The sequence below is a fragment of the Haliotis cracherodii genome, unplaced genomic scaffold, assembly GCF_022045235.1.
Source record: "Haliotis cracherodii isolate W230 unplaced genomic scaffold, xgHalCrac1.p SCAF_24, whole genome shotgun sequence".
NCBI classification, from domain to species: Eukaryota; Metazoa; Mollusca; class Gastropoda; order Lepetellida; family Haliotidae; genus Haliotis; species Haliotis cracherodii.
In genome coordinates this window covers 7,658,976-7,778,085 of record NW_027266280.1, presented here as the reverse complement: position 1 = coordinate 7,778,085, position 119,110 = coordinate 7,658,976, and the positions used below count along the sequence as shown (strand labels likewise).

Below are 119,110 nucleotides of genomic sequence, written 5' to 3'. Positions count from 1 at the left end.
GCCCGTCGCTATATACGTGCAATAATCTTGGACGCGACGTTAAACCCAATTTCACCTCACCTCACCTGATATTTGATAGTTACTATTGTGTATATCGGTGTTTATTTGGTTTGAGATATACTGTTTCTGCCAAGGCAGGGCATCTGCTGACAAGGTTTTGACCAGTCTCAACATTCATTGCACTTACACTTAATATTTACATTTTCATAACCAATAACATTTTGGTGACACCAGTAACTGGTCCTAGGCAGCAAAGACCAGCCGACTTCATCCATGCAAATGAGTATATGTGCTATTCTGTTGCACACATTCATATGAACACGATGCAGCTGTTTCACAGAAAGCTTCTCCTCAAAGAACCATCTTCCCGAAGCAAGAGAGTTAACTGACTATAAAAGTTCGGTTTCCCGAGGCAAGAGAGTTACCTGACTATGAAAGTCCAGTGTCCACCCTTGCCGAACTGGGCTGGAATTCCTGGGCTCGTTCGTAGAGCCACCATTGGCTATTACGAGCCCAGGTACTCCAGCCTAGTTCGGCAAGGGTGAAAACTGGACTTTTAAAGTCAGTTAACGCTCTTGCCTCGGGAAGATGCGTTAGTCCAGACCAAATATAACTCCATTACACCAGCCTAGTTCGGCAAGGGTGGAAACTGGACTTTTATAGTCAGTCAACAGTCCTGCTTCGGGAAGATGTAAAGAACCGTCTTTGAGCAGTTAAAAGGATTTCACCTGGTTGACACCCACCGGAGTACCGCCCACCAATACAGCATCCTTGTGGACCTCGTTTTCATCGTGAGTCTTGACATGCTTCACCAGAGTGAGTGAGTGAGTGAGTTTGGTTTTACGCCGCTTTTAGCAATATTCTAGCAATATCACGGTGGAGGACACCAGAAATGGGCTTCACACATTGTACCTATGTCGGGAATCGAACTCGGGTCTTCGGCGTGACGAGCGAACGCTTTAACCACTCGGCTACCCTACCGCCCCTGCTTCACCAGAGGAGCATCCGACAAATTATTGACCTTATTATGATTGATTATTATTGCAACTTTAAATGGTATGTCAGGATCCACCATTTGATCATTATTACAATTCCCAGACCCTACGACACCCATCCACCCCACCCCACATCAAATGGTCGACCCAGATACTCAGTGAAGACAGGATTGAGCTATGGATTTCAGCTTGCTTTATTTAATCAGTCCGACGTTTTGGTACCTGCGCCCTTCGTCAAGTACAGAAGCAGAACATAGGCAGGGAGCGTGTTTAGATCAAGTCGCTCGGGTACTGACAACAACAACAAATAGGATAACAATAATAGGATAATATGTGACAAGCATATCCAATCATGAGTGTGATATAATAGAAGGTGTGTAGTGAGTGGATGGATAGTGTGTGATTGATGAAGAAACTTTGACATGACAGGTACATTTTGACATGAGTTAACACTGGCATGACAAGTAAGAATCGACATGACAAATAAACACTGACATGACAAAAAACATCGATATGACAAGTAACACTGACATGACAAAAACATCGATATGACAAGTAAACATTGACATGACAAGTAACATTGCCTTGACAAAAACATCGCTATGACAAGTAAACATTGACATGACAAGTAACATTGACATGACAAGTAAACATCCATATGACAAGTAACATCGACATGACAAGTAAACATCCATATGACAAGTAACATCGACATGACAAGTAAACATCCATATGACAAGTAACATCGACATGACAAGTAACATCGATATTACAAGTAACATCGATATGACAAGTAACATCGATATTACAAGTAACATCGATATTACAAGTAACATCGATATGACAAGTAACATCGACATGACAAGTAAACATCCATATGACAAGTAACATCGATATGACAAGTAACATCGATATTACAAGTAACATCGATATGACAATTAAGTATCGACATGACAAGTAACATTGTCATGACAAAAACAGTGACATGACAAGTAACATTGACATGACAAAAACATCGACATGACAAGTAAGTATCGACAAGACAAGTAACATTGACATGACAAAAACATCGATATGACATGTAAACATTGACATGACAAGTAACATTGACATGACAAGTAACATCGACATGATAAGTAACATTGTCATGACGAAAACATCAATATTACAAGTAAAAATCGACATGACAAGCACACACCAATGTTTCAAATAAACATCGGCATAAGTAAACATCAATATTACAAGTAAACAGCGACCAGACAAGTAAACATTGACATGAGTGCACATTGGCATGACATCACGAGTACATATATATGAGAAGGAATAGACAATACCAAATAGGACATGCAATTAACGATAGCTGGCATTTAGAAATGAGCTGAAAAGTTAAAAGCTTATGGACAAAGGTCACGTCAGCGTATTGTGACAGATATGGATCCTCCTCAATAACGATTGTCTCCCTTGATCTTATAACTGATGAACTTCGACCTTTTGCAATGTGACCTAGTTGTTTTGTAGAATAAACGACAAACAACTACGTGTAAGAACTAGGAAGTGTTTTTACTCGTAAAAACATATGTCTCCCCCCACTCCCCTAACCCCCATTCATTCGTTTACTTCACGTTAAACCCCATCTCTTCATTCCCACCCTCCATTACTAAATAGTGCGTGAGTGAGTGAGTTTGGTTTTACGCCGCTTTTAGCAATATTCCAGCAATATCACGGCGGGGGACACCAGAAATGGGTTTCACACATTGTACCCATGTCGGGAATCGAAACCGGGGCTTCGGCGTGACGAGCGAACGCTTTAACCACTAGGCTACCCGACCGCCCCCATTACTAAATAACAGAGACAAAAATAGAACTCCTAGAAATTTCAAACAATAATGGGCACCACTTCAGGACTTGGTTAATATGTTACAACTTCATGAAATAATATTGAACAGGTTTTGAGTTATGGTCCGGAAACCAAGCTTACCCCCATTCAGAGTCTATGTTCAAGTTATCTCCATGGAAACGAGAAAAATAAAAATGTCAAAAATCTCTAAATAGCAAAAGGCACCACTTCAGTGCTGGGTTAATGTGTATACAAAGTTCGCAAAAAAAATTAAACGGTTTCTGAGTTATGGTCAGGAAACAAAGCTTACCCCCATTCAGAGTTTATGTTCAACTTATCTCCATGGAAACGAGAAAAAATAAAAATGTCAAAAATCTTTTAATAGCAAAAGGCACCACTTCAGTGCTGGGTTAATGTGTATACAAAGTTTCGCGAAAAAATATTAAACGGTTTCCGAGTTATGGTCCGGAAACCAAGCTTACCCCCATTCAGAGTTTATGTTCAACTTATCTCCATGGAAACGAGAAAAAATAAAAATGTAAAAAATCTCTAAATAGCAAAAGGCACCACTTCAGTGCTGGGTTAATGTGTATACAAAGTTTCGCGAAAAAATATTAAACGGTTTCCGAGTTATGGTCCGGAAACCAAGCTTACCCCCATTCAGAGTTTATGTTCAACTTATCTCCATGGAAACGAGAAAAAATAAAAATGTCAAAAATCTCTAAATAGCAAAAGGCACCACTTCAGTGCTGGGTTAATGTGTATACAAAGTTTCGCGAAAAAATATTAAACGGTTTCCGAGTTATGGTCCGGAAACCAAGCTTACCCCCATTCAGAGTTTATGTTCAACTTATCTCCATGGAAACGAGAAAAAATAAAAATGTAAAAAATCTCTAAATAGCAAAAGGCACCACTTCAGTGCTGGGTTAATGTGTATACAAAGTTTCGCGAAAAAATATTAAACGGTTTCTGAGTTATGGTCCGGAAACCAAGCTTACCCCCATTCAGAGCCTATGTTCAACTTATCTCCATGGAAACGAGAAAAAATAAAAATGTCAAAAATCTCTAAATAGCAAAAGGCACCACTTCAGTGCTGGGTTAATGTGTATACAAAGTTTCGCGAAAAAATATTAAACGGTTTCCGAGTTATGGTCCGGAAACCAAGCTTACCCCCATTCAGAGCCTATGTTCAACTTATCTCCATGGAAACGAGAAAAAATAAAAATGTCAAAAATCTCTAAATAGCAAAAGGCACCACTTCAGTGCTGGGTTAATGTGTATACAAAGTTTCGCGAAAACATATTAAACGGTTTCTGAGTTATGGTCCGGAAACGGTGGGAACGCCGACGCCGACGCCGACGCCAACGCCGACGCCGACGCCGACGGGAACCGTGCCAAAAACAATATGTCTCCCTCCATTCTGGGGGAGACATAATGACTCAAAGCATACATCAATGTTCTATATATAATTCAAATTATTTTATGAGAATCTAGAAATAATCGCTTATTGTCGAAATATTTTTTGTGTCAGCTTCACGCCTGTTTCAGATCGTCCATTGTTGCATCCCGATGACCAGGCAGAACATGACAGCCAGTGAGCTGATCGTTTCGGTGCAGCCTGAAACAGAATCACTAGTTATATGTGTGATCCGTGGGTAGACAAGTGGGTAACGTGTTAGCCCCCCATACCGAAGGCCGGAGTTCAATTCTTGCTGTCCCTCGCGATATGTCTAGAATAAAACGACCTTCACTCACGCAATCAGAGGTGACAACAGTTTGTTTGTTTAACGCCACACTCAGCAATATTCCAGCCTATGACGGCGGTCTGTAAATAAAAGTGTAAATACATAATAACTTTCGTTTGCTGACAGACCAAACTGAAACCGGTTGCAAAATCTGGTTGCGCATGAATATTGATATATGCCCAAATATGGGCATTGTTGACATTTCTATGCATACACATTAACATGTTCTTGCTGTTGTGTGTGCAAACGACACCGACGCTCAAGATCCTTTATAACGAATTTCTTCAACGTATGGCAATTCAAGCGCATTGCTGATAGTACGCAGGACACCTATAAGAAAATTTAAAGTCACATTAGCGCTGATCTTTGAATATCGGACCAACGGTGGGTCGCTCGCACTGCCTGGGTCTCGTCTGTGCACTCAAAATGGTTCGGTTTTCTTGATCTATCAGCTGAATTTATATCCTGTCTGTACCATTTTGGAAGAGGGAAATCAGAATGTTCGACAAAGACATTCATGTTAACTGTACCACCCTATACTGGAGACGTGAACTCAAGTCTGCTTGCATGTCAGTGACAGCTTCGAACGAAGGGCAAGGTCACCACCGGAATAAGAAAAGACAACCGTGATCTATTCAGAGTTTCACGCCAAAGATAGGGAATGTTATTGTTCACATGTGGGATGTTTTGAATCACATGATCAGAAGTGAGGCACACTTTTATGAAGTTTTCGAATGATTCGTATCGGAAATGTTCACTTAAGTGATCTGGTCGTGCAGTCGTGTATGTTCATTCATGAACAAACACCTCCGGAAGCAATGTCACAGAATACGCTTCGAATGGCGACACTGGTGGCACAACCGGAGCATCGAACGTAAGTCTAGATATCTGTCCACATAGTTTAAACTGACTTCATTATTCAAAGCGCGGCGCTGATGTGACTTTTCAAATTTTCTTATTGGTTTCCTTCGTACTAATAACATGGCGTTTGAATTACCATAAGTTGAAGAATCTCTTCCAAAAAGATCTTGAGCGTCGGTGCTGTTATGTTTGCAAACACAACTGCAGGCGCATGTTGTTAATGCGTATGCATAGAAATGTCAACAATGCCCCTATTTTGTCATATATCAATATTCATGCGCAACCAGATTTTGCAACCAGTTTCAGTTTGGTCTGTCAACGAACGAAAGTTGTTATGTATTTACACTTAAATATATATTTAACGTTGGTAATAAGTAAAATACCACACTCATTCCACTTTCTATGGTATCTAACGAAAATGAGTGTAGTATTCTCTATGTATCTTACCACCTGTATCTTCACCACGTGGGTAATAAACGATAATATGCACCAACCAAGTCAGCAAGCATGACCATCCGATCCCGTTAGTCGGTTCTTACGACAAGCAATATAATTGTGTTCTTGTATTAATTATAATAAAGTGCCATTAATGAGGGTGCCAACCCCCTCCTCCCTTGAATCACAAATACCAACTCATTACTCACTCTGAGGCTCATGGCTCACCTCTGAATTCAGAATTACTGTCATGAATCCTTTTGGACAAATAAAATAAAATACACACGTTTACTCAATTTGTGTATTCGATGGTACCTGAAGTGTTTGTCCACTCCCGTTTGTTGTCGGACACCTGGCACACCTTGCGGGGGTTCCCCGGCTGTCCAGCTCCGTGCGGTATGCACGTGCCTCTGAAGACGCAGTACCGGCCCTGTAGGTCAATGTATATTTTCAGTTTTCTATGGATTTATCCCACGACAGAAGACGGAGTCATTGTACAATTTAACGATTAAGAAAACGAACCGGATTGAGAGTCCGCAGCTTTAATGTTCAAGAGGAATATTGTGAGGTGAGGTGAGGTGAGGTGAGGTGAGGTGAGGTGAGGTGAGGTGAAATTGGGTTTAACGACGCGTCCAAGATAATTGCACTTATATAGCGACGTACATGTACGTGTGTGTGTTTGTGTGGCTGCTTGAACTAGTCCGGACTGATGCCGATTTATAGTGCTAGCCCACTGAGATACCATGCCGCAGTTTAACATGAATACCCCACTCAGACACAGTATACTGACTCCGAGCCTTGCAGTCCTTGTTTTATCCCCTTAATGCCGAGCCAGACAGGGTAACAACAAGTACCATCTTTTAACGTCTTTTGGTATGACGCGGCCGGGGAGCGAGCCCCGAACCTTCCGCTCTCCGTGCGGACGCTCTACCACTAGACCACGGAGGCGGTCGGGAATATTGTGAATAAATACATATTTGTTTACTACAGTAAAGTACGGTTATAACGAACTCAAAGGGACTACTAATTTTAGTTCGTTATAACCGTAGTTCGTTATAGGCATATATACAGCATAACTACAGCAAATAGTCGGGACCAAAAAAGTAAGTTCGTTATATCCGTAAGTTCCTTATAAGCGTGTTCGTTATAACCGAAGTTTACTGTATATGTTCTTGTCAGACTCAGGGGTAAGTGAGTTTGGGTTAACACTGCTCTGAACATTATTTCAGTTAGAAAACCGCGTGCCAGTTTGGTATGGCGAAATCCGGAAGTGATTTAGGTCTTAACACTTTGGTACAAGTCACATGCATGAGTACGGTGCTGGCAAACCTAGAAACATAACCAGGGCGAACCGCGGTTCAAACCCACAAACACAAGTTTCTGGAGTGCCCAAGGGACGCAACTCTTCACTACAAATTTAGGGGCCTTGGTCGACTGGCCACGCGGTCCCTTTCGACAAATGTAAACACACTAAGATGTCTGGAACATAGTTTCTTACCTCAACATCCCACTTAAAGTCATCTCCCTCGACACTCGCCCTCACACACGAGCCGTCGTAGACCATGAGACCAACGCTGTTACTGTAGATGTCGGCACTGTTGCCAACTGAAATCCGGAAGGCGCGGACATATTCATCGTCATCACTTCCGGTTTCGTCGTGATAAACAATATTGCACTTGGCACGTGAAATACTTTCTACTGTGGCTGTTGACGTTGTCGTGGCAACACTGTTTTGACTAGATTGCCTCACCTTCAATGAACGAATGAGTTAATTGGGTTGGGTTCAATGGTGAAGTTCGCAAAAGAAACGTTAAAACATATTAACCTAATAAAAATGAATTAGTATATAAACAACGACGTGAATTCATAAGTTACATATAATGACGAAATTAAATAAGTTTTCATTAACACCTGAACACTAAAGGCTCTTTAATGATGACATTAACTGTCTGCAAATAACCCGACATATTTACAGGTTAATCTTGCAGGTGCCATCGGCACGGTAGCGATATATTGCAGATGTTATCGGCATTGTAACGATATATTGTAAGCGCCATTTGCATAGTAACGATATATTGCAGGTGCTTTCGGCATAGTAACGATATATAGCAGGTGCTATTCTGTAACATCGTTACAGTCTACAAAAAGACGTCCAAATGTCCCAATGCCCACCAGTGACAAAAAAGGAAACTGCACCCTCGATTATCCAGTGTGTTTAATGTCCATACGTTTAGGATAATTTCCCTTGACCTATTCGCAACTATTGCTTGAGGCTGAAAACAGCCCTCCAATCAAATTACACTCATGAGCGAGAGACATTCTGTGCGAAGTTAGTGATTAGAGAGACTGAGCTGGCGCTGCCACTTCCGGAAAGAAACTTTAGTGGCGATCGTATTCTGGGTGAACTATTGATCATACAATGGATATAAATTACCATGGATAATCGGAGATGAGGAACTTGACCCAAATCGTAAATTTCAGCTTTATTTGTGGCATCGTCACAATGGCATCACGATCCTTGACGCCTTGAGATCAGCCACAAAACCCGTAAGGAAAGCTGCATTATGTTGTACATTATGCAATTTGTTGCTAAAGAATAAACATAAGGGTTTAGAGAAAACGCAGGAAAACGCAAGGAAATTAATTACCCTCAATTCTTCAACTGAGCAGGTTGATACGCCGTCCACAAATGTTTCTCCATCCAATGATGTGACGTTACACACACCACGTGACATATCACATGTACCACCATTGTCAAGATCCATCAACCTCGGCTTAATTGTCAGGTCCACGGAACAGTCTGTGCCACTGTAGTTGGTTTCGCAATCGCAGTTACCTGAAAATGTAAACAGGACAGACATCAGTTTCGCAATAGTCTCCGAAACGCAGTGGCGGATCCAGGGGTTCTGGGGGGGGTGGCAACCCCCTCCCTCTTTACATCTGATGATACTTCGTCGCCAGAGAACCAGAAGATTGGTTCTATGTCCCCATTTGGCCAATCATTTGTTATTGCATTTTCTTTCCAAATGGATCTTTTTCAAATATTGTTGGGGGCGGTCTAAAGCATTAGAGGGCACTGGGCCGTTTTGATTTCAACATACAGCCGAAATGAGTGGTGTACCGATCGTATATTAAAGCTTTAGAGGGATATTTCCGTTGAACAATCCGTTGAACAATCCGTTGAACAATTCGATGACCTTAAAATATTTTGAAGCAGTGTTACGCATGTACCATGTTATAGTGCTTCAATTAATGTTTAAAAAGTCCCGTTTGTTCCTCGGTAACTTGATTAGCAATGTGTCGTAAAGTCACTTTAGTGAAGTAAACTACGCTTATAACGAACACGCTTATAACGAACTTACGCATATAACGAACTTACTTTTGTGGTCCCGACAATTTGCTGTGGTTATGCTGTGTATATGCTTATAACGAACTACAGTTAAAGCGAACTAAAATTATTATAGTCCCTTTGAGTTCGTTATAACCGTACTTTACTGTATTTACTTTCTTCCATATCATATTTGATTAATGAATGATGAAGCGTTATTGTCACGGAGTTAACTTAGCAAGGAATAGCTAGAAACGACAACAAACTCAACAATTTCTTATATTCACCAATAGGCCCTTATGGTTCTAATTTGTTTCGTAGTATATTTTACAGAATGTGGGGTTTCCTTTAGCAAATATTTAGTACTATAAATCGGCATCAGTCGGGACTAGTACAAGCAGCCACACACACACAAACGTGCATGCACGCGACGTTAAACCTCATTTCACCTCACCCCACCACCTCACGTCATAGTAGGTGAGGTGAAATGGGGTTTAACGTCGCGTCCAAGTTTATTGCACTTATATAGCGACGTACATGCACAACAAGTACCATCGTTTAACGTCTTTTGGTATGACGCGGCCGGGGATTGATACCCGGACCTTCCGCTCTCCGGGCGGACACTCTACCACTAGACCACGGAGGCGGTCTTACGTCATAGTAAAACATGTAGAGTTAACAGTAAAGCAATTGCATATAAACATACCTTGAATTAATAAGGGTAGGATTTATGGATGAACAACTTCTTTATTACAATTGTTCATCCATAAATTATCCTTATTAAGTACTCTAACTTCTAAATGCCTATCAAAGAAGACCTTGAATACATTTGCTGTTCACACTGCCGTCTCTCAGCCTCAAGGTTGCATATCAACATCAACACTTCCATTTAAACATACCTTGTACGCAGTTACCGTTCCCACTGCAGTCGCTCGGACACGCCTCGGCCATCACCATATCGTAGATGGACTTCATCCCGTCGTCATGCTGGGTCTTCTCCCAGAGTACCGGGTTAACCACAACCTCGTGCATACAATGGTCTGTCACAGTGTCCACGGCTGATTGGGAAAAGTCGATGGTGCCCGTCAGCTGGTTAAAAATGACTTGCACTGTCATCAATTATTTCAGAACAATGTAATTGTTTTGGTGCTTGTTGCTATTACTGTTATAAGGTACAAATGCATTCCCCAAACCATAGAAAATTCTGACCTTCAAAATAGCGGCTATTGCTGTTATGGGTTCGTCGCTGTAGTTACAGGATACACAGAATACACGAGTCATGAGATATAGAATACATAAGATCATTAATGGAATCAGTTACCGGTAAGGGGACACGGGTGGCCCTGTCGTCTAAGGCGCCGATATTCGCTGTGCAGAGTTGCGTCCCCTTGGCACGCCAGAAACCTATGATTGTGGGTTCGAATCCCGGTTCGCCCCGATTATGTTTCTAGGTTTGTCAGCACCATACCCGTGCTCATGGGTTTCACCGAAGTGGTAAACGTCTGAGACCTGCATCACTTCGGGCTTTCCTCCCACATTAAGCTGACACGCCGCGATATAACTGGAATACTGTTAAAAGCGGCGTTAAACCAAACGGACGGGTAGACCAAAACCCCAAAAACCCACCCTCAGTTCAGGTCTGCTAACAGACCAATCTAACGCTACCTGAATGTCCATCACGCAGTTGGCCAGGCTGTCGTTGGTGTACATTTCGGGCACATTGTCGCACGCCTGCATGGACCGGGACTTGTGGAACATATCTTCACAGTAAGCTCTGGCTTTGTCCTCTGTCCATCCCCCTCGCCACTGCTCTTCAACTTGCTGGAGAAAAAGGAACTTTTGAGTGTCGGTATTTATACGCCGTAGTCATCAATATCCTCCATATATGTACGGTGGCTCATAAGGGACATGGAGTCTGTTTTTCCATATTTTTAAATTTCACTTAATTTTATCGTAACCTTTTGCAAATTAACACGATTTGTCTTACAAATATGTGATAAATCATGTGTAAAGAAGATATTGAATCGCTGAAAAGTGAAACGAAAATGTCAAAAACTAAAATGAAAATACAGAAAACTATTTCCACCGCGATGATAATATTCCAATATTATCACCGCGGTGGAAATAGTTTCCTGTTGTTTTTGACATTTTCATTTTAGTTTTTGACCTTTTCGTTTTGGTTTTTGACATTTCCATTTTAGCTTTTGACATTTTCGCTTCACATTTCAGCGACTCAATAGCTACTTGAAAGTACATTTTCCATGTTTTCGGTTGTTTTTATACATGATTTATCCCCTATTTGTATGACAAATTGTGTTTATTTGCAAAAGGTTACGATAAAAGTAAGTGAAACATCAAAATATTGATAAACAGACTCTATGTCCCTTATGGGTCATCGTAATGTATGTGATCCAGTATGGGTCCGACAAACAATGATTGACATCGTTTGAGTTCTTGCGCCATCATTGTGTAAAAATAATAATATAAAATTGGATATATCTACCAAAGAATCTTCTACTCTTTTTGCTGATGCAATGACATTACTTCTTGTTTAGGGGCGGTCGGGTAGCCTAGTGGTTGTTTCCGGGTTCGATTCCTGACATGGGTACAATGTGTGAAGCCCAATTCTGGAATCACCTGCCGTGATATTGCTGGAATATTGCTAAAAGCGGCGTAAAACCATACTCACTCACTCACTTCTGGTTCATCTTAATGCAATGTCAGTTCATCTAACCTTAGAGATGTGATTGACAGTGTGCCTGTGACTACTTATGACAAACAGTCGGGCGCCATGTCGGTGGAGAACCTGTTTGGCTCAACGCCGCTTTGAACAGTAGTTTTAGTCTAGGCGTTTCAGCTTAACAGAGAAAGACGGCGAAACTTAAACAGGCGTTGTACATTTATCACGTTGGTGAAGCCAGATAGGTGTCCCGGATGTCCCGGATTACAAAAAATAGGTGACAGAAACCCTGGCCACTTGAGCTCATTTTGGGGTAATTTTGGCAGCGCACTTGGCCACGTGATGTCATTTTTACGATGAACCTGGCCCACCAAAGGCCACATGTCATTTTGACGTCGTACTTGGCCCAACGAAGGCCATCATGATGTCATTGTGACGCCGTGCTTGGCCTATGAAAGGTCACAGGCTGTCATTTTTACGCTGAACTTGGGTCACCAGAGGCCACATGTCATGCTGACGTCGTACGTGGCCCATCAAATGCCACATGTCATTTTGACGTCGTACTTTGCGTACCAAAGGCCACATGATGTCATTTTGATGTATAACTTGGCCCATCAAATGCCACATGATGTCATTTTGACGCCGTACTTGGCCCACCAAAGACCACATGATGTAATTCTGACGTCGTACTTGGCCCATCAAATGCCACATGACTTTCAGGGCCCACTTGCACAAAGCGATCTTAGCGCTAAGATGATCTTAACTCCCATACTTTAACATAGGCTTACGATAGTCTTAGCGCTAAGATCGTTTTGTGCAAGTGGGCCCTGGTGATATGAACTTACCCTGCGACCCCGTGGTGGTGAAGTATCCGGCAAGCTCAGCACAGACCTTTTCTTCCGTCTTTCTGTAATCGTGCACTTGGAGGGTTGGACATCAGTGAAGCCATGCAGTATTTTGATTTCCTCGTGAGCCTGGGCGGCTGTACAATGTATTTGGTTGCCTGCTCCTACCTTGGGGCGGCATGAGCAGAAGTTGAGTGTCTTCGGCCAGGACGTTAATTTTTCATGTGTGTCGTGATTAAACAGGTTGTTGTCAGCGCCAACCCTACAAAATTCGGATCAAATACCTTATACTAAACATAAATTGTCAGTACAAGAAAATAACCAGTCTAGATTATCCGATTATCCGAAACAGATTTGGCGTAGAGGGAAAAACAGCTGTGGAAAGTATATGAATGAATCACTGAACACCTTGGCCCACTTGCACAAAGCGTTCTTAGCGCGACAACTATTGTAAGCCTAATAAAAAGTATGGGAGTTACGATCATCTTAGCGCTATGATCGCTTTGTGCAAGTGGGCCCTGGTGATCACAAAAAGGGTAAGAATGTCCTTACTCACGACAGAATTTCTTTTTTTGAGCATTAGATTATTTTGAAAACTTATGATAACCTGACTAAGAAAAATATTCTGATTAGGATTTTTTTTAAATATTTGCAGCAGACATTTGCAGAAAGCTTCGATAAATCACCGAACGCAAATCTAAAATCATCTTTCTGTCTTGACATGGCTGATAATCTAAAGAGATTGAAGTTGTTTCGTTACACTGCCATTCGGACCATTCGGGTCCACTCGGCGTATTCCGCTACTTTCAAAATACTTCACGTAGCAATGGAGCAGTGATGCGGCACGATTTCACTGTTTCTGTCCGCATTTAGTTCGTACAATCAATGTTCAGTGAAGCTAATTTAGAATTAATAAAAAAACAAGGTATATTATCAAGAACCAGTTAGAGAAGGACTACCAGTGCAGCCCGAAGGTGTTGTGTAATGTGATAGTCACTTAAACTAGTGAAACTAGTGAAACCAGTTCCAATGGGGTTTGAGGTGGACACAAGTCTCTTTCTTGATCAGGGGCGGTCGGGTAGCCAAGCAGTTAAAGCGTTCGCTTGTCACGCCGAAGACCCGGGTTCGATTCCCGACATGGGTACAATGTGAAGCCCATTTATGGTGTCCCCCGCCGTGATATTGCTGGAATATTGATAAAAGCGGCGTAAAACCATACTCACTCACTCACTCACTTTCTTGATCATATGTCTATGATTTCAAGAACAATCATCACTCACTGTAACCGTGTGTACAATCGAACCCAGGTATAATGGCGCAAAGAGTGAACACTTTAACCACTGCGCTGCCAACTGCGCTGTATACGTGTATGCCAACTTTCGTCCTACATGCGCGATATGTCTTGTAATGGTCAGTGTAAGTAATGTCGCTGACAGTGAGTCGGCCCTTACCTCCATGAATCGGAGAATGCCCTAAAGTTTTTGGTGGTGGTTCCGTCCCTCTTGACGAAGTCGTCAACAGTGGTTGAGGAGAGTAGACCACACAGGCCGCTGCTCCTCTGAACGTCTTGCACTGATGGGTACACGTACACGTTGAGGAAGTTATCTTTAATCGCCACCGACACGCTTCCTCCAGTGGGCAGGATGACCTTATTTGGAACACAGTGTCATGTATGTTACCAGCCACAGTGTACCAGAACACCAGTGAGTACAGAAAATACAATACGTGTACGTTTCTATTTAAAAGAAATAGTAGTCAATTATTTTTTAAGTCAGCAAATTTAATTGTGCTTTTCTTATACGTCTACAAGAATAGTATGCCACACGCACGCACGCACGCACTCACGCACGCACGCACACACACACACACACACACGCAAACACACACGCACACACACCTTGGATGTACAATCTAATTAAAATCAGATCTTAGTTCTTGCTACTGCTAAGCAAAAATCAGCACACATTCTAAACGTCACCAGACCGAACACTATTCACCTATCGTGGGACTTCTGTTGCAAGAAATTAATTAGATTTGTAGTCCAAAGGAAGGATACGAGGCTTAACGAGCTGTGAAGGGGGTTTACGGTTGTTGTACACCATTCTAATGCATTCAAGCATTGGAGCCAAAGACACGAAGTGTTCAAATAAATCGCATTTTCAGTTGCATGTATTTTTCCCACAAAAGTGTCAAATTTGCAGGATGAAGTAGTTTTATGTAAAATGTTTTGGCTTCAGGAAACTGTCATGGAATTTCCACCAAAGCCCAACGAGTTATCGAAACGTCATCCATTCGAAATTATGAATTCAACGTCTGCCGCCCGGAGCCGTTCGCGCCATACCGGCTCATTCCTCTTATGGATTAGGGAGTGGGACGAGTGTTGCCAAAAATAATTGCATCGGGATCAGACGTGAGTGTCCGTAGGCTAAATATTAATTGTCAATGCAAGAGAATAACCAGTCGAGATTATCCGCCGAAACAGTTTCCATTTGGTGTATTAAAAGGGAAGAAAACTTATATGAATGGACCACTGAAAATCTGTGATGACACCAGGTGTACGCGAAAAGGGTAAGCATGTCCTGCCCTACCGGTAGCAGCCGCAATTTGCATAAAAAAGAAAGTAGGTATTGCCGCACAGCAGTACTCCTGTGACGTCATCGGTCACCATGACGTTCAAATCAAGTGACAAGACACATCTGCCATTGAGATCACGAAGCACCATGCCTATCCGTAATAATCATAAGTGTCCGTCATCTATTCGACCCTTTCCGTTCAGTTCAGCAAAGTCTTAGGCATGACTAGGTAAATTTGCACTGAGTTTAACAGTGTAGACGTAGCTCAGTCGGTTAGCTGTCGGACTAAAATCCGGAAGTTCGCGTCTGACGAAAACTGGTCGATTGTCTTTCAGACAGGTGATCTAGGGGCAGAGATCGTGAGATCACGAAAGGTTGTGGTACTGTATCCTAAAGCCGCCTCCAGACATACAGCGCACTGCGCAGACACAGTTAACACAGTTAAGCTACTCTTCATTGAAAACATATGTTTTCCAAGTTGTGAAAAATATGGAATACTGTAAGGGACATTCTCGAGATCTCGCATTCTCGTGTTTTGGGCATATTAAGCTCGTTTTCAAAGGTCGAGATCGCGAGAATGTCCCTTACAGTATTCCATAGAAAAGTGATATTTTCATTGCAGTGAACACAACACTTGATATTTCACTGCTGTGAAAATAACACTTTGACGGAACTTTTCTCATACAAGAGTGACCTCCTCTCAAATTGTCTCCCTTTATCGTAAGTTCCAACCCGTACACACACTGTTGACTTCCTTTTAACGTTAGTTCCACTTTGATAAGGCAAAACAAAGACGGATAACCATTTATTGAGTTAATATCGCTGTTTGTTATTCTCTTGAAAACGTTTTGTTTTAAACTGTAAATTTCTCACTTAATTCTCCAATCGAGACTGTTCGTTTAGCAAAGCGCCATTTATGTTACTTGACCAGCGTGTATTCTTTCGCTTCCAACAGCGGTTAGTAGTTTTGAAGTACATTTTTTGTTAAAGTTGATTTTGTATATAATCATATCTATATGTATGATACAGAATTTTCGTGCCCTAAATAATTATTGTTACTTTTGTTTTATATTTTTTAAGATTAACACGAAACTACTTTTTTAGTTGCAAATACAAGGGGTGATGAACCACCCTTTTGTGTTGGGCAGGGAGAATTTACGTTTCGAGGTTTTACATATGTTATGAAATAATAATATTTCCGGTGGACAACTACACAAAAAGTATATAATAAATAGGATATTCCATGTGTCTCGTAAAATATCATGTTTCTCCCATCTCGTGACGGGTGAAAGAGAGATATTTTCACCGTGCCAAGCCTCCTTTCTCACCGTCACTCGATGAGAGAAACATGAAATTTCACGAGACACATGAAATATCCTCTATATCTCCAAAATAATCCTCTATATTTCCAAAATGATCCATTTTTTGCAGGGACCCGTGAAGATCCGGGGTAGAATAGCTCTTCAGCAACCCATGCATGCCGTAAAAGGCGACTATGCTTGTCGTAAGAGGCGACTAACGGGATCGGGTGGTCAAGGTCGCTGACTTGGTTGGTGCATGTCATCGATCCCAATTGCGTGGATCGATGTTCATGATGTAAATGACTGGATTGTCTGGTCCAGACTCGATTATTTACATACCGCTGTCATATAGCTGGAATATTGCTGAGTGCGGCGTAAAACAACAAACCAAACCAAACCATTCTTTTCAGGAAACAAAGCCGACCTCCCAGGAGATATCGCTACAAAGAAACTGCATCACAATGCAGGCCATTGTGACGTCATCGGTTACCATGACGTTCAGTTTAAGTGACATCACACATCTCACTGAAGCTGGTTGGCTGTACATTTTACACTTAAGACACCTGCTATTACTGTTTACACTCTGAAAAGGTTGGCAAATAATGTCGGGTGATTAATATCATCTCACGCTTTTGTCTTTTGATATCCCGTTTTTACCTTATATTCGTGACCCTTTCTCTTGACCTGAAGAACATCTCCGCCGTCCTCACACAGCGTGTACTCCAGTGTCCAGATGGTTGACTGATCCTTGCACCTGTTGAACTCAAAGACCGTTCTGCCTGCTCGCACTGCAACGCCACAATTACAAAATGCGCTGCTGCCCCGTGAACAAACAGCTGTCTTTAGCTGAACCTGGAGTTTCAATGAAAATAGTATATTCTTTTAAAAATGTGAAACGGATGCAGGGGATGTAGTTTAATCGCTGATGAAACCTTTTAGAAAAGGATGAGCGGGCTTCACTTAAATTTGTAAAATAATGCTGACTGGATAAAAATAATTCATTCGCGAAACATGGGTGAGTGAGTGAGTGAGTTTGGTTTTACGCCGCTTTTATCAATATTCCAGTCATATCACGGCGGGGGACACCAGCAATGGGCTTCACACATTGTACCCATGTCGGGATTCGAACCCGGGTATTCGGCGTGACGAGCGAACGCTTTAACCACTAGGCTACCCGACCGCCCCTCGCGAAACATGGTGAAAGTAACAGTAGGGAAATAAACCATTCAAAACACACACACTCAACCCGCTGATCCATTAATGAATATTTTGTTATGCAAATATATGCTAATGAAGAGTAGCTTGCCACGATATGATTTAAAATTCCGTTGTTTACGTGGCATGATGTTGGCACTATTTTATTATTACAGTGGCTTCAATAGGCTGGTCATGAAAGATTACGAAAGTTCATTTATATCATTACATACCTCGACAGGAAGGCTTTTGTGCTTGTACAGCGTGAACACGCCTTGATATTGGTGTTCATAATTACTGAAATGTTGGATAAAAATCGTATAAAAAAACCCGGGTTGGCCAAGAACCAACAGTAACTGACGCGAATATAAACGCGTGTTTTTCCAAGTTTTCCTTCCGAGTTAATAGTATCGCAAAATAAACGCTAAGTAGAGTGTTATGACGCCATAGGTCATGTCTATTTTAAACAAATCAAAGTTTTCATTTGCAGTTGATATTTATATTTATTGAGATGTTGTTTGGTTTTCACCTTCCGTCAAATGTCTTCATGTGGGGGTCGTTGACCGCATGGCAGGATTTCTTTTCTATTATTTTTGTGTTCTTAGTAAGCTGCACCTGTGCAACAGAAAACATGTTACCAGTCAAAGTTCCGTATATGTTACCAAGCACAGTGTTATGTATGTTATCAACCACACGTTTGTACATGTTACCAACCAAAGTGGCACATATGTTACCCAAAAGAGTATCCTGTATGTTATCAACCACGGTGTCGTATATGTTACCAACTACGATGCCGTATATGTTACCAAGCACAGTGTTGTGTATGTTATCAACCACACGTTTGTACATGTTACCAACCAAAGTGGCACGTATGTTACCCAAAAGAGTATCCTGTATGTTATCAACCACGGTGTCGTATATGTTACCAACTACGATGTCGTATATGTCACCAACCACGGTGTTGTTTATGTCAATCCAAGTGTCGTTTATGTTACCAACAAAACCATGGTGTCATGTATGATACACACACCCAAAAATGATACAGAAGATACACACATCAACAGAATGTACGGCAGATACAAACAGATGTACAGGAGATACACACAGATGTACAGGAGATACACACAGATGTACAGGAGATACACACAGATGTACAGGAGATACACACAGATGTACAGGAGACACACACTGATGTACATATGATACGCACAGATGTACAGGAGATACACACAGATGTACAGGAGATACACACAGATGTACAGGAGATACACACACAGATGTACAGGAGATACACACAGATGTACAGGAGATACACACTGATGTACATGAGATACGCACAAATGTACAGGAGATACACACACAGATGTACAGGAGATACACACAGATGTACAGGAGATACACACACAGTTGTACAGGAGATATACACGCTGATGTACAGGAGATACACACAGATGTACAGGAGATACACACACAGATGTACAGGAGATACACACACAGATGTACAGGAGATACACACAGATGTACAGGAGATACACACAGATGTACAGGAGATACACACACAGATGTACAGGAGATACACACACAGATGTACAGGAGATACACACAGATGTACAGGAGATACACACACAGATGTACAGGAGATACACACACAGATGTACCGGAGATACACACACAGATGTACAGGAGATACACACACAGATGTACAGGAGATACACACAGATGTACAGGAGATACACACACTGATGTACAGGAGATACACACACAGATGTACAGGAGATACACACACAGTTGTACAGGAGATACACACACTGATGTACAGGAGATACACGCACAGATGTACAGGAGATACACACAGATGTACAGGAGATATTCACACACACACACATATGTACAGGAGATACACACACAGATGTACAGGAGATACCCACAGATGTACAGAAGATACACACACAGATGTACCGGAGATACACACACAGATGTACCGGAGATACACACACAGATGTACAGGAGATACACACACAGATGTACAGGAGATATACACAGATGTACCGGAGATATACACGGATGTACAGGAGATACACACACAGATGTACAAGAGATACACACACAGATGTACCGGAGATACACACAGATGTACAGGAGATACACACACAGATGTACAGGAGATACACACACAGATGTACAGGAGATACACACAGATGTACAGGAGATACACACAGATGTACAGGAGATACACACACAGATTTACAGGAGATACACACACAGATGTACAGGAGATACACACAGATGTACAGGAGATACACACAGATGTACAGGAGATACACACAGATGTACAGGAGATACACACACAGATGTACAGGAGATACACACACACACACAGATGTACAGGAGATACACACAGATGTACAGGAGATACACACATATGTACAGGAGATACACACAGATGTACAGGAGATACACACAGATGTACAGGAGATACACACACAGATGTTCAGGAGATACACACACAGATGTACAGGAGATACACACAGATGTACAGGAGATACACACAGATGTACAGGAGATACACACAGATGTACAGGAGATACACACAGATGTACAGGAGATACACACAGATGTACAGGAGATACACACAGATGTACAGGAGATACACACAGATGTACAGGAGATACACACAGATGTACAGGAGATACACACAGATGTACAGGAGATATACACAGATGTACAGGAGATACACACACATATGTACAGGAGATACACACAGATGTACAGGAGATACACACAGATGTACAGGAGATACACACACAGATGTACAGGAGATACACACACACACACAGATGTACAGGAGATACACACAGATGTACAGGAGATACACACATATGTACAGGAGATACACACAGATGTACAGGAGATACACACAGATGTACAGGAGATACACACACAGATGTTCAGGAGATACACACACAGATGTACAGGAGATACACACAGATGTACAGGAGATACACACAGATGTACAGGAGATACACACATATGTACATGAGATACACACAGATGTACAGGAGATACACACAGATGTACAGGAGATACACACAGATGTACAGGAGATACACACACATATGCACAGGAGATACACACAGATGTACAGGAGATACACACAGATGTACAGGAGATACACACACAGATGTACAGGAGATACACACACACAGATGTACAGGAGATACACACAGATGTACAGGAGATACACACATATGTACAGGAGATACACATAGATGATTACCCTGATGAATCCGGCGTCGTATTCATCCCAAATCAGATGGCTTCGCAACGACCTTGTTCTTAACTTTAGTTTCTGAACCTGGGTAGTTTTCCCATATGTTTGGGAGATCTGCCCGTAAACTGTAATCGATATTGGCTTGTTCCACGTCCTCGAGGATATCTTTGCTCCACAATCGGAAGTACTCACTAACTCGGCTCTGCAGGCGTCGCACGTCTTTTGAACTGGCACCACAAACATGGACACAGCAGAATGGTACATTTGCACAGCGGTGACAAACATTTTGTTTGTTTGAAATTGGTGTCAAGTTGATACTATTAAATACACTTCACATGTTATTTTAATGCACAGACACTACAGTTACTGCACTTCACATTTCATAATGATGCATATGATACTAGCTTCACTGAAGATAGATTTGTAATAGATTTGTAAAGCGTTCAATATGGCTTCCACTACGGCCATGTTATATAACCAGGTGGAACTTCATGTGAGCAAATATTTGTCCATTTGTCTCAGCTCCACAGGTCTCATAGTTTCAGAGAAGATGTCGGAAATTGACACTTTGATGTCTGATGGATCGGAGGAGAAGGCTAACAATGTCAATGCGTGTTCAACGCATATTCATTACCACGGCCCGTGACATCAACACATTAGTATCGAATGCCATCGCACGAACAAGACAGTGACGTTAAGTGAGTGAGTTAGTATGGTTTTACGCCGCTTTTTAGCAATATTCCAGCAATATCACGGCGGGGGACACCAGAAATGGGCTTCACACATTGTACCCATGTCGGGAATCGAACCCAGGTCCTCGGCGTGACGAGCGAACGCTTTAACCACTAGGCTACCCGACCGCCCCAGTGACGTTAAGACCGTGCTGTTGTGTCAAGCACGTTAGGAACATCAGTTCTAATTCAGCTCTAATCAAATCGTCTTAAACTAAATACTGTAACTCATGAAATTAGTGAATGAGTATGGTTTTACACCGCTTTTAGCAATATTCCAGCAATATCACGGTGGGGACACCAGAAATGGGCTTCACACAGTGTACCCATGTAGGGAATCGAACCCGCGTCTTCGGCGTGACGAGCAAACCCTTTTAACCACTAGGCTACCCCACCGTACCAAACATGAAATTAATAGCCAGGGTGGAATACTAGCCTAAAATGGGGTATGAAATAATGCGAATAAACCCGTCCTTGAATTAGTTAATCTAGCTTTACTGTATTCTGTTCGCTGCTACGAATCATAGACCTGCCCTGTAATATATTCTGTTGTTTTGTTGAATAATTTATTTCTTGTTACCATCAGTATATTGTAAATATGCGATGTGTTTCACCTATTTGGCTTCCTTCTATTTGGAGATCACAGTCGGTGAGTTGTCCACACCCGAAGGGAGCGGTCAGTTGTAGAGTAATGTCCGCTTTCTCGCCCTCCGACAACACCAATGTTTTAGGGGACATCTACAACACACAAAGTTTTGTATAACAAACATAGCAACATTGATGATATCATTTGTTCCGACAAATTGATGCTACGCACTAAATGTTGTCCCTCGAAGAGCAAACGTCCCAGGCTAGTCCTGCACCATGACTGCGGAATTTATATTTTTTAGGTATTTTGTTTTACTAAACGCCTTGGCAAGAGTAGATCAAACTAACCAAGTCTAGTTTGCTTGTATCAAAACAGCAGAAGAGGATTTTTTCTTTCGAAAAAAATATTTTTATTATTTTAAAGACGTGATTTCATTGACTAAGTGTTAGTCTAGTCCCAGGTACACGTAAAGAATATAGAGGGATGGGGTTTGGGGGTAGGGTGCTACCTAATTCATATTAATATTTGTTCAGTCACTGAATCAAGACATTATTTATTTATTTCCCTGAAAGGAGAACTAGAAAAGCAGTATTTGTTTTTATATTTTTTTCGGGATATTCAGCATGTCCGAAGTTTTGGCAAACCTTTCAATCATTGCTTCCCCTGCCTATTGCGGTGCCTATCAAACGGCAGATAAGGCTTACCCTGAAAACAGTCTAAATGTCGCATATGACAATGATAAGTTTTAAACAGACCCGAATAATATAAGGTGATACCGACTTATATTTAAAGGAAGACCTAAATATTATTCAGAAATGATATGTCAAGAAATGACTTGTGGAATTCAATTTTCATATTAAAGTCAATATCTGGTCCATGGGCACACGGGATATCAAATGCCGGGTTGTCTCCCCTGGTATCGTTGGCCTTTCTTCTTGATAGGTCTACCTGAGCTGTTGCAAATTCTGGGAACGCTGAGTTGGGTTGCGAACCCCTCGGCCCAGAACGCCCCAAAGGTGTTCAATCGGTGACATGTCACAACCTTTTTATGACACCATGTTGCATTAGACACCCGACTGCAACACAAGCTCTCAGATGACGCGCGTTGTCTTCCTGGATTTCTGTCTGACCTCGCACTGGGCAATGGGATGACAAATGGACGTGACATTTGGTCCACAGTTATGTTCTCTTGCACGATCGTCAGCTGCAGACTCGTCCTATTGCCGTACGTGATGCCGCCACCGTACCTATCGTGCCCTTGGACTGCTTCGGATAGTGTCACTCTTCACGCCGGCTCCAAACACATGTCTGCCATCTGTGAAGCGTAAACCTCGATTCATCACAAAACATGGGGTATCTCCAACGCCGCTGTTGACGACCTCCAGATGTTGTCTGAGGTGCCCGTGTGTCGGAAGGACGTCTTGATTTCAGATCCGCTGTTTTCAACCTGTTTCGTATCGTTTACGTTTGAAGTTTTCCCTCGTGATATCGCTTTCTCTTCTCGTGTTATCGCTTTCTCGTCTCGTGTTATCGCTTTCTCGTCTCGTGTTATCGCTTTCTCGTCTCGTGTTATCGCTTTCTCGTCTCGCGGTATCGCCTTCTCGTCTCGTGCTATCGCTTTCTCGTCTCGTGTTATCGCTTTCTCGTCTCGTGTTATCGCTTTCTCGTCTCGTGTTATCGCTTTCTCGTCTCGTGTTATCGCTTTCTCGTCTCGTGCTATCGCTTTCTCGTCTCGTGGTATCGCCTTCTCGTCTCGTGTTATCGTTTTCTCGTCTTGTGCTATCGCTTTCTCGTCTCGTGTTATCGCTTTCTCGTCTCGTGTTATCGCTTTCTCGTGTCGTGGTATCGCCTTCTCGTCTCGTGCTATCGCTTTCTCGTCTCGTGTTATCGCTTTCTCGTCTCGTGTTATCGCTTTCTCGTCTTGTGCTATCGCTTTCTCGTCTCGTGTTATCGCTTTCTCGTCTCGTGCTATCGCTTTCTCGTCAAGTGTTATCGCTTTCTCGTGTCGTGGTATCGCTTTCTCGTCTCGTGTTACCGCTTTATCGCATTCTCGCGACCATAATTGAAGGCAAGAAAGCGATGTCCCCTCTCGGCCACCATACGAGGCAGTGCACGGTCTCCAATTAGCCTCGAGGTCTGTCCTCTGGTGTAACTCTTCCTTTTGAGCTGAGCAGTTGACATAGTGATATTCGTATTAAATTATCTACTTGGATTACCTCACCTTCCCGCTCGGTTCGTCTCAGTACAACAATATCTAGGGGTTCTACTGTACTATCAGTCGTTCGACCAGCAGTTGCCTTCAATGCAGTTTCTCATCTGGCAGCTGTATTGGATTATTTTGCGTGAGATATTTTCTGATAGTAAACCAATTCAATAATTAAAACTAACCTTGTTTTTCTATATTTAGTGCTGTCTTTTTTAACATAATGACTTATGCTGAATCTGACCCATATATTTTCAAGCAAGGTGGTGTGGGTGGTGTGTTTAGCTTCCTGTACTCGGAAAAGGAACTGGCTAAGCAAGTCATTTTTATGTTTATATTAATGCTTTAAGGCTAGACTGTGCACACATGTATACTCACACGCAAAGTCGTAGCAATACAACAGCAAGTCGAGTATGCAGTATACATGCTATTTATTTTCAACAGTAAAGACAAGAAAAACAAAAGGGGCAAGATTGACAAAAAATTGACTGAAGACAGTTTAATGGATTAAAAGGCAGATGACATAAATTTTTCAAATGTTAAGGGCTTACACAGTTTCGGCTCAATACCCAAAATGTCAGTCAATACCTGGTGTGACCACCATTAACATTGATCACTGCCACACATCTCCTGTACATTGAGTGGATCAGACGATTTGTGAAGGCCCTAGGGATCCCCCTGCACACATCCAGAGCAGCTGTGCGTAGTTCATCGGCAGTTGTAGGGACTGGGTGCACATTGTGCAGACGCCTTTGAAGATCATCCCACAAGTGTTCGATGGGGTTCAGATCAGGGCTGAGGGCTGGCCACGGTAGAACACGGATGTTGTGTTGTTGCAGAAACGCCATGGTAGCTCTGGCAACATGGGGACGAGCGTTGTCCTGCTGGAAAATGTGTTGTTGATCTTGTGCAAAAAATGGAACAACGTGGGGTTTGATCACATGGTCGATGTACCGCTCAGCAGTGACGCCGTGTCCCCGACCTTGACCAACATTCAGAAAGCACATGGGTCCAAGTCTCGCATCAAGTCCAATTCCTGCCCATATCATAACGCTAGGTCCACCCCATGGATCCCTTTCCACAACGTTTCTGTCAGCGAAACGATCACCTCGACGCCGCCAAATTCTGACTCTTCCGTCTGCATGGGAGACACAAAAGCGACTTTCATCAGAGAAGATGACACGCCTCCACTCACGATGACGCCAATTGTGATGACCCTGTGCCCACTGAAGTCGTGCTTGTCGATGCCGTGGTTGGAGAACAGGACGACGTGCTGGTCGGCGAAAACTGAGGTTGTTGGAACGGAGACGTCGGATCACAGTGTCCCGGCTAATGTGTCGATTATGTGTTCCTATGCTCAGTCGAGCACTTTCACTTGCAGTTCGGAACGGATGTCGCTTGTGTTGACGGGTAATCTGCCGATCTTGTCGAGGTGTGGTGACCCTAGGACGATCGCTCCGAGGAAGGTCATCTGTGGTCTCTGTAGCATTGTATCGATGCAGGAGACGGTAAATTGTGGTAATGTTAACGTTGAAATGACGGGCAACATTTTGGACAGACTCTCCAGCTTCCAAACGTCCGATAGCCTGGTTTCTCTGAATTTGAGTTAGGCGTGGCATTGTTGACCAAGGAGTGGTAGGTCCAAGAATCGGCCACAGTTTTATACCCACTACAGTTCGTGACAGTTCGTGCATTTTCGATTTCGCGAGAAATGGGTGCATGATACCCACATATTCATTGAAATGGTGCGTTTTGGCGATTCGTTATTTATTTTGCGTTTTTACTCGGGGCTTCCAAAATGCAACCAAAAATATTGATAACACCATCAGGCTTCACTACATGCTAAAACTCGTATCAATTTATGGCTCCGTGTTTGTTACCTATTTGCTTAAAACCACTTGCGTTTCTTTTGCGTGTGAGTATACATGTAATAGCTTTAGAATGTCTAGTAGAATACATATAACGTTACTATAGAAGTCGATGGGAAAACAAGGTAGCATGCAACCTTGGCCAGCATTGGCAGGAAGCTACAAAGGAACCAGTTTCCAACTCCTGACTATCACATGACACCACATCCCCTGGCGGCAGTCATGAACCTAACGTGAATTTTGTCTTCGGCAGCCTCCGCGGTCTAGTGGTAGAGTGTCCGCCGGGAGAGCGAAAGGTCCGGGGTTCGATCCCAAGTCGCATCATACCGAAAGACGTTAAAAATGGTACTTGTTGTTACCCTGTCTGTCAGAAAGCATTAAGGGGCTAAGACAAGGACTGGTCGACCGGGAGTCAGTATACTGTGGCTGTTTGGAGTATTCATGTTAAATTGGTATCTCAGTGGGCTGGCACTGTAAAATAGGCATAAGACCAGACTAACACAAGAAGACACGCACGCACGCAGACACGCACGCACGCACGCACGCACGTCGCTATAAAAGTGCAAAAATCTTGGACGCAACGTTAAATCCCATTTCACCACCTCACCTTGTTTCTGTCTTCAAATCACAGTGAATAATGTTTACGAGTCGTCAAAACGGCCGTCGTGTTATATGAACTAGAGACCCGCGAATCTGACATTACACGATCTAATGTGAATTTAGGCAATAAAATGACTCCATTGCTGCCCGGGGTATAATGTAGAAAGCGGAACAAGCCGAGTAGACCCGAGCGGCTATTTTAATAAGGCCGCTGAAAGGTGAAGTGAAATGGGTTTTATGTCTCGTATAAAGATCATTTCACTTATATAGCGACTTGATTGCCCATGTGTGTGTGCCTCTCCGTTACGGCGGTTTTATTGTGATAGCCCACTAAGATACCATGCAGCAATTTAAGCGAGTGAGTGAGTTGGGTTTAGCGCCGCTTATAACATTATTCCAATTATATTGCGGCGTGCCAGCTTAATGTGGTAGGAAAGCCCGAAGTGATGCAGGTCTCAGACGTTTACCACTTCGATGAAACCCAAGAGCACGAGTATGGTGCTGACAAACCTAGAAACATAATCGGGGCGAACCGGGATTCGAACCCACATTCATAGGTTATGCCCAAGCGACGCAACCATGCTCAGCGAATCGCGGGGCCTGGCGACGACGAGTGGGATACCCACTCAGACAGTATAGTGACTCCGAACCGACCAGTCCTCCGTTTATCTAGTTAATGCCGAGCGTCAGGCAGGGTAACAACATGTACCATCGTTTAACGTATTTTGGTATGGCGCTGCTAGGGGATTGAACCACCGACCTTCCGTTCTCCGGTAAAACGCCCTGTCTACTACACCAGGGAGGCGGTTAGACCGCTGAAAGAAGCTCTTGACAGGTACATCGATACATGTTCAGAATAGATGACATAGAAAAATAGACGATGACAAAACAATTCTGGAACATACCTTAATACCGATGAATTTAGGATCCGACAAGTGTGGCGTGCTTGATGGCTTATCAACACCCTTACTGGCTCTGACTGAACAGCGGACCTGAAATTCGCTGAAATCACCTCGACGCCGCCAAATTCTGACTCTTCCGTCTGCATGGGAGACACAAAAGCGACTTTCATCAGAGAAGATGACACGCCTCCACTCACGATGACGCCAATTGTGATGACCCTATGCCCATTGAAGTCGTGCTTGTCGATGCCGTGGTTGGAGAACAGGACGACGTGCTGGTCGGCGAAAACTGAGGTTGTTGGAACGGAGACGTCGGATCACAGTGTCCCGGCTAATGTGTCGATTATGTGTTCCTATGCTCAGTCGAGCACTTTCACTTGCAGTTCGGAACGGATGTCGCTTGTGTTGACGGGTAATCTGCCGATCTTGTCGAGGTGTGGTGACCCTAGGACGATCGCTCCGAGGAAGGTCATCTGTGGTCTCTGTAGCATTGTATCGATGCAGGAGACGGTAAATTGTGGTAATGTTAACGTTGAAATGACGGGCAACATTTTGGACAGACTCTCCAGCTTCCAAACGTCCGATAGCCTGGTTTCTCTGAATTTGAGTTAGGCGTGGCATTGTTGACCAAGGAGTGGTAGGTCCAAGAATCGGCCACAGTTTTATACCCACTACAGTTCGTGACAGTTCGTGCATTTTTGATTTCGCGAGAAATGGGTGCATGATACCCACATATTCATTGAAATGGTGCGTTTTGGCGATTCGTTATTTATTTTGCGTTTTTACTCGGGGCTTCCAAAATGCAACCAAAAATATTGATAACACCATCAGGCTTCACTACATGCTAAAACTCGTATCAATTTATGGCTCCGTGTTTGTTACCTATTTGCTTAAAACCACTTGCGTTTCTTTTGCGTGTGAGTATACATGTAATAGCTTTAGAATGTCTAGTAGAATACATATAACGTTACTATAGAAGTCGATGGGAAAACAAGGTAGCATGCAACCTTGGCCAGCATTGGCAGGAAGCTACAAAGGAACCAGTTTCCAACTCCTGACTATCACATGACACCACATCCCCTGGCGGCAGTCATGAACCTAACGTGAATTTTGTCTTCGGCAGCCTCCGCGGTCTAGTGGTAGAGTGTCCGCCGGGAGAGCGAAAGGTCCGGGGTTCGATCCCAAGTCGCATCATACCGAAAGACGTTAAAAATGGTACTTGTTGTTACCCTGTCTGTCAGAAAGCATTAAGGGGCTAAGACAAGGACTGGTCGACCGGGAGTCAGTATACTGTGGCTGTTTGGAGTATTCATGTTAAATTGGTATCTCAGTGGGCTGGCACTGTAAAATAGGCATAAGACCAGACTAACACAAGAAGACACGCACGCACGCAGACACGCACGCACGCACGCACGCACGCACGTCGCTATAAAAGTGCAAAAATCTTGGACGCAACGTTAAATCCCATTTCACCACCTCACCTTGTTTCTGTCTTCAAATCACAGTGAATAATGTTTACGAGTCGTCAAAACGGCCGTCGTGTTATATGAACTAGAGACCCGCGAATCTGACATTACACGATCTAATGTGAATTTAGGCAATAAAATGACTCCATTGCTGCCCGGGGTATAATGTAGAAAGCGGAACAAGCCGAGTAGACCCGAACGGCTATTTTAATAAGGCCGCTGAAAGGTGAAGTGAAATGGGTTTTATGTCTCGTATAAAGATCATTTCACTTATATAGCGACTTGATTGCCCATGTGTGTGTGCCTCTCCGTTACGGCGGTTTTATTGTGATAGCCCACTAAGATACCATGCAGCAATTTAAGCGAGTGAGTGAGTTGGGTTTAGCGCCGCTTATAACATTATTCCAATTATATTGCGGCGTGCCAGCTTAATGTGGTAGGAAAGCCCGAAGTGATGCAGGTCTCAGACGTTTACCACTTCGATGAAACCCAAGAGCACGAGTATGGTGCTGACAAACCTAGAAACATAATCGGGGCGAACCGGGATTCGAACCCACATTCATAGGTTATGCCCAAGCGACGCAACCATGCTCAGCGAATCGCGGGGCCTGGCGACGACGAGTGGGATACCCACTCAGACAGTATAGTGACTCCGAACCGACCAGTCCTCCGTTTATCTAGTTAATGCCGAGCGTCAGGCAGGGTAACAACATGTACCATCGTTTAACGTATTTTGGTATGGCGCTGCTAGGGGATTGAACCACCGACCTTCCGTTCTCCGGTAAAACGCCCTGTCTACTACACCAGGGAGGCGGTTAGACCGCTGAAAGAAGCTCTTGACAGGTACATCGATACATGTTCAGAATAGATGACATAGAAAAATAGACGATGACAAAACAATTCTGGAACATACCTTAATACCGATGAATTTAGGATCCGACAAGTGTGGCGTGCTTGATGGCTTATCAACACCCTTACTGGCTCTGACTGAACAGCGGACCTGAAAGTAATCGAGTGAGTGGGTGAGTTATTGCGTGGGTGAGTTATTGAGTGGCTGAATGGGAGGAAGCAAGAAGGGATACAGGTCTTGGACGTTTACCAATTTGAACAAATCCCATCTTCCGAAGGCAAGGGAGTTAACTGACTTTAAAAGTCCAGTTTCCACCCTTGCCGAACTAGGCTGGAATTTCTGGGCTCGATCGTTGCGACACCAGTGGCTAGTACGAGTGGTGTCCCTCCTATTGACCAATCAGATTCCACCTCTCAACACTTGCATTTGGAGGCAAGGGAGTTAACTGACTATAAAAGTCTAGTTTCCACCCTTGCCGAACTAGGCTGGAATTTCCGGGCTCGATCGTAGCGCAACCAATCAGAATTCACCTCTCAAAACTTGCATTTGCTTCAAACAAAATGGCGGCGTTCAGTCAAGGCGATCTGAGTGATAATGAAAATCTGTTTCGTGATAAAACGGGAATTACTTGGCGAAGTGCATCAACTCAGGTGATAACCTTGATAAAAAAACATGAAAAGATTTGGGAAATATCTGTTGACGCCGAGTTGGTGTTACACAGGCGTTGCAAATCGTGCAATCGACCGAAATCTGCACGGCAGATTACGAACCGGATGTCGATTTGTTGCGCGATTTTGATTGGACTATGCATAGACTCGTTAGTCTAGCCAAAATATAACGCCAAAATTCCAGCTTAGTTCGGCAAGGATGGAAACTGGAATTTTATAGTCAGTTAACTCCCTCGACTCGGGAAGTTGAAGAAATCCACGATCACGGGTATAGTGCTGGGAAACCTAGAAAGGGGATCAGGGAGAATCTGGAGTCGAACCAATGATGATAGGTTACTGTCGCGTCTAAGGGACGCAACTCTTGCACAAGGCTAACCGTGCCTTTTCGGTGTAGGGGGCTGCATACGTACCAAAGACAACAATAAGATTAGTTTTGTACACGTTAACACATTCACTCACATAACAAATATATCTTTATATCACTTACGATTTATAAAACGTGCCTAATGATACATGTGTATGACAAGCGAAGGTGTTTACTTCTTTCGTGACTAAGGGGCTCTCGTGGGTACTTCTTCTAAATAAATGAATTATCATTATCCGATGGTTATGAAATTTATCATACAAAACTATATCCCACAGGGGATATCGCTTGGGTGAGACTAGTGATTGCATCACAATGCTTTGCAGACCATTGTGACGTCATTGGTCATCACTACGGGCTCTGCTACTGAAGCTGTTTTACACCAGAGACACTGCTTATTACTGTCTACAAACTGAAAAGGTTGGAAGAATGATGTTGGATGATAAATAAAATCCCAAATTTTGATTGTGTTTTCAGATATACCTCAAATCCAACTTTAGTTATTCCCGCTTTCTTCAGTTTTTCTTCTGTCAGAACCTGTTTCTTGATGACATGTCCACCTTCCCACTTGCTGGGGCCCTCATTATCGATATGTTTCCCGTCGACGACCCAGTAGGTGCTGTAGAAGATGTCGTCGGGGTGTTTGTTGAACTCGCAGCTAAACTCAAGCTCGTTTTGAAAAGGGCTCTTGTCAATAAGTCTGACGACAACAGTTGGTTTCTCGACGAAATCTGGAGCTGCATTGTGAATTGGTATTGCTTATTGCTTCAAACAACAACAACAACAACAACAACAACAACAACAACAACAACAACAACTACTACAACCACCACTACTACCACCACTACTACCACCACTACTACTACTACTACTACTACTACTACTACTACTACTACTACTACTACTACTACTACTACTACTACACTACTACTACAACTGCAAATAATGTTTCCCGTAAAAAGCGACTATGCTTGTCGTAAGAGGCGACTTACGGGGTCGGGTCGTCGCTGACTTGGTTGATGCATGTCATTGTATCACATTGCGTGGATCGATGCCCATGATGTCAATCACTGGATTGTCTGGTCCAGACTCGATTATTTACAGACCGCCGTCATAAAGATGGAATATTGCTGAGTGTGGCGTAAAACAACAAACAAAACAAACAAACAAAGAGACTACTAATGCTGCTACAAAAAGTGTTGCTACCGCTATTACGACTAATAATGACATAGCTGTTGTAGTTGTTGTTGCAACTACAGCTACAATACAACATCTACTACCGTAACTGGCTAACCGAAGGCCTAGGTTCGACTCTCCACATAAGAACATTGTGTTTAGCCCATTGCTGGTGCCCCCCCCCCCCCGTAATAGTTCTGGAAAGAGGCATAAAACCAAACTTAAAACTCACCCACTCTGCTACCAGAGGTAGTGCATTTGATGCCACTGTTCGTTTAGTCTACTGCCAATACTACTACTACTACTACTACTACTACTACTACTACTACTACTACTACTACTACTACTACTACTACTACTACTACTACTACTACTACTACTACTAACCACTGCGGTCGGGTAGCCTAGTGGTTAAAGCGTTCGCTCGTCACGCCGAAGACCCGGGTTCGATTCCCGACATGGGTACAATTTGTGAAGCCCATTTCTGGTGTCCCCCGCCGTGATATTGCTGGAATATTGCTAAAAGCGGCGTGAAACCATACTCACTCACTCACTCACTCACTCACTCACTAAGCACTGGATTCCTTGCGAGAAGAATAGTCCAATCTCTTGATGTGTACTCAACATCATTGAAGTGATCTTTTCATTTACTGACAAAGTCCTGAGCGCCATGCGCCACAAAGCGATGGTTAGTCAATCATTTTATTGTCTTAAAAAAACAGGGCCCAAGGAGGTACTTGAGTAAGTGAGTATAGTTTTACGCCGCATTTACCAATATCCCAGCAATATCACGGCGGGAGACACCAGAAATGGGCTTCACACATTGTAACCATGTGGGGAGTAGAACCCGGGTCTTCGGCGTAACGAGCGAACGCTTTAACCACTGGGCTACCCCACCGCCCCTGTAGTACTCGAGAAGAAACAATGTAAAATCCCTTTGCTGATGTTATAAAACGTCATTCAATCACATGAAAACAATTAATTTGACGGATATATATACAGACCTGTGTGGATAAAGGAGTTTTGACAAGCACGAATATATACACCAGCATGCACACACACGCACGCACGCACGCACGCACGTGCACACACACGCACGCACGCACGCACGCACATACACACAAACACGCCCGCACGCCCGCACACACAATCGCACGCGCGCACACACACGCACACACACACACATGCGCGCATACACACGCACACACACACACACAAACCCGCACGAACACACACAGAGGGAGGATGGCACGAATATATGCCATCACGCACACACACACGCACGCACGAACACACACAGAGGGAGAATGCTCACACACACATGCGCACACACACACTCGCACACGCACGCACATATATATATATATATATGCTCACCAACACGCACGCACGCACACACGCACGCGCACGCACACACGCGCACACGCAAGCAAGCACGCACACACAATCGCACGCGCGCGCACACACGCACACACATGCGCACACACACGCACACACGCACACGCACGCACACACACAGAAACACGCACGCACACACAGACACAGAGGGAGGATGGCACGATGGCACGAATATATAATATATATATATATGCACACCAGCACGCACGTACGCACACACACACACAAACACACGCACGTACGCACACACACGCACGCGCCCACACACGCACATGCACACACACGCACGCACGCACACACGCACGCGCGCACACACGCACATGCACACACACGCACGCACATACACACAAACACGCACGCACATACAATCGCACGCGCGCACACACACATGCTCACACACATACGCACGCGCGCGCGCGCACGCACACACACGCAAGCGCGCGCGCACACACGCACACACACGCACACGCACATGCACGCGCACACACGCACGCACGCGCACGGACACGCACGCACACACACACACAGAGGGAGAATGGCAGCAGCTTGCAGTTAGCAACGGATTAATGTGTAGATATTCGTGTTTTTTGCGGAATATGATGATGTTAAATTGTCATCTGCAATAGTACTTGTACTGGTTGACTTTTATTTTGTATGAGTTTCTTGGAGTATGAACCTTCAAAGAGTGAGGGTCAAACAAGTAACTATCGGTTCGTGAATAAAAACTCTTGTTCACGACCCGACACTTAAACTACATCCAAATATTTAGACTTTTAGACAGACATTATTTTGTTAAAAAAATATTGATAAATATACCAGAACTCTTAGAAGTCTGTATTTATAAGTTGTGATTCGTCGTTGCGTGTTAAGCTTTGAGTGCCCCAACAAAAATTAGCTCCGTCAATTCCAAACACGAATAGTTAACAAGCATCTGTTCATGAGTCAAACAGAATCGTTTAAACAATATAATCAAAGACTTATTTCAAGTGAACATAAAACTCACGCGCGTCCCCTTGCTTGTAAGCTGCAACGTAAATAATATGAGTTTACATGTTTGTTGTTTGTTGTTTAACGCCGCACTCGGCAATATTCCAGCTATATGACGGCGGTCTGTAAATAATCGAGTCTGGACCAGACAATCCAAGGATGGATATCATGACCATCGATCCACGCAAATGGGATCGATGACATGCATCAACTAAGACAGCGAGCCTAACCACCCGATCCCGTTAGTCGCCTCTTACGACAAGCACAGTGGCCTTTTGTGGCATGCATGGGTTGCTGAAGACCTATGCTACCCCGGATCATCACGGGTGGAGTCTACACAGAATACCAGCAATGAATATATCAGAAAGTATCATCATTTGCCGGATCACAAACACCAATATTTAAGTTGAAATTAAAATTGATAAATTTACCAATGGTTAATTTGAATGACGCCCTCCCTAGTATTTTATCTTATCATAAAACAGCAACATATATATATATGTCCATCTGAAGGGCCTCGCGGGACTAACGCCATTGTTTAACTAGAAAATAAGATAATACAGTTGTTCAAGGTCAATTTGGGCGACGCCCTCCCCGGAGTTCATCTTATCACAAAACACCAACATATACTCTTCAAAAAAAGAAACGCATAGGAGATAATGAGAATGTTGATTTTGTTAATTCTTAAAACATTCAATACAAATATAATACAATATTTTTGATTGAACGATGTTAGTCACATGTTCGTTCTGGTGTAGTGCACAAACGTAACCTTCTGGAACTTTCTAGCTTTGTACAGCATTTTTCATATGATCCAAGATCGTCCAAGAAGTGGTAGACTAAGAGTTACCTCCCCTCCCCGAGATCGCTACATCCGGGTCTTTCACCTGCGACCCGTGAATATTCCGGGATAGAATAGGTCTTCAGCAACCCATACTTGCAGAAAAAGGCGACTATGCTTGTCGTAAAAGGCGACTAACGGGATCGGGTGGTCAGGCTTGCGTGGATCGATGCTCATGATGTCAATCACTGGATTGTCTGGTCCAGACTCGATTATTTAACAGACCGCCGTCATAAAGCTGGATTATTGCTGAGTGCGGCGTTAAACAACAAACAAACGAACAAACAAACAAACAAACAAACAAACAAACAAATCATCATCGACATGCTACTGCCACCGAGACTGCAGAACATGTGCCTGGTTTCAGGAGGGTATCCGACCAAACAATCAGGAATCGTCTGCGAGAGGTAGGAATTTGACTCAGAAGACCGGTATTTGTCCCTGTAGTAAGACGTTTGCATCCACTACAACGTATGCGTTGGAGCAATACCGTACAGACATGGACTGGAGGCGAGTCTGGTTCAGAGATGAATCACGATTTCTTCTCCAACGCCGAGATAGAAAACAGCGTGTCTGCTGACGTCGGAATGAACGTTTCCACCGAACAGCGTCCGACAGGTCCGGAGATCCGATGGCAGAAGTGTGATGGTGTGGGGGAGCCATATCCTACACACGGATATCTGACTTGGTGGTCGTTCTTGGGAATCTGACAGCAAATCGCTACATCGACCAAATTTTTCAACGTCACCTTCCAATTATCAACTGACAGAGGGAGTTGTTTCAACATGACAACGCTACACCACACACAGCTCGTGTCACTGATGACATCCTTCATAATTCCAACGCTAAAGTCTTGCCATGGCCTTCCAGATTTCCGGATCTGAACTCGACAGACGTGTACATCAGCGACAACATACGCCACAGACGCTTGCACAACTGGCACAACTGGCACAACTGGCACAACGCGTTGCAAGAAGAACAGAGCAGAATTCCACAGAACAGAATCGGTAAACTTATTCGGTTTGTGTCAAGGAGGTGCAGAGCAGAAATAACAGCACGCGATGGTCACAACAAGTACTGAACGGAACGCCCCCCCCCTCCCCCCCTCCCCCCCCCCCCTCTTCCCCCTCTCCCCCACCCCTCTCTTCCCCCCGTTGACAGACGTGTCTTGTGACAGGACAATCAGTATTACCATCATGTTTACAGAACTTGTCAATGTCATGCTATGTTTCATCCTTGTGATACTCAAATTAATTAAAATATGTATTTGTTATTGAAGACACTATGATTTTTCAAGGTTAGCCTATGCGTTTCTTGTTGTGAAGAGTATATATGCCTGCCTTGAGGACGTTGCGGGACAAAAGCCATTGTTTAATGTAAAATTATGGTTATGCATTTGTCCATGGTTACTGTGGGCGACACCCTCTCCGGATTTTATCTTACCAAAACAATAGGCGCTGGAATAATCCGGAGTCCTCAGCAGGTGGTAACGCTCGGTTGTACCACACATCTTTGTGTTAATGTTGAACAGCTTGTAACACGTGTCGCCGACATCCTGCAAGCACATCACGGAGGTGTCGCCTTTCTTTTCTGAAAACAGAATTGCTTTTTGTGATGGATACCTGTTGCTTTGCACAGCCAAAAAATGGATAGGTTTCCGTTTTTCGGAAACCTTCTGATCACCTTCCCACTTTGAATTCGGCCGGGATACCTTCCGGAAACCGCCCCCAATAATTGTCAAAATTTTAGGTTGCATTTTGTTCAGTAAGTGTGAAACAGATAACAAATATTTGAAACTTACCAAGAAAATTGAAGATTACTTAAAGTACCCGGAAGGTATTCGGAAAACGGAAACCTACCCTTTTTTGCTGTGTTGCCGGCTTCATCCGTGAACCAGTCAGCATTTGGTCTCTGGTTTCATCTGGTATATGTCACGGAGTTAAAACCCTTTATATGTGTCAACCTTATCATGTCCAAACCTTACCATGTTCGAACCCAATGATGTCCTAATCCTACGATGTCCCAACCTAACGATGTCTCAATCAAACGTCGATGTCCCAAGTCTACGATGCCCAAAGCCTACGACGCCCCAACCTTCCGATGTCTCAGTCAACCCTACGATGACCCAACCTTACGATGTCTGAATCAAACGTTAATGTCCTAACCCTACAAATGTCATAAACTCTCGATGTCCAAACCTCACGGTGTCCTAACCTCATGAAGTATAAACCTTATGATATCCAAACCTTATGGTGTCCCAACATTATGATGTCTAAACCTTACGGTGTCCCAACATTATGATGTCCAAACCTCACGGTGTCCAAACCTAATGATGTCTAAAACTCAGTGGTTTAAAGACATGCCAAAGAGGGAACAGATAGCGGAAACGCATCTTCCTTCGCGGAAATAAGTATTGCATTGCACGGGCTGCACGAGCACGTGCGGAGCGAGGAGATTGGAATTGCTTGAGTTATCGTCACTTTGGTTTGGAGATGTCGTCGCGATAGGACGTACATTCGTCACTTTGGTTTGATAGTTCGGCTCGATGGGAGGCATATTCGTCAGTTTTGGTTTTATATGTCGTCGCGATAGGACGTACATTGAACAGTTTCGTTCTATAGCTCGTCAAGGTAGGACGTAGTAGAACGTGTTAGTGGGCACAGGATGTCGCAATCGGGCGCAACAATGCTAGCCAAAATAGGGCTGGACTGATATAGGTTGATAGCAATAGATTTGAGAATCATATTAAGTTAAAATTGTCACATTTACATTTCTTCAGCTTTTATTAAGAGAATCACGTTTAGTTCCCCGAATTTATTATCTGAATTATTTCATATCAAGATAGTCACGTTTAGTTCCCCGCATACAACAGTGAGGGAATTCTCATTTTTGTTAATACTTAAAATTCCACTGCGCAACAATGGTAGCAGAGCGTGGTTTTTCTGTTACATTTTCAATTGAACTAAAAGCTTTATTAGAATTGTATGTAGATATCGGATGGACAGCTTAGACCAACTATGTCTGAAACTGGAATAGATAGCCAGTGTAGAGCAGATATGTCGGAAACTGGATCCCTCTCGGAGACGGCGGAACGAGTTCGTGTGTTGAAACAACTAAAGGCAGCAGCCAAATCTAGTTGTACCAAAGCTAGGAATAAGCTTACTACTTTGATAGAAAGTCAGGATCAACCATCACGGAAAGAGGTAAGGGATGGTGTCGATCAAATGAATGATCATTTTGTGAAAGCAATGGATGTTATGATAGAGCTATCAAGGGTTTATGTTAAACTGGAAGAACATGGTAATGTTAAAAAGTTGGATCAAGAAATAGATAGTTTGGAGGAAGAAAATAACTTTGCTCTTGAATCTGTAAAGGAATATCTGCAAAGCAGATCAGGGTCTAACAGATCAGGAAATAGCTCTGTGTCCAGTAGAAGGTTAGGCAGGCTATATAGCATACCAAAGAGATCCCAGATTAAACAACAAAGTGTTGTATCTCCGCAGCAATCTGAAGTAGCCGACCGTGAACATTTGGTCTCTGAAGGACACAAACATGGTCAGAAGGATGAGCTAGCATTGCATGTTGGTAGGACAAAATGCCCAGGTAAGTCAGATAATAAGGCCATAGGGAACGACATGTGGAAACAGTTGAAACGTGTGTCGATACCTGTTTTCTCAGGTGATATAAAAACATATCAAAGTTGGAAGGCGGCTTTTATGACTTGCATTGATCAGTCCCCAGCCACACCTGAGTACAAGTTGTTGCAATTACGCCAATATCTCTCGGGCGAAGCGTTGAAATCAATTCAGTCTTTAGGCCACAGCTCAGTAGCTTATGATGTTGCATTAGAACGTCTTGAAAGAAAGTTTGGTGGGAAGAGGCGGCAGATTGCAATCCAAAATGAGGAAATTAGTAATTTCAAACCAATTCGTGAAGGCCATGTTCAGGATCTAGAGAAATTCGCGGATATTTTGGATGTTGCAGTCGCAAACATCAGAGAATCTGACAGGGTAGAGGAGTTGGGTAATGGCCTGCTTTATGCCACTTTGTTGAAAAAGATGACTGAATTTATGGTCGCTCAATATCAAAGGTGGGTGTATGAAAGGGACAGACAGGAGTCAGTAGAGACTCTCAGAGAATGGATATGTTAGAATCAGAATTTCAGATTGTTGCAAAGGAATCAGTACATGGATTGACTACACCAGGTAAGAGATCACAGGCAAAACAGAAAATGTCTAGCACATTTGTTAGTGATGTTAGTATCTGTGGTGTATGTGCTGAAGAGCATGACATTTGGAACTGCAAACTTTTCAAAGGTATGCTTGTTTCTGATAGATGGAACGAAGCCAAAAGATTGAAGCTTTGTTTTCGTTGTCTTAGGGGCAATCATCTGGGTAACAGCTGTCGTCAAAATAGGCTGTGTGGTATATCAGGTTGTTCAAAGAACCACAACAGACTATTGCATAATGAAAACTCTGGAAAGAATGAGTTCATTGATAAGACTTCGCGTACCTACCAAAACAGAGATATAGCTAAACCACAAGTTGAGTCAGTGGTAAATTTGGGTCACGATGCAGAAAAATCGAAATCTCAAAAACGTGATCAAACTGAAACGTCTCATGCAACAATGCCACTGACGTCAAACACTTTGATGGCTCTTCGCACTGTTCCAGTGGTATTGAAAAATGGGACTAGGACCATTACAGTAAACGCTTTGTTGGATGATGCGAGCACAAAGTCTTACATTAATGCCGACATTGCAGCTGAGTTGGGTTTACAGGGTGAGCCAGAGAAGATCTTTGTAAATGTTTTAAATGGTCACACAGAATCGTTTGAGACAAAACCAGTAGAATTTAAGCTGGAAAGTGTCAGTGGTGATCTTAGTATTCAGATGTCTGCAATGACAACTAATGCTGTGACTGGCAATTTGCAAGCGATTGACTGGCAAAAGCACAGAAACAAATGGACACATTTACAAAGTATACCATTCCCAAAAGTATCAAAGCCTTGCAGGGTTGAATTGCTTATCGGTGTCGATCATTTGGATTTGCACCAGTCGTTTAGAGAGGTGACTGGGCATCCTGGTGATCCAGTTGCAAGACTTACCCCACTTGGATGGACATGCATAGGTAGCTTATCTGATCAAGGTAAGTTTGAACAACGTAACTTTGTTAGTTCATTCTTCACTGACAGCAACGATGTTGAGCTGACTGAGTTACTGCACAAGTTTTGGGAAATAGATCAAGGAAACCCAACATCACAAATGAAGCCTGATGATGAAAAGGTCTTAAAGTATGCCCATGAAACACTCACTCATAAGGATGGTCGATATGAAATAGGTATTCCTTGGAATGAAAATGCTCATTCACTGACTGACAACTATCTCATGGCTGTTAAACGTCTTAACAGTACGGAAAGGAAGTTGACAAAACATCCAGAAATAGCCAAGGCTTATGATGATATTTTCTCTGAGTACTTGTCGAAAGGATACATTCGCAAAATTCAACAAGATGAATCATTTAGTGAAACAAGATGGTATCTTCCTCACTTTCCCATTTTGCGTCCGGATAGGAGTACCACAAAGATTCGTATTGTGTTCGATGCATCAGCTAAACATGATGACCTATCTTTAAATGATGCAATACATGCAGGACCAAAGTTGCAAAGTGAGTTGTTTGATGTCTTACTCCGCTTCAGAAGACATCCAGTGGCACTTATCTGTGACATAGCTGAAATGTTTCTTCAGATCAGTATATCACCAAGTGATCGACCTTATCATAGATTCTTGTGGAGGTCAATGGATATGACTAGAAGTCCTGACGTGTATGAATTCGGTAGGGTTGTATTTGGAGTTACATCCTCTCCATTCTTGGCCCAGTTCGTGGCACAGGAAAATGCACGAGTTCATATCAAAGAATTTCCACTGGCTGCAGAAACTGTCATCAAATCAACATATATGGATGATAGTATGAATTCTGTTGAAGATGAAAAAAAGGGTCTAGAACTCTATGAACAGTTGAAAAACCTATGGTCTAAGGCGGGTATGCATGCCAGAAAGTGGATGTCTAATCACCTTGAGGTATTAGATGGCATACCTGAGAGAGATAGAGTAAATGAGGTTGATCTCAACAGAGGGCATTTGCCATCAGTGAAAACTCTTGGTTTGTTATGGATAGCCGCAAATGATTGGTTTACGTTTAGGGTAAACTTCCCTATTACACATGACAAAATCTCCAAAAGAGGTTTCCTTAGATATGTTGCCAAGGTTTTTGATCCGTTGGGTTTCATTGCACCATTCATTGTCACTGCTAAAGTAATCCTACAAGAGATGTGGATGGCGGGATTCGACTGGGATGATGAAGTAGATGAGGCATTGAGAAACAGAATAGAACAATGGCTAGGAGATCTAAATGGTCTAGAGACAGTACAGGTTCCCCGGTGTCTTTGCAGTGATAAAGACATCAGTTCTCTGACTTTACATACCTATGTTGATGCCTCGCAGATTGCATATGGAGCGGTTGTGTATGCAGTAACTGCTTATCCAAATGGTAACAAATTGAGCAGAATAGTAGCTTCAAAAAGCAGAGTTGCGCCACTGAAAGCTGTCAGTATACCCAGATTAGAATTAATGGCAGCGATTCTAGGGCTACGATTGGCACTGAATATCACGGAAGCACTTGATGTTGACTTGAAACAGGTGATATTCTGGTCAGACAACATGAACGTGTTATGCTGGATTAGAAATAACAGCAGAATTTTCAAACCTTTCGTGGCCAACAGGGTAGGTGAAATCCAGGATGTCACAAGTCCTTCACAGTGGAGACATACTCCAACAGAAGCAAATCCTGCTGACTTGATTAGTCGAGGAGCAACAGTTCAACAGTTGGTAGCTAGTTCATTGTGGTGGTCAGGTCCCTCTTATTTAATAAGAGATGAAACTGAATGGCCAGAAACTAAGCTGAAATCTATCAAGGTAGATGAACAAAGGGAGGTGAACAGAAACAGAATTCTATCTGCAAGTTTTGTTTCGGTGCCCTGTGAGTCATGGCGACTAGAACCCTCCAGATTCTCCTCGTGGAGAAGACTCACACGAGTGAATGCATGGGTTTACAGGTTCCTTCACAATTGTATAGCATCAAAAGATGATAAAGTTGAAGGAGAATTATCACCAGATGAGATAAGTGACGCTGAAAACAGAATCATCATGGATGTGCAGAGGGAATCTTATCCAAAAGAATATTCATCATTAGTGTCCAGAAAGCCATTACCATCAGGGTCGAAAATCCTGAACCTTCATCCTCAGCTGGATGACAACGGGATCATGAAGATGAAGGGACGTTTGGAGTATGCTGAATACTTACCTTTAGATACAAAATTCCCAATCATTCTGCCCAAAAACAGCTGGGTGACAACGCTTATTGTCAAGCATTATCATGACGAAGGTAAGCATGTTGCTGGAACGAACCAAACATTAGCTTCACTTTCAACAAGGTACTGGATTATCTCTGCTAGAGAAGCGATTCGGTCATGGGAAAGGAAATGTACACGGTGCCTATTGAATAAGGCAAGGCCAGTTCAACCAGTTATGGCTCCTTTGCCGAAAATGAGAATGGGAGTTTCACTTCGAGCCTTTACACAAACTGGGGTAGATTATGCTGGGCCATTCATGACCGTTCAGGGTCGAGGTAAACATCGACAGAAGCGTTACCTCTGTCTGTTTACATGCTTGTCGACCAGAGCCGTTCATTTGGAAATGGCCTATGGATTGGATACGGACTCTTTTCTAAATGCCTTTTATCGGATGATTAACAGAAGAGGTCTTCCTGAGTTGGTAGTATCTGATAATGGTACCAACTTCGTTGGTTCGGTCAAGGAATTGAAGGAGCTGCTCCTACTCCTTGATGAGAATGCAGTGAGACGTTCACTTGCAAACAAAGGCATCAAATGGCGTTTCAATCCTCCTCATGCATCACATTTTGGAGGGGTGTTTGAATCCATGATAAAAGCTGCTAAGCGTGCCATTTTTTCAATCCTTAGTGCCGGTGATGTCACAGATGAAGAGTTGATGACAGCTTTCACTGGAGCAGAGGCTCTTATCAACTCTCGTCCGTTGACGTACCAATCTGCTCATCCACAAGACAGTACACCTCTCACGCCAAATCACTTCTTACATGGCCAGATTGGTGGCGTGTTCGCACCTGACACAGTTGACACAACAGACTTCAATCCACGCAAACGGTGGAGAAGAATTCAAGAATTGGTTCGTCACTTTTGGCACCGGTGGATGAGAGAATGGCTACCAAGCCTCAACACCAGAAAAAAATGGCACACTCCTCAGAGGGATTTACAATTTGGAGATGTTGTCTTAGTAATATCTCCCGACACGCCTCGTGGAAACTGGCAACTTGGCAGAATATTGAAGGTCTATCCAGGAAAAGATGGCCATGTTCGTGTCGTTGATATTAAGACAAGACAGTCAGTAGTGAAAAGACCAGCAAACAAAGTATGTCCACTAGAATGGGTTTCTTCGAGTGAAACAAATGGTCTTGATTAGCTTTCAGGATAATAGTTTTCAATCTATGATTGACAGGTGTCAATCATGGAAGGGGGTATGGTTTAAAGACATGCCAAAGAGGGAACAGATAGCGGAAACGCATCTTCCTTCGCGGAAATAAGTATTGCATTGCACGGGCTGCACGAGCACGTGCGGAGCGAGGAGATTGGAATTGCTTGAGTTATCGTCACTTTGGTTTGGAGATGTCGTCGCGATAGGACGTACATTCGTCACTTTGGTTTGATAGTTCGGCTCGATGGGAGGCATATTCGTCAGTTTTGGTTTTATATGTCGTCGCGATAGGACGTACATTGAACAGTTTCGTTCTATAGCTCGTCAAGGTAGGACGTAGTAGAACGTGTTAGTGGGCACAGGATGTCGCAATCGGGCGCAACAATGCTAGCCAAAATAGGGCTGGACTGATATAGGTTGATAGCAATAGATTTGAGAATCATATTAAGTTAAAATTGTCACATTTACATTTCTTCAGCTTTTATTAAGAGAATCACGTTTAGTTCCCCGAATTTATTATCTGAATTATTTCATATCAAGATAGTCACGTTTAGTTCCCCGCATACAACAGTGAGGGAATTCTCATTTTTGTTAATACTTAAAATTCCACTGCGCAACACTCAGTGTGTCCCAAATGATGTCCAAACCTCACGGTGTCCCAACATTATGATGTCTAGACCTTACGGTGTTCAAACCTTATGATGTCCATACCTTATGGTGTCCCAACCTTATGATATCCAGACCTTACGGTGTCCTCACCTTATGATGTCTATACCTTACGGTGTCCCAATCTTATTATTTTTATACTTTACGGTATCCCAACCTAATGATGTCCAAACCTCACGGTGTCCCAACCTTATGATGTCCAAACCTCAAGGTGTCCCAACATTATGATGTCCAAACCTCATGATGTCCATACCTTATGGTGACCCAACCTTATGATGTCCATACCTTATGGTGTCCCAACCTTATGATGTCCATACCTCATGGTGTCCCAACCTTATGATGTCCATACCTTATGGTGTCCCAACCTTATGATGTCCAAACCTTACGGTGCCCCAACCTTATAATGTCCCAACCTCATGATGTCTAAACAGTATCATTCCCACCTTTTCGCCAGATGGGGTAGAGGGTTCCGCAGTGTTGGAAGCCAGGCGCTGAATCCAGGAGAACTCGCCCACCCACGTCATACCAGCCCTCGGTTAGATCCTGGTCACTGATGCGGGACTCGCCCGTGGCTACCTGGTAGTTGCTATCTCGTTTGTCAATGTCATCCAGCGTGTTAAAATCAGTGCAGGGTTCTGAAACAATAAAATGGCGGTGTATGGTGGAGGCGATGGTGGTGCATGGTTCGGGTGGTGGTATTGTAAGGTGGCGGTGGTATATGGTGGAGGTGGTAGTGGTGTATAGTGGTGGTGGTGGTGTATGGTGGAGGTGGTGGTGTATGGTGGAGGTGGTGATGTATGGTGGAGGTGGTGATGTATGGTGGCGGTGATGGTGGTGTATGGTGGTGGTGCTGTATTGTGGACGTGTTGGTATATGGTGGAAGTGTTGGTGGCGTATGGTGGATGTGTTGGTGTATTGTGAAGGTGGTGGCGCTGGTGGTGGTGTATGGTGGAGGTGGTGGTGTATGGGTGGTGGTGGTGTATGGTGGAGGTGGTGATGTATGGTGGAGGTGGTGATGTATGGTGGAGGTGGTGGTGGTGTATTGTGGAGGTGGTGGTGGTGTATGGTGAAGGTGGTGATGTATGGTGGAGGTGGTGGTGTATGGGTGGTGGTGGTGTATGGTGGAGGTGGTGGTGTATGGTGGAGGTGGTGGTGGTGTATTGTGGAGGTGGTGGTGTATGGTGGAGGTGGTGGTGTATGGTGGAGGTGGTGGTGGTGTATTGTGGAGGTGGTGGTGTATGGTGGAGGTGGTGGTGTATGGTGGAGGTGGTGGTGGTGTATTGTGGAGGTGGTGGTGTATGGTGGAGGTGGTGGTGGTGTATGGTGGAGGTGGTGGTGTATGGTGGAGGTGGTGGTGGTGTATGGTGGTGGTGGTGGTGTATGGTGAAGGCGGTGGTGTATGGTGGAGGTGGTGGTGTATGGTGGAGGTGGTGGTGTATGGTGGAGGTGGTGGTGTATGGTGGATGTGTTGGTGGTGTATAGTGGATGTGTTGGTGTATGGTGGATGTGGTGGTGGTGTATGGTGGAGGTGGTGGTGGTGTATGGTGGAGGTGGTGGTGTATGGTGGAGGTGGTGGTGTATAGTGGTGGTGGTGTATGGTGGAGGTGGTGATGTATGGTGGAGGTGGTGGTGTATGGTGGTGGTGGTGGTGGTGTATGGTGGAGGTGGTGGTGGTGTATTGTGGAGGTGGTGGTGGTGTATGGTGGAGGTGGTGGTGTATTGTGGAGGTGGTGATGTATGGTGGAGGTGGTGATGTATGGTGGAGGTGGTGGTGTATGGTGGAGGTGGTGGTGTATGGTGGAGGTGGTGGTGTATGGTGGAGGTGGTGGTGTATGGTGGAGGTGGTGATGTATGGTGGAGGTGGTGGTGTATTGTGGAGGTGGTGGTGTATAGTGGAGGTGGTGATGTATGGTGGAGGCAGTGGTGGTGTATGGTGGATGTGTTGGTGGTGTATAGTAGATGTGTTGATGTATGGTGGAGGTGGTGGTGTATAGTGGAGGTGGTGGTGTATGGTGGGGGCAGTGGTGGTGTATAGTGGATGTGTTGATGTATGGTGGAGGTGGTGGTGTATTGTGGAGGTGGTGGTGTATAGTGGAGGTGGTGGTGTATGGTGGAGGTGGTGATGTATGGTGGAGGTGGTGGTGTATGGTGGAGGTGGTGGTGTATGGTGGAGGTGGTGGTGTATGGTGGAGGTGGTGGTGTATGGTGGAGGTGGTGGTGGTGTATGGTGGTGGTGGTGGTGTATGGTGGGGGCGGTGGTGGTGTATAGTGGATGTGTTGATGTATGGTGGAGGTGGTGGTGTATGGTGGAGGTGGTGGTGGTGTATGGTGGTGGTGGTGGTGTATGGTGGGGGCGGTGGTGGTGTATGGTGGATGTGTTGGTGGTGTATTGTGGAGGTGGTGGTGTATGGTGGGGGCAGTGGTGGTGTATAGTGGATGTGTTGATGTATGGTGGAGGTGGTGGTGTATGGTGGAGGTGGTGGTGGTGTATGGTGGTGGTGGTGGTGTATGGTGGGGGCGGTGGTGGTGTATGGTGGATGTGTTGGTGGTGTATTGTGGAGGTGGTGGTGTATGGTGGAGGTGGTGGTGTATAGTGGTGGTGGTGATGTATGGAGGACGTGGTGGTGTATGGTGGAGGTGGTGGTGTATTGTGGAGGTGGTGGTGTATGGTGGAGGTGGTGATATAATGTGGAGGTGGTGGTTTATTGTGGAGGTGGTGGTGTATGGTGGAGGTGGTGATGTATGGTGGAGGTGGTGGTGGTGTATGGTGGAGGTGGTGGTGTATGGGTGGTGGTGGTGTATTGTGGGGGTGGTGGTGTATGGTGGAGGTGGTGGTGGTGTATGGTGGAGGTGGTGGTGGTGTATGGTGGAGGTGGTGGTGTATTGTGGAGGTGGTGGTGTATGGTGGAGGTGGTGATGTATGGTGGAGGTGGTGGTGTATGGTGGAGGTGGTGGTGTATAGTGGTGGTGGTGGTGTATGGTAGAGGTGGTGATGTATGGTGGAGGTGGTGGTGTATGGTGGGGGTGGTGGTGGTGTATGGTGGAGGTGGTGGTGTATGGTGGAGGTGGTGGTGGTGTATGGTGGAGGTGGTGGTGTATGGGTGGTGGTGGTGTATGGTGGAGGTGGTGGTGTATGGTGGGGGCGGTGTATTGTGGAGGTGGTGGTGTATGGTGGAGGTGGTGGTGTATGGTGGAGGTGGTGGTGTATGGTGGAGGTGGTGGTGTATGGGTGGTGGTGGTGTATGGGTGGTGGTGGTGTATTGTGGAGGTGGTGGTGTATGGTGGAGGTGTTGGTGGTGTATGGTGGAGGTGGTGGTGTATGGTGGAGGTGGTGGTGTATGGTGGTGGTGGTGGTGGTGTATGGTGGAGGTGGTGGTGGTGTATGGTGGAGGTGGTGGTGTATGGTGGAGGTGGTGGTGTATGGTGGAGGTGTTGATGTATGGTGGAGGTGTTGATGTATGGTGGAGGTGGTGGTGTATGGTGGAGGTGGTGGTGGTGTATGGTGGTGGTGGTGGTGTATGGTGGAGGTGGTGGTGTATGGTGGAGGTGGTGGTGGTGTATGGTGGAGGTGGTGGTGTATGGTGGAGGTGGTGGTGTATGGTGGAGGTGTTGATGTATGGTGGAGGTGGTGGTGTATGGTGGAGGTGGTGGTGGTGTATGGTGGTGGTGGTGGTGTATGGTGGAGGTGGTGGTGTATGGTGGTGGTGGTGGTGATGTATGGTGGAGGTGGTGGTGTATGGTGGAGGTGGTGGTGTATAGTGGTGGTGGTGGTGTATGGTAGAGGTGGTGATGTATGGTGGAGGTGGTGGTGTATGGTGGGGGTGGTGGTGGTGTATGGTGGAGGTGGTGGTGTATGGTGGATGTGTTGGTGGTGTATTGTGGAGGTGGTGGTGTATGGTGGGGGCAGTGGTGGTGTATAGTGGATGTGTTGATGTATGGTGGAGGCGGTGGTGTATGGTGGAGGTGGTGGTGGTGGTGGTGGTGGTGTATGGTGGATGTGTTGGTGGTGTATTGTGGAGGTGGTGGTGTATGGTGGAGGTGGTGGTGTATAGTGGTGGTGGTGATGTATGGATGACGTGGTGGTGTATGGTGGAGGTGGTGGTGTATTGTGGAGGTGGTGGTGTATGGTGGAGGTGGTGATATAATGTGGAGGTGGTGGTTTATTGTGGAGGTGGTGGTGTATGGTGGAGGTGGTGATGTATGGTGGAGGTGGTGGTGGTGTATGGTGGAGGTGGTGGTGTATGGGTGGTGGTGGTGTATTGTGGAGGTGGTGGTGTATGGTGGAGGTGGTGGTGGTGTATGGTGGAGGTGGTGGTGGTGTATGGTGGAGGTGGTGGTGTATTGTGGAGGTGGTGGTGTATGGTGGAGGTGGTGATGTATGGTGGAGGTGGTGGTGTATGGTGGAGGTGGTGGTGTATAGTGGTGGTGGTGGTGTATGGTAGAGGTGGTGATGTATAGTGGAGGTGGTGGTGGAGGTGGTGGTGTATAGTGGTGGTGGTGGTGTATGGTGGTGGTGGTGGTGTATGGTGGAGGTGGTGGTGTATTGTGGAGGTGGTGGTGTATGGTGGAGGTGGTGGTGTATGGTGGAGGTGGTGGTGTATGGTGGAGGTGGTGGTGTATGGGTGGTGGTGGTGTATGGGTGGTGGTGGTGTATTGTGGAGGTGGTGGTGTATGGTGGAGGTGGTGGTGGTGTATGGTGGAGGTGGTGGTGTATGGTGGAGGTGGTGGTGTATGGTGGTGGTGGTGTATTGTGGAGGTGGTAGTGTATGGTGGAGGTGGTGGTGTATAGTGGTGGTGGTGGTGTATGGTAGAGGTGGTGGTGGTGTATGGTGGAGGTGGTGGTGGTGTATAGTGGTGGTGGTGGTGTATGGTGGAGGTGGTGGTGGTGTATGGTGGAGGTGGTGGTGTATTGTGGGGGTGGTGGTGTATGGTGGAGGTGGTGGTGGTGTATGGTGGAGGTGGTGGTGTATTGTGGGGGTGGTGGTGTATGGTTGAGGTGGTGATGTATGGTGGAGGTGGTGATGTATGGTGGAGGTGGTGGTGTATGGTGGAGGTGGTGGTGTATAATGGTGGTGGTGGTGTATGGTAGAGGTGGTGATGTATGGTGGAGGTGGTTGTGTATGGTGGGGTGGTGGTGGTGTATGGTGGAGGTGGTGGTGTATGGTGGGGGTGGTGGAGGTGTATGGTGGAGGTGGTGGTGTATGGTGGAGGTGGTGGTGTATAGTGGTGGTGGTGGTGTATGGTAGAGGTGGTGATGTATGGTGGAGGTGGTGGTGTATGGTGGGGGTGGTGGTGGTGTATGGTGGAGGTGGTGGTGTATGGTGGAGGTGGTGGTGGTGTATGGTGGTGGTGGTGGTGTATGGGTGGTGGTGGTGTATTGTGGAGGTGGTGGTGTATAGTGGGGGCGGTGTATTGTGGAGGTGGTGGTGTATGGTGGAGGTGGTGGTGTATGGTGGAGGTGGTGGTGTATGGGTGGTGGTGGTGTATGGGTGGTGGTGGTGTATTGTGGAGGTGGTGGTGTATGGTGGTGGTGGTGTATGGTGGAGGTGGTGGTGTATGGTGGAGGTGGTGGTGTATGGTGGTGGTGGTGTATGGTGGAGGTGGTAGTGTATGGTGGAGGTGGTGGTGTATAGTGGTGGTGGTGGTGTATGGTAGAGGTGGTGGTGGTGTATGGTGGAGGTGGTGGTGGTGTATAGTGGTGGTGGTGGTGTATGGTGGAGGTGGTGGTGTATGGTGGATGTGGTGGTGCTGTATGGTGGAGGTGGTGGTGTATGGGTGGTGGTGGTGTATTGTGGAGGTGGTGGTGTATGGTGGAGGTGGTGGTGGTGTATGGTGGAGGTGGTGGTGTATAGTGGTGGTGGTGGTGTATGGTAGAGGTGGTGATGTATGGTGGAGGTGGTTGTGTATGGTGGGGTGGTGGTGGTGTATGGTGGAGGTGGTGGTGTATTATGGAGGTGGTGGTGTATGGTGGAGGTGGTGGAGGTGTATGGTGGAGGTGGTGGTGTATGGTGGAGGTGGTGGTGTATAGTGGTGGTGGTGGTGTATGGTAGAGGTGGTGATGTATGGTGGAGGTGGTGGTGTATGGTGGAGGTGGTTGTGTATGGTGGGGTGGTGGTGGTGTATGGTGGAGGTGGTGGTGTATAGTGGTGGTGGTGGTGTATGGTAGAGGTGGTGATGTATGGTGGAGGTGGTTGTGTATGGTGGGGTGGTGGTGGTGTATGGTGGAGGTGGTGGTGTATTATGGAGGTGGTGGTGTATGGTGGAGGTGGTGGAGGTGTATGGTGGAGGTGGTGGTGTATGGTGGAGGTGGTGGTGTATAGTGGTGGTGGTGGTGTATGGTAGAGGTGGTGATGTATGGTGGAGGTGGTGGTGTATGGTGGTGGTGGTGGTGGTGTATGGTGGAGGTTGTGGTGTATGGTGGAGGTGGTGGTGGTGTATGGTGGAGGTTGTGGTGTATGGTGGATGTGGTGGTGCTGTATGGTGGAGGTGGTGGTGTATGGGTGGTGGTGGTGTATGGGTGGTGGTGGTGTATTGTGGAGGTGGTGGTGTATGGTGGAGGTGGTGGTGGTGTATGGTGGAGGTGGTGGTGGTGTATGGTGGAGGTGGTGGTGTATTGTGGAGGTGGTGGTGTATGGTGGAGGTGGTGATGTATGGTGGAGGTGGTGGTGTATGATGGAGGTGGTGGTGTATAGTGGTGGTGGTGGTGTATGGTAGAGGTGGTGATGTATGGTGGAGGTGGTGGTGTATGGTGGGGGTGGTGGTGGTGTATGGTGGAGGTGGTGCTGTATGGTGGAGGTGGTGGTGTATAGTGGTGGTGGTGGTGTATGGTGGAGGTGGTGGTGAACGGTGGAGGTGGTGGTGTATGGTGGAGGTGATGGTGGTGTATGGTGGAGGTGGTGGTGTATGGTGGAGGTGGTGGTGGTGTATGGTGGAGGTGATGGTGGTGTATGGTGGTGGTGGTGGTGTTGGTGTATGGTGGAGGTGGTGATGTATGGTGGATGTGGTGGTGGTGTATGGTGTAGTGGGTGGTGATGTGTGTCTGTTACTTTATATTCTTGGTCATAAACATACCCATGTGATACTGCGTTACTTCCTTCCACCTACCTGTGTTGGTATGTTTAGATTGTTTGGTGCATCTTCCCGAGTCAAGGGTGTTAACTGATTATGTAAGTCCAGTTTCCACCCTTGCCGAACTAAGCTGGAATTATGGAGTTATATTTTACCAACGAGTCTTTGCATGGTCCAATCAAAATCGTTTAACGAAATCAACATCCAGTTCGTAAACTGCCGTGCAGATTTCGGTTGATGGCACGATTTGCAAAGCACGTGGACCGCCGACTCGGCGTCAACATATATTTTGCAAATCTTCTCATGTTTTTAATCAAGGTGCTCTCGTGATCAGATGCACTTCGCAAAGTAAGACCTGTCTTATTGCAATGTAGATTTTGATTATCGATCAGATCGTCTTCACAGGGCGCAGCCATTTTGTTTTGAAGCAAATGCAATTTAATGATATGAGAGGTGGAAACTGATTGGTCAATAATAGGAGGGACATACATGTAGAAGAGCCACTGGTGGAGCCACGATCGATCCCAGAAATTCTTTGTTCGGTAAGGGTGGAAACTGGACTTTTACAGTCAGTTAACTCCTTTGACCCGGGAAGATGAGTGATGTGTGTCTGATTTTGACAGCCCGGACACAGTCGGACCGAACACAGATCAGACACTTCTGACAGAAACTATGTTGAGAATGTGGAGGGAAAAGGGGTTCACTTTGAGCACCGTGGTTTATTTAAATACCGAGATCTGAGACAATATAAATTGGTAAATAGGTAGATATATCACTATTCTATAGATGTAAACACATTTGATGATACATCTGTGAGGTTTAATTTGATTTTGACAGCCTGGGTCAAGCCGGACCCAACACTTGTGAGACTATGTTCAGGGAATGTGGACATGAAATTCACTTCAATACGATGAACATTACAACGTGATATCTACTTAACGCTAGCCGACAGATGGAAATTTGTATCACGATAGCTAGACGTATTAGAAGTATACGTTTTAAATCCTATTTCGTTTAACGATTGCTCTTTTTCATATGGGTGTGTGGTTGTGCTGTGTGTCTGGTGATGAGTGATGTGAAGTGCCTATTAGTGTGTAGCTGCGATGTGTGTCTGTCAGTGTGTAGCTGTGATGTGTGTCTGTTAGTGTATAACTGTGATGTGTGTCTGTCAGTGTGTGGGTGTGATGTGTGTCTGTCAGTGTGTGGGTGTGAAGCGTGTCTGTCAGTGTGTAGCTGTGATGTGTGTCTGTCAGTGTGTGGGTGTGATGTGTGTCTGTTAGTGTGTAGCTGTGATGTGTGTCTGTCAGTGTGTGGGTGTGATGTGTGTCTGTTAGTGTGTAGCTGTGATGTGTGTCTGTTAGTGTGTAGCTGTGATGTGTGTCTGTCAGTGTGTGGGTGTGATGTGTGTCTGTCAGTGTGTGGGTGTGATGTGTGTCTGTCAGTGTGTAGCTGTGATGTGTGTCTGTCAGTGTGTAGCTGTGATGTGTGTCTGTTAGTGTGTAGCTGTGATGCGTGTCTGTCAGTGTGTGGGTGTGATGTGTGTCTGTTAGTGTGTAGCTGTGACGTGTGTCTGTTAGTGTGGTGTGTTGTGGTGATGTGTGTCTGTTAATATGGTGTGTGGTAGTGAGGTGTGTCTGTTAGCGTTGTGTGTGGTGGTGAGGTGTGTCTGTTAGCGTTGTGTGTGTTGGTGAGGTGTGTCTGTCAGTGTGGTTAGTGGTGGTGAGGTGTGTCTGTCAGTGTGGTTAGTGGTGGTGATGTGTGTCTGTTAGTGTGGTGTATGGTGGTGATGTGTGTCTGTCAGTGTGGTGTGTGGTGGTGATGTGTGTCTGTCAGTGTGGTGTGTGGCAGTGATGTGTGTCTGTTAGTGTGGTTAGTGGTGGTGATGTGTGTCTGTCAGTGTGGTGTGTTGCGGTGATGTGTGTCTGTCAGTGTGGTGTGTGGCGGTGATGTGTGTCTGTCAATGTGGTGTGTGGCGGTGAGATGTGTCTGTTAGTGTGGTGTGTGGCGGTGATGTGTGTCTGTCAGTGTGGTGTGTGGCGGTGATGTGTGTCTGTCAATGTGGTGTGTGGCGGTGATGTGTGCCTCTTAGTGTTGTGTGTGGTGGTGAGGTGTGTCTGCTAGTGAGGTGTGTGGTGGTGATGTGTGTCTGTTAGTGTGGTGTGTGGCGGTGATGTGTGTCTGTCAGTGTGGTGTGTGGCGGTGATGTGTGTCTGTCAATGTGGTGTGTGGCGGTGAGATGTGTCTGTTAGTGTGGTGTGTGGCGGTGATGTGTGCCTCTTAGTGTGGTGTGTGGTGGTGAGGTGTGTCTGCTAGTGAGGTGTGTGGTGGTGAGGTGTGTCTGTCAGTGTGGTTTGTGGCGGTGAGGTGTGTCTGTTAGTGTGGTGTGTGGCGGTGAGGTCTGTCTGTTAGTGTTTTGGTGTGGTTGTGAGGTGTGTTTGTCAGTGTGGTGTGTGGCGCCGATGTGTGTCTGCTAGTGTGGTGTGTGGCGGTGAGGTGTTTCTATCAGTGTTGTGTGTGGTGGTGATGTGTGTCTGTTAGTTAGGTGTGTGGCGGTGAGGTGTGTCTGTCAATGTGGTGTGTGGCAGTGATGTGTGTCTGTTGGTGTCGTGTGTGGCGGTGATGTGTGTCTGTCAATGTGGTATGTGGTTGTGAGGTGTGTCTGTTAGTGTGGTGTGTGGTGGTGAGATGTGTCTGTTAGTGTGGTGTGTGGTGGTGAGGTGTGTCTGTTAGTGTTTTGGTGTGGTGGTGTGGTGTGTTGTCCTGTTTTTATGCATAACTGGTCAAGAACCTAGCCATCAAATACTGTTTCTCTTACCTTGAGTGCGTCCCAGGGTCAACAACTGGACAGTGAGCAACATCACTCCAAACACACGCTGCATTGTTTCTGTGTTGCTTGAAACTTTTCCTGGAAAACCGGATTAAAATTTAACAAGTGTTATATTTTCTTAACATTTTCTTCATAAAGAACAGATTCTCGTACTTTTTAGGGTTTAGTCCCGTCCGGGATGCGAAAGTGTTTTCCCAAATATAGCACTTGTTACATTTGACCGCTTTGTAAATGGCATTGAGTGGCAACTATCGGTCATGGAAGCCGTACCAATTAACTCTTGTCTGATGGGTGCACAAAGTACGTGATCTAGACTACCAGTCGTCGGACTTTCATTTTGTGGAAACCTCGGTGGTTGAATGGGTTAGATCGCTGACATTGGGTGCTGGCGATTAGGTGCCTCAATCTGGCAGTGTGGGTTCGAATCCTGGACGGGACTAAGCAATATATATGGCTGAAATAGATATCTAGTCTCCATACAAAATTAACCGTAATTTCCGACCATAACGCTTTAGGGACTGTACACGTGACCCTCTTTGAAAACCATGCTATGTGTTTTAGAGTGAGTGAGTGATTATGGTTTTACGCCGCTTTTAGCAATATTCCACTACGAACGCTTTAACCACTAGGCTACCCGACCGCCCCTATGTGTTTTAGACATATGGAAAGCTCTTAGAAATGAGCATTCGACAGTATCACTAAAATACACCAACCACCAAATTAATGACTTCATAGTCATTTGAAGTTATATAAATAGTAAATGTTGCGTTGATTTCTAACTGTCTAGCATTAACCCCTCATACTTCAAGACCAGTGGCGAAAACCCCTTACAGTATGGTATCTGCGGAAAGAACAGATCATTGGTCGAAATATCAATACCCGCCGGAGAAAATAGCAGACAGGGTGTTAAAAAAAGAAAGCTGGCCGAAGTGCGCGCGGAAATATTTCCCCAAATTATTTCCCCAAATTTTGACATATTTAGGGTGTTACCTCAGTGGTACTAGAAACTAGTGTTAAACTCGTGTTTTGGCTATTTCTAGGGATTTACCCGGGGAATTCCGAGACGACCTTATTTTTTAGAAATACTTGTAACCTCCGGCAGTCCCTAGGATAAAAAAGCAACAGGCTTCTCCTCTCTGCGGCATTTCATGAGCATATCAACCTGAACTCCACCATCAATTTAAACTCCCAAAACGTTTGCAGAACTCTCCGAACTGAGAATAGCAAAACGTCACACCTGACGACTTTAAGCAATCCATAAAAAGCCAATTTAGGAATGTTTTTCTGCCTGCAAGTGACCAGATTCCATTCATGACACTTCTTAAATTGAGGCACATGGGCGATACTGGTGATATATATGAATTAGGAGACTACGCTTATAAAATAGCCTATCTGCCTTCAAACTTATCAAACAGTACGTAACACTAACAAAAGAGACAGGACGCACAGGATCTTCAAATAGAAAACGTCAGTTACAGCAATACGCAATTAAACGCAATATATTGTAAGAATATCAAAAAGGTATCTGCGGGAAAAACGGGTACGGGTGGCCCAGTCGTCTAAGGCGCCGCAATTCGTTGTGCAGAGTTGCGTCCCTTGGGCACGCCAGAAACCTATGATTGTGGGTGCGAGTCCCGGTTCGCCCCGATTATGTTTCTAGGTTTGTCAGCACCATACCCGTGCTCGTGGGTTTCACCGAAGTGGTAAACGTCTGAGACCTGCATCACTTTGGACTTTCCTCCCACTTTAAACTGACTCGCCGCGATATAACTGGAATAATGTTAAAAGCGGCGTTAAACCCAACTCACTCACTCACGTAATGCCAATGAAACAGGTTTTTGTGTGTCAACAATGCGATTTTATCAACAACCTTTCTAACTGACATCTCGTACTGTTATTCATAACATTCCAGATGATTGGTATATATCATTTATCACAGTTATAGTTCATTTTTTAAAATATTAATGTTACTATTTCCATGGAAGTTTAATATTGGCCCTGGGGGCACGGGTGGCCCAGTCGTCTAAGCGCCGCGATTCGCTGTGCAGAGATGCGTCCCTTGGGCACGCCAGAAACCTATGATTGTGGGTTCGAATCCCGGATTGCCCCGATTATGTTTCTAGGTTTGTCAGCACCATACCCCTGCTCGTGGGTTTCACCGAAGTGGTAAACGTCTGAGACCCACATCACTTTGGGCTTTCCTCCCACATTAAACTGACACGCCGCGATATAACTGGAATAATGTTAAAAGCGGCGTTAAACCCAACTCACTCACTCACGTAATGCCAATGAAACAGGTTTTTGTGTGTCAACAATGCGATTTTATCAACAACCTTTCTAACTGACATCTCGTACTGTTATTCATAACATTCCAGATGATTAGTATATATCATTTATCACAGTTATAGTTCATTCTTTTAAACATTAATGTTACTATTTCCATGGAAGTTTAATATTGGCCCTGGGGGCACGGGTGGCCCAGTCGTCTAAGCGCCGCGATTAGCTGTGCAGAGATGCGTCCCTTGGGCACGCCAGAAACCTATGATTGTGGGTTCGAATCCCGGATTGCCCCGATTATGTTTCTAGGTTTGTCAGCACCATACCCGTGCTCGTGGGTTTCACCGAAGTGGTAAACGTCTGAAACCCACATCACTTTGGGCTTTCCTCCCACATTAAACTGACACGCCGCGATATAACTGGAATACTGTTAAAAGCGGCGTTAAACACAACTCACTTACTGATATTGGCCCTATTGTCTACTGCATGTATACATGTTTATGGAAAGGGCATTTTAAGCTGGACAACATTTGTCTAATCTATTTGACCTTTTCATGCCAGAAAAATATGCTAAATTACAAAATACAATTGTAAGACTAGCACTTACCAAACACCGGGGTTAAGCTTCAAGCTTGACTGTCACTTCCTGCTTGGAAATGGCGGGAATGTGCTGTGCAAGGGTTGCCGCCACTTTATACAGCTCCACACACCCGGACCCTCGTGGGATGTAGTGCGGCAGCGGGAAATGAATCATCCTTTCCTCAGTTATCAGAATTTAGTACTATGTTTCGAGAATGTTACATTCTCGAAGATAAAATCTTGCATTTGGATTTGTTTCTTTGTTGTTGCCGCACTAATCCATATTCCAGTCATATGACGGCGGTCTGTAAATAATCGAGCATGGACCAGACAATGCAGTGATTGACATCATGAGCATCGATTCACACAATTGGGACACGATGACATGCATTAACCAAGTCAGCGAGCCTGACCACCCAATCCCGTTAGTCGCCTCTTACGACAAGCATGGTTGCTGAAGATCTATTCTACCCCATATCTTCACGGGTTTCTTAAGGGAGGTGTGAGTGAGTGAGTATGGTTTTAAGCCGCTTTTAGCAATATTCTAGCAATATCACGGCGGGGGACACCAAAATTGGGCTTCACACATTGTACCCATGTCGGGAATCGAACCCGGGTCTTCGGCGTGACGAGCGAACGCTTTAACCACTAGGCTACTCGACCGCCCCTCTAAAGGGAAGAAGTCATAGAGGATAGATAATGTACCTCCGGAAACATGTGAAGTGGGGAAAGGAAATATTTTGTCGAGTGGCGTGTCTCCTTTCTTACGCCACGCGTTGAGAGAAACACCCATTACAAATGTAAAACATTCAAACGTAAATTCTCCCTATCTAAAGGCAGAGACGTTTCACCACCCTTTGTAATTACGACTTAAAAAGTAGTTCCGAGTTTGCAGAATCTTTAAAAAACATAAACAAAAGAAATATATTTGAGGTCGCTCAAATATTTTACAATACAAAATCAACAAAATATTTTGAAAAGCACGAAGCCGCTGTTGGAAGCGAAGTAATTCCCGCTGGTGAAGTAACAAAAATGGCACTTTGCGAAACGAACAGTCTCGATTGCCGAGTTAAATGAGAAATTTACAAACGGCAAGAAGCGATATTAACTCCATAAGTGACCATCTGTCATTATTTTGCCTTGTCAGTTTAGAACTAACGTAAAATGGAAGTCAACAGTTTGTGTATGAGGGCCACTTACGATAAGGAGACAATTTTCGGGGAGGTAACACTTGTATGGTGTTATGGTGCTGAGTGTAATGTCCACTGCAATGAAAATATCACGTTTCTCAACTTCAGGAAACTCTTTCACACTGGAGTACATAACAAATTGTAATATTTTAATTGAATATTTGAATGTTCACTGAGTAGGGCGTGTGGACATATTGGACAGGGGCGTGTGGGACTTCGAACTGGGCATGGGTGTGTGGGTCTTCATAGTGGACAGGGGCGTGTGGGGCTTCATACTGGACAGGGGTGTGTGGGCCTTCATACTGGACAGGGGTGTGTGGGTCTTCATAGTAGACAGGGGTGTGTGGGACTTCATACTGGACAGGGGCGTGTGGGACTTCATACTGGACAGGGGCGTGTGGGACTTCATACTGGGCAGGGGTGTGTGGGACTTCATAGTGGACAGGGGTGTGTGGGACTTCATACTGGACAGGGGCGTGTGGGACTTCATATTGGACAGGAGCGTGTAGGACTTCATACTGGGCAGGTGACTGTGGGACTTCATATTGGACAGGGGTGTGTGGGACTTCATACTGGACAGGGGCGTGTGGGGCTTCATACTGGACAGGGGTGTGTGGGCCTTCATACTGGACAGGGGTGTGTGGGTCTTCATAGTAGACAGGGGTGTGTGGGACTTCATACTGGACAGGGGCGTGTGGGACTTCATACTGGACAGGGGCGTGTGGGACTTCATACTGGACAGGGGCGTGTGGGACTTCATACTGGACAGGGGCGTGTGGGACGTCATACTGGACAGGGGCGTGTGGGGCTTCATAGTGGACAGGAGCGTGTAGGACTTCATACTGGGCAGGTGACTGTGGGACTTCATATTGGACAGGGGTGTGTGGGACTTCATACTGGACAGGGGCGTGTGGGACTTCATATTGGACAGGGGTGTGTGGGACTTCATACTGGACAGGGGCGCGTGGGACTTCATACTGGACAGGGGTGTGTGGGACTTCATACTGGACAGGGGCGCGTGGGACTTCATACTGGACAGGGGCGTGTGGGGCTTCATAGTGGACAGGGGCGTGTCGGCCTTCATACTGGACAGGGGCGTGTGGGACTTTATACTGGACAGGGGCGTGTGGGACTTCATACTGGACAGGGGTGTGTGGGCCTTCATACTTGACAGAGGCGTGTGGGACTTCGTATTGGGCAGGTGACTGTGGGACTTCATACTGGGCAGGTGACTGTGGGACTTCATACTGGACAGGGGCGCGTTGGACTTCATACTGGACAGGGGTGTGTGGGCCTTCATACTTGACAGAGGCGTGTGGGACTTCGTATTGGGCAGGTGACTGTGGGACTTCATACTGGGCAGGTGACTGTGGGACTTTATACTGGACAGGGGCGCGTGGGACTTCATACTGGACAGGGGCGTGTGGGACTTCATATTGGGCAGGTGACTGTGGGACTTCATACTGGACAGGGGCGCGTGGGACTTCATACTGGACAGGGGCGTGTGGGACTTCATACTGGACAGGGGCGTGTGGGACTTCATACTGGACAGGGGCGTGTGGGACTTCATACTGGGTAGGGGCATGTTGGACTTCATATTGGACAGAGGCGTGTGGGACTTCACACTGGTCAGGTGACCGTAGGACTTCATACTAGACAGGGGCGTGTGGGACTTCACACTGGGCAGGGGCGTGTGGAACTTCATACTAGGCAGGTGAATGTAGGACTTCACACTGTTTCTAGATATAACTGGAATAATTTTGGATGACTGTCTTGACGATGAATACTCTTACCCCAGATTAACTATTTTCTTTGATGTCAATTTGAATTTCTATTTCATTTCAACTACCATGTTACTGGTTTTGTAAGAAAGTAAGGGGGAAGTTGGGTGATTTTCAGTTCTGCAATCTCGAACCAATTCGATCAAACAAACCGCTAGGGAAACTGAGAAATCTGGTCAGTCGTAAACCTTTTCAAAATTCTCCATGATGGCATTCACAAAGACATTCATAAAGAAAGGTATAAACGTTACTTCATTTGCTGTTAGAGGGCAAATTTCAAGATTCTTGTAATGATCGCTTCAACCATGACGGCGGCAATGTTACCGGGAGTGTAACGTAGCTGTCACGCGCTGGGAAGGAGCTTGTGACACGGGTTGTGAAATTGTGAGTGTGAGTGAGTTGGGTTTTTCGCCGCTTTTAACAGTATTCCGGTTATATTGCGGGGTGTCAGCTTAATGTGGGAGGAAAGCCCAAAGTAATGCAGGTCTCAGACGTTTACCACTTCGGTGAAACCCATGAGCACGGGTATGGTGCTGACAAACCTAGAAACATAACTGGGGCGAACAGGGATTCGAACCCACAATCATAGGTTTCTGGCGTGCCCAAGCGCCGCAACTCTGCACAGCGAATCGCGGCGCCTTAGACGACTGGGCCACCCGTGCCCCCGTGTTGTGAAAGAGAAAGGTGTAACGTTATACATAGTTAAATGTGTATTTCGAAATGGAGCAATAATTCAAAACATTGTTGCTCAATTATCCAAATTGGTTGAAACTTTAGTGGTCAACGAAAGGAAGTTTTGACATTTTATAAAGAAATGACCCGTAGCTGTCCATTCAGCATCAATTTTGTTCGTAAGTATGGCTGGAAGAGGAAATCTCATTCAGAAACAAACTCTAAACAATAATTTGTCAGATATTAAAGAATTTAATGATGTTATCGTGTTTCATTCATCCTTTATTCTTTACATGATTTAGGGGCGGTCGGGTAGCCTAGTGGTTAAAGCGTTCGCTCGTCACGTCATAGTCCCAGGTTTGATTCCCGACATGGGTACAATGTGTGAAGCCCATTTCTGGTGTATTGCTGGAATATTGCTAAAAGCGGCGGATCCTTTACAGGATCTCGCGTCATGGAAAATAGGTACAGCCGAACTCCTCAAACCTTCTAGACTATTTAGTGTATACACCCTGAAAAAAAAACATCCTACTAGTTAATGTCATTCTTCAACACACTCTCATGATGTGCATCCCTGTTTGTGCACAACAACATCCTGACATCAGGAACCTGACCTGGTTGTAGGAGTGTGAAAGTATCCTACCATATCCGCGATCACGAAAACTCGTGTCCTGTTTTGACTCAGCGCTAACGCTCACGCAATAATAATTCATTTCCCTCTATAGATGGCATTAGTGAAAAAATCAGAATTCGCACTGGGTGATTGTGGGACTTCACACTGGGCAGAAGACTGTGGGACTTCGCACTGGGCAGGGGCGTGTGGGACTTCATACTGGGCAGAAGACTGTGGGACTTCACACTGGGCAGGTGACTGTGGGACTTCACACTTGGCAGGGGCGTGTGGGATATCCCCGGGCGAGTGACTGAAGGACTTCACACTGGGCTGGGGCATGTGGGACTTCAAACTGGGCAGGTGACTGTAAGACTTCACACTGGGCAGGTGACTGTAGGACTTCACACTGGGCAGGTGGCGTGTGGGACTTCACACTGGGCAGGTGATTCTGGGACTTCACACTTGGCAGGGGCGTGTGGGATATCCCCGGGCGAGTGACTGAAGGACTTCACACTGGGCTGGGGCATGTGGGACTTCAAACTGGGCAGGTGACTGTAAGACTTCACACTGGGCAGGTGACTGTAGGACTTCACACTGGGCAGGTGGCGTGTGGGACTTCACACTGGGCAGGTGATTCTGGGACTTCACACTGGGCAGGTGACTGCGGGACTTCACACAGGGAAGGGGCGTGTGGGACGTCACTGGGAGAGTGACTGAAGGACTTCACACTGGGCAGGTGACTGTGGGACTTCACACTGGGCAGGGGCGTGTGGGACTTCACACTGGGCAGATGACTGTAGGACTTCACACTGGGCAGGTGATTGTGGGACTTCACACTGGGCAGGTGATTCTGGGATTTCACACTGGGCAGGTGACTGTGGGACTTCACACAGGGAAGGGGCGTGTGGGACTTCACACTGGGTAGGTGACTGTGGGACTTCACACTGGGCAGGGGCGTGTGGGACTTCACTGGGCGAGTGACTGAAGGACTTCACACTGGGCAGGGGCGTGTGGGACTTCACACTGGGCAGGTGACTGTGGGACTTCACACTGGGCAGGTGATTGTGGGACTTCACACTGGGCAGGGGCGTGTGGGACTTCACACAGGGAAGGGGCGTGTGGGACTTCACACTGGGCAGGTGACTGTGGGACTTCATACTGGGCAGGTGACTGTGGGACTTCACACAGGGAAGGGGCGTGTGGGACTTCACACTGGGCAGGGGCGTGTGGGACTTCACACTGGGCAGGTGATTGTGGGACTTCACACTGGGCAGGGGCGTGTTGGACTTCACACTGGGTAGGTGACTCAAGGACTTCATACTGGGCAGGTGATTGTGGTACTTCACACTGGGCAGGTGACTGTAGGACTTCACACTGGGCAGGTGACTGTGGGACTTCACACAGGGAAGGGGCGTGTGGGACTTCACACTGGGTAGGTGACTCAAGGACTTCACACTGGGCAGGGGCGTGTGGTACTTCACACTGGGCAGATGACTGTAGGACTTCACACTGGGCAGGGACGTGTGGGACTTCCCACTGGGCAGGTGACTGTGGGACTTCACACTGGGCAGGGGCGTGTGGGACTTCACACTGGGCAGATGACTGTAGGACTTCACACTGGGCAGGTGACTGTGGGACTTCACACTGGGCAGGGGCGTGTGGGACTTCACACTGGGCCAGTGACTGTGGGACTTCACACAGGGAAGGGGCGTGTGGGACTTCACACTGGGCAGGTGACTGTGGGACTTCACACTGGGCAGGTGACTGTGGGACTTCACACTGGGCTGGTGACTGTGGGACTTCACACTAGGCAGGTGACTGTGGGACTTCACACTGGGCTGGTGACTGTGACACTTCACACTGGGCAGGTGACTGTGGGACTCCACACTGGGTAGGTGACTGTTGGACGTTGGCAGGGGTGAGTGAGACTTCACACTGAACAGGAGCATGTGGGACATCAACACTCGGCAGGGATGTGTTGGACTTAACACTGAACAGGGACGTACTAGGATACAACACAGTGACTGGCCTTTTTTAAATGGATGAGTTGAAATGATTATTGATATAAAAGTTTTACCGGCAAGCATACTCTCTCATGGTTATGTCTCTATGCCATAGAGTAATGTCTCCGAAAGAATCTGTATTGATGCGGATGACCATATTCTGGTCCAGATTCCTTTTTTTGAGGATGAGATTTCTGTCAAGTAGAACAAAGCGAAATTAAGTGCTGTTTTATAAATGTGTGTTTATCAAAAAGGATAGAGAGGTGTCTTCCTAGGAGACCGATCCCTTAATCCCCAGTTTTAAGTAATCTGTTGTGACAACAGACAGGTTTATTCGGAATTATGGCCATATGGCTTAAAGGACAATTGATACTAACTCATAATATACTGAGTCAAATTAAAAACTTCACATTTTTAAAAGTAATCCCATATATGATATACAACGGACAAATGTATCAGAGAAGGGAATTTTTAATCATTAATGTCCAAAGAAGGATTTTAATTAACGGTGGTAACCATAATTTGTTCCAAGCATCTTCGGTATTCGGTAATAACATCAACAGTTTAAATCATAAGTCCCAAGCACGAAAATCTGATGGCACACAAGTTCAGTAGCGTGTATGGCCACCATGTGCATTGACAACTGCCACACAACGCCTCCGTATGGACCTTGTGATGCTTGTGAAAACATGATTGGGAAGACGACGCCATTGTTGCTGCAAAATGGTGCCAAGATCTTGCAAATTCTGTGGTTGGTTCTGGAGAGTGCGCAGACTTCTGCCAAGAGCATCCCAGACGTGTTCGATGGGATTGAGGTCGGGAGACCTTGAGGCCAGTCCATGATGTTGACTCCCGCATTCTGAAGGAAATTCCTTGTCAAAAATGTTGTGTGGGGTCTGGCATTGTCGTGTTGGAAGATCAAACCGGGTCCATGTGCTGCCATAAAAGGCAGAAGTTCTGGTGCCAGTACCTGGTCGCGGTAAGCAGCAGCGTTGAGGTTGCCACGGATGACAAGAAGCCTGGAACGTGCATTGCCACAGAAAGCACCCCACACCATGACACTTCCGCCTCGAAATCTGTCAACTTCCTGTACACATCACTGGGCGTAACGTTCATGACGGGGCCTCACCACCCTCGCCCTACCATCAGCAAATCGAAGATTAAATCGGGATTCATCACTGAAGACGACTTGATTCCAATTCCTCTGAGTCCATCGAAAGTGTCGCTGTGCCCACAATTGACGTTGACGTCTGTGTAATTGAGTCAGAATCGGCCCGCAGTATGGCCGTCGTGCTTGAAGGTGAGCAGTTCTCAGACGGTTTCGAACAGTTTGCGCATTCAGTCTACCCCTAAACAGTTCATTTCTGGTTGATGTAGCCGTCAAAAATCGGTTACGGAGACGACGTAAGACAATCTGAAGATCCTCTGCATGTGACGTCACACGTGGTCGACCTGGCCGAGGGCGATCAGCGGTGGTACCCGTTTGCTGTAGACGCGTCTGTAAATCATAAACAGTCCGTCGACTAGAACCCATCGTCCTTGCGACTTCAGCTACGGACGTTCCCGTCTGCAACATGCCGATGGTACGTTCACGTTGCACATTTGAAAGGCGTGGCATGACAAATGGCCGTAAAGACTTTTGTTTTCTTGTGTTTTTCTTTTTTTGTTCATGAGTGCTAACAAGTATGGCTGAAAACACGTGCGGTATTATGTCCACGTGACCAGTTGCACGTGAAAAACCACTTTTGCCACTATAGTGCTGTGCACATGATTTTGATCGATTCACCTGCACAAAAACGGGTGTTATCTGAAGACATAACGTGGCCATTAATGTTTTAATATACAATAAGGGCCAACAATGATAACTGCTCAAAATGTTAAAAGTTTAGGATTGTGAAGTTTTTTATTTGGTTCAGTATATTATGTCACGTGCATATACAGAAATAACATATTCTTGAATCTGATAGAAAAAAACCCTTGCTTTAAGTAATTAGCCACTGAAAAGATAACATGTTTATTTTGTGAGTTGATAGTATTTATCATTAACATTTCAGATTTATAGTCATTATTCAAGAAGGAGAGATATGTAGATCTTAACTGAGAATACTTGTTACACTTAAATAAGACATGGAATTCACCTTTGTCCATATTGGTACAAACACTGTTAACAGCATCAATATCTTTCGATTTACGATACATATTTACATTAAGATTACAATGTATGTAATGAGATTCTTTGATCTTATTAATCACTTGTCTGGTAAGACAGGTAAATACATTTCCTGTTGAAGATGTGACTTTAGTTTATTATAATTGCTAAGATAATGCGAAGATGAAACAGTTTCGTACCAGCTTTGATAATTCGCTGCTTAAATATTCCCATAAACACTTGAATATTTCCAATAGCCTGTGCAATCCACACAAAAGAAGCAACGGATTAGTGCAAGGTGGTCATCGCATACCTCTCAAACAGGTCACGCAATTAAAAAATTTTACGATAGAGGTTTCAAAATAGTTCATTAGAAGAAGTTCACTAAGGGTAGAGAGGTAGGACTTGAGTATGGGTGGAAATACATGTATGAGTTTACAGAGTTGGTCAAGGTACAGGACTTGAGAATGTTTTAATCAGTGTGACATCAGAGTGAGCAGGTTGATATTTGGGACTTTAGAAGTTGAGATTGGGTTGGGATTGGAAACTTTAGGATGAACTGAGATATGAGAGAAGAATGGGTTAAGATGTGTATCATGAGACACACGTCATGCACAGGGCTGATATCAGGCAAGTCTGTGCTGTTTCAGACATGGATGGGTGCTTGGGGATGCTAAAGAATACAGACTTCAGAAAAAGAGCTAATGACAAATGAGTAGCGAATGAGTAACGGAACGAGGTCAAACTGCATACGGCTTGATATAAACCATCATGTAGGTACTGTATTCCTCATAATATTGCGGTATACTTTCTAACAGATATTATGCATTTTAGGGTTTAAATAAAAATAAACTGAAGAAGTAATAACATAATGGGAATTTTAAGGACTGGAATATAGGGCATGTTATAAACAATGGATTGAAGGGATTTTTAAGAGGGGGGTGGGGGGTGGGGGTGGGGTTGGGGTGGGGGGTGGGGGGGTCTTCACAAGTCAGTAACATAAGAAACGTTTCTCTTTTAAAATCTAAATACTGTATTAGATTTATCATATATATTTTATTATTATTTATATATTTGTTAGCGATTGGTTGTTTAGTGATGAAGAGAGTGCCATGGATTAAAACTCTAAAGATGGGGACCTTGCTATAAAAATATATGTATAGTGCTAATAAATATGTGTATTCTTATGACGTGGTAAAAGGTTTGCATTTGGTGGGAAGATTTAGTTTGAACGTGATCAAAACTCAATGATAATGTGTATCACTAAAAACATGATACTTCTTGAAAAGCGCACTTTTTGTCATTACTGAAAGTAATATTCCCTATCGGTGGAATGGCTTGATTTCATTTTATAAGTATTAGCACATACGCAGTTTCGTTAATTAATCATGCGATTCTATTACAAACCGCGAGGACTATATGGTTCAACCCAGAACAAATATTGCTCGTGTAAATGTGTCGTTGAATAGGTTCCTAGTAAAACAGTTCCTTGGGAATAACTCCGCCAGAGAACAATAGTACAAACGAACAAAACGGGTGATGTGATGACGTCAATAAACATGGCCCTTACCGAGAATTGATTTCGCTGTAACCGATCTGTGAACAAGTAATAACGACAGCGTTAACGATACAGTACTGAAAACGGTATCAGTCAAACGGTTGACTACACTCATGTCATGTCAATCAATACAGAGCTCAAATGACACCGATAAGGGTTCGTGGAGAATTTACTTGTACGTACATAATGTACACGGAGTTCATTGTTCTGTGTTATAGTTAATTCATGTCACATCCGACCACACTGATATCTCATCGTCGCCTATGAACAGACAATGTATGACCAACTCAGTACAATGCCATCTATTCTGGTTTATGAGACTGCTGCTTACAAAAATAGTCATTGTGGAAGAGAATACGATGCGTACGGCGAACAGGCCGGTCGCATTTCTATATTTGTTGACTATCTACTGTATCCGAAAGAGGCTGAAAGCTCCTGTCGGCATCGCCAACTTGTTTGCTTCGCTGAAGTCACATTGCAGCGTCTGGAATTGAAAGACGTGTGACGGATGGTTTTGCACGAAACAAACAGCTTGACGAATCGGCCGTTTTTTTCTTGCATGTAATTCACAGTGATGCGTGAACCTAATTTCCGGCCTTTTTCCGACTCAGTGAACACAATCAGAAGCTTTATTTGCTTGTCCAACTCGGCCAGATCAGGTTGGAGGAACACAGGGCCATTGTTATGATGATTGCAAAGGACAACTTCCCTCGCTCAAATCAGTTACAATGGCATGGAGGATTCGTAAAGGTAGATTATTGTCCTTGGGTGATGTTCATGGCTTTTAATCATTCACTAATGGTTCATTTATCTTCTTTGATAGGCATTAAGAAGTTGGAGTATTAAGTAAGGATAAGATTTATGGATGAACAACTTCTTTATCACAGTTAAGAGCGACGTTTCGGTGTAGGTTCTAACACCGTTATCAAGCAAGTGATGTACAAGTATATATACATCCATATATCTTATCCTTACTTAGTTCATTATCTGTCATATTTATGGAGTATTGATTTTAATAAGGAATGGTACATTACCATACACCTTCATACACTACTCTCTTATGCAAATTGTGTGACTGGCGGATGTTACCGGTAGGGCAGGACGCGGTTACCCTTTTCGAGAATACCCTGCGTCATCACTGATTTTCAGTGATTCATTCATATAATTTTCACCACTTTTTGCCTTTTACGCCTTATGGAATCTATTTCGTCGGATAACCGAGACTGTTTATTCTTTGGCGTTGACGTTTCATATTGTCATTAAAAAGTTTGATTTTGTGGAAAATATAGTCCTCAGATTTCTGCTTGATGCTATAGCAGCCATCTTGCCAAATAATACAGACTTGATTTTATAAATGATACGCTGAAATTTTACAGAATTAGGCATAGGACCAGCCTCAAGGCTCATGAATACAAAATGTTCAGCTTATTGAGAGAAGAATATCTCAACGAGATGGTGATCATAGTCAGTTCAGTGGAGAAACCTACGGGCACGAGTAGAGGCACAGTGTTTTCACGAACCGGGGTTCGAGCCTTCGGTGCACTAAACCATTGGTCACTCCCCCTCCCCCCGCCCCAAATTAAAAAAAAAAGAAAAAAAGAAAAAAAAGAAAAAAAAAAAGAAAGAGGAGCAATATTCATCAGCTCCAGCCTTTGGTGTCAACATTTCCACCTACACCTTAAGGTACAATCGATCATGTTCTTTCATGGAAGATTTCAAAGATTGTCATACGGTTCTTGCTCACAATTGCTTGTCGTTTGATCAGGGATAAGGCATTCAAGTCCTTAGTAAATTATTTAAAATATTATAGAACATTTCAAAATTCATTCATTTCAAAACAATTCCCGATTTTGAAATATTAACATGTTCCCATGTTTGTTCAGATGAACACTTGACTTGCCTTTCCATGTGTTTGTGACGGGTGCCATCGGTGGAGCAGGATACGCTTCGTTTTGATGTCATAACTATTTGATGGTGTTTCATAAGCATAACGGTCGGAATCGTACAACGGACACTACGTTTATCAGAGAGTATCGAAAATTTTGTTTTGTCGCGTTTATCATATATATGTGGCCACACTCGATAATCGATAAATGAGTTTATGCGTTCGAATGCTAGATTCGTCCTGATTATTAACCTTGGTTTGTCAGTTCAATAACCGGTTTACAAGATCCGTAAAGGTTCCATGTAGAATAGGTCTTCAACAACCCATGCTTGCCGTAAAAGGCGACGATGCTTGTCGTTAGAGGTGACTTGCGGGATCGGGTGGTTAGGCCCGCTGACTTGGTTGATGCATGTAATCGTATCCCAATTGCGTGGATCGATGCTCATGATATCAATCACTGGATGGTCTAGTCCAGACTCGATTATTTACAGACCACCGTCATATAGCTGTAATATTGCTGAGTGTGGCGTTAAACAACAAACCAAAACAAACCATTGGGGTAAACGTCGACACCCCATATCAGTCCGGGCAATTCTCACAGACAAATTGCCACGCCGTGACGATCTGGTTAAAATTGGCCTTCATCAAACCATGCTCGTCGTAAGAGGCGACAAACTGGATCGGGTGGTCAGACTCGCTGACTTGGTTGATGCGTGTCATCGTATCCCAATTGTGTTGATCGATGCTCATTATTACAGTCACTGGATTGTCTAGTCCAGACCCGATTATTTACAGACCACTGTCATATAGCTGGAATATTGCTGTGTGCGGCGTAAAACAACAAACAAACATAAGTTGACACGCCGTGATGTAACTGAAAGAGCGCTTTCCTTCTCTCATTCACCCTAGATGATTCTGATTATAAAAAGAGCATGTGTCAACAATGTCGACTCGACTCGACTCGACATCCTATCTTTCATTCATTCTCCTGTCACTCCAGCCTTCAACAGGCTTATGCTGGTGGTGATGGGGGTGCTGCTGCTTCTTCTGTCAAGAATCACGTGGAAAAGCCTCAGAACATCAAGCTCCCGTGACAAGGGCTATCAAACCAAGGGGCGGGACACAGACAGGTCGGACGTCATCCTGCATTTCATTTACGTCCCATTATATTATTACATGCTCACATTTTGAATATCAATGCTACATCACTGTTTAATGCCGTGCCACCGTACCCTGACAACGTGTGACGGTGCTAATGACAACAGCATGATTGTTTAGGCCAGGCGCCATCATTGACTGGATACAGTTCGAATATTACTGCCTGCGGCGTTAACATTTCTTCACTCACTGCTAATGAGACTGAAGCTTCTGATATCACTATGTTGTAGATATTATTATCATTTATTTTTTATAGATGGATAGTCATGTGCGGTAACGACCGGTTTCTAACGGATCGTAGACACGAAGACACCTGGAATGTTCTGGTTGTCGAAGATGACAATGTTTCTATATCGGCTTGCAGCAGGTAAGTGTACACGAAGCGTGATTAGCACGTTATATATTAAATCAGAACACAGCGTGTACTTCGGGAAAGGTTGGATGTAACTACTGAAAAAGATCAAATGAACTAATTATTTAAATTTACCTATTGTTTACAATTTACAACACCGTGGTGTTGTATCTGGGGGTGACGTCGATACCGTTGCCCGAACGTTTGGCCAAAATCAAAAAGTGTAATTTCTCGACTGAGGAACATGTACCATCAAACGGGTGGGGTTGCAATGACACCTGGGCTTTGCAAGCGTAAAACACCACCTGGACAAGATCGCCTTATTACATTAACTGATTTACCCAACAGATTCAAATCTTGTCCTGAACCGAGCATTCCGTACAATAACAGGAAGGCGGATTTCAACATCTAACGTTAAAAACCAGCTCTGTGCAGGCCGCCTGTGAGTAAGGCGTAAAGTTGTGGCCCTAACAGCTTTCAGTAGGCGGCAAAGTTTGGGGTGGGCTACAATGGAGTTACACCATGATTACAGACGATTCAAGGTTTTTCCTCCAGTGGCAAATAGTGGAGAGCGTTGCTGGCAAATATTTTAGCAATGCACCAGCGCTCGTTTCTTTTTACATTGCCATGGTACAAATGCATCCATTAATCCTGCTCACGACCTATGGTTATATGGTAAGCCCTAATTTCCATCTGTTAAGAGTTGCATCCCTTTAGCGTGCCAGGATCCACTTGTCATGCGTTCGAATCGCACATTCGCCATAGTTATAATATGTGGGTTTGTCAGCTCCATACTTGTGTCCGTTGGTTCCAGTGATATATATGTGATACTCTTCAAAGAGGAGTTAAAACCAACTCACACATTCCCTCACTCACCCCCTGTAAAGATGGTATTACACTGCAAACACGAAAACGTCGGGGTTTTTTCCGTTTTCATGTTAATGGAATTCAGACACGAGGCCAAGAAGTCAAACCAAACCATGGTACCAAGTTTATTGAGATAACATATCCCTCCGCTATGCACAGTTACCTCTATCGGATAATGGGTTTCATTTGTGTTTCATTTGATTAAAACAGTAACTAATTTTGTAATGTGAAGTTTACACGAAATACGGCTTTTCCATAGGACGAGAGGTGGTTCACATGACGTTTATCACGTGACTGTATTCTTGAAATTACGTAAACATTGACTACTTCCACATTCCTGGGAAGCGTTGTTTCTCATCATTTAGACCCTTTAATTTTGAACGTTGCACCTTAGCATACTCTGGGATAAGTAATACAGTTTGGTTGCTGTCCGTTCAAGGATACCCATTGTAGACAAAAAACAACCCAAAATCCAAACTATCGTATGGACAATCTACAGCAATCTATGAATTTACTTTAGTATCTATTTGACACATATTTACAATCACCTTTCAATGATCGGCCAATTGATCAGTGATGACAAAGGCTTGAAATCACCACAGGTTAATTAACAACTTCGGAAATATCTCCCGTCACGTTTATCGTGCCATTTTGACGTCTTGTACTTGATGTAAATGTATTACGACGCTCTGTCATTGTGATTGACTTACTGAGGTAGTTCTTAACAGACCTTCTCATCTAATGAGGATAGTTTTGGGAATACATTTCTTGTAAACAAGCTAAAACAGATGTTCCCTGCTTTTGGGGGAACTATTTTATGCCGGAATGGCCAATTAAAGCTAATAGGAAGTCAGGTCACCATGCGTGTATATGATCTGTTATTAGATGTGTTTTATACGGTTTTGGGCGTTAATAAAATAATCTGACGCAAGTGTATTCTAATCAAATAAATTGGATAACTGAATATGCTTTATTTTTCAATATTACATAACATCACTACACAAAATTTGGATAGTTGCAGTAACACATTATGGTGATCGCATCAAACACCACTTTGAACAGTATTTTAGTTATATCACGGTGTATCAGACTGATGTGGTTCAGGCCATCCAACGCGTTCGCGAAAGATGAGTGTATTCTGCCATACAGGTGGCACCTGTCACAAACACATGCAAGGACAAGTCAATTGTTCACCTGAACAAAGCACGGAAACACACAATAGTAGTTGATAGCAGCGCTTCAGTACCGCTCCTGGCTTCTGATTGGTCGAGAGGATCTGTGACGTCACTTCCGGTTTCGGTTTGGTCACGTGACCTGCGCATGCGCACAGGGCATGATGGCACCTGCGCGCGCATCCAAGATGGCGACACATCCGTTGCCGGTGGGGGTTCTTTGTTTTGTTTTGGTGGGTGGTGGCGATGGCATGTGGAGATGATAGCTCACTGAGACGAGCTTATCATACACAGTCGACGACTCTGCCACTTTGTTGCTAGGTTGACGTCATATCGGCGAAGGATCTTGCAACAACATTCCACAAATCATGTCATCGGGTATGGTGATGTGTTTGTCAACTTTGAGGTGTAAGGTTTCGTTCCACAAGGCGATCGTGTATTGTAGCCAACTATGGCAGTCGTTCGTCTAAGTTAAAAGTCGGTGAGTGGCGATCACCTTAGCGCTACGATCATGGTGTGGAATTCTGAAGGTGTTGGCTGGATTCTAAAGGTGAATCGACAGGCACAGACATGAACGTGATGTAGATATCTAGGTATATATATGCCTACGTACTGTCATTTGTGTCACCATGCAAACATGGTGCCACGCGTGACTACGAACACACGTTTATCCAATATCCATAGGATGATGACGTTGTCACTCGTTCATTTATACCGAGATGCTGACACTCGTGTATGTTGACATGCGTACTGTCACGCATGATGTACTTCATGTCTTCAAACACACATGGTGTACTACGTCTCTCCATGTAAACGTGATGTACTTCATGTCTTCATGCAAAACGTAGTGTCATGTGTGTGTCTTCAAAAAGACATTGATCCATAGGATGATGACGTTGTCACTCGTTTATTTATACCGAGGTGCTGGCACTCGTGTATGTTGACATGTGTACTGTCACGCGTGTCTTCATGTACACGTACTGTCATTCGTGTCTCCATACAAACATGGTGCCACGCGTGACGACAAACACACGTTTATGCATAGGATGATGACGTTGTCACTCGTTCATTTATACCGAGGTGCTGGCACTTGTGTATGTTTACATACTGTCAAGTGTGTCTCCATGTAAACGTCATGTACTTCGTGTTGCCAATCCAAACGTGGTGTCACGCGTGACTACAAACACATGTTTATCCATAGAATGATGACGTTGTCATTCGTTCATCAACGCCGAGGAGTTGGCACTCGATATGTCTACATGTCTGTTACCATTTGTGTTTCCATGCAAACGTGGTGCCATGCGTGACTACAAACAGACGTTTATCCATAGGATTATTATTTATACCGAGGAGTTGGCACTCGTGTATGTTTGCATGTGTACTGTCACGCGTTTCTTCCAACAGACGTGGTGTACTTTGACGTGTCTTCAAACACACATGCTGTACTACGTGTCTCCATGCAAACGTGATGTACCAAGTCTCTCCATATAAACGTGGTGCCACGCGTGTCTTCAAACATTTATCCATAGCTAGGATGATGACATTGTCACTCACTCATCCCCGCTGAGGAATTGGTACTCGTGTATGTCTACATGTGTACTGTCACGCGTGTCTCCATTAAACGTGATGTACTTTGTGTCTCCATGCAAACGTAGTGTCATGCGTGTCTCCATGCAAAACGTTGTGCCACGCGTGACTACAAACACACGTTACTAGAAGTATAGATCGATACACATGCGTGACGTTTGCAAACGTGATGTACTTCGTGTCGTGATGCGAACGTAGTGTCACGCGTGTCTCCATGCAAACGTGGTGTCATGTGTGTCTTCAAACAGACGTTACTGATAGACGTGGTGTTTGATTCCTGACTCCAGGCACACGTGATGCCACTCGTGTACACCACCATACATACAAACATATTTTGAAACATGGTGTCACGCATAGCTCCAGCAAACAATTCTACGTTGTGACAATGTTGTGACAACGTTGACTTTTCGTTGCTACAACGTTGTGATGTAACGTTGTCACAACGTCAATCTGTAGACTCCCAGATTGGTTGCTACAACGTTGTGCGTAAACCAAAATACAACCAAATCAAGACGTTGTCACAACATCCATTTTTTACGTTGCTACAACGTTTATCCAAAACGTCGCGACAACGTAGGTATCGCATACATATGGCGTCACTACAGCCATTGCAGCACGTTGTTGCAATGTCCATGTAGATTAACGCCTGTCTTATTCCTCAATACCTCCCAGGCGGCCTGAAAAGTTTGTACCAATCTAGTTAAGACATCAGGTACCAAGCAATACATTCTGCAAACTGAATTCACTTTAACCCTATCCGTGAAATAGCAAGTCAATGAAATGCACTCTCGTTTGGCAGAGTTTGAAATACGGCCAAGATAAAAATCTAAATGTTTTAAATTACATGTACAATTTGGTTATATAATATTTATTTTCCCAAACAGTTTTCAAGGATATGTGCAAATTGTTCACAAATGTTTCAACACAATTAAAAGATATTTGATTTTCCCACCAATTTTCAAATTAAAAACCATCAAACAATAAGCCCTGCACAAATTGAAACATTTAATTTTTTTTCTTGGCCTTACCCCATACATTCAGCATTGAGAGCAACACTGTGACACACAGAATAGTCTATGTATCTGATGTCCTAAGATCCATTTCCCAGCAACGAAATGACAATAGAATTCTGGTTGAGGTGACCTTTATTTATTTATTAAATTACAAGTCAGAACTTGGGCTGAGTGGCTGAGGAGCCTTTTCAATCCTCAAATGAAAAGTCACAGGGATGATCTTTAACTGTATCCATAGTCTCTCCTTAAGCCTTGGTAACTGAATAAAACATGACACAAATGTTATAAAATGGCAAGGCAAGGGACATATTTCTGACATAACAAAATAATGGTTGCATTCCCAAAGTAATATTTTGATGTCTGATGTCAGTCTTTAAACAGTTGAAAACTGCTGAAAGTGCGAAGGCGCTGACAGTAATACCGTGATGCTCTTGGATCATACATAGGCAGAAAAGCTTTTAGCACTGAACCATGATTGGTGTAACTTTATACCCCAGCCCTTTTAGATTGTGGGTATAATTAAATAAGAATCATCTAAATTTTAATTCTTGAAGATGTTTGTATATATTATTGCATCATATATACCTTTCTGTCAGTGATGTACTTTAAACAAATATGCTCCCACAATACTGTTTTCTCCACCTGAAAGAAAAACAGAAACCACAAAGTATCACATTTTTAAACAAACCAGTACTGTATAGATAAATCACATTTACTTAGAGTATGATGTAACTGGTGGTAGTATTGGCAAATAGTTTTATCAGTCAATAGATCAACTGTAGTTATTCAAAAGAAGTAACTTTACCTTTCTGCTGTACATCACAAACTAGTGATTCAAGTGAATATGTTGGCCAAGTTTCTAAAACCTTATTTGAAAAATATATACATAAATGAAAAATATATATTGCCAAATAAAATAAATAGTTCCCATATTTGAAGCATGAATGTTGAATATGAATTATGAATAGAAGTGTTAACACTTTGGGGTATTTATCCTAAATAAAATTGGGATTTTTTTTTTAATACTAACCTTAATATTTTCCATATTAATATGCCAGGGTATTTATATAGAATCTATGTTCACTTGTAATATTTACAAAGATAGAAACATGGGAAAATTAACCAAATGCAATAGCTTATACAATACCAGACGAAGTTGAAACAGCTCTGTAAATATTTATTGAAATTTATTTGTTACTACGTTTATTAACATAATACAGTTTAATATCGTTAAATATAATTCTGTAGACCTAGTATGGTAGCCTACGTGGCAACATATGGAGATCGAATACCGAACGAATAGGGTTGCTATCAATTCCATTGTATTTTTCATTGGTGCACATTGGCTACACATATCTCACCCTAATAATCAACAAACGATGACCAACTCACTGACAATATATGGTGATATATAACTTTTGACTATCGACTAGCTTGTCATCACCAATATGACAATACCGCAAACACCCCGCGAGACGAGAGAATCGTTTTACTTTTGCTCGTTTTCATTAGAAGGGAGTCGGACATAGATCTAGTTATCGGAAAATGATGAATTGATTCTTTTTTGGAAATAATAAAAATACACCATGCTAAGAACCTTGCTAAAATAAAATGTATAGACAGCACCAACAACCTGATAGTCCACATTTAGGCTACTTCAGTCAGTGCTAATTAGGCCTTTTCGGAAACGACAAGTATGTTTCTATCTCTTCCCGAAAATACAATTTTTCATAACATCATTGAGCGCATTAAGACTAAGGCTATAACTAAGCCTAGCCTACAGAGAGTCGATCTGAAAATACTTCCATTGTTTTGATTCCCTCTCTTCGCTGTATAAGAGAAATCTAATAACCTTTCCCATGGCCTGAATGAGCCACATTGTTTCACAAAAATCAAAGTCCGAAGATTAGTACAAGTAAACTTTGAATGGTAATGATTTCCGAAATAACACGGAAGAAATGGCGATAACTGTCAGTGGTCAGTAGGCGATGCATACGTGAAGCCTATTTACAGACCTACACGTTTACGATCGAAACCTTAAAGGGCAAGTTCACACGGAAATGAACCATTTTTTCTTGTACTTTTTCCACATCAAATGTGTTAACATAGAAGTGTCATAGACAAAAATATAAAAACATCATATTTAATTAACATATTTTTTGCACTAAAACGATTTATATTTTTCACATTTACCAAGTGTTCTATTTCCATAACAAAAACACCATGGCTTATGCCCCTTGCAATATGACGTTATTGGTGCCAATTGATAAACATTATGACGTCATCATGCTTTGTTAGAGCCGCTTCACGTGGTGTAGGTACAGTTTTGTGATTCTAGCATCTCAGATGCCAGCCAGAATTGTGTTATGCTGAGTCACCACTGCGCCGGAGTGTGTCGTAGACCATGTTGTTTTACCGCAAACTGGTCCTTGATATCTTTTGCGTTGAGAATAGACAGGGACCCAGTTGAATTGGCACCAATTACGTCATAATCTAAGGGGGATAACTCAGGCCTATTTCGCTCGTTAAACGAAGGCCTCATAACGGCATATCACTTTCACACTATTGTTAGCTTCCTACTTTCACTGTGAAAAAAAATTAGTGTATATTTTCAAACACAGATACTAACTAATTCTAAAATTAACACGTCCCATTTTAATTCTGGAAACCCAAAAGTCCAGAAACTCTACGCTCTTTGTCCAGTCTCGGTTAAAGGTATTTACAAAATTAAACATGCCGTTTTCATGGGAACATACCAAGGAAGAAAAAATGAAAAAAAAATTGTTTAAAAACTCAATATTTAGACTATGTCGCCCATGGGCCTGCCCATGGGCGAAGTCTGGCCCATGGGTAGGCCCATGGGCAGGCCCATGGGCGAGAATATGTTCCTTTACTTAAAACTCATGTTTTTGTTTCGCAAATGCATTTAATGTATTCATTCAAGTATCGTGACACAAAATTTAACTCATTTTAACTTAATTCAACGATTTTATAGCGATATTGAAATATTTCGCCCATGGGCGAGAAAAAGGTTTGGCCCATGGGCGAGAATATGTTCCTTGACTTAAAACTCATGATTTTGTTACGCAAATACATTTAATGTATTTATTGAAGTATCATGACACAAAATTTAACTCATTTTAACTTAATTCAACGATTTTATAGCGATATTGAAATATTTCGCCCATGGGCGAGAAAAGGGTTTGGCCCATGGGCGAGAATATTTTCCTTTACTCAAAAACTTATGTTTTTGTTTCGCAAATACTTGCAGGTGTTCTTACTATTTTCATGGCACATAATGTAACTCAATTTTACTCAATTCAGCTATTTTACAGATTTATTGAAATATTTCGCCCATGGGCGAGAAAAGGTTTTGCCTTCGAAATCCTTGATTATTATATCATGCCAGAGTTCTGAAATTCAGTGACAATGTTGCTGAACAGTAGAATCTGATGGACGTATTGTGCAGAACCTGTTTGACACTATGGGTTCCAGGACCACTAACACTCTGAGCTGAAAAAGTTTGGTCCTAACCGCACCCAACATCTTTAATGAACCCAGCCTTATCTCTCAAAACGTTTTGGCAGTTTATCATACGAATTCATGTGCGTGTACAACATTAAATTTTAGTTAGTTTCTATTTCATTTCCCATTTTATGACGCGTTGATACATCACACTGTGCAATTACGTGACAGGTACGCGTGCGCGTATTTTAATGGAAAGAAACTATTCGTCTTTTATTGCATAACGTTTGGCTGAATATCTTACATTCTAACGAAATCTCGAAATAATTATTTAATTACAAGCAGTGTCGAACTGACCAGTGGGAATTATGTTTCAATGCGATTGAGGAAAACGTGAGTGAATATTGTGACACTAAAGCATCTTTTAACTGCATTGTCACTTTTGGTATGAAAATGGTAATAGTTCAGAAAAACGTAACAGCTTTCTTATGATAATTCTCATATTCTCATTAGTACGTTGTGTCTAATTACAGTGTCGGCCTTATTTACAGGTGATTCTACAATACTTGTTGTCGGTCAATTACAATCTGCCACACCACGCGTGAATAAACAGTTATGCAGGTGTTGCTGTGGGCAAATACCTAGCCTGTACATGTATATTTTTGTGGATACATGTATTACATATTTTCGTTGATATGTGGATATATTAAGCACCGAGACACAAAAAGTTTATGAAAGATGAATTTGTGCCTTGATATATATATTCAACGCGAACGAAGCTTGTATTTTCTCCGCGATCGTGATGTGTATCATCGTTTAATTGGTCATTCATTAACAGTATGTTGTGAGGCGATATCAAAGGAGCCGCTCAATATACACAGTGTCGTCCGTTTCGCGTGAACTACCACCCTACCCTGTCAGTAAGAGTTATGTAATCGGTACACAAATATATTTGGTGCGATGTCAGTGTGGAAGGAGTTTGAATTACGTCCGCCAGTGGCCAAAGAAATTATAGTACCAATCAACAAGGCCAATGCCGTACTAATAACCTAGTGACTCGCGTAACAACGGCTGTCAATATGTCTGCTACATCTACCATACCATCATCCCTGTCACAACTGGCGTATTAACGGCTTATTCAAAATATTAATTGTAGAAATGTCGTTACCAGACTAACGTACGTCGTATTCAGTCCTCAACTGGATGTTACATTCCTTATATCAGTTAACAGCCCTGTTTGTGAAAATATTTACTAGACATAAGATTTAAAGACTAATAAAATCAATTGTAAGACCGCATAGACCATAAAACCGAATAAAATATGTCTTGGTATCATCTCTTGTGTATTAGATGATGGCAATGACCGGAAATGTTATAACGTTAGATTAAGAAGGAGAAACATTAAAGTGGTGTGTGAGTGAGTTGGGTTTAACGCCGCTTTTAACATTATTCCAGTTATATCACGGCGTGTCAGCTTAATGTGGGAGGAAAGCCCGAAGTGATGCAGGTCTCAGACGTTTACCACTTCGGTGAAACCCACGAGCACGGGTATGGTGCTGACAAACCTAGAAACATAATCGGGGCGAACCGGGATTCGAACCCACAATCATAGGTTTCTGGCGTGACCAAGGGACGCAACTCTGCACAGCGAATCGCGGCGCCTTAGACAACTGGGCCACCCGTGCCCCCAGAAACATTAAAGTGTTTACAATACTTGGAAACATGAGCAATAGGATGTAGCAACATAAACATGCATGGAATAGGGAAAAAGGATGAAAACAAATTGAAAAGGATTTTAATACAACATTATGGAACTAAATAACTTGCCTGAACAGAAGGGGTACCCAAACTTGTTTGACAGTTATTCGTGTGTTGTAGACTGTCGAATGGGACTCATGTGTGTACGTAGGGTACGCATATCTATTGCAAGTTTTAGTACTCATACACTTTCTCTTTTTGTGTTTTGTTTGTTTGTTAGTTGTATAACGCCACACTTAGCAGTATTTCAGCTGTATGACGGCGGTCTGTAAATAATCGAGTCTGGACCAGACAATCCAGTGATTGATATCATGTGCATCGATCCACGCAATTGGGATACGATGACATGCATCAACGAAGTCAGCGAGCCTGACCACCCGATCCCGGTAGTCGCTTCTTACGACAAGCGCTGTCGCCCTTTTACGCCAAGAATGGTTTGTTGAAGATCTTCACGGGTCTATTGAATGCAGGGATTTGTGTAAAGTCATTCAGACAGCATACTATGCCAACTAAAAAATTATACTCAGTGTCTCCGCAAAGTAATATAGTACGGTACTTAGAGTACATGTGAGATTATACTCAGATTAGGGAGATGTTTAATCCATATAACGTGTTATTATTCTACCTAACAATGTATTTTATGAAATGAATGCAAAACAAACTCAACGGCTAAAAGGTTTCATTGAAAAAACTACCCCTAGTCTTGACTAATAAAACAACTGCAACCCGACACAGATTAAACGCAACTTACAAACACAATCACAATCTGGTTAGTCTGTATCACTCAACGAGGCCGCTTACTCTGCCAACAGTATGACAGTATTGGGCAGTTCAGTAATTAGGAGCCAAAACCAGGCAGGTACGCTGGTCACACTTGACTGGTCTGACTGATGATTAGGTCGTCTGACAATTGGGAGTGAACCATAGCAAGAAGTATCTGCGAAACTATTTGCTCCTTTTATGGGACCGATTAGTTTTATGACCATGGGCCTCGGCACAAACGTGGTGTTGGAAGACAAGTTATACATGTACATCCGATATGGTGACTGTTTTTCGCTGTTCATATTCTAAATACATTCATAATACCAAAACATTTTAGAACTCCTTGAAACTTTACAATCACATCAAAATGTACAATAGATTGAACCAGAACACTTGATATATTGCAGATTATTAAATCATTGTCTCTATCATCAGCCGCTACATTGGTATCGTTTGCATTGTACAAAGAAATATTTTATCTGTCCTTTTGCAGATTTAGCCTCATAATGTGCTCATTCGAATTAGGAACGAAAATAATTGCTTATCATGAGTATATATGATACAGTTAAAAGTTACTTGTACACTGTAGACGTATTCACTTTAAAGTCGCATACGACCTTCGCGAGCGAGTTGAATGATCCAGGTTAATTGGAACGAAGTCTAGAAAGGGTTATAAAGTTTTGTATTTGGTAATGTGTAGGTTTGTTAAATATAATTTTGTAAATTCCTTTCATTTCAATATGTAAAAACATAACTATGTGCTTAAAAACAGAGCTGATTTGATGGGAGATAGCCACCTCAGATTGTCTGTTGGACACGGTTTAACCTTACTGTGTCCTCACCCTGGTTGTTGTTACCGTTGTTATAAGGGATTAAGAGCTACGGCTCATTGCATTTTTGGTTACAGTCTGTATCACTAAAGTGGACATGTGCAGGTGAACTCCGTTCAATTAGTATATGAAATGCCCCAAAATGTGAACTCCTGACAATAATAACCTGAGGGTAAATCCACGTGCGTCTGCCTTTCCCCTCGTTCACCTTCGAAATCCTTGATTATTATATCATGCCAGAGTTCTGAAATTCAGTGACAATGTTGCTGAACAGTAGAATCTGATGGACGTTTTGTGCAGAACCTGTTTGACACTATGGGTTCCAGGACCACTAACACTCTGAGCTGAAAAAGTTTGGTCCTAACCGCACCCAACATCTACAAGTTTGTAAGCTTGTAGACATCATTAAGAAGTAATTAACAGTCCCATGCTGAGACCTTTCTCAAAATTCAGACCGGTGGCAGGGTGCCAACAAAGAGAAGAAAATATCGCAACCCCGACACGAGTGTGCTCAGTCAAACAATGAACTTACGACCGGCAGAAAACAACTCCAGTGTTGGCCTGAAAATGTAAACATGCTATTTAAATCCAAAATCGTATTAATATTTTTAATAGAAACCGTATCTTAATTTGTTTTTGCACTGCATCATATCGTGTATTTCGTCTGTATATGTGTAATGTGTATATGTATCAATGACTACACTTATACCGCATATTCTGCAACAGACTATAATTAATCACCTTATTATTGTCTCTCCATTTACCATGGCTGACTGCACTAATACCCTTTTAACAGTGGACACCGATATCAGTATACATGTAGGCTTTTTGTTCAAAAAGGAATATGCAGGAAATTATATGTAACAATTAACTGTGTACTAATTACATGTTTGAATGTTATCAGTTTTACGTTCTGAGATACAGTGATGTAAGCATCTTCTAAAATATTCTAAAAATATAATAAAATTCAAAACTCTCTGCCGTGATTTTTTGTGGAAATCATTCGATCAAGTAAAAATGACTGCGTGACAAGACGAATCAACTATTTATACCCGATAAAAGAAACTGCCGTATTTTAGGAACAGTGCTATAACAACACATTTGAAATTTCTAACAAGGAGATACATTAGATACAGTGACTAGACTACAGGTACGTAATCCGTATCAATCAAAGGTGTAAAAAAACTGAAAATCATATCTGTCGGAGATTTACCAAATTACCAAGTTTTATCATTACTATATTTATTACAATGCAAATGCTTTAGTGATACATTTTTTAGAGGAGAGGGCATACACACAAGTATATTGCTTCCATGTGTGAATGCAGGTTGTACTTGGTATCTCAGTTCTCAGTTTCATACCGGTTGTATAACTGAATTTGTATATGCAACCATGCGTACAGCATGACAATTACTTGCTATTCGTCAGTTTACAACACACATAACACGGTCAAACAATTTTAGGCACCGCTTTTGCGAGTTATTTAGTACTATAATGTTTTATTAAAATCTATTTCAATTTGTTTTCACCATTTTCCCTATTGACAGTCGTTGTTACGTGCGTCACTAGGTAATTAGTACGGATTGACCTTGTTTATTGTTTCTATACTTTGAGGATTTCTGTGGCAAGTGGCGGACGTAATTCAAACTCCTTCCGCACTGACACCGCATCAAATATATTTGTGTACCGATTACATAACTCTAATGGACAGGGTGGGGGTGGTAGTTCACCGGACGACACTGTGTATATTGGGCGGCTCCTTTGATATCTCCTCCAAACATACGTTTATTGAATGACCCCATTAAACGATGATACACATCTCGATGAATATATCAAGGCACTAATTCATCTTTCATAAACATTTTTTTGTCTTTGTGCTTAATAAATCCACATATCAACGAACATTTGTAAAACATGTATCCTAAAAAAACAAAACATTTTCAGGCTAGGTATTTGCCCACAGCAACACCTGCATAACTGTTTATTCACGCGTGGTGTGGTAGATCGTGATTGACCGAGAGCAGGTATTGTAGAATCACCTGTAAATAAGGCCGACACTGTAATTAGATACAACGTACTAATGAGAATTATCATAAGAAGGCTGTTGTTTTTTCTGAACTGTTACCATTTTCATACCAAAAGTGACAATGCAGTTAAAAGTTGCTTTAGTGTCACAATATTCACTCACGTTTTCCTCAATCGCATTGAAACATAATTCCCACTGGTCAGTTCGAAACCGCATGTAATTAAATAATTATTTCGAGATTTCGTTAGAATGTAAGAATATTCAGCCAAACGTTATGCAATAAAAGACGAATAGTTTTTTTCATTAAAATACGCGCACGCGTACCTGTATATTGCATACCTAGTGTCACGTAATTGCCCAGTGTGATGTATCAACGGGACATAAAATGGGAAATGAAATAGAAACTAACTAAAATTTAATGTTGTGGAAAATAACTCCAATGAATTGGAGTACACGCACATGAATTCGTATGATAAACTGTCAAAACGTTTTGAGAGGTAAGGCCGGGTTCATTAAAGATCGCTACAATATGTAAAACAGGTGAAATTTGTAGAACTAAAGGAAACATCCAACCAAATGCCCTTTTTAAATAGTAATGTAATGATATAATATAAAGTATATTTCACATGATACAATATACTTTGCAAACAGTTAGTTGATGCTTTAAAGGGACTGACGAAAACATGGGCGAAATATTTTAATAACGCCGTAAAAAAGTTGAATTAAGTAAAAATTAGTTAAATTTTGTGTCATGATACTTGAATAAATACATTTAATGTATTTGCGAAACAAAAACATGAGTTTTGAGTAAAGGAACATGTTCTCGCCCATGGGCCTGCCCATGGGCCAAACCTTTTTCTCGCCCATGGGCGAAATATTTCAATATCGCTATAAAATCCTTGAATTAAGTTAAAATGAGTTTAATTTTGTGTCAGGATACTTCAATAAATACATTTAATGTATTTGCGAAACAAAATCATGAGTTTTAAGTACAGGAACATATTCTCGCCCATGGGCCAAACCTTTTTCTCGCCCATGGGCGAAATATTTCAGTATAGCTATAAAATCGTTGAATTAAGTTAAAATGAGTTAAATTTTGTGTCACGATACTTGAATGAATACATTAAATGTATTTGCGAAACAAAAACATGAGTTTTAAGTAAAGGAACATATTCTCGCCCATGGGCCTACCCATGGGCCAGACTTCGCCAATGGGCAGGCCCATGGGCCACACTTCGCCCATGGGCAGGCCCATGGGCGACATAGTCTAAATATTGAGTTTTTAAACAATTTTTTTTTCATTTTTTCTTCCTTGGTATGTTCCCATGAAAACGGCATGTTTAATTTTGTAAATACCTTTAACCGAGACTGGGCAAAGACCGTAGAGTTTCTGGACTTTTGGGTTTCCAGAATTAAAATGGGACGTGTTAATTGCGTTTTGTTTAGAAAAAGAAAGAAAGTGATTTTTGCGTGTACACTTCCCCTTTGACATAATATGACGGCCACAAAACGCCGCCAGACTGAATTCTGGTCAATCATATACTGCTTGCCCTTGGTAATTACCCGTGGTATCCATAAAATAATAATTTGGAAAAAAGTCTTGGGCCTCCTTCACCTCTATATACATTATGTTCTGTGTATCAAATATTAATATCGACACTGACGCTCAGTGAATGTGACCGGCAAACTGCATTCTAAACCCTGCCACTGCTGAATAATACGATACATTTAAATCATTTGACGATCTGCACGTACAGAAACATATCAACAAGCGGAGACTGCTTCTGAAAAATTAACTTACCTCATCCGAATTCACAGATCATCTGTCCAGTTCCAGTTGCTGCACAATCTCTTGGTTGTAGACTTCTAATATATGTCTAGAGTGAGCTTGAACTAAGATGGCTGGTGACAACAAATCTTCCGCGACAATGTGACGTCATTCTGACGTCACTTCACGAGGCAACAGGCTAAACTTTTCAGCAGTCGCTCTCACGCCGCAAAAAATGGGCGCAATTGTGTTTAACTGTAATATTGCTTGTGACAACATTTAGTAGATAGATAACTTCGTTATAGATATATAAAAAAAAATAAATTAAGAGATGGTAGATCTACAAGTGGTTTCCTAAACATCATTTACAAAAAGTGTTGTAATGTCCAAAGCACAACGTTATCACAACGTTAATTTGCAACGTTGTTGTTACGTTGTGGAATAACGTTGTCATAGAGATACGCAATTACGTTCTGGAAATTTTAGTATTAAGAGATGAAAATTTTAATGCCGAATATATAGAAAGGTAATGCATTACTGCCTAGGTATTCTGACAAATTCATGTTGATTTTGATACAGCAGTTCTATTCCTTTATGACTATCGAGAAGCAAACTCTATAACGTTTCACCGACGTTTCAGAAACGTAGCTACAAAACGTTATGTGATGTCCAATGCTCAACGTTTTCACAACGTGAATGTGCAACGTTGTTATAACGTTGTGAAATAACGTTGCACGTTGACGTTATAACAACGTTGTGACAACGTAATATCACGACGTTACCAATCCACAACCTTTCCACAACCTTTCCACAACGTCGTGTGTTAGCTAGGCGTGTACCTCCAAGAGGACTGGGGAGAGTGTGGGTTCTTTGTTTGGGTTTGAGGGTCGTCAAAGCAAAGGATGAAAAGAGTTTTTTCGAGAGAGATCGGTGACCCTGAAAAGGGCCGTTGGAAAACAAACTGGAAACAAGCTGGACAAGGGTTGTCTCCTTGATTACATTACTTTCCTTGATCTCGATACTAGATAATAATACGGACCACCCCAACAGTCGGGTATGTCAATTCCGCGTTGAATAGTTTGTTGTTATGCTGCCATAGCCTCAGACTCGTTCTTAAACCAGTGTGGGCTCTGCGATAGGATCGTCTCCGATTCACCCCGTGGGTAGCCCACTATTGTCCACGAATAGACTTTCCTCCTCCGCCGGCATTGTTGACTGTTGGCCTGGCACGTCAGACAGCTGCATCGAGACGACATGGTTGATCTCTCCTTCAGTGCTCGGACTATGACGGTGTGCGCTGACTGACTGACTGATATAGAAGATTTAACGTGCGCTTTCCGACTGTAGCGTATTTCGCACACGGTCGGTGTGCGCGAGGTGAGGTGAGTTACTATGGAGATTTAACGTGCGCTTTCCGACTCAAAGCGTATTTCGCACACGGGGAAGCACTTTATACTATTGGGAGAAAAAAAGCGTAATGAATAAATAAAGAAGTGCGACCCAAAAAAATGTAACTTTTACAGAGCTAATCTAATAAAGCTGCAGGGGTGGGGGTTTGTCTGGGTGGGAGTGGGGGGTAAGAAAGTACTGAATAATATGGAAAAAGTTGGGCGTGGGTTGGAGGGGAGAGGGTCAAGCGTGGGAAGGCACGGCGTCGGCGGGCGATCGTGTGGCTGGAAGACTAGTGACGATGTCCTTGAAGGAGTCTCTTGGTCAGCTTCTCTTCCTGGGGGTCGGGATTCTGGTAGAGACTCTTTGCAGGGTGGGCGGTGGTGTTGGCGATGAAGTGTTCAGAGCATGAGCCGCCATTACTTTGGAAGAAGTTATACAGATCTGTAAAACTAGTAATGTCGTATTCGTACTCTTGATTTGACTTCCTGTGTACCATGACCAGAGGAACTCCTTGCTTGGCATGGAGCCGCTCCCTGGGGGTGATGAGATCTGCGTGGAGATCCGGGTGCGTCTTATAGTGGTTGATCAGGATGTCTGATTTTTCCACTAAGACTTCCCTGAAGCTTTTGACCTTGGGGGGGAGGGGGGGCTCGACCGGCCCGGGATGGTCTGGGTCTGGGCTTCGGTGGGTTGAGGCGCTGTGGTCTGGACGCTGGAGTCGTTTAAGGCGGGCTCCGTGGTCTGGGACTCTGATGACGCAGTGGTGGTGGTTGGTCGGGGGGAAGGTTCAGGTGAGGGGATGTCTCTCCTCCTCCTTTTCTTTCTCCCGTGGCCGGTGCCTTCGGGCGAGCGGAAAGGTTCCTCCCCCCACACGGTCGGTGTGCGCGGCTTCGCTCTTGTTTTGTAGGAGAGGCACTGAAACCCTGCTTCCTGATTGGTCGAAAACGCAGCACGCTGATTGGTTCGTTCCGGTGCCTGGTCTGAGTCTCGGGTCTTATTTTTTCCAACCCGGAAAGACCCTTGTGATGGATGTACAGTCAGTCTGTCTTACAGTGGTGTACAGGCAGTCTTACAGAGTTGTACAGTCAGTCTTACGGGGTTGTACACTCAGCCTTACAGCGGTGTACAGCCAATCTTTCAGTGGTGTACACTTAGTCTTACAGGGTTGTACACTCAGTCTTACACAGTGGTGTACAAGTAGTCTTATAGGGTTGCATGGTCAATATTACATGGGGGTGTACAGTCACTCTTACAGAGTTGTAAAGACAGTTTTACGGGGTTGTACAACCAGTCTTACAGGGTTGTACAATTATTCTTACATGGGGATGTACAGTCATTCTTACAAAGTTGTACAGTCAGTCTTACAGGGGGTGTACAGTCAGTCTTAAGGGTTGTACAGTCAATCTTACAGTGGTGTACAGTCAGTCTTAAGGGTTCTACAGTCAGTCTTACAGGGGGTGTACAGTCAGCCTTAAGGGTTGTAAAGTCAATATTACAGTGGTGTACAGTCAGTCTTAAGGGTTCTACAGTCAGTCTTACAGGGGGTGCACAGTCAGTCTTAAGGGTTGTACAGTCAATCTTACAGAGTTTTACAGTCTGTCTTGCAGGGTTGTTCAGTCAATCCAAAGGAGTTGTAAAGTCAGTCTTACTGTACATGTGGTGTACAGTTAGTCTTACAGTGATGTACACTCAGTCTTAAAGGGTGTACAGTCAGTCTTACAGGTTTGTACAGTCAGTCTTACAGTGGTGTACACTTAGTCTTACAGGGTTGTACAGTCAATCTTACAGCGGTGTACACTTAGTCTTACAGGGTTGTACAATCAGTCTTACATGGGTAGACAGTCAATCTTACAGGGGTGTACAGTCACTCTAAAGGGTTGTACAGTTAGTCTTACAGGGTTGTACAATCAGTCTTACAGGGTTGTACAGTCAATCTTACAGTGGTGTACACTTAGTCTTACAGGGATGTACACTCAGTCTTACAGTGGTGTACAGTCAGTCTTACAGGGTTGTACACTTAGTCTTACATTGGTGTACAGTCACTCTTACAGAGTTCTACAGTCAGTCTTACAGGGTTGTACAGTCAGTCTTACAGGGTTGTAAAATCATTCTTAAAGACAGTACAGTCAGTCTTACAGAGTTTTACAGTCTGTCTTACAGGGCTGTACAGTCAATCTTAAGAACTTGTATAGTCAGTCTTACAGAGGTGCACAATCAGTCTTACAGTGGTGTACAGTCAGTCTTACAGGGTTGTACACTCAGTCTTGCACATGAGTGTACCTTCAGTCTTACAGAGTAGTGCAGTGAGTCTTAAGGGTTGTACAGTCAGTTGATGTAAGTTAATTTAACCGTACAAGGTTACCGACAGTATTACCCGAGCGTACTGTCAGTCGTACATCAGTGATCAATCAGTTTTATAATTATGTTGAAATCAATATGGATGTACAGTCAGTCTTACAGGGATGTACAGTCAGTCTAACATGAGTGTACAGTCAGTCTTACATGGGTGTACAGTCAGCTTTACAGGGATGTACAGTCAGTCTAACATGAGTGTACAGTCAGTCTTACATGGATGTACAGTCAGCTTTACAGGGATGTACAGTCAATCTTAAGAACTTGTATAGTCAGTCTTACAGAGGTGCACAATCAGTCTTACAGTGGTGTACAGTCAGTCTTACAGGGTTGTACACTCAGTCTTGCACATGAGTGTACCTTCAGTCTTACAGAGTTGTGCAGTGAGTCTTAGGGGGTGTACAGTCAGTTGATGTAAGTTAATTCAACCGTACAAGGTTACTGACAGTATTACCCGAGCGTACTGTCAGTCGTACATCAGTGATCAATCAGTTTTATAATTATGTTGAAATCAATATGGATGTACAGTCAGTCTTACAGGGATGTACAGTCAGTCTAACATGAGTGTACAGTCAGTCTTACATGGATGTACAGTCAGCTTTACAGGGATGTACAGTCAGTCTAACATGAGTGTACAGTCAGTCTTACATGAGTGTACAGTCAGTCTTACATGAGTGTACAGTCAGTCTTACATGAGTGTACAGTCAGTCTTACATGAGTGTACAGTCAGTCTTACATGAGTGTACAGACAGTCTTACATGAGTGTACAGTCAGTCTAACATGAGTGTACAGTCAGTCTTACATGGATGTACAGTCAGCTTTACAGGGATGTACAGTCAGTCTAACATGAGTGTACAGTCAGTCTTACATGGATGTACAGTCAGCTTTACAGGGATGTACAGTCAGTCTAACATGAGTGTACAGTCAGTCTTACATGAGTGTACAGACAGTCTTACATGAGTGTACAGTCAGTCTTACATGAGTGTACAGACAGTCTTACATGAGTGTACAGTCAGTCTAACATGAGTGTACAGTCAGTCTTACATGAGTGTACAGTCAGTCTTACATGAGTGTACAGTCAGTCTTACATGAGTGTACAGACAGTTTTACATGAGTGTACAGTCAGTCTAACATGAGTGTACAGTCAGTCTTACATGAGTGTACAGTCAGTCTTACATGAGTGTACAGTCAGTCTTACATGAGTGTACAGTCAGTCTTACATGAGTGTACAGTCAGTCTAACATGGGTGTACAGTCAGCTTTACAGGGATGTACAGTCAGTCTAACATGAGTGTACAGTCAGTCTTACATGAGTGTACAGTCAGTCTTACATGAGTGTACAGTCAGTCTTACATGAGTGTACAGTCAGTCTTACATGAGTGTACAGTCAGTCTTACATGGGTGTACAGTCAGCTTTACAGGGATGTACAGTCAGTCTAACATGAGTGTACAGTCAGTCTTACATGAGTGTACAGTCAGTCTTACATGAGTGTACAGTCAGTCTTACATGGGTGTACAGTCAGCTTTACAGGGATGTACAGTCAGTCTAACATGAGTGTACAGTCAGTCTTACATGAGTGTACAGTCAGTCTTACATGAGTGTACAGACAGTCTTACATGAGTGTACAGACATGGGTGTATAATGCTAAGATTTGATTTAATGAGATAGGGCATTATATTATCAGTTAGGATCGAAGTACGTATGGCAATGTCGAATGAGGGCACCCCTCTCGATGCCCTTTCTCATTAAATCAAATCTTAGTTTTCGCTACTGATTGGCAAAGCTCTGAGGACATCCCAGTTACGGCCACGTCAGAACGACCTTTCATCCGACCATTCAGAGTGAGTGAGTGAGTGAGTGAGTATGGTTTTACGCCGCTTTCAGCAATATTCCAGCAATATCACGGCGGGGAACACCAGAAATGGGCTTCACACATTGTACCCATGTCGGAAATCGAACACGGGTCTTCGGCGTGACGAGCTAACGCTTTAACCACTAGGCTACCCGACCGTCCCCCGACCAATCAGAACGTCAGTAAGACTAAGTGTACACCTCTGTAAGACTGAGTGTACACCCCTGTAAGACAGACGTATATCCCTTAAGGCTGACTGTACAACTCTGTAAGACTGACTGTGCGCCCCTTAAGACTGACTGTACACCCCTGTAAGACAGACGTATATCCCTTAAGGCTGACTGTACAACTCTGTAAGACTGACTGTGCGCCCCTTAAGACTGACTGTACACCATACAAGGTTGACTGTACATCCATGTAAGACTGACTGTACACCCATGCAAGACTGTCTGTACAACTCTGTAAGACTGACTGTACACTCATGTTAGACTGACTGTACATCCCTGTAAGACTGACTGTACACCCATGTAAGGCTGACTGTACATCCATATTGATTTCAACATAATTATAAAACTGATTGATCACTGATGTACGACTGACAGTACGCTCGGGTAATACTGTCGGTAACCTTGTACGGTTGAATTAACTTACATCAACTGACTGTACAACCCCTAAGACTCACTGCACAACTCTGTAAGACTGAAGGTACACTCATGTGCAAGACTGAGTGTACAACCCTGTAAGACTGACTGTACACCACTGTAAGACTGATTGTGCACCTCTGTAAGACTGACTATACAAGTTCTTAAGACTGACTGCACAGCCCTGTAAGACAGACTGTAAAACTCTGTAAGACTGACTGTACTGTCCTTAAGAATGATTTTACAACCCTGTAAGACTGACTGTACAACCCTGTAAGACTGACTGTAGAACTCTGTAAGAGTGACTGTACACCAATGTAAGACTAAGTGTACAACCCTGTAAGACTGACTGTACACCACTGTAAGACTGAGTGTACATCCCTGTAAGACTAAGTGTACACCACTGTAAGATTGACTGTACAACCATGTAAGACTGATTGTACAACCCTGTAAGACTAACTGTACAACCCTTAAGACTGACTGTACACCCCCTGTAAGACTGACTGTACAACCCTGTAAGACTGATTGTACAACCCTGTGTTGCTTTGACGACCCTCAAACCCAAACAAAGAACCCACACCCTCCCCAGTCCTCTTGGAGGTACCCGCCTATGCGTGACACCATGTTTCAAAATATGTTTGTATGTATGGTGGTGCACACGAGTGGCATCACGTGTGCCTGGGGCAGGAATCAAACAACACGTATGTCTATCGATCAGTAACGTCTGTTTGAAGACACGCATGACACCACGTTTGCATGGAGACACGCGTGACACTACGTTCGCATCACGACACGAAGTACATCACGTTTGCAAACGTCACGCATGTGTATCGATCTATACTTCTAGTAACGTGTGTTTGTAGTCACGCGTGGCACAACGTTTTGCATGGAGACACGCATGACACTACGTTTGCATGGAGACACGAAGTACATCACGTTTAATGGAGACACGCGTGACAGTACACATGTAGACATACACGAGTACCAACTCCTCAGCAGGGATGAGTGAGTGACAATGTCATCATCCTAGCTATGGATAAATGTTTGAAGACACGCGTGGCACCACGTTTATATGGAGAGACTTGGTACATCACGTTTGCATGGAGACACGTAGTACAGCATGTGTGTTTGAAGACATGTCAAAGTACACCACGTCTGTTGGAAGAAACGCGTGACAGTACACATGCAAACATACACGAGTGCCAACTCCTCGGTATAAATAATAATCCTATGGATAAACGTCTGTTTGTAGTCACGCATGGCACCACGTTTGCATGGAAACACAAATGGTAACAGACATGTAGACATATCGAGTGCCAACTCCTCGGCGTGGATGAACGAATGACAACGTCATCATTCTATGGATAAACATGTGTTTGTAGTCACGCGTGACACCACGTTTGGATTGGCAAGACGAAGTACATGACGTTTACATGGAGACACACGTGACAGTACGCATGTCAACATACACGAGTGTCAGCACCTCGGTATAAATGAACGAGTTACAACGTCATCATCCTATGGATATTGCATAAACGTGTGTTCGTAGTCACGCGTGGCACCATGTTTGCATGGTGACACGAATGACAGTACGTAGGCATATACCTAGATATCTACATCACGTTCATGTCTGTGCCTGTCGATTCACCTTTAGAATTCAGCCAACACCTTCAGAATTCCACACCATGATCGTAGCGCTAAGGTGATCGCCACTCACCGACTTTTAACTTAGACGAACGACTGTCATAGTGGGCTACAATACACGATCGCCTTGTGGAACGAGACCTTGCACCTCAAAGTTGACAAACACATCACCATACCCGATGACATGATTTGTGGAATGTTGTTGCAAGATCCTTCGCCGATATGACGTCAACCTAGCAACAAAGTGGCAGAGTCGTCGACTGCGTATGATAAGCTCGTCTCAGTGAGCTATCATCTCCACATGCCATCGCCACACACCCACCAAAACAAAACAAAACAAAGAACCCGACTCCCTCCCTCCTCCTACCCTCCTCCTCCTCCTCCCCCCCCCCCCCCCCCCCCCCTTCACCACCACCGCCTTTTCTATTTCTATTTTAGAACAACAAAAGAACAACAACCATGTCGATCTTGTTCACCTTGTACGACCGTTTCTCTGGGTTTTCCCCCATCCCTCCTCCCCGGAAACGGATGCGACACCCTCTTGGAGGTGCGCACGCCACCGGAAACGGATGCGACGCAATCTTGGAGGCGCGCGCCACCGGAAACGGATGCGCCGCCATCTTGGATGCGCACGTCACCGGAAACGGATGTATAGCCATCTTGGAGGTGCGCGCGCCACCGGAAACGGATGCGACGCCATATTGGAGGCGCACGCCAGCGGCAACGGATGTGCCGCCATCTTAAATGCGCGCGCAGGTCCCATCATGCCCTGTGCGCATGCGCAGGTCACGTGACCAAATAGAAACCGGAAGTGACGTCACAGATCGACCAATCAGAAGCCAGGAGCGGTACTGAAGCGCTGCTATCAACTACTCACAATGATGCCTGTCCTCACTATTACCGAGTATGTAAATTATATTGTCCGTTAAAAACATGGACGAGTATAAGCAATATGTTCCTACAGGTAATACATGTCATACATTTGACAAAATGTATTGGCTCAGAGCATTATTGTTAATCACAGCGTATAGACTCGGCATTTTTACACTTTATCTTTTAATTGGCATGTTAAACTTCTATTTCATAACTCAATTTTATTTGCAATGATCACTATGGAATCTTGGAAGGGACATTGTCGCGTTGTCGTTTTGTCGCATTGACGCCCTTACAAAACAAGCAAAACGTGTCAAAATTAACCAAAGCGCGACAATTCGACAACGCGATATTTTGGCCATTTGTCGCATTGTCGCGTTGTCGCATTGTCGCTCTTTGAATATTAATCTTTTTCTATATTTTACAAAAGGGCGACAATGCCGTAACGCGACATTTTTCAATGTCAAAATATGTCTCGTTGTCGCATTGTTGCCCCATCACAAATGTGTATAAAAGGCGTAAAGATCAGTTAATGTTACAGTTAGGAAGCGGTAACCAAGTTATATCTGTCGCAGAAGTTCAACCTGATACATGTACGTCTTGAATTGAAAACACAAGTCCGTCGGCGAGTCCATAACGTTTGATGGTGAGCTCTTCTTTATACACTACTGCCTGGAAGTTCATTCCCCTTACACGCATGGGCAACGCGTTACGCAACCCGTGTGCACCCCGTTGGTCACTCGTGTGGAACCCGTCCGCCACGCGTGTGATACCCCTGTGCAACGCGTTGAACACGGGTGTGCACCCCGTTCGTCACTCGTGTGCAACGTGTGACACACTCATTAGAGGGGGAACAAACTTTTGACCAAAAGAGGACCCATGTTTAGCTGAACCTGGAGGTGGTAACAAGGAACCTGACAGACACTTTTGACGTTCAATCCGTAATCTGTAGGTTTGTTCATAGGGAAAGGACGTCGGTTCATTCTCAGGACGACGACCTCCTGTGTCGTATGAAAACAAACTAGCAAAAAGTGAGGTCCTGCGAATATTTTAAGAACTGTCCTAGCACTTCTAAAGTTCCTAACATTCTTAATATCTAAAGACTAGTATTATATCTAATTATATACCACTTTATTGTCTCATATTGCGGTAGTTAAAGAAAACACAGTGCTCAAAGTGAAGCCCTTTTCACTCTACATTCTCAACATAGTCTCTATCAGAAGAGTTTGGCTCGTGTTGGTCAGACTTGGCCGGGGCTGTCAAAAGCAACTTTAAACACACAGATGTATCATCAAATGTGTTTACATCTGTAGCTTAGTATTTTATCTACCTATATACCACTTTATAATGTCACAGTACATCGTATTTAAAGAAAACAAGGTGCTCAAAGTGAAGCCCTTTTCCCTCTACATTCTCAACATAATCTTTATCAAAAGTGTTTGGCTTGTGTTGGGTCCGACTTGGCCCGGGCTGTCAAAATCAACTTTACACACTCAGATGTATCATCAAATGTGTTTACATCTGTAGCTTAGTATTTTATCTACCTATATACCACTTTATAATGTCACAGTACATCGTATTTAAAGAAAACAAGGAGCTCAAAGTGAAGCCCTTTTCCCTCTACATTCTCAACTTAGTCTTTATCAGAATTGTTTTGTCTGTGTTGGGCCCGACTTGGCCCGGGCTGTCAAAATCAACTTAAACATCACAGATGTAACTTCAAATGTGTTTACATCTTTTGACAAGTATGATGTCTACCTAAATACCCCTTTATAGTGTCTCAGATCGCGGTATCTAAAGAAAACAAGGAGCTCAAAGTGAAGCTCCTGTGTCTAATCGGTTTGATTGTACGGTATACATTGTAGACAGACAGACAGACAGACAATAATTTATTAATGTCTCACTTCTGTAGATACATAAAACAGTTTTGTACAAATAAACATTGATAGAATGTACAGAACCATTCAATAGAATTATGAGAGATTATTAACAGGACATCCCACTGCTAAGTATATGATAAATTGTTGAATTAAAATTAGATAAGTTTGAGAATTAATTGTGTGTTTTATCAATACATCTTAGACTGGTGAGTCGTCTGCTCGATGATAACCAGCCTACTCATATTTTTACCCTGTTCCCCATTGTTGGAAAGTGTGTCGTCTGCTACCCCAGCTGGAGCCATCTGGTAACAATTAATCACAAGCTGTCAATATACAATACAGTATAATACATCAAGGTGGCAGTTAACATGTAACGATTAAGTATTTCTAAGCAACTTAAAGATATGTACAATATCTAGATATATGTTTCTTCAATTTGCTTTGAAATACTTAATCTTTACATGAAAACTGTCATCTTGATGTATTATTCTGTTTTGTATATTGACAGCTGGTTATTGAGCCGTGATTGCTGCCAGGGGCGGTTACACGAGCGCTCAGTGCACCCTTGTGGCCTTATGTGACGTGACAATGAACAGTTTTCAATGCCTTTGTACAACGACAACATGTGACTATCGGACTCCAAAATTTCATATTTGTATCTATGATATTAAAGTAAATATATAGACTTTATTAGGTTCAATAAATCTACTAACAAATCTACCTATTACGCATTGAGCGATTATCTCCTTTAGCTGTATGCGCAGTATAGAGCTTTAACACTTGCAATGCTGTACATCGTATCTTATTCAAGCTGTATCACTGAGAGTGAGTGATTATCTCCCTTAACCGAATAGCTCTTTTGCGCACTACCTTTGCAATGTATCGTATGTTATTCAGGCAGCCAGCGAGAATGGTTCCAGGGAGGAATTAAGGTCAAGCATGTAACGCGCACTCAGTCTTTCTCCCTTCACACTGCTATTGCAAATTATTGTTCAACACGATTAAATACCAGGCTCCTATGAAGTGAGTGAGTGAGTGAGTTGGGTTTAACGCCGCTTTTAACAGTATTCCAGTTATATCGGTGGGTGTCAGCTTAATGTGGGAGGAAAGCCCGAAGTGATGCAGGTCTCAGACGTTTACCACTTCGGTGAAACCCACGAGCACGGGTATGGTGCTGACAAACCTAGAAACATAATCGGGGCGAACCGGGATTCGAACAGCGAATTGCGGCGCCTTAGACGACTGAGCCACCCGTAAGAGCTTAGTATTCAACTCCCAATTCCAAACACGTTGTACCTCATCAACAATCCATATTCCTCTAGTGCAGTGATCGTCCGGAAGATCTTACTCTTGACCGTGTAGGGGATTGCCTAAAAGTCTGGCCAAGAAAAAGTCGAGCCGGGCCGGGCCAGCGGGTAATACTAAAAATGGATTGCAGAATAATAACACGAAACGTGCATATCTAGGCAGATCTCAAATGTCCACAAACGTATAGTTTTTCTCATTTAATTGAGTTTGAATCAAAATGCATCTTCAACAATGTAATAAACTGATAATTATGACTACATACCGTGAGGTCAGTTTCTTGATTGTGTGTTTTCTTTGATGAGTATGTTCCTCACGGACCTTAGCGTGTAGGGGTGTGATGTCCTGGGCAGGAAACGATAGTGTTTTGACAACTCTTCTTTCATTAATAACGTTTTGGGCATCCCTAATTAACCTTTACTAATTCATGTTAAACCAACACAGGATGATTTCTGGAAGTGGATATTCGCTAATGTCATAGGGCTGACACGACACGTGTTAATAACTGTCCTGGCACTTCTAAAGTTACTAAACATTCTTTATATCTAAAGACTGGTATTATATCTAATATACATTTAATAAAACAATTAGTGTGTGTGTGTGTGTGTGTGTGTGTGTGTGTGTGTGTGTGTGTGTGTGTGTCTGTGTGTGTGTCTGTGTCTGTGTCTGTGTGTCTGTGTGTTTAAATATGGGTTTGTTGGATATTACATAAAACATTCATCATGAGAGGGATGGTAGTTCGAGTTGGATAAGCATGTTAACTATGATTTTCTTAAGGTAGAGAATGCCGCGCATGAATGTATTAATGTGATTCCCAGGTACATAGGGGCTTTTCGGCAGGAATATCCACAGAGGAGACTTAAATGGGGATCGGGTGAACATAATGTGGTACATGGTAGATTGTGTGTCATCAAAAATGACTGATCATGGCGTAAAACACACTTATTCATATACTTGTTTCGGAAATTGAGTGTTCATCTTGATTGTTATTGCTGAACACGTAATATATTTTTAAAGAAATATATAACAGTGACATTATAACTACAACTTTATGTGAGTACGGGTAGCTCTATTGGAGATGGAGATGGATAAGTGTCATAAAGTTGTAAGCTTCTTCACAACCGTGTAACCATGAATTGACTTTATTGGGTAATCCAAAAAGACATATCGACCTAAAATAGCCAAATATCATACGATTTCACTTGTCCACCATCTTGGATGCAAGGCGAAGACATTTCAGCGCGTTTGAAGCTACTGAGAATGCCCCCTCAGAGTTGGACGAACATTCTGTGGTAGCGCGGCGGTGTTTTGACCAGAGCTATCAGCAGTATTTCCTGTCAAGTTTATTTAGGTCCGTTGTGTGTGTGTGCGTGCGTGCGTGCGTGCGTGCGTGGGTGTGTGTATGTGTGTGTGTGAGGGGAGTGGGGGTGAGAGTGGGGTTGATAGATGATGGATTTAACAACAAGTAAGGTCATCTTGAGCGGGACGGTTTTCGTAGATGGATTAGCATATGAACTATGATTCTCTTTAAGTAGAAAATAAAGATTCACGATGTTCGACCTGGTAGAAGTGTGTAATCAAACCGCACAGCATTATTGGTCTTTGATTGACTGTGGCGTCAAAACAAACTCATTCATGTACTTGATCTGAATGTTCATCTTAATTGTTATGTATAGTCACGGAGCCGTGATCCAGAGAACAGGGTGTCATTAGATAAAAATGAAGTAATAATAGGATTACCAGAAAAACGGGGTATAACACCCAACCCAATAAGCTTCGCTCAGGAACACCAGAGTAAGTCAGTACAAGATTGAAAACTGCCCCATAAGTAAGTATGACAGGCTAGTCGGGTATTGCTACTTGTATATGTGAAAACAAAGTTATTAAAATTAATAGCAAAACTGATGAAAGTCACCAATAAACGTGTATACTAAAGTACTCACGGAAATGAAAAAACCCTGTTTTTTCGATCTCAGATTTTAAATAAATGCAGTTAATATACAAAATATATAAAATATATAATTAGTACTAATTGGGCCTTGGCACAAATACAGCTTATCAAAGGTTTTTATGTCTTTTTACACGTAAAAGTGTGTAAAAATATAAACAAAACAGACTATTGTGAAACTGAGCATAACCAGGTGCTAGTAGATCAAGGTGAATGTCCATGACCTATGACACCTTGACGACAGGTGAAAACATGTGCTTGAAACCCACGTGCATGTGATTTGTCAGTGGTTAGTGATTTGTGAGTGGCATTGTGGGATAGTGAATCATCGTCAAAATATCAGAACATAAAAGTAACATATTCCCTTCTCAAACAACAACTTACATGTCATTATTATTATGTACATAAACATAGCTGTTATCTTTATTGTTGTTTTGATAACTTTTTTTTCCAGGCTAATTTGCATAATTCCTATAGCCTGTTTCTGCCATGTCAATTTGGACTTAGTTTTATTTTTGAATGTTGAAAGTGCCTACAAATTACCTCCTGTAAAGTACATTTTGTATTGAGCACTGAGATAAAACTAGCAAATCCAGACTAGTACTTTTCCAGTTGTTTTGTTATTTCGTATTTACATCTACGTAATGCTTTGTGTCGATTATTAAATCCAGCAAAACAGTTTTTTTCATTTCCAAGAGTACATTAGTGTTATATCGTCACTGCAAAAATAATGAGTGTTTGTCTAAAGTATTAACATTCAAATACGTGATATCTCTATTAGCGATATTGTCTACGTTCTACAGGTGAGTAAGCGTTAGGCTTACTATCTCGTAGTATAAATGTCCAATTTGGAATTTGAAACTAATCTGCTAAGTGTCACGTACAAATGAGAAAGTGGAATCCCCTCAATTATTTGACGATTATATAACTTGCGAAAGTATAAATCCTTTTCCTATACTCAGACGTTCCTGAGCCTTGCGCTTTCCTAATTATTTTGACTAAAATTATTACCGTTATCACTGTATTAGTTGATGGGAAATACGTGCCATAAATGAAAGCGACATTGTAAGATTTCGGACTTATCACGAGACTGTGTTTATGAATCATTGTCAAATAGTGGTGACATAGTGGGAACAATACGCGAAATCGCGCATGCACAGAACAGAAAATTTGGACAAGGCAATAAGCAATCTGCATGCGCAGAACGATTGATTTAAGTACTTCTGCTAAGCGCTTCGAGTACAGCGTCAAACTGTAATCTAACACGCGAGAACTGACCAATGAAATCTGAGAAGTAGGAATATCGGCAGAAGCTGTTGCTTGATTGACAATGTCAATTGACAATGTCAATCAAGAAAGGGATGAGCTTGATGATATCGTTCTCTCCCAGTAAATTCCGATGTCAAATAACGACGTTATTTGGACGGAAAAACGATGGTTTGAAAGCATCCAAATAACGTCGTTTTTCCGTCCAATGACCATATTCGGAAAAACGACGTTTTCGTGTTTGCAGTGTTAAATGTTAAAATATTTTGTTTCTTCCACAGAAAACCATCTTGTTACACAGTAAGCCTAGGTGATCCCGCAGCTGAAAAATATGACGTCGTCAAGCTGATTGGCAACAATAAACTCCGGAAGAGGGTCTTAGGATTATTGACCGTCATCTCGCGAGGGGCTGTCGTCATCTATGACCGCTGTGCCACACACAACACGGAAGAAAATGCACGTGGCTTCTTCCTGACTCCTCTCACGGCTGGCGTTGTCTATGCCGACAGAAAGGGTTACTTAAATAGGCATGCTCTGTTCCAAAATACAAGAACAAATAGCACAAATCGACAGCTGTTTCGATATTGTGCTCATGATAATGTGAGACCCATGATTCAGCAGAAGGTAAGACCCGTTTTACCCGGAAATCCACAAACGTCAACACACCTGCAGTCACTTAAACAGGTATACAACAGACTCCCACCTGTATTCCTCCCTGACCACGTGTACACAGACTTAGATGACGTTCCCACTATATACCATGTGGCAGGGTTCTGGTCCATGGGGATGATGTTCCTGCCGTCTAGCCTGGGGGTGGGGCAGGTGTTGTCACAGAGGCTGCTGTGGGAGGTTGGAGGAGCTGTAGGACTTATACCAAAATGGGACAACCACCAACACCTGTATCAGACAAGGAACACATCCCGAGTTATGAAATCACTGTTGAAAGATGTTATGGATCCATGGGACTGCGAGATGGACAGCACATTGTTCCAATGTGTGAGAGAGCTGACTTGGTACCTTCTGGATCAGAATATGATGACGTCTGATGACAAAGACCTGCTCCAAGCCTGGCTGTCGGATCTGGAAGCTACTGGGTACAGAGAACCGAAAAGGGTGAATCTTGAATTACATTGTGCGAGGACATTGACCGCTACATCTGGGCTGATGAGACCACCTTTGCTTTCAACAAGTCAGTCTGACATCTCAAACCTTTCTGCTACGATGGTCTCTCTGTGCCCGCAACTCATGTATTCATCATCAGCGACATCAGTCATCACAGACATTGCTCTCATCATCACTTTCAACTCTGACAAATTCTATCACAATCTTCCTCTTCTAGAAGCAATTCACAGACGATACTTTGCTTACGTCATCTACTGCGGCCCAAGACAGGACCGATTCAAGGCCAAGCTTATCGAATCCATTGCCTCGTCGAATATTCTCTATATAGAGGGCATTAAAGAAGGATGGTATCATATGTGGGAGTGTCTGACCTTGACCTCCAAGTTTAACCTTGACGTTAGAGGTTACCTACAGATCGGGGACGACACTCTCTTGAACTCGTGGAATATCGCGGACCTACCACGTGACAGGATATGGATGCCTTCTCACGGGCATTTAGACCGACGGGATGCGGAGAACGTACAAGATGGATGGGTTTGGTGGAAGCATGATTTCGGTCAGAAGGCTGTTAATCGTGCTATGGACACGGTGGTCAGGATACACAACAACGAACCGGGAAATAACCACGTGAGCAAATTCGTGAAAACGTATACTGTCAACTGTGGGGATATGAGTCATGTGTATCATAGTTCGTGTGACGTGATGTATATTCCGTCCAAGATGGCCGACCAGTTCCGGTATTTGGCAGCCATTTTCCGTAAGGAGAGAGTAAATGTGGAGCTGACATTTCCAACTCTAGCGCATGGTCTTGTGCGCAGTGCTGACATCTATATGATTCAGGGGGAAATACTCTGGGGTAAACATCGACGAAAGTATATGGAGATTTATCATGAATATTTGCACTCGCTTCATCCATATAAACTATCACATGAAGTTAACTCGACAGAGGGCCGAAAATTTCTGTGTGGAGTCTATATGCCTTTGCAGGGTGAACACCTTGCGTTGCTTAGTGACCAGACCAACAACAGGAAATAATTTGTTTCATAATATACTGTAAAAATGTTTTCGCCTTAGCTCATACATTAACAATGTTAGGAAAACATAAATGTACTGTTTCTTCATCTAGACACCTCGAAGCACCGACCTGAAAACGTTTCGTGACGTCTTAAACGTCATGTTTTCCCCACCAATGCCACTTTATTCGGATCTCTATTCGAAAGTACGCTTGCTATAGTTTAGATATCAACTCTATTTTGGATATAGTACATGTAGTTAAATATTGGTTGCACATATCTGTTGATTTACACACTTGTTTGTAGTTTCCTTACAGTTACATAATATATTTATCCACCGTCACCGAATCAAAGGCTTGTTTATAATTTATGCATCTTTCTTTGGATCCTTGGTCAAGGTAAGTTGGTGATTTGGCATTTTCATCTTTAATGAAACAATTCTGAAATGTGGATAAAAAGTTCTATAACAACGTAATATCAAGTTCGCAGCACTTTGCTGTAAATGATGAATTGTTTTCCACGTACAGATATCCAGATATCCTTTGATTCATTTTTGTTCTGCAAATCTCATTCTGTGCTTGGAATCCAGATTAGATGGTCCCTTGAAACTCCTGAAATGTATGTACTAATGTAATGGATGTATAACTAAAAGAGACAAAATAAAAGGCAAACCTGTTGGTAGCTATAGCATCGAGTACAACCATTGTATTCAGTACATCAGATCAGATCAGATTGCAATCATAAACTGCAGCACTGTCCAGAACCTTGTCATAGCCAATTATTGACTTCCTTCTTGAGGCCTTGGTTGACCTACATTTGTCTGCGGAATTCCTGTGTGTTCTTCTTCACTACTTATCAAGTTGTCTCTCTTAAGGCTACTATCATGATTTCATTGATGTACCAAGTAGTAACCGCAATTGTCTCGTTAATTGGTGGACATGTACATTGTGACCGTGCTTTTCTCCCACATTAAGCTGTATATATATATGATAAAACTGGATCACTGTACATCTTCCTTTAATGTTTCACGAATATTTCCCTAGACTTTTCGAGTACACATGTGATTTAGCATTTTGATCAATCATTATGCTATTTATAACCATGTCAAGCCATCTCATAGACTTGATGGTCTATCTCTACAACCTCTTGAATACTTATGATATGTTATGATTTTCAAATGTTTGTGTATAATGTTTTTTTTATTATATAATAGGGTCAACCGACCCATTGTCTGTCAAATTGAAACACTAATGCCATTTTCCACTTTTCAATCACTGATAGTAGTAGTAGTAGTAGTAGTAGTAGTAGTAGTAGTCTCGTTTTCATGCCACCTTTGTCCGATCACACTGATATCTCGCTGTAGCCTGTGAACAGACAATCGCGCAGTTCATGATAAGCCATCTGTTTTGGTTCAACAGCATGTTCGGTTAATCAATAAGAAGCTAGTCATTGTGAAGGACAATATGATACGTACGACGTCCAGGGCGGTCGCATTCATATAATCATTGACTATCTTCTGAACTTCGAAAGAGGCAGAAGCTCCTGTCGGCGTCGCCAACTTGATTGCTTCGCTGCAGTGTCTGTGGCGTGTGGTGGATGTTTTGCGCGAAACAAACAGTTTGACGAATCGGCGGATTTTTTTGTATGTGAATATTAACAGTGATGTGTGGACCTCCCTATTTCTAACCTATTTCCGACGCAGTGAACACAATCAGGAGCTTTATTTGCGGTCCAACTCGACCAGATCAAGCTGGAGGAACACTGGGCCATTGTTAAGATAATTGCAAGGATAACTTGCTCAAATCAGACAGGATGGCACTGAGGATTCGTAAAGGTAGATTGTTGTCCCGGTGGGATGTTCAGGGTCTCGTTAGTTAATCACTAATGGTTCTTTTATCTATCAGCTTTATGAATCATGAATTCTTAGAGCATGGTACATTACCATACACATGATGGCGACCCGTGAAGATTCGGGGTAGAATAGATCTTCAGTAACCAATGCTTGCCGGAAAAGACGACTATGCTTGTCGTAAGGGGCGACTAGTGAGATCGGATGGTCAAACTCGCTGATGTGTCAGAGGTTGATGTGTAATATTTGGCAGGATGACGGTATATCATTAAGCAGCACATTACATTTTGTCATAATTATAATCTGCCGTCGTGTGTTTTTTTGGCGTTTGTTTTGTTTGTGGTTTAACGCTACACTCAGCAATATTCCAACTATATGACGGTCTGTAAATAATCGAGTCTGGACCAGAGAATCCAGTGATTAATATCATTAGCACCGATCCACGCAATTGGGATCGATGACATGTACCAACCAAGTCAGCGAGCCTGAAAACCCGATCCGTTTAGTCGCCTTTTACGACAAGCATAGTCACCTTTTACGGCAAGCATGGGTTGCTGAAGAACTATTCTACCCCGGAATCTTCACGGTTATACAAGGTAAGGATATCATCTGTGGAACGTGCTCAGCCCCACGTTGAGCGCCAATGTAGCGGCTATAAAAATTTCAAGTCCCGTGATGGGATTCGAACCACGGACCTTCTGAGATCAGCAGGTTGACAAGGTAAGGATGTCATCTGAGGGACTCCACGCCCTGCTACATGTTCATAATTTATGCAACTTTCTTTTGTATTCTTGGTCAAATTAAGTTAGTGATTTGCCATTTTCGTCTTTAACACAACAATTCTAAAATGTGGATGCAATGTTCTATAACAACGGAATATGGTAATCATGTTCGTAGCACTTTGCTGGTAGACGATGAACTGTTTTCTACGTATAGATATCCAGAAAACATGTGATTCGTTGTTGTTCACTGTTCATTGTTTAGGTAGACATAATAATATTCTATAGGTGTTGGTTGGTTTGTTGTTTAACGCCGCACTCAGCACTATTCCAGCTATATGACAGCGGTCTGTAAATAATCGAGTCTGGACCAGACAATCCAGTGATTAAAATCATGAGCATCGATCCACGCAATTGGGATCGATGACATGTATCAACCAAGTAAGCAATCCTGACCACCCGATCCCGTTAGTCGCCTTTTACGACAAGCATAGTAGCATAGTAGCATTTACGGCAAGCATGGGTTGCTGAAGACCAATTCTACTGTAAACAAATTTGATGATTCATCTGTGTTTTGCTTGACTGGGTCAATCCTGTACATGGGGTATCCCGGAGGTCATACCCCATTTGTCAGAAACCCCAGTTGTCATGATCAGAAACCCCAGTTGTCATGATCAGATACCCCAGTTGTCATGATCAGATGCCCCAGTTGTCATGATCAGATGCCCCAGTTGTCATGATCAGATACCCCAGTTGTCATAATCAGAAACCCCAGTTGTCATGATCAGAAACCCCAGTTGTCATGATCAGATGCCCCAGTTGTCATGATCAGATACCCCAGTTGTCATGATCAGATGCCCCAGTTGTCATGATCAGATGCCCCAGTTGTCATGATCAGATACCCCAGTTGTCATGATCAGATGCCCCAGTTGTCATGATCAGATACCCCAGTTGTCATGATCAGATACCCCAGTTGTTAGACCTTGAAGTAGGGATGCCTTGTCAAAAGATAAGCGATTACCTGTTATGGTCATGGCTCAGTCCTTATAGACTTCTTCCTCTGCATAATTAAGGCCAAATAAATAATGCCGTTTGAAGTTAATTGGTAAGATAATTGATCAACTCTAGTACCACAAGATTATATACGTGTATTATTTTAAGGAAGAGAATATATGCATGTCAACTTCTTTATTATGAGGAACACAACGTTTCGGAGTATATGCTTACTCCTTCACCAGGTAAAGAAGTTGACATCCTTATATTTTCTTCCTTATGTGTATCACTTCTGAATGCCTTTCAAGAACATATAGTATTATATTTTGAACCTGTATAGATTAATTAATGAAGCATTTAGATCATGAACAAATTTTAAATTTGTAAGTTCTCACCTATGGTTCTTAGGAGAATATTGTCTTTTATCAAATCTTATATTTTTGCTAAATTGTGCATATATTGTCAGAGATATCTGAATTTGTCACAAACGTGGCAGGTTTGCAGAAAGTTGACTTTATCACATCGCAGAGAGAAACGCCCAAGGTACACTATCAACATCACCTCTACAGCAATGGCAACATTGTCCTTACCTACTCATGTTATTCCTCTCATGTATGGAAATGTTGTTACTGTTAATCCTCTACTGTTAATCCTCCACCTACTATATATATGCTCTACAATGTTCCTCATTCAGTCTTGCTTGACAACGGTATAAGGATCTTTACCTAAACGCCGCCTTTACAGTAGTAAAGAAGTTGTTATCCATAAATTGTGTCTACTTTGTCAAGGACAACACACGTGGCAATATCAACACATGCTTTCAACCAAATTCAGTCATTATATTATTTGTATATCAAGTGAAGAACATAAGAAATCAACATTAAATGTCATTACCAGGAATGCTAATTAGTTTGATTAGATACGTCACAAATGTTTTCATGTACAGATTTCTAAAGTGTTGTATTGTATATAAAATAAAACAAAAATGGCTTAAAGTAAAATGAATAGCGGTTTGTTATTGATGCATAATGTTTTTTCTCATTCTAATCGCGGATGACATGGTTATGTTGTCCGAAACACAGGATGGATTGCAGAACTAACTTAATGCTTTATATGGTTATTGTTTAGAATGGGCACTTGACGTCAACATCAGCAAAAAAAAAAACTATGGTGAAAAATTAAGATCTGACAAAGAATGGACTTTAGACAGTTTCAAAAAGTTAGGAAAGTTATTAAATGTAACATTTCCATGACCATGACACAGAAAAAATCAGCAGGAAAGGGATTAAAATGTATGAATGTACCCTTAAACAATAAAAGGAAATTCCTGTTTACACCCAAAACGCAATGTGAATTATTTGATGCATTGGTTGTGTCCACTATGAACTACGGATGTGAGATATGGGGCTTTGTCAACTGTTAATCAATAAAACCTAGCTCTGTGTTTTGGTAGAACTTGGCAGACACCCCTTGTATATAAATTAATATGTTCGTATTCTTAAATATTGGTTTACACTTTTGGTAACAAATAACTGTATATTTCAAACAATGTATAGAATTTCACTTCTTGTGCAAAGAAATTTACTTCTTGCCATGGTCTAATGATGTTATAAATATCTAATATTTTTATGGATTTGGTTATGAAAAGATCCCATGTCTGAAATAAATGCATTTCTAGGTATTTTTAAACAGAGATTGGTTGGTGTATTTACGCATACATGGCAAGAACATATAAAATGTAATGGAAAATTGTTCATATCGAAGCATATCAAACAGAATTTTGCTTGTGTTGTAGTAGTGAACGTGTCTAGTATGTGGTCAAGATGGGGAGGAGGCTGGAAAAGAGAGTTTAATGATTTTTCGTAGAAGACAATTTCGATCCTAGTCTCGAATCTTGATGTGTCGGTTTCTGGGGGTCCCGTGTGCATTCAATGGCCTCATGCCTGTTAGAGCAACATTTTTGGCACATGGGCGGGTTTATGCATGTGTTTGTGGTGTGCTTGTAAGAGTGGAAGATGATACATTGTGTAGGATCTTTTTCTGATTGGGTGTACTTTGTGGGTGAGTGCACCGAAGGTTATGTGTGTTGGGACTATTAGGAATTTGAATGTTCGGAATATGTTTGGTCTGTCTGATGTTGAAAGTTAACTGTTTGTGTTTCTGAAGTCAATAATCTGTGGTTGTGGTAAGTTCTTGTTTGCTGTTATATATTCTTAGGTGGGTTCTTGTGTTTCCCTGGAGTCGATTCGTATAACCCCTTGGATTTGGGTGAGCCATTGGGTGAAGCCAGTGTAGTGTTTATTTCTTCAATAGTGGGGGTTCTGTGTGCTATGTTGAATGTTTCTTGTGTGGGAAATGACTTTAAACAGTTATTTACGTATTTGTATGTTGATTGTTGGCTTTATTGTAGGCAGAGGGCAAATTTGTTAATTGAAAAAAGTGTCATTCAGTGGGGTTAGAGTTAAAGTTGAAGTTGAAGTATGTCCCCCAAAAGGGTGTATTTGGAAGTGGTAGTGTTTTTTTTTGTTGGGGGCATGTTTCTTTGTTTGTGTGTGTAACATTAGCTGGTGAAGTGTTGATCGGAATATAATACGAATCGGTTTCTTGAAGGATTTCCTTTGCCATTTTTATTAGCGGAAAGGAGACGTTTTCACTGTTATTCGTCATCGGCAGCATACTAGAATATAAAGTGTGGGGGAGAGGTTTCCCTGTAGTAATTAATTTACATCAGTACGATATTATTCTAATTTTAACCCTTATGCTAATTGGGTGTCTACCAAGTTCGCCATAGATCATATAATCTGGAGTTGTTTGCTTAACGTTGAGGATATATTTACAATATTTTAAATGTACTCTCTCTAGGATACCTAATCCCCAAACTTCAGAGCAATACAGCAATATTGGTAGGAATAAGTTATCAAACAACTTCAGCTAACAATTAACTGGCTGGGATTTCTAGTTGTCGAATGAGAGTTTAAAAACTGCAAACATGGCTCTACTTGCTTGGTCACTAAGGGACTTAATAGCGCTACATAAGCTCCCATTGCCTGAAAATAATACACCCAAGTAAATATACTGTTTAACAATCTCAATCTCACAACCTTCCAGTGTAAACGTAAGTCTTTTCCTCACGTATCCTTTGTTTTATTTATATTGACTTTTAGCCTCCATGCTTCACAATAATTTCCAAAAGTATCTAAAGCGTTCTGAACATCTGCAGCAGTCTCTGACAGTAAAACAGTGCCACCCGTGTAAAGACGCAGTAACCTCTCTTGTTCTCAGATCTAAGCACTCTTCGCCTCTCCCTTTGACGTAATGTTGATTTTGGAGAGTTCCTTCCTGTTTCTCAAAAAACCTATTTGATGTTGTGTTGATATCAACCTTGACAGGTCTCGGTTTAGCTTGAAGCTGTTTACCAATTATGTGGGCACGTGCATGCGATGTCATAAAAAGTTGGTCTGATTCTGGAATGAAGGTGAGTTTGCTTACAACCTTTTGCTCACAAACACCGTATGCTTCATTCATATTTTAGTCAATTCCATATATGACTAGATGTCTAGTCAACTAAAGGCTTCAAGTCTATCCAGTTTATCCTGGAGACGGTCGAATTGCTCGTGCCCATCGTGTGCGGACTTCGATGTTCATTTCTTATGTTCTTCACTTTATATATAAATTAATATAGTGCAAACTTCACTGCTGAGTATAATTTTACAAACTTTAATTGACATAAGTTACAATTATTATGTTATAAGTCACAATTGCCACATACATGTTTGGCTGCTGTCTATATAATACCATCCGCTAATACTCCACTATGAAATAAATCATATACTTCGATTCTAGACCCATAAATTTTACGTTTATAGATAGTCCTATTGAATGTTTGTCAAACATAATCTTCCTAGTTAATACTTTGGTTTGTGAGTCATATGTACCGGTTGTGCACATATAATCTTATAATCACGCCAACTGCACAGTAAGTAAGCGTGGGCGTGGTCGACTGGGGATTATTGTGGTTAAATGGATATATTTAGGAACGTAGTGGGTGGGTTAGTTTGAGGGGAGTTGAACAGATTTGGTGCCGAGGATCGCGTTATATTTTTCAATTTCTAGTTACAGTCTGCTTCTGAATAATAAATTAAAATTCAAGTGAAAGTATGACTGAAGGTTCAGGTTTGAATTGGTCAGTTTTGTCCGAGAACCCTGATTATCGATTGTTTGGTCACTCTTTACCATGACGGCATCATGGCGGGTGGCCGTTCTGTTCATCTTAGTACAACAGACATACCACAGGATAGGTCGAGGGTTTATTTTCCGAGTCCCAGAGGTTTTGATAGTGCAATGCATTTTAAAATACAGGGGGCACTGTTTTGTCAGAATTTGAGAAGACTAGGGTTTCTCATCGGAAAGTTACACCTGACAAATTTGACGGGACATCATCTGATTGGCAGGATGATTTTGACCAAGTAGCTTCATGGAATGGGTAGACCGAGTATGAAAAGGCTCAACAACTTAGTATGTGTTTGAGAGGCGCAGCACAAAAAAATTTGAGTAATTTTACGTAAGGACAACTCAATGGTACATTGAGTCAGTGTTTCAATCCAGTAGAACGTAATGTAGCCTGTAGAAGTGAATTCATCACTAGAGGTACATTTAAGTGATCAGTTCTTATCTGGCCTGCATAGCTTTGACATGAGGAAACATGTCACATCTGCACAAACACTAGAAAATGCCATTTCATACGCCATGGAGTTTGAAGCTGTCGATGGTGGCAGGAAAAAGAAACCTGAAACTTTAGACAGGGATGGTAGCAGGAATCAATCAAACTGTTCAATCAGTTAGTGGTACTGGGGTGACACTTGAGGCAGTCGCCAAGTTGATAGATGATCGCTTGGAAAGGTTCAAGCGTAGCTCACGTAGTGTTATGCCCAATATCTGCTATGTCTGCCAGGTCATTTTCGTGATAGGCGTTGTCCTGTTGAAACAGCTCCCTCTGGTGGTCAATGATTGGAAAAGGGTGAGGTTGAAGAATTTGATTCATGTATTGATTTGCTGTCAAATTTCCCCGAACCACAACCAAGTCTGGTCTTGTGGTGTAGGATATGGCCCCCCACACCAAGACACTACCGCCACCGAAATTGTCGAATTCACATACACAATGTGGGGCAACGATAAACACGCCGATGAAGAAGAAATCGTGATTATACGCTAAACCACACTCGTCTCCAGGCACCAACGCAAGCGTCGCTGTCGATGCATCTGTTGCAAAACAGGGATGATAACTGGTCTTCTGGGTCGGATTCCAGCCTCGCGAAGATGGTTCCTGACAGTCTGGTCCGAAATCATCCTCAAACCAGGGATGCGTCCTGAAGTCTCCGCAGCTGTGGCATTGCGGTGACGTATGTGGAACAGTCGAATGTAGCGATCCAGTGCATGGGTGGTAAATCTTGGTCGGCCGGTTCTCGGACGGTCTGCAGTGGAATTGAACCGTGTGTATCGGTCCCAAAGGTGGCAAATTGTGCTGTGGTGGACGTTGAAGTGGCGTGCAACAGAAGACTGTGATTCCCCTCTTTGGATACGTCCTATGGCGATGTTTCGATCGGCAGCGTTGTCTCAGCATTTTCGAACTTAAAATATGTTGACGCTTCAAAGACAAATTATTGGCTTATGCTTGCCTTTTTATAGCCGCTACCACGAGTGACGAAAGCCATTACTTGCACGTGCACTTTGTTTTACTGTTGTCCTCCATGACATTTTTGAATAAGTGTGAAAACAATGTCACTTAAGCATTGCAAATCGACAATGGCTGTGTTTTGAGGCCACCCACATTTTACAATAACATACATCCAATTTATATACCGGATGTTTTGTGTAGTCAGGTTCAATGAACCTGTGCGTTTCATTTTTTTGAAGAGTGTATATGGATAAATAACTTCTTCATTACAATTAGAAGCGACGCTTCAGTGTAGGTTATTACACCGTTATCAAGAAAGGAATATAAAGTGCTTGCTAACGGTGTTAGAACCTACACCGAAACGTCGCTCCTAATTGTAATAAAGAAGTTGTTCATCCATATATCTTATCCTTTCATAGTACTCCAACTTCCAAATGACTCTCAAAGAAGTTACTCGAGAAGTTAGACCACGTGAAGTTTTCGATTTTTATGTTGTCTCCATGTACATATTACAACAATGTGGACATGCTATGCATTATTCAAATTTTGTAAATTCGTTCATGAGATTGTACATATTGCTTAAAATAGTATGCAAAATAAGCACATTTCGCAAACATAGAGTCACAAGCTTCTACAGCTCGCATGACCCATGAAGTAATAATTTGAAGGCACTTGAACTTTTTTGGTACAAATAGCTACACTGAGTTAGAGAGAATTGGTCCAAATGATTCCGTGAGTAAGAAATAGTGATAGTTTTAATAATATCTCCAAATCTAAACATAATATTAAATACTTGACTCTCTGCATAGTGTCGGTTTTCATTTTGCTTTGATAACTACAGCAGCATGCAAGAGTCGTGGAGTGCAGAAAGGATCTGCTGTTGCCTTAAGTGTTTAAGAGGTCACCTTCTGCCTGAGCAATTTCAGCTGACTTATGTGTGTTAGTAGGGTACACATTTCTATTGTGAGTTTGGTATTGACATTCTTTCTGTTTTTGTATTGATATGATTTCTATTTTCTTATATTGATATTATTTCATTTTTATCCTTGGCTGCTCTGTTTATATAGGTTCGAGTGGCAGTCCATCCCTCAGAAATAGAGTTGGTTTGGCCTTCGCTATTGCATCTCTTGGCTTTAGGAGATCTATGACAGATAACGGATCTAACTGCAATTCTTGTTTTAACCTACCCTGGGCTGGGGCGTGGTCTTGACATTTTAGCAACACGTGAACAATGGATTCAGCCTGATTGCAAGATAAACAGATCTTGTCATAGTGCTTTTTGTGACCGAGTCTGAGACGTGAGATGGCAATTTCAATTTTCCTTTCATTTGAGTTTGAGTTTGGCTTTTGTTGGATCTTGCGTTAAATTTTGTATAGCCACCTGTCGATCGTACTTGCATCCCACTGGGCTTGCCATCTTTGGGCTATAGAGGCTTCGATTTTACTTTTTATATCTAGTTTACTAAAGGGAATAGGCTGTATCTCCGCTTTGTCTAGAGCTAGCTTCGCCAGTGAGTCTGCTTTTTCATTTGCATGAATATCTATGTGAGGGGGGATTCAACACAGCTCCACCTGTTGCCCTTGGTCCGATAGTTTTGTATATTCGTATAGAATATTGTTGACTGTGTTTGGCCTGGAGTTTGAGTTTCTGCCACTGATGGCTTGAAGTGCATTTAGCGAGTCTGATAGGACGACTGCCTTTGCTTCCGGAAGTTCCGGAATGAGTTTGAGTGCATGATGAATTACCTCCAATTCACCAGTGGATACTGACTGACCATCAGGAAGACGAACCGAATGTGTTTGGGGTTTGGAGCTTTGGGTATGGATCCCATAACCAACACTGTTGTTGATGGATTCTTGGATCCATCAGTGTATATATTGGGCCAGCTGTCCCAGGTAGTTTGAATTTTAGTGATAGCTACTGATCGTGTTTTCTTTGTCAGTGACTTCTGATGTTAAAGCAGTGTCAACTTTGGGAGTTGTCTAGGGATGGTGTTACCCTTTGTAGTGACTTTCTGGAGGCTGAATGGCATCACATTTGTGACTTCGGATGAGTTCACGTACTAATATTGCAGATGGCTTGAGTAAGGGATTTTTCCGAGCCAGGGCTTCATCTCGAGTGTTTTTGTCTTGGCATATCTTTTTAACCAAAGGAATTGATGTTCGTCCCCAGAACGATAATATTGCCTGCTCTCTTCTTAGTTTCAATGGGAGTTCTCCCGTTTCTTGTTGTAGTGCTTCTTGTGAAGTGCCTGTTGCTGCGCCTGTGGCCAGTATTAGGACTTTGTATTGTATTCTGTCGAGACGGCTCAAGATGCTGAGTATTTGATGCTGAGTAAAAGGCCTCACAACCATAGTCTTTTTTTTTATCTGAAAAGTGATTTGCAGAGGTCCAGCTGAGTGTCCCTCTATGTGTCCGAGGATGTGCCTGAAATTGCCCGTAATACATTCAGGTCTTTTTGACATCTGTTTTCCACATATTCTATATGTTTGCGCCAAGTGAGGTGTTGATCAAGGATCACCCCAACAAATATTGCAGATTTTTCGAACTTGATTTGTTTGCCTTTTATGGAGACACGGGGTATCATAGCATCTTTTCCCCTGGCGTTTGGATAGGACTCCAACAGTTTTTTCACTTAAAGGGTAAACACCCATTTATTGCACCATTGATCTACTCCGTCCAGGGCTGACTGGAGGTTTTTTTTGTGATTTGTGCTTTACCCATATTGCTCAATCATCAGCGAGTTTGGGTAGGAGAGTTGACATGATCAAAAAGATCATTGATCATAATGTTAAACAGGATTGGGTTTATAATGCTGCCTTGGTGCGTGCCATTGTCCAGTGCCATAGGATCAGACTGATTGTTCCCTATTTTAACTGATAGCAACCTGTCTTGCAGGAAGCTGTCTATGAACTTTGCCATGTTCACTTCTACTCCATTTTGTGCTAGTTTTGTGAGGAGTCCGTCAAACCATACAATGTTGAAGGCTTTGCTGATGTCCAGAAATACTGTGGCTAGGTATTGTCTGTTAAATTGAGCTTTTTTTATTTCATTTTCCAGTCTTAGAATATGATCTAGACACGAGTGGTCCCTTCCGTAAGCCGCTTTGGTCAGGTTTGATGTGGTTGCCAGTTTCAGGGTGATGCATGAGTCTTTTCGTTACCATGGCTTCCATAGCTTTGCACATGTTTGAGATGAGTGAGATCAGTCGATACGAGTTTGGTGGGGCTTCATCTTCCCCGTGCTTTAGCAGCGGGATAACTGCAATGTGTTTCAATGCTTTTGGGACTCCTCCTTTGGACCATATCATGTTATACAACTTAAAGTTTTTGGTTTGATCAGGTAGGTTTTTCAATACCTCGTAGCTGGTTGTGTCAAGACCGGGTGCTGTGCCTTTTCTATGTTGTATCGCATCATCAAACTCTGCCACAGTAAATGGTATATTGTATACCAGATGCTTGCTTTGCGGCTGTTTTGATATTTTAGGCATAAGCATTATTTTCCTGTTTGAATTCTTTGCTGCAGTTTGATTAATGAATTTTGTACACATTAAACTAAATAACTAATGGAAAAGAAAATGTCGTAAAATATCCTTACAAAGGCAAGTCAATTGTTCACTTGAAGAAAACACAGGAGCATATGGAACAAGTCAAAATAGGGAATTGCATCGGACATCATTTTTGTCGCTGATGCGTCAAATTTGGACATATCCCCCACAACTAAAACAACTTTTGATCAAGAGTTGTATGGCGTTCTATGAAATCTACGTAGTCTGTACCTCAAAACTTGTGAACTGTAGACACCAACGGCCTGAGCTGTTGGAATGTTGTTTGACATAAAGGGAATGTTGAACAAAGGAAAGTTGAAGTCATCGCTCTTGTCGTGTGAAGAATTTTCATGACCCATAATCATAAGAAATCCTATATCATGAGCATGTGTTTATGAATCACTATCAAACAGTGATGATACCAGGTGTTCGCGAAAAGGTGATCCTGTCTGCTCTACCAGTAGCCACGTCACAAACACGGGACCAAAAGCTATGATTTTACTCAATTGAAACAAACAATACAATTAGATGCATGCAATGACCGGACTTGTGTATGTTTCCCGATATGAATTAACTTTGGACGTTTGTTTCATATGAAGCTTCACCTTTGAAACATATGTTCATAGTGTATTGCCACATCTACAAACACCATTGTAATGGATACTGTGACCGGATTTGCAGAACTTTCCAAGAATGACTTCAAGGGTTGATACCCCAGTACTTGTTTGATTACATAGTATACAATGGTTTTCTTTTCATTGCAATTGCTGAAATTTACTCCTTTGTAAGTTTACTAGGATTGAAATATGAAAATGTCCACCGGTTGGTCAGGATACGCTCACCTTTAGTTATTCATAAACACGTGCCCATGAAACGGACGGAATCTTATAGTTGATTCTGCTTTTAGCAGAGCTATCTTAGTGTTCTGTCATATTTGTTATTGTCGTAATTATGGCTTGGTCGCGTTCATTTCTCTCATGGCAACAATCAAATCAATAATAATTAATTCCAGTATGGGTTCGAATTCTAGCTAAGTCCTGATTATGAACCTTGGTTTGTCAGCTCTGTTCTCGGGTTGTACAACGTCGACACTATACGTGTATTCCTGACACACAAGTTGGCATGCTGTGAAGACCGGGGTAGAAAATGTCTACCCCTGTTCATCGGAGTCGGACATGAGGTGGTCAACGGATATGCCCGACTCTCCTCAAATGATACTCGTCACCAATTCCTATTGCAGTCATGCGTCCTGTCAAGGAAGCTTCGGTGTTGTCTTCTCTCGCATGTTCTTTTGTTCATACCTATAAATATTCGTGATTTCGGCAAAACGTTTATATTCCATTGGTATTTATCGTGTGTTCATGGACTTGTTAATCAAAACAAAAAGAAAACATTTAAATTATGAATTGCAAAGAGCTTAGGTAACATAAAAATTTGCTATAATAATGTTGGTGATTACATTATCGAGCCATGGTTTTTACGTTGGCTCGGAACCCATGAAGATTCGGTGTAGAATAGATCTTGAGCAACCCATGCTTGCTGTAAAAGGCGACTGTGCTTGTCGCGATGGGCGACTAACGGGATCGGGTGGTCGGGCTCGCTGACTTGGTTGATGCACATATGATTCTAACACGTGCCATTTAAATTCTGGAAACCCAATAGTCCAGAAACTCTACGGTCTTTGCCCAGTCTCGGTCAAAGGTATTTACAAAATTAAACATGCTGTTTTCATGGGAATATACCAAGGAAGAAAAAATGAAAACAAATTGTTCAAAAACTCAATATTTTCACTATGTCGCCCATGGGCAGGCCAATAGGCAGGCCCATGGGCGAGAATATGTTACTTTATTTAAAACTCATGTTTTTGTTTCGCAAATATATATATGTATATCTTTCAAGAATCATGACACAACACTTAACTCATTTTAACTTAATTCAAAGATTTTATACCGTCCAGCACCATCAACAAAATAAACATTAACATTGATATTCAGAACTGCGTCAATGGGTCGTTTAGGAAAATCCATTGAATGACTTGTTTTCAGTCTTGACATGCTTCACAAGAGGATCTTCAGATAAATAAATATGTGCAATAGTGCACGATTAAATTCAATCATGAAAGGTTTTCTTAAGTAAATACAGTAAAAGTGTTTGACTTTAACGGACCAGTTTTCTTTAAGTACGATGTACTGTGACATTATAAAGTGGTATATAGGTAGATATAATACTAGTCTATGGATGTAAATACATTTGATGATGCATCTGACTGGTTAATGTTGATTGTGACATCCCAGGCCATGTCGGACCAAACACAAGCCAAACACTTTTGATAGAGACTATGTTGAGAATGTAGAGGGAAAGTGGCTTCACTTTGAGCACCCTGTTTTCTTTAAGTACGATGTACTGTGACATTATAAAGTGGTATACAGGTAGCTATAATACTAATCTATAGATGTAAAAACATTTGATGATACATGTGTGTGTTTAAAGTTGATTTTGACAGCCCGGGCCAAGTCGGACCGAACACAAGCCAAACACTTCTGATAGAGACTATGTTGAGAATGTAGAGGGAAAAGGGCTCCACTTTGAGCACCTTGTTTTCTTTAACTACCGCAATATGAGACAATAAAGTGGTATAAAATTAGATATAATACTAGTCTTTAGATATTAAGAATGTTTAGTAACTTTAGAAGTGCTAGGACAATATTAACACGTGTCGTGTCAGCCCTATGACATTCG

The 119,110-nt window shown here is 43.0% G+C and overlaps 4 protein-coding genes and 1 pseudogene across 4 annotated transcripts; 2 read left to right on the top strand and 3 right to left on the bottom strand.

Annotated features, from left to right (window-relative positions):
- Window positions 1–1,206: 1,206 nt before the first annotated feature.
- Window positions 1,207–57,829, bottom strand: LOC139472317 (von Willebrand factor D and EGF domain-containing protein-like). The gene is made up of 20 exons (XM_071254762.1): window positions 57,720–57,829; window positions 54,824–54,913; window positions 45,384–45,575; window positions 37,152–37,298; window positions 34,884–34,904; window positions 31,790–32,043; window positions 30,338–30,424; window positions 22,411–22,534; window positions 21,072–21,292; window positions 18,324–18,409; window positions 18,028–18,091; window positions 17,258–17,452; window positions 14,178–14,374; window positions 12,727–12,988; window positions 10,867–11,022; window positions 10,101–10,290; window positions 8,522–8,709; window positions 7,372–7,623; window positions 6,189–6,303; window positions 1,207–4,450 (listed from the first exon to the last, which is right to left on the bottom strand). Exons 2-20 carry the CDS (start codon window positions 54,885–54,887, stop codon window positions 4,377–4,379), a joined length of 2,889 nt encoding a protein of 962 aa, XP_071110863.1. The 5' UTR covers window positions 54,888–54,913; window positions 57,720–57,829; the 3' UTR covers window positions 1,207–4,376.
- A 1,221-nt stretch (window positions 57,830–59,050) lies between these two features.
- On the bottom strand, window positions 59,051–60,586 carry LOC139472204 (uncharacterized). The gene has a single exon (XM_071254580.1). The coding sequence runs from the start codon at window positions 60,584–60,586 to the stop codon at window positions 59,051–59,053; it is 1,536 nt and encodes a 511-aa protein (XP_071110681.1).
- A 2,059-nt stretch (window positions 60,587–62,645) lies between these two features.
- On the bottom strand, window positions 62,646–63,896 carry LOC139472203 (paternally-expressed gene 3 protein-like). The gene has a single exon (XM_071254579.1). It carries the CDS (start codon window positions 63,894–63,896, stop codon window positions 62,646–62,648), a length of 1,251 nt encoding a protein of 416 aa, XP_071110680.1.
- A 38,337-nt stretch (window positions 63,897–102,233) lies between these two features.
- On the top strand, window positions 102,234–103,610 carry LOC139472202 (uncharacterized). The gene has a single exon (XM_071254578.1). The coding sequence runs from the start codon at window positions 102,234–102,236 to the stop codon at window positions 103,608–103,610; it is 1,377 nt and encodes a 458-aa protein (XP_071110679.1).
- Window positions 103,611–111,394: 7,784 nt separating this feature from the next.
- Window positions 111,395–112,156, top strand: LOC139472201 (uncharacterized; annotated as a pseudogene).
- Window positions 112,157–119,110: the final 6,954 nt, after the last annotated feature.

Excerpts from the sequence above, each read along its gene's own strand:
- LOC139472317 (XM_071254762.1), bottom strand. The coding sequence starts at position 54,887 with ATGCAGCGTGTGTTTGGAGTGATGTTGCTCACTGTCCAGTTGTTGACC. Across the intron at positions 30,425-31,789 it reads TAACTAAAGTTGGATTTGAG|GTCCGCTGTTCAGTCAGAGC; the intron begins GTATATCTGAAA and ends GATTACTTTCAG. Across the intron at positions 18,410-21,071 it reads ACGACGCCGGATTCATCAGG|GTGCAGCTTACTAAGAACAC; the intron begins GTAATCATCTAT and ends TCTGTTGCACAG.
- LOC139472204 (XM_071254580.1), bottom strand. The coding sequence starts at position 60,586 with ATGAAGTTCCACACGCCCCTGCCCAGTGTGAAGTCCCACACGCCCCTG.
- LOC139472203 (XM_071254579.1), bottom strand. The coding sequence starts at position 63,896 with ATGCTCCTGTTCAGTGTGAAGTCTCACTCACCCCTGCCAACGTCCAAC.
- LOC139472202 (XM_071254578.1), top strand. The coding sequence starts at position 102,234 with ATGGGGATGATGTTCCTGCCGTCTAGCCTGGGGGTGGGGCAGGTGTTG.